The sequence below is a fragment of the Pseudonaja textilis genome, chromosome 1 (genome assembly GCF_049901715.1).
Source record: "Pseudonaja textilis isolate UNSWEBS1 chromosome 1, rPseTex1.2, whole genome shotgun sequence".
Classification (NCBI taxonomy): Eukaryota; Metazoa; Chordata; class Lepidosauria; order Squamata; family Elapidae; genus Pseudonaja; species Pseudonaja textilis.
In genome coordinates, this window is record NC_141990.1 from 290,041,474 (window position 1) to 290,185,652 (window position 144,179).

General features: G+C 35.8%; 1 long non-coding RNA gene across 1 annotated transcript; it reads left to right on the forward strand.

Moving 5' to 3' along the window:
- Window positions 1-11,717: 11,717 nt before the first annotated feature.
- Window positions 11,718-113,023, forward strand: LOC148128248 (uncharacterized). Its single transcript, XR_015741535.1, has 2 exons — window positions 11,718-11,882; window positions 112,214-113,023. It is a non-coding gene; the product is annotated as an uncharacterized LOC148128248 (long non-coding RNA).
- The last annotated feature ends 31,156 nt before the right edge of the window (window positions 113,024-144,179 follow it).

The window sequence follows — 144,179 nt, forward strand, 5'->3', positions numbered from 1 at the left end:
GGGAAAACTTTTAGAGCGGAAACTGATGTTTGCTATGTTTGTATCTCATTCACAGAGTAAGGTTCTTTCTCCCCCACACCTCTCTGTCAAATTCAAAGGAACAGGAAATCCTGGTTCTTTAATTTGTTTTCTGGTTGAAATTATATAGCAGGAGAATGATACTGTTTTGGTGTTTTCTCAGATGTCAAGAAGCTACTTTAGAATCTCCATTGTATAACAACATAATTATAGCTTTTTGGATTTTTCCCATGCTGGACAATCAGATCAGCAAAATTCAAGATGAATTATTCTTGTTTTGGATGTAGATTTAAGTTAGATAGATGATAGATAGATGATAGATAGATAGATAGATAGATAGATAGATAGATAGATAGATAGATAAAATAAATGTATGTATGTATGTATGTATGTATGTATGTATGTATGTATGTATGTATGTATGGTATTCAGCTCTGTTCGGGTATTTTCCCACATCATTATAGTTATGCTTTTAAAGTTGTAGTGACATTTCAGCAGAATCTCATCTGCCATCATTAGGCTTGTATATTGTGTTCGTCTGTGAGTCAGGCTTTCGAAGCCGTTTCTGTTTTAATTTGGTGCTAGCCTACTGCTGTGTTAGAATGGTTTTTTCTTCATCCTGATTGGTTGGGAAAATACCCGAACACCACATACCAGTAGAAAACACACACCAACCGCTACCTCAATGCCCAATCCCACTACCATCCAGCACAGATAAACTCTGTGGCCAAAACACTAATCTCCAGAACCAAACACCTGGTAGACAAGACACACATAAAGACTGAAGTATGCACCCTGACTAAAGTACTGACAACTAATGGCTTCCACAAAAGCAAAATCACTGGCTTGATCCACAAAAACACACTGAGACATAAAGGAGACCTAGAAGATGAACAGACCTATGGAACGGCTGTCCTGCCCTACATAAGAAATACTACAGACAAAATCAGTAAGATACTACATAGGTATATATGAAGTCCCCTGTGCATCATGCCCTGCCACAAACATTGGACAGACCAATAGAAAAATAAGTACCCGCCTGGATGAACACAAAAATGCAGTAAAAAAGCTGGAACACACTTCCTCACTAGTCCAACACATGAAAGCAAGAGGTCATAGCATCGACTTCAATGGCACCAAAACCCTAGCCACTATAGAAAACCACAGCCACAGAATTATCAGAGAAGCCATAGAGATCGAAAAAAGACCTGAAAGCATGAATAGAAGAGATGATTCCACCAGACTGTCAATTATTTGGAAGCCTGCACTCACAAACAAAAAAATCTCCACAGCACAAGCCAGGCAAACACCTGGCACAAACAGATCCCCCCCGATACCTCCAGCTCAAACACACCCCAACCAGGCACCCAGATGAAACCTAGCTTCCTAATAAATGATAGCCATCCATTTACTCAGAGGTAAGCTGCACTAAAAGCCTCCAATACAGGAAACACAATGTTGCCAGCCAATCAAGACAAAAAAAGCAACAAAACAGACAGAAGATATTAGAAACACCAATCAAGCAGAACACAGCAAATTCCAAGACCAATAAACACAGACCAAGATTCCCAACCAATCAGGATGAAGAAAAAAACATTCTGGCACAGCAGTAGGCTAGCCCCAAATTTAAAACTGAAACAGCTGTGAAAGTCTGACTCACAGACAAATGCAATACAGAAGCCTGATGATGGCAGATGAGATTCTGCCAAAACGTTGCTACAACTTTAAAAGCACAACTATAATGACGTGGGAAAACACCTGAACAAAGCTGAATACCATACATGTAAGTACCCATGAAAACTTAAGAAAATATACATATACTTATACACCTCAACAGCCTACATCCAAAAATACAATTCACCTTGGAAACAGAAGCTAACAATCAACTTCCCTTCGTAGATGTCTTAGTATACAAAAAAATCCAATGGCTCCCTAGGACCCACCATCTACCAGAAGAAAACACATACAAACTGCTATCTACACGCACTCTCACACCACCACCCAGCAGAGATCAGTTCCGTAGCTGAGACACTCATCTCCAGAACCAAATGCTTAGCCGACAAACAACACCAAAAACCAAACTGCACACTCTCACTAATGTACTAACAGCCAATGGATTCCAAAGAAAGAAGATTACCCACCTAATCCAAAAAGAAACCCCAACCAAAATCCAAGACAGAGAACAAGAGAACGGCAAAGCCCTCCTCCCATATATAAAAGGCACTACAGACAAAATCAGCAAGATCCTCCAAAAACACAACATTAAGACAGCATTCTACACAAGCAGAAAAATATCCACTATCCTAAGAAACTCTAAAGACAGAATCGAGTTAGAAAACCAAGGAGTATACAAAATCCCATGCACCGCCTGCCCCAACACATACATCGGATAAACCAACAGAAGAATTAGTGCATGCATTGAAGAACACAAGAACTCAATCAAAAAAGAAGAACTGACCTCTTCCCTGGTCCAGCACCTCAAAGCCACAGGACATGAGATTGACTTTAAAAATACCAGAACTATTGTCAAAACTCAACACTTCAACAACAGAATAATCCGAGAAGCCATAGAGATAGAAAAATGCCCACACAGCATGAATAAATGAGATGATACCTCCCACCTACCTGTCATTTGGAAACCCACCCTCATTAACAAATGAGTACCTAACATGAAGAATGACACCAGACCCACACCCACGAGGGCCACACAAGATGCTACCACCACACTTCCACGTAGAAAGCAAATTCACACCCACACAGATGATGAGACACGACCACCGACCAGAAGCTGTACCGCAGCTGCATTACTACCCGCTTCAAACCCCTACAACCCATACATGAAGCGAACTGATGCCCAACATGAAGATGTGGCACGACCACGAACATGAAGCCAAACAACAGATCACAGCTCACCAGCTCAAATCCCCCGACAACTAAGACTAACCTGAACACAGCCAAGCCCCCACCTGAACAGAACACACCCCCAGCCAATCAGAACATAGCCAACCCCCCAACCAATCAGATCACAGCCAGGCCACCAACCAATGAGAACACAACCCCACCCAATCAGAACACAGCCAAGCCCCCACCCAGTCAAGTCGCACTCCAACTGGCAGTTAAAAGAAAAACAGCTGCAAGCTCACATTACTCCAAGAAGCACAAAGCCGAAGTCGAAACATCGCCAAAATACTTCCAATTTTACGCGGGAGAAAACCCGAATAACCAAAGATCCATATACATATAAACACACACACACACACACACACACACACACACAGAGAGAGAGAGATTCCCAGAGTTCCAAATTCAGTCTCACAAAAATTGTTTATTTTGTACATATTTTATAATACAATTTATTATACATTTCAGATATTTCTAAGGTTTACATAATGTAAGATCTGACAACTTACATGTACATGGCACAGTACCACATGTTTTTCTATTGCTTTTTTCTAGGATTTTCTTGTTTTCTTGTTTTGTTTTCCTAGTCTAGTCTACAGCTCTGGAAGGAACTCATTTAAGTATTAAGCAAGGCTAATTTTATTTAACTTTCTAAATGAGTCAGTGTTAGCTAGGTATTACGATCTGGTGAGGTTTTGTGTAAACTGTCTCAAATGAAGCTCAATTTGTCATACCATTCCTATCAGAATATTTACTTTGAATGTTTCTTCTGAACCTTGAGAATGGACAGCACTTAACATTTTCCTGCCATCTTGTATAGTACAAGAAATCAAATAAATGTACCATCCCTGTCTCCTCTGCTTCTAGCAGTGATGATAATATGATCAGCAAACAACTGAATATCAGAGTGAAGCATACATTGCCTAGTATTCTTGAAATAGGACATGTTTTAATTGGAGTGCTGACCCATTCTCAATCTTTGTGCCCCACCACATATAACCTTTCAATTTATAGCTTTCTGTGGCCTTTTCAGCTCTGAAACACATTACATATGGATTGATCTTTACCTGTATCAAGGACATTCAATGCTCATATAAAATGTCAGGAGAGGGAATTATCTTATTCGGAGAGGAAAGATACAAAACTACCAGTCACAGAATTGTCCTCAAATTTATTTCTCATGAAGCACAGAGAAAGCCTGCAAATCTTTTTTTTCCTCCAATTTCATGTATCAACATTCCTAAAATATCTAATTTTGTATGAAAAATATTAAAATGGATGAGACATTCATTCAGAGCAGACTTCTGTGGTAGTAATAATCAGGTCATTTTCAGTGGGGAATTGTCTATAGTGACTGTGTTTCACCATTCACCATTCCCTGTTCTGAGACAGTTCATTCAAAGGGCTCACAGCATAATTTTATACATACGTATGTACATACATACATATGTACATACATACATACATACATACATACATACATAGGATTTCCTAATGGGAATCATCACACTGTGTAACTTGGAGGGCCAAAATATAACCTAAATATGGATATAAAAGTAACAAACCTGTTGTTTGATCTTAGTTTTCACCTATCACTTTAGTAAAACTAGTAGCTTTTTATTGGCATAGTATTTTCTGCTTCTTCCGTCCCCCTTTGAGATACTGAGCAATGAGAACTTAAAATGTATTGCAGGTTCTAGAATAGCCATATCCATTCTCAAGCCGCAAAAGGAATAGATTGGTGAAATAATGAAGTATGGGAGTGATGAAGTAATACAGATAATAGAACAATAGTAAAATGATCTTCATACTTTTTCAAGTACACTGAAGCAGGGCATATTCAGAGTTGAGTCTGATTCATCCTCTAGTTCTTTTCATGTCTTATTTTCAGATCTTCTTGTGATCTTAGGTGAATAAGTGCATGTTTTATCACTATGAAATTACTATAAATGTGTTCTAAAAAGTTTTCTATGGCATGTTATTTTTTTCAATTTTTCTTATTTTTATTTTGCTGACCATCATGTATTTTCAATTTGGTAGGTTTGGGAGATATTAGTTAAATGTTAAAGTGGCTTAGAGAAATACTTGGATAGAAAAAGTGCTATCACCAGAACTTCTTCTTATATAAATGTTACTTTATATCATACATGGCTTCTTCCTTAAAAATATGCTGAGTATTTTTAAATATTAAAAAAAAAATCACACAAAACTTAGATGTTTCAGTCTCCGATGCATTCAGTTTGGGGCCAGCATAAGCTTTTATTTTCTAACATTTGTTCTTGTTGGTGCTAGTTGACAAATTCCCTTTTTACAGTTAAGCAAAACATTCTGATTTATTAGGATCATGTTCCAAATTACTCTATCATTAATGTGTATGAAAAGAACTGACACATTATCAGAGACGCTTATCTGTATGGATGCAAATATTCAAGATTTTTTAGAGAAAAACCTGAATTCATCAAATTCCAGAATTGGATTTTAATAAATTTTAATATCTGAACATACTTTTAGTTTGTTCAGATTGCTTTGTTATTTTAGTGATATTTATAACAAACCTTAATACCCCTTGTATAGAAAGTGGCAGTGGTGGGCTACAACTGGTTTAACCAGTTTGGTGTGAGTGCACACCAAAATGGGTGTGATTGTTGGACACATGGATAGAGTCAAGTTTTCTTTCTTTCTTTTTTTAAGGATAAACCCAAGTGTTTTCTTTAAAGACCAAACCATATCATTATCCCTATTTTGTATTACACTCTTGATTTTATATGTTTCCTGCCTCAAAATAGTGGGAAAATCTGCTGCCAATTTTTAACCACTATATTCAGAGGAATCTCTGTAGTCTGCAAAAAAAAAAAAGAGGAATTGAATATATTCATCTAGCCCTGGAATCTGTTCCTAGGTTAGAGTGGGTGGATTCATGTTCCTTAAAATTCAAACTCTCCCACAATGCATTTTGTATATAGCAATAGCACTTAGACCTATATCCTCCTTTACAGTGCTTTATAGCCCTCTCTAAGTGGTTTACAGTGTCAGAATATTCCCCCCAACAATCTGGGTTTCCATTTTACTGACCACAGAAGAATTGAAGACTGAGTTAACCTTGAGCCTGTTGAGATTTGAACTGCCAAATTGCAGTCAGCTGACAGTCAGCAGCAGCAGCCTGCAGTATTGCTCTCTAACCACTGTGCCACAGTGGCTCATATGGGCTGCCAAAAAATCTTAATGACCACTACTTGGCAATTAATAGGTAGAGATTTTTATTTCCAGCACTGTTACACTACAATGATCCAGTTTGTTTGTTTTCCAGTAGAAGTCTGGGAATCCGGTTTTGTACACATATCTGCAAAAAGCTTTTGTTTTTAATAAAGTTTTATTGATTTAAAAAAAACAAAATCTTATTTGAGTACAGCATGATTCTGGGTTATCACATTTCCATACAGACACAATTTCATATGCATATTCATCTTATGTACTCAGCTTCATATCTTATTATTCTTTTTCCAACTTCTCACTATTTCTCCTGTTACTTCCCTTAATTTTCTCTTCTGGTTATCTCATTTTCTTCTTATTCAATTGTATTTCTTTTACCTAAATTTCTATATCTTTTTATTCATTGTACTTATACTTTCGTCTGTCTTGTTTACAATTTCATATGCTCTCTTCCAACATTCTTAAGAAGCAAAATTCCCCCTATGATTGCCAATTGAAGTGCAACACAAAAATAATTATTCAAATTCATTCTAATAACTGGTATAAATTTCCTTATAAATCTTTCACATTTCTTTTCAATATTTTATCAATCTTTAGAAACAATTGCAATGTTTGCCTCTCTTCTTTATTATTGCATTAATTATAAATAAACATACCATTACATAACAATACAGTTTTATCTCATAGATTATTTACTTATTTCATTTCTAACTCATTACAGTATTCTACTGTCACAACACTATCTTTTGTACCTTTGCAGAATCCTCACTTTTAACTTAATTTAACCATTGTCTCTGTGTTTTCTAGCTGAGCAAATACCTTTAATCCTAGTGCGTTTCCCCTTTTTTCTTTATTTCCTGTTTTTGTCCCTCATAAGTTCTTTCCCTTTCTATCTTTCTCCCCTTTTTCTCATCCCATTTTTTATACCCTTCTCTCTCTAATTTTCCCTTCTGTAGTTTTCTTTTCTGTTTCTCCTTGCTGTTTTACTTCTTTTTTAGACTATTTTTCTTTTTGGCTGTTCCCTTTGATCTCAAACTTTTAACTCCTTTCCCCCTTTTCCCCCTTATTACCACACTTTGCATTATTTGATCATTGAAAATGGCTTCTTCTTGTCCCGCCCTTCTTCTTGCTCTTGAAGCTTTTCCTTTTGCTTTTCATAGTTCAGGGTCTCCATTTCAAAAAATTCAAATATGAAGCCAAAGGATTTTCCTCCCCTTTCTGCATCTTCTTTCTGTTTTTTAAGACTCATCTTCAGTTCCTCCAGGAGTGATGGCATTTTAAACACTTTTGAACAACCACCCAATTGACTTTAAGTAAAAACAGAAAAAGAAAGAAAAAACCAATGCCAAAAACTTTTTTTTAATCACCAAATAATCCCAGACTATTCCTTCTTGTTTCTTTCCTTTACTTTTCCTTTCTGTGGGTTACTGTCTCTTTTAATAAGATTTCAGTTACAATGTATCCTCGGGAGTCTTTTCAAAGTTTCACTGTTAATCCTCTTTATTTTTCCAGGTGGCACTTCATTTTTCCATTATTCCAAGTCCCACCCATTTGCTTCCACTCTTCTCCTTTTTAGGGCTTTAAAATGACCAAGAAAAAATCTTTATTCTCCCTTTGACACTTAGATTTCAGCTTAAGGTTGCCTATTAGTGTCAAAATAGATTAATATAAATTTCTTTCCATACCATTTGTAATTGTTAATAAAAGGTTTAAAAAAGGGTTTTTAACCTCCTTTTCTCCCTCCTTCACCGCTTAAACATCTTCTTTCAGAAGTATCCCTCTAGGTACTTTTAGATTCAGGGTACCTTGCTTAGATGTTCTCTGTTGTTTAGCCCGGTCTGTCCTACTTTCCTCTTTGTCTTCCTCCTGCTTATCCAGTTGGGTTCTTCTTTAAGGAGGCCATTTCTGACCACCGCTACAACCGCCTTCAGGAAAGGGAGTTTAGACCAGACAAGGAGAGATGCGGCTCCCCTCCACTTGGCTAGCAATTTCCCCCCTCTTCACCACCTCTATGGGGTGGCTTCAGCCCCGAATCCAAAGGATTGGGATGCTAAAGTGGCAAGCACTGAAACTGCACACCTTCACGGAGTTCGGTCTGTCGCTGAAGAGACCCAAACCAGAAGTCCTGCAAAAAGCTTTTTAATAGGTTGAATTTTTGCCTGTCTGAAGTCAGACAGGGTCATCCTTCATTCAGGGTTCATTTTTGTTTTTATTTAGTTTTGCCTCTTAGAAGTTCTAATATGTATCTTCTTGTGTAGATGTTCTAACTTAAGTATATATGCTGTGAGTTGTATACAAGGGAAATTAAAACAACTTGATCATAACTACAGTACTGTTTTGGGTAAGCATACTCATACCTCCGAAAGAGCTTCAGTGAAAATTTGAAAAATAATTGCCTACAGTAGAGAAGGAATCCCTGGCTGATCTTCTGGAATGTGTACTTGTTTCCTTTCTCCTACTCCTGGTAGAAGCCTCTCAATTCTGTATAATTGCTGACTATGTTATGCTGTGGCCTTCACATTGGCACTGTAAGTGTTGTTGAAAAAGTCATAAACACTTCAAAATAAGGCTCTGAATGTGTCTCTACATCTAATTCAATAAACTTTAGTTTTAAATTAATTAACCTTTCCAAGTGGGACTGCATGTATTCCAAAGTTTCTGGGGAAAAATAATCCTTTCCTTTCATTTATTCCATATTTATTTCTCAAAGTGCTGTCTTTTGGGGATGTCACACCAAGGTTAATGGCATACAAAATTAGGAGGAAAGATGACAATACTATTTATACCTCCATATTTATTATAGGCCAAGAGGCCACAGAAGTAGCTCTAGATTGGTCTTCTCCTTGGAACCTCAGCTTGTTTACAGCAATCAGCAAGTGAAGTTTTTCAGAGCATATTATCATTAGTTAACTTGGGCTGACAGTTGTTGTGTTTACTACAGCTTTCCTCTTCAGTGGATGGTATCATCACTTGATATTAGTGATATAGCTTGGGGGGAAAGTATAATCATACTTACATTTGAAAGTCACAGGGTAGTGGAAATACCCTAGGGCCATTATATTAAACTTGTGCATGTATACAGTAGCTGATGAGACAACAACAGTCACTGTAGGCCATTAGTGTTAGCTTTGCCCAGGGCATGATTTATATTAGTCTTGTACCATTGTACCATTAGAAAAAAACTTTTCCCAAACCCAAAGACAAAATAGTAGCAGGAAAAGAAAAAGTTAAAGTTTCTAATACTATCCACTCTAAATTTCCATGTGAAGCCTAGATGATTGCAGAAGGATGTAGCACATTTTATCTATTTACTTCCATTTAGTGGTGTTCTGGATTTTAGCAGTCCTAAATGATTAATCCTTCCCCATCCCATCTGAACTGAAATAAAAATGATCATAACATGTACTATCTACATTAAAAGAGATAAACATTTTTGAACAAAGGAACATTTTACATCATGCCACCACTATTTTCCCAAATATAATCCTATGACAGGTTTAAGCAATAAACAAACACCAGATCACAATTTTAAACTTTGTTAGTGGGATTTGAAACTTCTAAATGATTAATATTACTGAGCAAAGTCTGGTTAATATTACTGAATAGGGCCAAGGATTTAATTTGCTGATTCAAAACAAGTTTTAGATTCCTCTATCTCAACAGAGTATGTATGTTGTCCAGTTTGGTTCTGTTTTATTCTCCCTCCCTTCTTTTCCCCCCCTTTTTCCCTTTTGTTTATATTTCTTCATATATTTGATTGATGTTTCTAGTCTTTCTGTTCATATATTAACAGCAGAAAAAAATATTAAGAAAAGGAATACTGGTGGGGTACTGAAGCCTGACCACCTTATTTTATTCATTACAAATTAAGTTTGCAGCAGTAAAATCAGTGACACTAAGCATGGCTAATATTTATAGCTCTGCTAAAGTAATTATATAACAATAAATTAAGTTTATAGCTGAGCAAATAGCTTTTTATTAAAGCTGGAGAGTGTTGGTATCCTTACATGTTAGACAGAATCCTATAAATCAAGACTTAGGAAGGAGAAGAGAAGCTGTTAAAAACCTTGAGGAGCAGGGAGAGATTTCTAGAGGTTGATTTCCCTTGGCCAAACTCAAGTTATTGTATAATGAGTAGGTGATAGATAATCAGCTACACAGGCATTCTATTGTTAAAATGCAGATTACCTATTTTTCTTAGAGGTGTATTAAATATATTGGAAAGAGCTCTATTTTGAACAAAACAGACATCCATAGTATCAGTTTCTGAGTTACAGCTTGCTTTCTGCAACACATCAGTTCAAGTGAAAATATATTAGGTTACAGTGCTTGAAATATTCCACACATATTTGCATACCTTTGTGTTGACTGTTCTTCAAGGCAGCTAGTACTCACTGCCAAAAAACTTAGCAATGATTTTGTTCATAATAATAAAAAGGGCTTCCCCGTGGTAAACTTCTTGACAAAGAATCTTGGATTTTTCGATGATTTGTGATTGGAAGGAGTTTCTAAAGTTTTGTGTTTTGCAAAATGACTATCGACTTGTCACACTATGTATTTCCTTTTCTGTGAATAGAAAGTATACAAACATCCCATACTATTGTTCTGACCCAGCCTTCACAAGTAGTGATAAGACTTTTGCTCATGAGTAAAACAACTCCCTTTCTATAACAGGGCATTAACAATCTTTTATTTACAGGGATAAACAAAAAATCAAATGTAAATTAATTCCGACAAATCTGGGTTTATCCAAGAAATCTGAATTGCTTGATGTTTACTAGAAACAAAAGGTTGTCTATAACAACTGGCCACTCGCAAACCCCTCTGTTTCTTTCTCAGCCAGGGAGGGGCTGGTTATCATCTGCAACTGTCTCTCCCTGAGAGTTGGCTTACCGCTTTCCTTTGCTCAACTCTCATTTTCTCTCTGCACATATGCACATCTGGGATGGGCGCCATCTCAGCTCAGGCCCCTGTCTCTCCACCCAGGGGAGGACAGAAGGACCAGGCTCTGCCTCTGTCTCTGATTCTGTTTCCTTATCAGAGCTTTCCAAAGGCTCTGAAGCTCATCCTGGATATTCCTCCACCTCCTCCTCATCTGACTCTGCAGCTATCTCTGCTGGTGGCCGATGGGCCACAACAGGTATAAGATGGACTGTTTAAACTGGTACCTTCTGACATTTTCCCCACTCAATAGAAAAGTCTTGTCAAGAATCTTGATCATCCCAGTGCATGAAGCCTGGAGATATGTAGACTCTTCAACCAAGCACATGCTTCTACAAATGTTGAATTTCTGAAGAACACTAGATTGTGCAAAGTGGTTGATTAATTGCTGAATCTAATGGAGCTGTTTAGTGTTGTACTCATCCATGTCCTCTTCCAGGAAACATGCCAACTTTCCAGTTCTTTGTTTCTCCCTCACCTAGCTAAAGTTCTAGAAGCTATTTTTAATTTTTAACTTCTGTTTGTTTGCTTTGCAATTTAGCATGATCCAGCCCTTTTGGCTAGGTTATGGTTTAATGTATTGTGCAAGCCCAGAATTGGGTCAATTCAATAATCCAGGAAAACATTTTGTGTGAATTCAGCCTAAATAGATTATAATTATCAAGACCTCCTGACTTCATTTGGGTTTTTAACCTTTTTGGCTATATTAAGATGAGCACTTATAATTATTGTGCTGTACAACCTGAGGTCTCAAGACCACATGTCTTATTTGAAGCCCCAAAGGTCCTTCCAAAAACCATCTATCAAAAGAGGTAAGTCTGATATTTTTCATAAATATTTCTCATGTGTAAAGATAGTTCATATAATAATTTAGTATTGGTAACTTATGAATGTAAGAGGTTGATGTAGTTGTTAGGTCTTCAGACTAGAGATCAAGATTTGTCAAAATAGCAATAGCACTTAGACTTATATATCTCTTCATAGTGCTTTACAGACTCTCTAAGTGGTTTACAGAGTCAGCATATTACCCCCAACAATCTGGGTCCTCATTTTACCAACCTCAGAAGGACGGAAAGCCTGAGTCAACCTTGAACTGGTTAGGTTCAAACTACTGGCAGTTGGTAGACTTAGCCTGCAGTACTGCCTTCTAATCACTGTGCCACCATGGCTTTGATGCTCCTTTAAACTCCTCAACAAATACTTAAAGTGTTGGTGAATTATCTCATAAAATAAATTTGAACGTAAGTTAGCATATATACTTTGATTGTGCTTTTGATTAGCCTGTTATCAGTTGAATATTCTATTATAGAGAAACAGATTATTGGAAGGAAGTAAAGATTTAATTACTTAAAGATTTAGGTGTTGTTAAATTATATTCTAGTAATTTGAGATCTTTCTATTTGGGATCTACTACCTTGGTTCATTGTCAAAAGATTATTATTCCCTTGAAAAACATTTGTCTGCCAGATGCCAAAGGTTGATTTGATCAAACATACCAATTCTTAACAACTGAATTGGATCTTTTATGATATAAATGAAAAAAAAATAGATAACATGATTCCATGGAACAGGATTCAGTTGCTATTTTATGTAGCAACAATGGCAATACTTTATACTAAATGTATTGCCAACAATGGCAATAAATTTAGTATTTTTACTTTTCCATTAGTTTATTTTTTGTACTGTTATACAAAAATAAATTGTATTTGTATTGTTATTGTCTTATATTTATATATGCATACTTTGGTTGTTGTTGTTTTTTACAATTTCAGATGTAGAAATTCATCCATACAGTATTTATATAAAAACAGTGGAACTCCTGTAAAAGAAAGTACAGTAAAAGAATGTTTTACATAGAAAATAATCTAAGATTTAAATGTCTGTAAGCTTCATTTCAGTGAGTTTGTATCTCACTGGTTTGCAATCTATTAATTCTACTGTTGTGTTGCATAGATAGCCCACTTCTGCCCTTTGCAGCTATATACAGCTGGAGTCAAACATTCTTGCTCAGGGATCATCTTGTAACCAAATCTGTCTCTTTTTCTAATTCATGAGAAAGACTTCCCTAAAGGGAAAGCTTAGAGTTGATTAGTGCTTTCAGGGCAAGACATGCATACCAGAAATTTCTCTGGAAATTTTTGGAAAGGGGAAAAAAAAAAGAAAAGGCGGCTCTTGGGCCACCCAGGGAATCATAGTATTTTGTAATCTTCCATTTCAAAATTGGAAGGATTAAGCCTGTCTCAATGTTGATTTTGTGCTTGTGTTTTTTTTAATATAAATATATATATATAGACCAATAACCTTTGTCTCTCAGAGACCATTCAGAATAGAAACCTGATAATTGCCTATGATTAGCTTTTCAACCACTTTCGAAGATTCCAAGAGTACAGAGATACTTAAGTTTAAAAAAAGAAAGTTTTTACTGCATGTAAATCTTCGCCTGTTGACACCTATAAAAATCTTCACCTGTTGGCAAATGAGATTTGTTTACTTGCTAAAAGTACAGTTTGAACAGGATACTCAGTTCTAGAGCCCATACATCTGAGTAGGATTTTATAGGTTAGACCAGTGTTTCTGAATATCAACAACTGTAAAATGTGTCAACTTCAACTCGAGAATTCTGAGTTGAATAACACACAGCAAAGTGGCTAAAAAACAGGAGGTTAAGCTATTTAAAACAAGATTTTCTTTTAGAGGCACAATTTGTAGTACATATTTGTCTTACATGCAGATTTTATTGTAATCCCTCATTCTACATCCTATCTCCAATTATCCTGTATATTTATCCATTTGCTTTCTCAAGGGATTTATGTTGACTGCCAAATGAGTTTAGGGAATGGGTGGCATAGAAACTAAGTTAACTAACTTTTTAATTAACTAACCAACTAACTAATTTTTAATCCTCATTGTTCACTATCTTGTTTGCATGTAACATTGTTTTCCAGTAAATTTCCTCACTCTACCTGGTCCTAAATGCATCTTGAATGCCCAAGAAATGGGGACAATATCAATGGAAAGAAAGGTGACATAAAGATATGCTGGAAGTGATTTGATTTTACACTGGAAGGTGGTATGGAAGACCTTTATGTCATTACTGGCAATACTTCACAATTTTTATTGTCGTAATGTCAATAAAGTTGTGATCCCCTGTGTTATCTTGTACTGCCTGTGTGGGAAAAGGTATTATTTCACAATGACTGCTTCTCCATGATTGGTGAAGCAGACCCTCCCTAGCATTTAGATGAGGTAAGTGCCAATAACTGTGCTACTGCCTTTTCCATGACTACACATGTCCTGAATATAGAACAGCACTGTATCAGCAGAGATCTGGCCTCATGCTGAACCTGTTAAATATACAAAAGAACAAATTACTTCTTCTAATGTGACTTCTTCTATTTTTTAGGTTCAATTTGTTTTTAAATGCCAGTATTATCTAAATACTAGACTTTTGAGATTCTGTGGGTATTTCCTCTTAAGTCATAATGATCTCTTGGTCTCCCACGGAGTAATCCCTTTTTATGGCTGAAAGCAGAACTCTCTGATCATAATAATTTTGGATCCATTAAGGTAACTGGATTTCCAGTAGATGGAAATAGACTCTTCTCTTTTTTCTTTTTCCTTTTTCTCCTTATTTCTGGCATTTATACAGAATCCTCAATGGACTGAGCTGCTTCACAAAGATAAAAATGTATATTTATGAATAGACTAGCTTCCTACGTCTAAATGATCAGACTTGTTTGACAATGGAGTTTCAAATATCCTTTCATTTCATTTATTTCTCATAATATGCAGGTCATTAGTTCAAATAGCTTTTATCTAACCTTACAGGGCACCCCTTTCAGATTCAAATGCTATTTTATTTTATTAGATTGTGTAACGTTCTAGGTTTGATTCCCAAAAGTGAAGGGTAGGAGCATAGAATCTTTCAAGTTAGTGATCTTTTCCAAAGTTCATGTGGTAATTATGGAGAACAGCTATATGACCCACAGATAAATCAGGACTGCCACTGACGTCTGCAGGACAAGCCAAAGAAAGAAGCAAAAAGAGAACACAAACATGATGTCCAGTGGTGGGATTCAATTTTTTTTTTACTACTGGTTCTGTGGGCAAGGCTTGGTGGGTGTGGAAGGGGAAGGATACTGTAAAATCTCCAGTCAGAAGTGGTATTTGCCAGTTCTCCGAACTACTCAAAATTTCTGCTACCGGATCTCCAGAATTGGTCAGAACCTGTTGAATACCACCTCTGATGATGTCATTGTGCAAGTACTGTGCCTTAAATATATACAGTGGTGTTGTGACTTGGAGGTTTGAACCTGCTCTGTCAGAAGACATAGGCTCGAGTGATGAGGAAGATCTGGCATTGAGGTTTGAGCCTGCTTTGTTGAGTGACACAGACGGGAGTCAGGAGGAAGAGGAAGACTTGGCTCTAAAGTTTGAGCCTGCTTTGCTGGAAGTTTCAGAATTATCTTCCTCCCCAGAATCTTCCTCCCTGATTGTGCCTCAGGTGTTGGCAGATAATCAGGAGAGTGTGCCAGAGTCATTAGCTGAAGATCAAGCCGAGAAATGCTGGTCTGATGCAAGGCAAAGATGCAGGCAGAAACGTGACATACAACGTAAAAGGAAATGTCAAATCAGGGACTGAGAAAAGAGACTGACACACCCCTCAGGGAATATAAGGGGGCGTGTTAGCTCTGAATCCCTGTTCGGGTCAACTTGTTTATTTGAGTTAGCAGTTTGGACAAATTATTCTGTGTGGCGTTCGCCTCTGATTTATGGTTCTGCTCATTATCAGACTTGGCAGGCAGCTTCTGGGAAAACTGCCAAAGACGGATTCAGCCAAAGGAAGTTAACTCTGTCGTTCCTGTTCCTGTCTGTTTGTGTATTTTCCTTTGGAAATTTGGACTCTCACCTCATGGCTACAGGTGAGACAGAACACAGTGGGATGCATTACAAATATATAATGGCAATATTTGCCTGATTATGTCATACACATGACATCATTTTGACATCACTTTGGGTTGCTGCATATACTGCTGGAGGATACTTTTTTTTTCAAGTTTTTATTGGTTTTTAAAAACAAACATAAACAAACAAAACATAAAAACATCAAGCCATCTTCCATATGTATACATACAGTGTGACGGTTGGTTTACAAATTGTTTTGTGCTTCCATTTCATAGTCTTCAATTAAAATTACATTGCATGTAATCTCGTATTTTCAATCAAAAATTAAATACCTTAGTATCATTATTAATCAATCATTTGACTATACTTTTATTCATTCATGTTTTACAAGATAATCATAATTTACTTAGTTTGTTTTATAACAGTTCATATTATCATTCCAAATCTATCCTAAAATCATTTTGTAGATATAATAAGAAAGAAGTACATCTTTATATATTTATTATTTTCTAAAAGTCTACATATTTCATTACTGTGTTTTATTGTCTAACCATTGATAGAAAAGATCCCAAATTTTATAAAATTGTTTATCCTCTTGTTCTCTAATTTCAAATGTCAATCAACTCATTTCAGCACATTCCAATATTTTCTTAATGATTTCCTCCTGTGATGGTGTTTTCTCATTTTTCCAGTTTTTGGCAAATACAATCCTAGCCGCTGTTAATACATTTACAATCAGATATTTTAAGTCTTTACTATATATTTCAGGAAAAATTCCCAATAAAAATATCTCTGGTTTCAAATCTATATTTTTTTTGTCATTTTTTCCAACCACATGTGGATTTTAGTCCAATATTTTTTAGCGTCTGCACAAGTCCACCACATATGGTAATATGAGCCAGGTGTCTGATGACATTTCCAACATTTTTCAGATTTATTCTTGAACATTCTTGCTATTCTTGTCAGGGGAAAATGCCACCTGTAAAATATCTTATACAAATTTTCTTTATATGCTGTTGACATTGCCATTTTATAATTTTGAGACCATTTCTCTAAATCATTTCTCTAAATCAATCCCATATCCAAAATTCTTCCCCCAAGCAATCATAGTTTCTTTAACTTGTTCTTCTTCTAATTTAATTTCTAATAAATATCCATACAATTTTTTAATCACCTTTTCATCAGTACCTGTCAAAATCTTATCTAAATCAGTCAATTTATCATAGAATCCTTCCATTTTAGAATCTTTATCATACCTTGAATGTATTTGCATATATGAAAACCAATTCATCTTTATACCTTGTTCCTCTAGTTTTTGTATAGATTTGAGTTCACCCTTTTCTTTCAATATTTCACCATATCTAACTGTTTGTTCCTTTTTGTATATTATAGGATAAGAAAATGCTTCAATAGTTGATAGCCAGACTGGAATTTTCAAATAACATTGTCTTTTAATCTTCTCCCAGTTTAACCACAGAGACTCCCGTATATAATGTCTTCTAAAATACCCCTGTGTTTTTGTTCCTTTATACCATAAAAAAGCATGCCACCCCAACAACAAATCATGTCCTTCTAAAGTCAACTATCTATTATTTCTTAGTGTTATCCATTCCTTAACCCACATCAGATTTGTAGCTTGATAATACAACTCCCAATTAGGCAAACCAAATCCTCCTCTAATTCTAGCATTTTGCAAAAGTTTTAACTTTATTCTCGCTTTCTTACCTTGCCATATATATTTCAGCACAATTTTATTTAAATCTTCAAAGTAATCTTTTCCAAGCCTAATTGGAATTGTTGGAAACAAATATAAAATTCTGGGTAATATATTCATCTTGATTGTTGAAATTCTCCCTATTTGTGACAGTTGTAAATTTTCACATTTCGCCAGATCTAGCGCTATCCGCTGTTTAAGTTTAATATAATTATTCTCTTTTAGTGTACTACATCTTGCTGTCAAATATATCCCCAAGTACTTGATCTTATTCGTGACCTGAATTTTCAATAGGTCTGCCAGTACTTCCTTTTGTCTTAATAGCATATTCTTTGTCACGATCTTTGTCTTATCTTTATTTTCAAACCAGCCACCTTTCCATATGTCTCTATCTTTTCTATCAATTTTGGTGCTGTTTCTAGAGGGTCTTCTAAGATGAAAACCAGATCATCTGCAAATGCTTGCAGCTTAAATTCTTCCTTTTTGATTTTCATTCCTTTTATATTCTTTTCATCTCTAATATTTCTGTTTAGCACTTCCAAAGTTAACACAAACAACAAAGGTGATCGTGGGCACCCTTGTCTTGTTCCTTTTCTTATATTGATAGAGTCTGTCAGTTCTCCCTCTATCATTACCTTTGCCGTTTGCTTATAGTATATAGCTTCTATTGCTTGAATAAATTTTCTAGCAAAGCCCATCTGTTCCAACAGTAATAACATGGATCGCCAATTCACATTATCAAATGCCTTCTGTGCATCTAGAAATATCAGAGCCATTTGTTTTTCAGGATGTGCCTCATAGTATTCCAAGATTACTCTCATATTATCTTTAAATTGTCTCTTTGGCAGAAATCCATTTTGATCAGGATGAATAAAATTATTTAGATATTTTTTAAGTCTTTCTGCCAATTTTGAAGCAAAGATTTTATAATCTACATTTAGTAGAGAAATAGGTCTATAGTTCTTAATTTGTAATGGATTGGCCTCCTCTTTTGGAATAAGTGTAATATAGGCTTCTGACCATGATCTTTTAATATAGGCTTCTGACCATATCTTCTTCTTTAACATAACTTCATTCATAACTTCTAGCAATGGAAGATTCAACGATTCATGTAATGTTTTGTAAAATTCTGCCTTTCCATTATTTTGCTTCTTGAGTGCTTCAGTTAATTCCAGTTATATTGCTTTCTAACATTGTTTCAATCTCTTTAGGTATCTGAGGTAAATTAGCATTCTGTAAATACTGTTTAACTCTTTCCTCATCAATATTCTTTTGCATATATAGTTTCCCATAGAAGTCTCGAATTATTTCCTTCTTCTCTTTAGTACCATAGCAAACTTGGCCTTGGTCATCTGTTAATTGCAATATTTTCCTTGATTCTTTCTCCTTTCTCAATTTGTATGCTAACCATCTACCTGGTTTGTTTGCATCTTCAAAGTAGTTCTGTTTAGCACCTCTAATTTTCTGTGCTAATTCTTCTTTTTCTATTTGACCCATTTTATGTTTAACTATATCCATTTTTATCTTGGTGTCCTTTTTCTGTGGCATTTTCTGTAGCTCTTTTGCAAGTCTTTTATACTTATCCTCTAAAGCCTTAGAGGCTAATCTTTTCATAGTATTCCTTTTCCTTGTATAATCTATTATCAAGCCTCTAACATATGCCTTCATTGTATCCCATACATTCTGAATTGATGTATCTTCTTTTTTGTTTTCTCTAAAGAAAAAAGCCAATTCTTTCTCCATCCACGGTGTGAAGTCTTTTTCCTTTAAAATAGTATTATTTAATGTCCATCTAGATCTTCTTTTTTGTCCTTTCCATTTAATTGTCATCGGATTGTTATCTGCCAAAGTACTTGTTTCAATATTTATTTCTTGAATGTTAGATATTAATTCTGTTGACATCCATATCATATCTATTCTGGACCATGATAAGTGTCTATTTGAATAGAAGGTGTATTGTTTAGTTTTAGCATTTCTTTCTCTCCATGTATCTTTTAAGTTTATTTCATCTACCATTTTAAAAAAAGATTTAGGGAGAGTCTTTCTGTTTTGCTTTATTGTTTTCTGTGCTGTATAGTCCAATTTATTGATTACAATTCCATTAAAATCTCCCATCATAACTATATTAGCATAGTCCAGTTCAATTATTTTCATATGTAATTTTTTGTAGAATTCTTCTTGTTTGTCATTTGGGGCATAGATTACAATCAGGAGTGTCATTTTGATAATGAATTTAATCCGTTTATATTGATGGAGAGCAACTTCTTCCCCTCCACCATTTATCTACGTCTGCTTAGATTTTTGCCTAGTAATGATTCGGTTCTCTTGTTGTTGTTGTTGAGGAATTTGCTCTTCTCTCCCAGGTTGTGGTTTATCACTTCTTAAAATTGGAGAAAGTCGTTCCTTTTGGGTTCTGTGATGATATCGGTCCTCCTGTGGTCTCCTTTTAGGTTCTTCTTTAGTAGATTGACCATTCGTATCCGTGAGCTGTTGATAAAAATCTTGGGCCTGTTCTATCGGGATTAACCATTTAAATTGGATTCCTTTTTTATTTAAATCATTAGCTCAAAATTTATAATCTTGTCTTATCATCCTCACTTTCTTTGGAATTTGTTTTAAAATCCTAATTTCTCTGCCTTTATATGATATTGTTTCCTCCCTAGACATTTTCAAAATTAAATCCCTCAGACATCTCCTAGAGAAACGAATATGAATTTCTCTTGGACAGTTGTTACGCCTGGCGTAGCTTGTGCTAACCCTATATACTTCATCAAACTCTTTAATTAGATCATCTTTTTCCTTTCCTAGCCATTCAGCCAATATTTCTGCCATCAAATGTTCCAATTCTTCATTTTTTGCTTCAGCCACATTCTGGAACCTTAAATACGCCATTGCTTTGTCCATCTCGAGGTGGACCAGAGAGTCTTCCGTTTCTCTAAGTACATTTTTAAATTCCTCATCCATCCTTTCAAAGTTAGTCTCCATGCGTGTTGTTCTACTCTCTATGTCTTTTATTTTCACTTCGTTTTTCTCCATGGCCTGCTGTAAGGACCCTATCTTACCCTCCACCTTCGATATATCCGCTTTCATTTCAGCCTTCAGTTTCCCCATCTCATCTTTCAGTTCGCTTATATCTGCTCTAGTTTCCTTGTGATTTTTAATCATCATTTCTTGCATTTTAGATATAGCTTCCTGCAAGGATAATATGGAAGTTTGTATGTTAATGTTGGGGACATTAGGCTGCTTTTCCCCTGTTAAAGACTCCTCAATAGTTTTTTGAGTTGTTGGTGGGGTGGATGTCAACGAAGCCGATAGGGTCGGGGTAGCCTTCCTACCTGTTTTTAAGGCCATAGTTGTTGTGGATGTCATCTCTCTAAGTATTTGTTTTTGTTGATGCACAATTTTAGATATATTATCCCAAATCACCATTCAGTATTTGGGTCCTATATTTGAAAGTCTATTCACGTATTTCAATTTAATATCTCACTCCACAGTCTTTTCCCCTATATCATAAATAGATATCTGCAACAGTATTCTAGTCTATGTAATAAGAAAATTGGTCAGCAATAGTACATCAATTAACACTTTAAGGCATTAATCTTAAATGTCTTAAGTAGTCTAAATAATTTATAAATAGTTTATATCAACAGAGTTTATCCCTCTTTACTATTAATACTTACAACAGTAATCTCTTAACTCTATAATAATAATATATCCCCCTCTTCCCCCCCCCAAATAAGTAGAATTATGTAACGTATTTAGGAGATACAATAGGGAGGCAGGGGGCAAAACAATAAGAGAAAGGGTAAGAGGGAGATTACTACAGCTTCAGAAAGTCAACAAACAAAAAGCAAGGAAGTCATCTTAAAGAGAAAATAGTGCCAAATTAGTAATATTAAATAGTACCACGTCATAAAGAAAGCAAGTTGGGTAAGCTAAAAGTCCATCTTCCAGCTAGAGGATTCTTTTCAGCCTTCCAATCAGCAAATGGTGTAATGTGCTGACTAATCTGCAGTCCCAAAACCGTCTTTCCCAGCCTTCTGTTCGCCTCTGCCTTCTTCCTCTTGCTGCTTCTTCTTTCTTTGCTTTCCAGCTTTTAAATCAACATACAAATCTTCCCAAGTCCAATATAATGCTCAGTTTGTCTTCTTCACCGTATTAAATAGATGTAATAGTCATGTTGTGCTCTGATCTGAGGATTCATAAGACTCAATCATTGTCAGTATTCTTTCAGCTCCGTCGCCTCCCTCTTCTCAAATAAAGTCAAAAAGAAAGGTCCAAAAGTCAGATAAAGCCCCTCACCAATTCCGGACCTCCGATCTCCTGGTTTTAGCAATCTCCCTCTTTTCCCAGAGCTTCCCTTTCACAGGGTAAAACTGTGCTTTCCTTTGTGCTTAGGCTTTTCCACTCTCCATTATAATCCTTTCATTTTCCCAACTGCTTTTCTGGCCGCTTTCCGCCCGACTTCTGAGAGGTGCTAATCACAACCAGGAGAGAAGAATTTATGCTGTCATTCTTCTATCATTCTGCTCCCTTCAGTATTCAAAGAATCCAAGTTATAAACCGTTTCTCTGTTCCTGTTACTCTCGACCTCGCAGGCTGTCACTGCTTTGCTTATTCACTCAAGTGGCAGACCGGATTTGAAGCCGCCGTAGAATGACAGCTTACTCTTTTGCGCCGGGCTCGGGAGCTTCCCTCTTCACTGTCGGGGGGTTGCCTTCCCCCTTCTGCAGCTCGAGGTTTGCCGCGTTGACATGAATCTCTCCGGGGTTCGTGTATCCCTGGGGGATCGCTCCTGACGCCAGAAAAGGTGTTCGAAGACTGCAGCAGTCTTCTCCACCTCCGTTCTCCCTGTCCTGCCACCGGAAGTCCAGGAGTGTCTTTGTATTATTGTCCATTATATCCACCATTAGTATTCTTCCGTCATCATCGGTATAAATCAATTTTGCTGGGGTGGTCTCTTTAATAGATAAAACCACTCCTCTTTTCTTACATTGTGTCAAGGAAGTAAATATTTTCCCTAGTTTTGGCTGTATCAACAATTGTTCATATTGTTTTATAATATGTACTTCTTGTAGACAAATTATATCAAATTTTAATTTCTCTAATGATGAAAGGTTTTCCTTCTTTTAACGGCTGAGTTAACTCCATTTATATTAATTGTAATCAGTTTTTTTCTCTTCCATGGTTATATTTTGTAGTTAGGTTTAGCAGCTCTCGTAGATCTTAGTTCACGTTGTTCTTTGGCTTCCATCTTTCCACTTACTGCACCTTCTTTTTCAGTCGCCATTTGGCAGTCCTCTTGGAATTCAATTAGTGAGATTTCTTTTTCTGCCTCTTCCTCTTTCCCTCCAAAAAATTCTGTATAAAATAATTCCGCTTTCTCAATTGAGTCAATTCTATGTCTCTGTTCTTGCCATGTGAACATTAAACCTTCTGGAATCAGCCATCTATAATTCACTTCTTTTTTAAGTAGAATTTTAGTCAGGAATTGGTATTCTCTTCTCATCTCTCTCACTCTTCTGGGTATTTGTTTGAAGACCACAATTTCCTTGTCTTTGTATTTCAATGTTTTCTCTTTTGCCACTTGCAATATTTGCGTTTTAATGGTTTTCTTTGTAAATCTAATGTGAACTTCTCTTGGTAAGCTTCTCATCGCATATCTTGTGAAAACTCGATAAACCTCATCTATTCCATCCATCATCTTCTCTTCAGTTATTTCCAAAGCTTCAGCCAGTATTTCTATCATTATCTCAGCTAAGTTTTGTCCCTTTTTCTTCCTCTACGTTTTGGAATCTAAGATAGAATTCTGATCTATCCATCTCCCATCTCAACATACCACTTTTATCTTGTTCAACATTAATCTATTATCAATATCTCCAATCTTCTTGTCTCTTTGTTTAACTTCTTGTTCAACTTTTGGGAATCTCTCATCATACTTCAACATCATTTGTTGGATGTTCTCTACTTTTTCATCGGTTTTCCCTGTTCTTTGTTCAATGTTCTCTGTTCTTTGTTCAATGTTCTCTGTTCTTTGTTTAATGTTCTCTGTTCTTTGTTCGATGTTCTCTATTCTCTTTTCAATATTCTCTGATCTTGCTTGATTATTTTGAATTCCTTGCATAATCATCTGCAGAGTCACTTTTTCTTGTTCTTTTTCTTCCTTTAACATTGTCTGTATTGAACGCTGTCATCCAGATGGTGGAGAGGAAGAAGTAGAAGTTGAAGAACCAGGAACTGTAAATTTCCTACTCATTTTAAGCAATTCAAAATCTTCAGGTTCTTCTAAACCTTAATCCAATTGTGAAATAACCAATTGTAGTTCGAAATAAAAACAGTAGAAAAAAGAAGCCAAATAGTAATGATAAAAAAATAAGAAGAAGAAAAAAAGGGAGGATAAAATTTCATCAGGTTCTTGTATACCTTAATCCAATCAGTAGTTAGATGAAGAAAAAGTCTTAGGGAAAAAAAAGGAAAAATTCTTCAGGTTCTTCAACACCTTAATCCATTTGAGATGTCTCAAATAGAAAACAGTGCATAAAAATAAACCAGAAAGGTAGATAAAAAACAAAAATACCAGGAAAGGAGGAAAAAAGGCTATTCCCTTTAAAAAAAAGGAAACATTAATACTAAAGCTTTCCCTTTAAAATAAAAAGCAAGCGTAGAGATTGGACTTCCAAAGAAAAAAGAAAAACAAAGACAAGCTCCAACAAAGCCAAAAATCCAAATAGCTATTGCAAAAAAAAAAAAAAGATAAAATGAAATAAAATAAAGCTGGTGAGGAGGGATAACACAACTTAGAAAAAGTAAAAAGAGCACACTGCACTTTGTTTAATTGTCCAAGGCTCTTATTATAACTCTCTTCTCCAAAAACTTATCACCTTTTTTCCCCCTAGGTTTCAACACCAGACTCCAGCTGTTGATAGAAACCCAGAAGAGCACCTGCAACAATACTCTCCCATGCTCTTCCCTCTATCTTATCAAATAGCAATGTCCTTGTAAAAAAGTCTCAGTTCTTTCTTTCTCAGCTTTGTCTGGTCACAGGAGAAATAGAATATTTCCAAGCCTCTAGTTGGCAGTGTTACAAAGTTTCTTTGCTTTCACTTTCCCCCCTCCTTTTCTGAATAGAATATGAGAGTTGATAAAAAGAAAAAAAAAAGATATTTTTTAAAAAATAACTAAAAGGGAGTCTCTAGCCTAAAATGTTACAAAATCAAAAAGGAGAAAAAAAATAGATGGAAAAAAAACCCCAGTCCAGTTTCAAAATATAAGATCATGTATAGAAAATCCAGCAATGAGAAAAAAACATTACTTTGACATTCCTGTTTAAAATTGCTGCTTAATCACTTCTGTCAAAACTTTTACAGATTCTTTCTTTTCCTTAGGGTGTCCTTTCAGGTCTTAGAATAAAGAAAAAGTTCTCACCAAACCAGCACACTCTCTCTTTCTGTTCTCTTTCGTTTCGGAGCTGTCCCAACTTCAGCAGCTTTAATGGATGACTCTTTGCCTCTGGCAAGAAGAGCTTCTCCTGGATCTACCAGGGACTTTGCGGTATCCCTGGGATCGAGAGGATGCACTCTTCACTTTCATTATCTCTTCGGGATGGTTTAGATCCAATAGGACCGTCCAGGAACAAAGATATCGGCAGCGATCTCAGACCTCCAAGATCGCATGCCGTATCGTCGCAATGCCAGCTCCTCCCTCCTGGAGGATACTTTAAGAAGCTCTGAAAAGATTGCACTTTGTGTTCAAAGCACTTTTATGGAATTGAATTTCAGGTGCTTTACAGCTCTTTATATACAATTATGCTTCCTCCCTCCTCCCCCAGAGATATTTTCAGGAAAAAAATTATAACTTTTTATACAAAAAAGTTGGAAAAACAAATTGAGCAAAATAAATGAATCAGTAAAAATAGTCATTAAAATAGTAACCCTGATAATGTCCAATGTTTCTTTTTCAGTATAGATATAGTATAACAGTTATTTCTCAGGGTATCAAGATGGGGTTAAATTGATAAGTAACAGTTGAGATGTCCTGAATATTTCATCTCAGACAAGCATTGCATTGCTTGAAATAAAATAGTTTAAACACATTAAGAAACTAAATAAATAGATTCAATATCTATCTCAGTGAATAGATGTGTTACTTTTTCCCCCACATTGCTAAATTATTCAAAAATCTTTTCTGCTTAGGAAGAAATCTGCAAAACATAATACTCAACCAATATTTCCCCGCAGTTTTTATATTCAATAGATATTCAAGTAGTCCTTGACTTACGACTCCAATTAAGCCCAAAATTTCTGTTGCTAAGTGAGACATTTGTTGTGAATTTTGCCCCATTTTATGACCTTTCTTCCCACAGTTGTTAACTGAATGACTGCACTTGTTAAATTAGTAACATGACTGTTAAGTGAATTTGGATTCCCCATTGATTTGGCTTGTCAGAAGGTTTCAAAAGATGATCACATAACCCGAGGACACTGCATTTATCATACATAGGAGTCAGTGGCAAAACATCTTAATTTTGATCACATGACCATGGGGATGCTGTAATGGTTGTAAGTGCAAAAAACTGTCACAAGTCACTTTTTTTCCAGTGTTTTTACTTCGAATAGTCACTAAATGAACTGTTGTAACTCGAGAACTACCGGTATATATTCTCAAAAATATATTTCATACAGCAGTTGTTTAGTCCAATGCTTTCTACTATTAACATTTTTAAAAATGAAAATGGAAAAAAAAGTGAAAAAAATTAGTCAGACCAAATGTGGTTGTACATATTTTTAAAATGTGTGATGCTCCAAGGAGTCCTGAACTACAATTGTAGTGGCATGTGAGTTTGTCTATGGCATGTCAGTCATCCAGGTCATGGTTGAACAAAGGTGCTTTTTCAAGGGACAACAGGACATTCTTGTTTTTCTTTGAAGACGTTTCACTTCTCCTCTAAAAAGCTTCTTCAGCTTCTTGAATGAGAACAGTAGAATTTTAGAAGTTTCTTGGACGATGTAATCTGCTGTCATGGGTGGGGTGGGGATGATTTTACTATATTAATTTATTTGATTTTAAGAGTTTTATTGTTTTTAAATTGTGTTTTTATATGTTGTAAACCGCCTTGAGTCGCCATGGTGAATAGGTGGCAATACAAATCTAATAAATAGATTTTAAAAAATTAAAAATGAGAAGCAAAACATCTTCAAAAAAACACAAAAAAATCCAGTTGCTTCTTGAAAAAGCAACTTTGGGATGTATGAGTTTGTGTACATGTGTGTGTGAACTGCTGTGGCTGCTGAAAAGGCAACAGGGTTTTTAATAACATAACATGCAGAAAATTATATTTGCACCATTCTTTGATCTTAAATATCTTTAAGAACATGAACATTGACAAGAATGTTCTTGTAAAGTTGCTGTTTACTTCTCAGCTTAGGAAAGTTTCCTAATTAAACATGTTTTTGATCACTGGCATAATTTCCAATAATCTGTGGACCTGAACTTCTTGTGTTCATTTTAAAAGACAATTTTTATCAGTTGAAGACAGTATTTACACTGCAGAAAGATATCATTTTCTCATTCCACAATCAGAGCAAAAATTATACTTGCTCAACATAATTTGGGATTGCATCAAATAATGATTTCCTAAGCACCATTCCTTGCCACCCATTTTAAGTGTTAATCATTCTACAGAGAAGATCCAGAGAGATCATTGTATAGGGAAGACCTAAATGCCTAAATGCTAACACAATGGGATTGTGCTAGTTATTTTTCAGTAGAACCACAAAGCTTTCTAATCTGCAGTATTAAGGAAACAGACTTAATTTTGACTGCAAAGTGTCATAAAAATAAAATCACACTTCTGTAAACACAAATTATTTCTTTCTGTGTTATAATAATGGGATCTTGGTTGATCTCCTAACCTAGAAACTGTCAAAAAGGACCATTTGATTAGTACAGGGGTGGGCGAACTACAGCCCATGGGCCACATCCGGCCCGTTGGTCATTTTAATAAGGCCCGCCTCTGAAAAAAAAAATTCCCCTCTGAAAAAAAAATGGGGGCCGGCCAAAAGAGACCCCGCGCCGTGCGCCATAAAATCGCACACACAACACGGAGCTGGGCAGCTGCTTCCCTGGTGGCGGGGCCAAGGTCGCTGCCCAGGGAACGCCCACTGCTTTCCCTCCACCCGGGCTCCACTCAGGCGTCCGGCTGGGGCTGTCAGGAGTTGCTACCGTGGGTGCAGCTCCACGCGGCTCCAGTCCCATGTTGCCTTGGGAAGGGAAAGGCAAAACCAGGAGCCGCTGAGCCTGAGCCTCCGGTGCCGCTGCTGCTGTTGCAAAGTGCCACTGCGGCTCTTCCTTTTTGCCTTTCCCTTCCCGAGGCAATGCGGGACTGGAGCCGTGCGTAGCTGCGCCGGCAATAGCAACTCCTGACTCAGGGGGCCTCTGAGGGGAGGGGAAGGAGAAGAAGGGGGGAAGGGTGGGGGGGCAATTCCTAAAAAATCTTGTGCTGACCCAGCCCGTCTGTCAAATTTTAAAAGTCAATGAGGCCCCCGAGCCAAAAAGTTTGCCACCCTGGATTAGTACCATGGTTTGATTCTCTGAGCCTGAAAGGTATAAAACACACAACAATGAAAGCATTCATGGTTACATACCAACAAAGTGGAAATAACAGTTAATAAGCAATGATAAAATAATAAACAATCTGACTGTAATTGAGTAAACCTCCTACATCCAGAAATGACCTTCAGAAAGGGGTGTACCAGAGTTTCCTTTGAAGCTTCAGGAACTCCTAATTCTGTATATAGGCACTGACAATCTTGTAGATCAGGGGTGACAAACTCAAGGCCCAGGGGCCAGATCTGGCCTGCTTCGGAATGTATATTCTGTGCAATGTTTTACCAATGGCATAATGCCCTGAGGGTGTAAGGATAAAACACTTCAAAAATTAATCTTAATATAATTATCTGTAAAGCTTTTAGGGCTCTGCAAAGTACTAAAATAATGCTCTGATTTGCCAAAATTTGGATTGAACCCTTCTATTGGCTCATTTTCAAAAGGGTCTTTCAGAGTACTTTAAAGTATGCTGCTATTATTTCTGGATTCCTTGCAGAATTCAATGCAGTCATTTCTATTAAATATATGGAGAATTCTGGGGTAATATTGAAAATATGATGGGCTCTCTATAAAGTCATGAATAGTTAGCAAATCATGGTAACACTTCTGAAAGAGAAAAATGGGGGGTTCCAATGGAACCCCAAATTATATAAGGTTCAATTTTTAATAAGCAAATTAGCAGACCACATTGTAGATAAAGCAAGAAGACAGCAGGCACCTGAAATGCCTTAATAATGTTCAAAACATTCTTAAAGATCTATCTCATCCTGGGCACCCTTTTTCTGAACTATTACCATCTGGCAGATGGTACAGGATAATTAAAACAAGAACATGTAGGTTGAAAAATAGCTTCTATCCCAGGGCAGTAACTATATTGAATTCTACTGTATAGTGCAATATTAATGCAATATTGCATTTTCAATTCAATTGTATAGAATGTGAAGGATGTATGTGTTTTATTTTTATAGTTATAATGTATACTGAAGATGGCATTTAATTTCGTTATATGAGGTGCAATGACAATAAAGTAAACTAACTAAACAAAACTAAATCTACAGCCATATCCAAAGTAATGAAATACTAAAGAGATACATGAAGGTGTTAGCGACAGGAATACAAACTAGCCTTTGAGAATATATTAGGTAGTTGAGAAATCTCTGCGGCCGGGGTTAGGATATGTCTATTCAAAGGCATCCATTTTATGTTGATGAGTAGTCTCATTTAATATACCCTTGACAGTGAGTTTTAACCAGACCCAATAACTAAAGATAATTTTAATCAATGTGTAACAGTAATGACCTTTGAAATTGAAGCTGATTAATTCTAATTATAAAATAGCTAATGAAACAGAAGAGTTCCTTTGCATATGTCAACAAAGAGGATTTGCAATCTTAAGCCACTCCAGACATTGTTCATTGGCTTCCAGTACTGTAATGGTCAATAATTTAGTTTGTACTTTAGTGCAAATGTATTTTGGTATCAAGTTTAAATAAACCCACCTTTGGGGAAAAATTCTATTGCTCTTCATTAAACCTCCACCCTATCTGAGCTGCTTTGAGATAATAAAACAGTGGGTAAGAAGCAATATCATTGGGACAAAAAACATTTACTTGGGGTTTAATGCCTGTGGAGATTCTCAATCATCCAGGTCATAGGTGTCTCAAAGATGTTTTTTTCTTCAAAAGACAATGTATTTCAGCATTTATTTATTTAATTTATATTGCCAGAATGTAAAACCATATTTAAAATAAAAAAACAATAAAAGCTAACAAAAAGAATCAAATAAATTAGTAAAGTACAATAGAACAAAATCTTGAAAGAAAAAAAATCACCCACAACTCCCACTCTCCACCCCAATGACAGCAACTCACACAAACCATTTGATGGATTCCATCCTGCTCTGGGTTCCCCAGGCCCACTGGCAGAACCAGGTCTTCAGAGCCTTCCAGAAGAGTATTAGAGAGGGGGCCATTCTAATCTCTGGGGGAATGATGTTCCAGAGAGAGGGAGCCACCATGGAGAATGAAGATTTTGAATGAGAAATGAAATATTTCTTTCTAATTCCTCAAAGAAAAAAAACCCAGTCCAGTTGCTTTTTGAAGAAAAAAAATCACCTTTGAGACTTGGGTCTAACGGAGTTATTTTCTTCCATGCTATTCCTGCCAGTTCTGTTGGGAACTCACCTCACCTCTCAGCCTTCTGAATATGAACTCTACTCTGATCTTACAATTTACATTCTGTACAATTGAAGCAAATCAATTCTTTTGGCAATGAATAAATGGGTGCCCAGCGCGTGTCCCATTTTTATTGATTTATTGGTGGGGGTGCTTCTATTTTCTGTGTGATTTTCCTATCTTTGTGGCATGAAATTCCAACCTGTTGCTGCTGCCTCTGTCAACTGACTGAAATAAATCCTGCCTGTGCAAGGTAGTCCTTTCCAGAGGGACTAAACCTTTTGGCATGCCTAAAATCCCAATGTTCAGAAGGAGCAGAAAATTTCCATTTTGGGTGGATGACAAAATTTTTAATGTTATCTATCTGAAATTAAGCAAATTAATGTTATCTATTTGTTCCATCACCTCTGTTATTTTCATACCATTCCACCAACAGGGAACCATCTTTGGATATTGAAAATGTTCTCCATTATAAGTAGTAGAATGAAGAACATAAATAAAAAAATGGCTTCTTCCCATTTTAGACCCAAATACTGCAAATCACTATAGTTATTTTTTAAAAAAAATCTCAAAGCAACTTGGATTGAACTAGATTATCCTGTTGTGCCAAATAAAAAACTTAAATTGAATCATGGCCTGTTTGAATATTTAAACATCCGATTGTAATCAAATCTGGGTTGCTTCATATGGATGGATCTAACTGGTTTTTATTTGTGCTTTTTGGCTAATGTAAAGACTTTTATGAGTGAACATCATGTAAACCTATTATTGCTACAATAAAAAAATAATATCTAGAGCTTGGTATGGGCATTCTAATTCTCAAAAATACATGATTTAAACTGTGTAAATTACCAAGTCTGGTGTTCCAGCCAAGTCCTTTCACTTCTTTCCAATATTGGAAAGCAGATGTCTGCAGTTCATAATGTGCCACACATTATGTAGGTTCCAAAGAGATCACAATATCCAGCTCAGGCATACAATACATCACATGGTAACAATGAGCAGTCCTTCTCCAACTGTAGTCACACCGAAAAATCAGCCATGCTTATAATAAGATTAATTGCATTATCTACAATGTGACCTACTGTTGACCTCACCCCTTTCCTAAGAGGCCTGTAGGGGACATACATAAGTGCACCAACGTGCTTACCGTCCCTGTCCTATTTTTTATTTTTATTTTTCTTATATGTATCCATTTCATGTATTCATAACTATGTTTATACTTATACCTATTATCTTGTAACAATTGACAAATCAATCAATCAAAAAAACAAACAAACGAATACTTCTACAAAATGTTGCTTCCATGTGTATTTCAATTTTCACTATCAAGTTTTCAAACCCTGTTATAAGCATATTAGCAATGGTATTTCTAAAAACCTGATCATGTGAGATTTCTAATGAGGTACACTAATGGAATATTCTGCAAACAGTTAGGTTGCCATTCCAATGACTTTTCTGATTACAACATAATTTTGGATCTGTAAGGAGATAACCTTGTATTATTCAAGTGGGTATAAAATTCCAGTTCACAATTTGGTTGGGGGTTTCTCCTCCAGTCTCAGCATTCTGATTGGAGGATCTAATCCCAGTGTGTATTGTTGTTATGTTTTTTGGTCTTTGATTAGTCCTAACCAGACTTGTAAGTGTTATCCAAGCAGAACATAGGAATTTTGCATTGTTTATCAGCCTTTATAAAAGTGTTCTGTATTTTTTTTTCTGTGTGCCTTACTTGGGATCAGACCATCTAGGAAATATTATATGACACATACAGCTATATCAAGATACTAGAATTTCTGACCAAAAACCACAGGTAAGCTGTTGACAGTAAGTTGGGGAAAATGCATAAAATATTTTCTACAAGTTTTTTAGATTTAATATATGAGTGTACATTAAAGAAAAAGATAGAAAACCCTGCAAATCAGCTATCAAAATCATGCAGGAGGTGACAATATCTCTCCTGTAGATTTTCACACTCCTAGACAAGGAAAGAGTGAAAGGACATGTCTCTGCTCATTTTCACAGGATTCAAAACATTTTAGGGAGTTTAAACTAGGATAGACTTAATGCAGTAACACCAGGGGTGGGATACGACAGAGTTAACTACTGGTTCAGGATTTACGCTTCTAAATTGTCATCAGCAGCTGCGTGCAGAGAAGCAGCCTTTGAAACAGCCCTTTTTTCTTGCTTTTCTAACTGCAACTGTGCCTCCTTCAGCAGAAAATAAAGATCAGGTCAGAGCCCGGGTGGGCATGTGGGCAAAAAACATCAGCAGACATAGAACCAGTTCTATGCCTGCTGCTCTTCAGAGCTACCAGTTCTACAGAGGTGGACAGAACCAGTAGAAACCCACCCCTGAGTAACACACATATGTGCCTTATATATGGAAATAGTTATACATATGTAGATTGATCTTATTATGGAATTACAAAATGTGTAATAGCTAAACTCATATCAGGATGAATGGAACATAAAGAGTACAGCTTATTCCATAGTGGTGTGGGTAGACACACACACACACACACATACACACACACACACATACACACACACACACACACACACACACACACAGAGGTCCTAGAAGAATGAAATATATTGAGGAATATTTAAAACAGGCAGGATAAAATATTTCTCCGAAAAGAGAAATAAAAATATCTTAAAGGAGACAGAAACTCAGAGCCCCAGCTCCCTGCCCCTAGCAGATATTTTGTGCCCATTAAGAAAGACTGAATCAGCCTATCTACAAAACAAAAGACCTTCAACTCCAGGGTGAATGGATTAAGACATGAGCCTTTAGGACATAGTAGGATTAACCCACTTAGACACAGAGGTTACTATATTGCACAATCGCCTAAGGGCATTGCATCACCCTCCAAACTTCAACCAAGCTTAGCTCAGACAAACACCTAGGACATGGCACCATGAAAGTCTGATTACAGCCTATAGAATACATGTTCTTGAACAGAAAAAGGAAGCTCAAGTGCAAAGCTCTAGAGAAGGTATAAAAACCTCTCAGCCTCAACTCCATGTGGTCAGCTCCCCCAGAATAACACGTTTGGTTGTTCTGCTTTGTCAATAAATGGACCCTCTTTCCAATAAGCCTCCAGCCTCCATTTTGTCTCCAGTGCCTTTCTCCTGGTTTGGAACTGAATCAGGTGGATATTTCTTCCAACAGCAGCAAGGAGCAATTAACTCCTTGGAATCTTCTAAAGACCAAGTTTTTAAGATCTCAATGTACTTTATGATAAATGCAAAGTTAGTTAGCAAGGATGTGTTAATGGTTTCTAAATGGTACACTGGGAGCATTCAATTCTTGGATCTAAAAGAAAAACTTCAAATTTAGTTATTCAGGATTATGGCAGATCAAGCAAATTCCATTCTTTTTGGGCTTGGTTCCCCCCCGCATGGAGTTGTTTTCATTTAGTAGAGAATCATTGCAAAATGACCTCTCTCATTTCTTCTTTCTTATCTTTATGAGCTTTCTTGCTGTTTGCCAGATACATTAAAGTTTCAGACCTAACCTAGCAACCAAAAGAAGGAACCTATAAAACAAGGGATTCATTGTGTCTGGGAAAAAGATAAGATGGGTGAATGGAAAAAAAATCTATCCTTAATGTTGTGTTTCAAAGAAGTACAGGAAACTGTGAGAAAGGAAAGAGGTGGATTCATATTTTAAAGACTGGATAAAATTAGTAATGGATCACATTTTGTTTCTTGTACATTTACAGCTATATTTGTATTATTATTTTATCTTATACTATAATTCACATTGATTACTTCAGAATTGCTATCAGTCCTTGGTCATTAATATGAATTCAAATTTCTTCTCTACCATAAGCATTAATGAAAGACATTGAAATACCACAAGACAATTAAAGAGCAGGAAGGGATATGTGATATATTCCAAAGACTATTAATTGAAAATATAAGCAGCTAAGATCTATTCTACATATCTGGGCCAACAGCTTGGATGTGCATGATGGGGATTCACATTTATAAGTAGTATTGTGGCAATTGTTCTCTGTAACACGTGCTTACATCTTTGAGCACCTACATCAACTGGAATTCATGATAGGTTGAATACAGACCCTTCACTAGTAGGATTCAATTTTTTTTTACTACTGGTTCTGTGGGTGTGGCTTGGTGGGTGTGGCATGGCTTGATGGGCATGGCAGGGGAAGGTTACTGCAAAATCCCATTCCCTCCCCACCCCACTAACCTGTTTTCCAGCTCTGTTCTCCTGCGCAGGGCAACAAAAGAAGACCCAGACAATCAGCTGTCTCTTGGAAGGCAGAGAATAGATAGGTGCGGGGCCAGTCAGAGGTAGTATTTTCTGATTCTCCAAACTACTCAAAATTTCCTTACCAGTTCTCCAGAACTGCTCAGGACCTGCTGAATACCACCTCTGAGACTCTTGTTGTAAATGAGAGAGATTCTCATGTGTTTGCCTATTGTTGCGGAGATTTGTAAAAAGGTCTTTTTTAAAAAAGAAATTATTTATTTCAACTATTTTTATGGTCGTCCATCTCATGGCAATGACAGTGATGTATTTGTCCCAAGTTTCTTAAATTTATACAACAGGGAGATTACTAAACTGTTGTAAATAGATTTTGAGATTGATGGCAAGAACAACACTTTTGAAAGGATGAAGGAAAGTTCATAATTTCTGATTCAGTTTTTATAGATTCTGGGCCTGAAAAAGATGACCTTACAGCTCTTCTTAGAAATATTCTGGTTTTAGAAGCACCAATTAGCATTCATTCACAGCCTTAGCTATATACTAAAACAAATACTATAGGTTACAAAGGGACTGTAAGGCCCTCCCACATCCAATTACCACAACTTAAATGACTATATTCCAATCATAGCAGTTTTGTTATAGAATGTTATATGTAGGAAGGGTGTTCAACAAATTATGCTTGACAGTATGTGCATACTCTTTATGAGGAGCTTCTGTTGATTTCAGCTGAAATGCTTAATATTGACATTGTAATGCAATGTTTAAGGTTTGGCTTAAACAAGCGGGTCTCTCACATGCACCATCAATATCTATCAACCCAACTAACATAAGTCTATGTGGATAAAATGAGTAATCACGTTGAGGTCATAAAGGGCAGTCAATAATAATAATTTTATGATTTATATATGCTTTAAATGGATGGAAAACCAAAGCTTTGTATGGGCAGCATTGAAAAACATTGAAGAAAAATGTGATAACAACTTGATAGGGGAATGCCTTAAGATGGGAACCATCAAGAAAGAAATGGAAGGTTTAATACTTGCTGCTCAAGAACAAGTACTACAAACTAATGCGATCAAAGTGAAGATTCAAAAATCTACTGACAATCCAAACTGCCAACTTTGCAATGACAGAGTTGAAACTGTTTCGCACTTAAACTGTGAGTGCAGCAAAATCGCATTGATTCGCATTGAATCGCATTGAAAAATCGCATTGATTCGCATTGAATCGCAAAACTGATTGCAAAGCTAGACATGACCGAGTTGCTAAACTAATCCACTGGTCATTATGTAAAAAATATGACTTACTCCAAAAAGTAATAGAAACACAAACTGGAAAAAGTTGTTGCAATGAGAAGGTGAACATCTTGTGAGACCTTTGAATACAGATCGTCATTTAGAACACGCCAGGCTTCACAGTCGTCTCAAACTGAAGTGTACAATTTATTGATATCACTGTACCAGGAGATGCCAGAGTTGAAGAAAAAGAACTCAAAAAAAATCATGAAATATCGCAACCTGGCCATCGATATTACGCGATTATGGATGGAACATATGACACTGATACCCATTGTCATCAGGGCACTTGGCACCATGTCCAAGCATTTTACAAAATACATCAAGAAATTACAGCTTCCTGCATTAACACCAGTGGAACTGCAAAAAAAAAAAAAACCCAAAACCCTGTGGTACTCAGAATATTGTACATTTTAAGAAGATACTTAGTTGATACCCAGGCAGCTGGCAGCAACCCGTATGAACCATAAGTGCCAGCCAGTGATATTTGTGATACAATTGATTGTTATTATGCTACTTTTTCCTTTCTAGCATTTTCCCAAAGTATAGAGTCCACTTTTTTTGTTGATCTGTTGATTGCAACAGGAATTGACTAACTGGTTGGTCACTCAAGCCTGATGTTGTGAACTGAAAGTGTGACTGTCCCAAAGTCACCCAGCTGGCTTTCATGACTAAGTGGAAGTAGATCTCACAGTTTGTATCCTGGTGCCTAAACAATTAGATCAAACTAGATCTTGTTGTCATGTATTAAATTCATACAATCAATTTAAAAGTGTCAGAATCAAAGCAAAACCGGACTCATTTAATACATGTCAGAAGGGGAAAATGCAGATAATAAATACTAATTTTCCATTTGCAATATAAAGTGTCCCAACCCATTCTGTCTAAACAAAACTCAGCAAACCATCAACTGAACAGTAAATCTATCCCTTTTAATAGCTTGCAGAAGTAACTTTCAGATATGCAATGTTGCTCACTGTTTCCTAAGATACACACTAGAGGGCAGTGCAGCTATGGCAATTTTGATGGGGAGAGTTCCACTATTGTTATTACTACTATTATTAAATCTTTCTACTTTTACAAAATATGGGAAGGGGGAAAAGAAACTCAGCACAGATTAAATTTGAATAAAGCTTTAAGAAAGCTTTTTTTAAGGAAAAACCACTTGAAACATACCTGTTAGTTACTTTGTGCTATGAATGATTCTGAGCTATCATAGGGCAAAATGGTACAATTGCACACAATGAATTGTTCACATTTAAAACAAAAAGACTAAATGCTTTCAGTTGGCTTGCTACTTTAAGCTGAAAACTGAAATCATTCAGAAACATTGTGAATTTGACTAGTAAAGCTCACATTTAAATGAAATTATTGCCACATTATACAAAAAAGTGCTTTGAAAAATCTTTATGTAAAGCTAGTAAACATCAATGGTTTCACTATCCAGGAAATTAGTTCCCTAATCCATATATTCACAGAGATACATCTTTACCTTGTGTTTCCTGTATGTTTCTGCCTTTCCTAATCCAGTTTGTTGTCCTACCTAGGAGACTTCTGGGAGTTTTTACGAATGAGAGACAATAAAATTTCTGACCTTGGCCAATCTTCAAAGAACATGCAGAAAGAGAACAACACACACCTAGAGATTCATTATAACTTCATCTCTCTCTTTCTTGGCAGAGCTAAAAAGAATCAATGTATAGACATAAGGCACCAGAAATAAAAACATCCTTTCATTCTTTTTTTTCCTGCAGTGACAAGAGATATATATTCTAGATTGTAGACAGAACTGCCTTGGAGATAAATTGTCTGATTTCAGCATCTCAGCAGTAGATAATAGATTCCCCTCAGAACCACATAATTAAAAAATGACAGTTTTGCAACACTGTGCCAATTCAGCTCCACCAATGCCTGAGGATTCTGGAGACATGGCAGCTCTGCAGAGTTGAACAAAAAAATCTTTAAAAAATAAATACATATATAGCATTATTCAGGGGACAATGCAAGGGTCTTAACAGTAATAATAAAAGCAAAAAATTTTGGGAGGAAGGCTGTGAAAAATTGTAAAATTGTTCTTTGTTGACAATGTGAAAAAGTAAGATAAACCAAAATATCTATTAAACACAACTGAATAAAAAAATAAAACAACAAGCAAAAAGTATAACTGAAGGATGAAAACTCATCTTTTTAGAGTGCCTTCACTGACCAAGTAAAGTAGCATGAGCTTAAAAGCTAATAGAAAAGCTCCTTTTATAAATCTATGCAAAAATATGGAATATGCCCCAGAACGAAAGTGAACACTTTTTTTAAAGAAAGAAAAACATACATCTTACCTGTTTGTTTGTTTGTTTTTCATTACAGCATAGAACATCTCTGACACTTTTATTGTCATATAGAAAAATAATAAAGAGTTGCATTGAATTTTAAACATCAATACATTCATGAAAATGTTAGGAGAGCCACTCTCCCAGATGGACACTTCTGCGTTAGGTTTCCAAAATTTCTTGGTTGGCTTTGACTGTAACAGACTAAAATGACTCTCCCACTGGACTTTTCCAGCCACTTACAATATATATGAAGACATCCTTTGATCAATCATAAAAAATACATACTTACCAATAAAATGCTTTCTGAAAAAAACCTTCTGACTCATTAAGTCCTTGTGATATATGGATTAGGGTCATAAACAATGTACTTTAATTATTGAAGCCAATCATTCTCTGAAACAGTGTAAGTAAGTAAGTAAGTAAGTAAGATATCAAACAGCTGCAGCAAGATCTAATTAAACTGCTTACTTACTTACTTCCACTTTTCATTACTTACCTTAGATATAAATTAAAATGCATCAAATCAAGAGCCAGATTAGAAGAAATATCTTGCTGTTTACATATGTTATTCTTTTCATTCTCCAAAATTAAATGGTATAAAATACAAGTTGAAGTATAATCTAACATATGTGGGAGTCATACTTCATAGGGGCATCAAAAGATAATCAAATAAATAATGTAGTTTGAATCAGGTTCTGGGGTATTATTAGTGTTGTTTTGAACACATAGTATTCCACAAAGGGAAATGAGGGGCAAAGAACAACATATATGTATTGACATGCAGCGCAAACTGCATGGTTTACTTGTGTTATATGTCATGAAGCGTGCACAAAATTATTACAAAGCTTTAGCCTCAAGGATGGGATGCTACCAGTTCTGCCTGGCTCTATAGAACTGGTAAATTTGAAGAGCAGCAGACACAGAACCAGTTCTGTGTCTGCTGCTGTTTGGCCCACCTGCCTGCCCAGACTCTTACCTGACCTTTATTTCCTGCTTTTTCAACTTCAGCTGCTTTGCGCAGCGCAGCTAAGGTTGAAAAAGCAGTAAAAAAGGTGTTTTTCAAATGCTGCGCACCTGTGCACAGTGGTTATCAGCTGTCTGGGTGGCACAGCTTTTGTTGAATTACACATGTGCACAGCATGCATCTGGCATGAGTGTGTGCAAAGCATAATAACTGAACCGGTAGTAACACCGATTGAATCCCACCCATGTTTAGTATCACCATTTGGTTCTGGTTCAGTATGAAAGTTAGAACCTTGATAAGTTAACTAGATCAAGTACCAAACTTTCATCCCAACCATCTCAATTACATCTTTTTCTATTTCATTTAGGAATCAAACTCCTAAGTTTCTAATATTTGATTGCTAAAAGGCTTATTAGTGCCTCAGTGTTTCATGCTGGGCTACTGCTGAATGAAAGTTAGAATTGACTCTGTTCTAGAGTTGACTCAAACACAATGACATATTGAATGGTTTCACCATTTAGACTTTGAATAACTGTTAAATAATCCTCCATAAAATCTCCCATCATGCCATTAGTATACTGTATTTAATTATTGAGTCTTTCATGGATATTCAATTTGCTTGTAATATGATATTTGGTTTCCATAAATATTACATTTAAAAATCAAGGCATAGCAATGAATTCCAGATATTAGCTTCTAAGACATAGTTGTTGGTGCTATGATACCCATGTCAGCATGCTTCTAGATGTAAGTGAAAGATCAGCACTGCATCTGAAGTTCCAATTAATCTGATTTATTACTATTAATGCCTATGCAGAGGAAACTACTCAATTAATAGCAGTATCTCAGTTGCTAGATAAGGGCCAATGGAATTCAAGAAAGACTGACTTTAATCTTCCCCAGGTTCTGTCACTCCTTCTCCTATACTAGGTTTATAAAGTAGAAATTTGTGGTAAAGAATGCCTTAAGGGAGAATCATGTATTCTTATAAATGTCTATTTGGTAATATAAAATGTAAGTATTTTCAGTTACATTTAATGCCAAGAAAATCCACAGTATATTCTGGTTGCTTTTGTAAGAAACAATGATATCAAAATAAGGAAAAGTGAAATATTGTGTTGTTGCAATAAGTTTGTCATGTGAACTGCATCAACCTCTTGGAATTGCAAAGTGAAATTTACAAAGAATATTGTTAAATAAAATGTTATCTGTAGATGCTTCCAAATGATTTCCAAGGATAATGGAAAGAAATTTTTAAAAAATCCATTCTATTGATAAGTGAAGTGTGAAGGAAGTATATTCATCATCTTTAATTAACTGCATTATTATAGCTGAAATAATCAAAATCACGCAGAATAAAATTGTGTCCGACTATATTAGCCATTAATAGATAAATATGAAAATACATGTTATTAAATTAGTAAGTCTCTTTATAATCAAGTGAGAAATCATGAGATTATGATAAAATAATATGAAAAAACCCCTTGATTTCTATCCGATGAAACTATTTCAAATATCTTATTTTATCAAGATGTGTTTCTTATACAACTAAATATGTGAGGACACTGAAACTAATAACATAACAGATTTTCTCTCTAGGGCTAGCTACAAATACTAATGGTTTATACCAAATTGCTTTGTTAGTATCTTGTATCAATCAGGCTGTTGACAAAGTTTGAAAGCTTAGAATTGTAGGGAAGTTGAACACATTTATTAAAAGTTATAGCAACTATTCCATGGAGAAAATCTAGAGGTAAACATAATTCTTCTATTTGCCCAGGAAATAACTTTCAGAATTGTTCAGAACAGCCATATTTATGGTTAAAGGAGAATATAATCAGTGAAGGACTGAAAAAGTAATTTCCTATTCTTTCTGCTCACTCAGAATCTCCAAATATTTAACAAGAAAATTATTCCCCTAGGAAAAAGAAAACAACCAGTGACAAAGAATCCACTTCCCCCCTTTTCTCTCTCCTCAAGGAAGTGGGAATTTTTGGGGAAACCATATGTGCATTCTGAGAGCCTGCTACAGGTCAATTTTTGTCATTTTGTTATCAGTCTTCAAATAACACGTCAAACAAATGAAAATGAAAAAATGTAGCTAAAGTTAATAAAGAAAGTGAAATAGAGAATGAAAAAGAGGATTGATGGAGAAGTGCAAATCAATACAAAAATGGATCAAATGGATCATGAGATAGCAGCTTTCCATTACTGATAGTGAGCTAGACAGTAAGTGAAGAAATGAAATTAAGGATGTATTTTGCTCTTGTTCTGCTTGAAAAGAATTACTAAAGGAGTTGCTGAATTAATGTAAGGAACTTTGAACACCAGACTGCACAACAGAGCAGAATATGTGACCACTGATAGAGCTGTGGCAATCCTCACATTGATAAAGTTACTTAGTTTTTTGTGAATATCCATGTACTAAGGGTGTTTTTTGTGAATATCCATGTACTGAGGATACTAAGGTTTAACTCAACTTGACTCTGAACCTCTGATTTGAATTAATTCATTTGGAAGAAATGATTTGATGCAATAAAAAAACCATGCAGAAAAGCCATTGAATCTGTAAATCAATTCAAAGGAATGTACTCTAATGTGAAGATTCAATTTAAAAGAGTGATTCAGTCAAATCACCTTTGGTAATCCAAATTTGAAGTCACACACTTATAATCACCTGTATATGCACTTCTCAACCATGGCAACTTGAAGATGCGTGGACTTCCCCAAAATTCCCAGAATTCCCCAGCCAGTATCAAGTTGCCAAAGTTGAGAAACACTATGCAAATAAGATGGAATCTACATTTATTTCTCAATGATGACAATGTTATCCACTGAGTTGTGTCCAAATCTTAACAATTCTATGGGCCAGGTCCCTCCACTTCTTCCAATCTTGCATTAATTCTTTGAGTTCTTTTCTATGCTCTGTCTGGTATCAGCTTTGATGTTATCCAACTATTATGTTCTTTGATGGCCTAGCTTCCCTTTACTGCTAACTCTTCCAAACATAATTGCTTTCTCCAGTGAATTCTCCCACGTGACATGGCCAAAATAAATGAGGTGCAATTTTGTGATTTTCCATCCATGCACTCCTGTACTTGCTTGTTGATTATCTTTGCTATTCAAGGAATATGCAGGAGTCTTCTTTAGCACCACAGCTCAAATGAGTCAATTTGCTTTCTGTCTTGCTTTTTTAAGGTCCAGCTTTCATAACCATAGTAGCTCCAGGGAGCACAATAGAGTGGACTAAGATTTTCATATGTCTTGCTAAAAAAAGCCACTTTTCTTCCAATACTTCCAATTCTTTTATTGTCTACATGCATATCCAGAAAAGGACAGTTAAATAGTGCATGCTATATTGTAGCATGATCTGAATTTTTGAATACAGATGAGAATAAGAGGCATGTGAATCAGTCAAGATATCTGACTATTTGATTCAATATTTAAAAGCAACACAATTACTGTGTTCAAGATTCAGTTTGATAAAAAATTCAACCATAGTTTATATATGTGAAATTTCAACGCGCCTATAGTTCTTTCTTTCTTTCTTTCTTTCTTTCTTTCTTTCTTTCTTTCTTTCTTTCTTTCTTTCTTTCTTTCTTTCTTTCTTTCTTTCTTTCTTCCTTTCCCTTCCTACTTTCCTTTCTCTTAAAGATGGTAGAGGTAAGAGATTTTGTGGGGACTATTAATCTGTATAATGGAACTGTGAACCTAAGAGTAAGAAGGGACATTTGTAAAAGATTACAGAAGAAGCAAGAGATAGATGTTCCATTTGATTCTAAATGGATAGTGAGATTCTCCTCTCTGAAAATGGAGAGACCACCATTTTATATGCCAAGACAACTAAACACAGGGACAGATCCCCCCCCCTCATGTCATCACTCTGCTGAACACCTAATTCTTTCAGTTGACAGCATATTGTGACTATTAAATTCCGTATAATTTCTATGTTTTTTAACCCATAGAGTGTGGCCATAGTATTATGTATTTTTTGTATTATCTATTATTTCTCCCTTTTATTGGTTGTACACTGTTATTATTACTGTTGTTATTGTTATTACTATTTATCTATTGTTTTGCAAGTACACTGATAGCATCCAACATATAAATAACAAGAAAAAAATCAAGGAAACAGTCGGTCCACTAAAGAGAGAAGACAGCAAGGAAGTAACAGGCAACAGAGAGAAAGCAGAACTGCTTAACTCATTCTTTGCATTGGTCTTTATGCAAAAAGAAACTATAGCTCAATCCATCAAAAACATAACTGTAAAAGATAGACCAGAAATAAAAGTTAAAATAAGCAAAAAAAAAAAAAAATAGTAAGGGAACACCTGTCTGATCTTGATGAACACAAATCACCAGGGCCTGATGGATTACATCCTAGAGTTTTAAAGGAGCTGGCAGACGACATCTGAGAACCACTACATCATATCTTTCAAAAATCCTGGAACACTGGAGAACTACCAGAGAACTTGAAAAGACTGATGTGGTTCCCATCTTCAAAAAAGGGAGAAAAAAAACAGACCCAGAAAAGTATAGCCGAATCAGCCTAACCTCAGTACCCAGGAAGATACTGGAAAAGATAATAAAAACAGATCTGCCAACATCTAGAAACAAGTAAAGTAATAAATAGCAGTCAGCATGGGTTTGTTAAAAATAGATCACGCCAAACCAATTTTATTTCATTCTTCAACATAGTGGCTATATGAGTAGACCAGCAAAATACTGTGGACATAATATATTTAGATTTCAGCCAGGCATTCAACAAAGTAGACCACAACCTACTTCTTGGTAAGCTAGAAAAAAAGTGGAATAGATAGCACCACCACCAGATGGACTTGCAACTGGCTGACAAACTCTGTAGAACTGTATCAGCAGCTCCTTGGGCAGTTTGAACTTTCTGAGTTGGCACAGAAAAAATATTCTTTGTTGTACTTTTTTGGTGACATTTTTAATGTTAGGTGTCCATTTTAGGTCTTGTGATATAGTAGAACCTAGAAATTTGAAGGTCTCTACTGTTGATACTGTGTTGTCTAGTATTGTAAGAGGTGGTAGTATGGGAGGGTTTCTTCTAAAGTCTACCACCATTTCTATGCTTTTGAGTGTGTTCAGTTCCAGATTGTTCCAGTTACACCATGAGGCAAGTTATACAACCTCTTGTCTGTATGCAAATTTGTCATTGTCTCAAATGAGACCAAGCACTGTTGTGTCATCAGCAAACTTCAGTATTTTAACAGATGGATCGTTTGAGATGCAGTCATTGGTATATAGGGAGAAGAGAAGTGGAGAAAGCACATGGGCGGGGGGGGGCTGTGCTAATTGTACAGGTATCAGATATGATTCTGCCTAGCTTCACCTGCTGCTTCCTCTCTGTTAGGAAGCTTATGATCCACTTACAAGTGTGTTCAGGTACTGCTAGTTGGTTTAATTTACTTAGAAGAATGTCCGGAATGATGGTATTAAATGCTGAACTGAAGCCTACAAAGAGGACCCTTGCATAAGTATTTGGAAATTCAAGGTGATGTAGGATGTAATGCAGAGCCATATTATCTGTTCTGCATTAGAGTTAAATTCCTTATGTGTCTCACCACACTTGGTTCACTCCATTCCATTCCATTTTCTTAACTCAGTGGCAGTAATTAATAAAAGATGGGGATTGTGTACACACGTACTGTATTCTGTTTTCAATATTCAATAAACTCACACCCTTCTCCTTGCAGTAAACTTGGCTCATTATATGTGATGATAAACACATAAACCATATCAATTCACATCATAAAAAATTAACATTCAGTAAAAGATAAGATAGAAAGAAAGAAAACAACCTTTCTTAATGTGGGGAAATGGATAGAAAATGAAATGGAAAACTGGAATTGTTGAAGATTACAGACAAGTAGACAGGAGCAATACTACAGGTCAGACAAATAGATTGAGAATTAAGAATAATTGAAAAAGAGTATGTATTTGCAGAAAGGTAAATGAGAATACAAAAAAACAGATTCTAAAAAAGAATAGCAAAATGAGTCGTTCTCTTTTTCCTTCACTCTCTCCAAAAAAGCCTGGCTAACAAATCCTAGAAAAATTGAGAAACAAATTGCAAAGAGAAACTTGCCACTCTTACAGAGGGTCAGTAACACATCAGTATCATATTCAACCCCAGTTCATGTGACTTAATTCCCTCCTCTTTAGCTTTGCCCAGATATAAAGGAAAGACTGAAATGATGATTGGAACTGCAAATCCAGAGCTCAATAGATTTGCCAGTCATGTTTGAATCTCTCCAAATTGACTCAAAGACATTGCATAACATTGAATCAGAGATGGTTTAGAGGAATACACCAATTTTATTTCTCTCTAATCATGTCTTTCCAATGAAATTCTGTCCATACCTATTCTTGAAAGAGATGTTTTAAAATGTATTGGCTATAACTAGAAGAAATATGTCAGATAAGTTGTTAGAATCAAAAAGGACCATGATGTGTTATAAGAGTAATAGAAAAGCCAAGAGCTTTGGAAATGAGAGATTAGAGAAGATGTATATAATTTATAAGAAGTTATGAAGACAAAGCAGAGAAGATGAAGTAAGAAAACATAAAATAATCAAAATGTTGCTGTATCTTAGCTTGTAGGTACAAAAATGGTCATTGGGTGGTAAAATGTATTCACTGGAGATTCTAAATGTCTGTAGAGGTGTAAATAGATGGTCTTAAAAAAATATGTAACCCTGAAAAAAAGGGAGAAATGAGAATGAAACTTGTGCATGGCCTAATTTGATTATCTGGGATGTGAGAAGGAGGGAAAAGAAAACATCAGATTTTCAAGATTCTGTTATTATACTATATGGATAAAGTAGACTAGCCATAGTTCTTGCGGTTCTTTTTCCATAATTGCCGAGATATCTGTAAATATGATGCAATTCTGATCTGTATACAAGTGTTGGGTTCCTTTTGCCAAAACAATTCTATGGATCTAATTGGTTGAGTGGCCATAATAATACAAACAAGTGATCATATTGTTTCTGACTAATCTTGAGGGAACATCACAATGATTCTTTTAGGGTCAAATGAAATTCTCCCTAAATGTAGGAGCATTAATTTATTACTATTTTAGCCCTCTTCTCATTGAGTATCATTCCAAAGTGAGGATGGGAGATGGTGACAGAAAAGATGCAATGAACAAACATTTTACTTGAAATAATAATAGTTCAGTGGTATGTGATCTATATGATGATACCACAGACCATACTTCATTAATAAACATTAATCCAATAGGAAAATAATGGTTGGATGCCTGTGAACACATTTTACTTCTTATTTTAAATCATGTTGTTGACTTATTAAGGTGTCAGATCATTTGTACATTTTATTATTAATTATTCTGGCCCTTTTATGATTTTTATGGATTTGATATTATTTAACCTTTTGATAGTTTCTTGGACTATAAATGAGTTAGGGAACAAAAACTTAGCAAATTATTTTATATATTTCATATATTGAAATAAGTATGATATTTGAGAGTCAGTGTGATATAGTGATTAAGGCCCTAAAACCATGATAGTGAACATATGGCATGTGTGCCAGAAGTGGCACACGGAGCACTCTCTCTGGGTATGTGAGCTGCTGCCTCAGTTCAGCTCTGCTGTGCATATACATGTGCACCTACCACTGGCCAGCTGGTCTTCAGGTCTGTGCTGTGCATGCACAGGGGGCTGGGCACGCGCAGGTATTGTGCGCACATGGATGGATGGTGGGGCACAGAGTGCATGTGTGGGGGTTGCAGACATGCATGAGGAGAGGAGACATGTGGGGGGGGTGCACGTGTTGCATTTTGGGGATGCGCATGCATGCACTTTGGGCACTTGGTGCCGAAGTGGTTAGCCATGTTAACCTAACATGATAGATTAAATTCCATAATCGTCAATGAAGAAGATGAAGAACCGTCAATGGATTGATTCAGGCTTATAATTCAGAAAGCAGGCTTAGAAACCAGCTACAGTATACAAAAGTATACAGTCAACCCAACAATTGTTTCTTTCTTTCTTTAATTTGAGGCTACATTTCAAGATGGCCTACAACATATCATATATTATATCATTAGCCAGATAGCGTATTACAGGGGTATCTGCAGGATATGGTAAAAACAAAACAAAGTCAAGATGATGACCATGACCATATGATCAATATGCTGCACATTTTATCATGCTTTTATCTTTAATGAGCATGTTTACTGTTCACAATAAGAAGAAAGAAGCAGCCTTCCTCCTTCCCACCCCAAAATACCAATTTTCCTTTCTTTCCTTTTCAAAACCTATAGCCCAGACTGTATGATCTGATTCTGGATATGTTTCTTTCTAATCTGACCATTATTTTCCTATTCCCCATAAAACAAAGATCAAGAATAAACATAAACTGGCTATATGATAGTAAATGTTATGTATTCATGCCCTGGAGATTATTTAGTAATTACATATTGTCCATCAAGAGGAGATGGTCTACTTTGTGCCTTAAGTAACTGACCTGGAACAAAAGAGCAACCACTTTATAGATGGAATTGATCCAAACTCCACACACTTTATCTCAAGAGCAGGGAATATAATGTATACAGACTTAGCTCAGGGGAAAAAAAATCTACTGTGAGCTTGAGAAAACAACAAAGTTGCTATCCACCTGAACACTTCCCAACCTGAATGCTTCAGATTTTTAAAATTATTTATAATATTATACTCGGTAAAAACTGCAAGAAATTAGGAATCTTCTGGAGAGAAAAGACATTTATTTTAGTTTATAAATGAAATAACTGTATGAATGTGGAAGAGTAGAATAAAATTCTGTTTTGATCAAAATGTTGGAATTCTCTTCTGAAATTGATAGGCAGGTATCTTGCATATCTGGTACTAATCTGATTAACTAAGTCATCTAAGTATATGGGAGAGAGAAACAGTTGTAAATGAGACCTAAGTTAAATATACACAGTTAATAGATACATTCAGAAACATTCTTCTGTGCTCATTTTATAGAATAACAGGGTTGGAAGGGGCTTTATAGGTCATCTAATCCAATCCCTGCTCAAGCCGGAGACCATTCTGACAAGTGGCTGTCCAGTGTCTTCTTGAAAGCTTCTAGTGATGAGACACCCACAGCTTCTGAAGGCAAATTGTTCCATTGGTTCACTGTTCTCACTGTCAGAAAATTATCATTATTTCTAGGTTGAATCTGTCCTTGATCAGTTTCCATCCATGGTTCTTTTCCATTCTAATAAATTCTTTTCAAGGACATATGTGGAATAAAATCTACAGGGCAAAAATTGCTGAGTTAAGGATTATTTCAAATATTTATCTACTGATTTTGGTAAATATTTCAAAATATAAAACTCAACTTTGAACCTGAGGATAAGTTAGTTAATGTTCTAATGAGAATAATAACAACAATTCTAATATTTGTCTTAAATCAGCAATAACCAATGCAGATCTAGCTCTAGTCTAACATTTATATTTGTAAAATTTATTTCATAGAATATAATTGTTATTGTTTGGTTTTGCTGAAATTAGTATTATATTCTTAAAATATTAAAGAGAGGTTATTATTAGATGAGGCCATTCCTTTTGTTAGTATCAATGTAATTTTAAAATCATTTTCTACAAAGAAATAGAAGAAGTAAAGCTTAGGTTAGAAGACTAACTGTGGTGGCTTTTTGGAGGAGAGTGCCTTTGAGTCAAGGTTAAATCCTGGGGACTGCCTAAACAGGTCCCTGCAGTTTTCTTGATGAAGATTTTCAGAAGAGATTTGTCGTTGCCTGCTTCCTAGGTCTGAGAGAGAGGGGCTGGCCCAAAGTCACCCAGCTGGTTTCATGCCTAAGATAAGACTAGAATTCATAGTCTTCTGGTTTCTAACCATTGCATAGTATGTAGGTTCTGGTAGAAGAACACAGGAGTGTCAAACTCATGTTGTCATGGCAGCGTCACTTGACATATTGGGACTTTTCCTTCTTCTCTAAACCAGGCATGAGTGTGACCAGTATGTGGTACATCCAGCCTGCGAGCCAGGAGTTTGAGAGCCCTGCTTTAACATAACATGGAGTGATTGCAATTTGTAGTTATCATTAACTGGTATTTGAAACACGATTAATTTATGGTTTCAAATCATGAAAAATTCTGACCAAAATTGTGGCTTTTTTAATGGATGATATTTTTTAAAAAACAAAAACATGGTTAAGGAAGCCAAGATAATGCAGCATGCAAATTCATACCAAGTAGTTGATATGGGGTTTTTTTTGTGACATACAAATATGTCCTTTTTCCTAACTTGAATTTTCTTGAACAATTGAATGCACATTTAACAAATGAAAATTTGTGTTATTTGCCCACACCTACACATATAAAACTCCATCTAAGGGCTACACAAAGTCTGGGACTACACCACCATAATGCTATCTGAGCATTCATTGTTGTCTCTGTGTGTTTGTAAGTATAAGGGGATGTGTATGTATATGTACATCCATACACACATAATGAACAGTGAATAAAAAAACGTACTTTCCCTTCTGCTTTTACCTAGTGAGTGGGTGTAGCTCTGGTTCTGTTTCTGTCTATACATATGTCAAAATATATGGAAGTTGATATATACTGTACTGTTTACTGCTAAAAGGTTAGGCTTCATGTCTTGTATTTAATATTTAAAAAGGAGAAGTACAATGCATTTATCAATGCGTATCTGCTAAAACAATGATGCATCCCTGGATCTCAGTCAATCCAATGTCAGGATTATTTCTAATCCTCTTTTCCAAAATTAATTAATAAAATGTCTAAGATATCGCTCTATAATTATTCAATTTTCCACTGAACTATGAGTTTTTGTGAAATTATTACTTTCGTCTTTGAATTCAAAATAATTTTTAGCAAAAATGCATACACTTTACTTCTCTTCTTGGTACCAGAAATATGAAATTTGATCAAGTTATGAATCAGAGATGGATTTTACAGCACAATTTTAAAAATATTGAATTCCAAATACTTGTAAAGTTTAAGTTTACATTTAGTGGATAGCCACTAAAAGCTACGATCTAAGAACTATTCAGTAAACATTTTAGAAAAATACATACATAGTTATTTATGATATTAATACCTAAAAGGATGTCAAATCTGCAGGCTGCCACATAAAATGTTTGTACTTAAGTTCCATGAGAATGTAACAATGGTCAAGGAATGAATGAGTTTGGCTCTTATCAGGAAGAACTGGAAAGGCAGAGCTACATAGAGAACTGGAGAGCTATAAAGCTGAATTGTGCTGCATGCACAATAAGCTCAATGGAAGATACCAGCACTGCAAACATTTAATAGTCAGAACAAAGTCAGGTAACAGTGTATTATGATAGAAATAAATAAATAATAGTTATTATCCTAATGAATAACACTATGTAGTCAAAAGAGATTATATTGTATGATAGTTTTAACTTGGATGTATAATATAATGAAAAAAAGGACCTGATATAACCAGTACACAATGATGTTGTATAATTGGAATTGTTACGTATATTAAGGAAAAATGTACAATAAAAATATTCAAAAAAATAATAATAGTCAGAACAAAGTCAGAAGAACATTTCAAACATTTACAAAATTTAGTTACAAAATTTAAACATGAAACATTCATGTCATACTGACACTGTAACTGTCTAGCCCCATCTAGTCAGTTATAATTGCAGTTAAACAGGGCATGTATATAAATAGAATGCCAAATGTTTATAAGTCCAATTAAGTACCACTAAGACATTTTGTCTGGAGAATGGAAATACATTTCTGTTAACAAGTTTCTTCCTTGGGAAATGTTGCCTGTGGAAGGATGAAACTGAGAAAACATAAAACCATAAACTCATGTCATTATAAGACCATTCAAGGAAAGAATGCAAATAAATTAGCTATATAGGACAGAATTTCCAAATCATGCAGTAACACAATTTGTTTTGGGAAAATGAATGGAAATAAATCATTGTGACTGAGGAAACTGTGTTTCAAGATAGCATGATGACCTAGAAGGTTGTCAAACTAAATTTTTCATACACTGGTATGTCTTTAAAGAACGTCAAAATGGTTAATATTTTATCCTTGGCAGAATAACTGTCTGAGAAAAAAAGATACTACTGTACAAGAAAATTTGTAGGGCATGGAAAGATACTATGAAAAAGTAGCTTAACTCAGTGGCCCCCAACCTTTTCTGTACCAGGGACCAGTTTCACGCAGAAACACTTTTTCAAGGACCATGTGGGGGGGTGGAGTCCGAGTTTGGTGGTTTGCTTGCAGACGTTTAATTATCTGACTAGGTAACATCTGATGTTGTTAACTAGTCGGTAATAAAACGTCCGCCAGCAAACCACCAAGTTCAGGGAGTGCCAATGCCTCCTCATTGCAACCCTGAGCGACAGATATTCTCTTTTATTGGAACATTTAAAATGGAGGGTTTCAGCTGCAGATTCAGGAACTGCGCCTGGCTGAGGAGCGCCTTCAAAACTGAGCGCCTTCAAAACTGAATGCTGGGCGGCGGCAGCCCATGGCTGTCTCCATGGCTCAGGACAAGTCCCTGCAGGACGGCTGAGAAGCCCTGCCTCTTGGCCCTGCCTTCCTCAGCCTCATCCCTCAGGTGTCTCCCTCCCTTTAATAACTATTCACCTCTTTTTCTCAGCTGAAGCTGCTCCGAAACAACCAGAAACGAAGGCAGGCAGGCAGGCAGGCAGGCAGAAGAGAAGACTGGATTAAACCGTGGGCGGCTGTGTGGGGGTGAACGGGTGGTTTGGAGGAGCTGCGCCGACAGGAAAAGCCACTCTGCCAGCTTCTTTGAAGCAGTTTCTTCCTAGGCTGGTGGAGGAGTGAGAGAGCGACTGAGAGAGGAACGAGGCAGGAGGAAACCAAAGCCACTGAGCTGGAGAGCAGGACAGGCTTTGGTTGCTTCTTCCCTCCCCTTCTTTCCTTCATGTTTTTGATCCCTGATCCCAGCAGCATTCACCAAAGGCAAAGAAAGCTGCCATTTTTATTTTATTTTTATTTTTTATTTTTATTTTCTTTGCGGCCCAGTAAAAAGTGATCCATGGACCGGTACCGGTACAGGGCCCAGTGGTTGGGGACCCCTGGCTTAACTGAATGCCTATGGAGATTCTCAGTCTCCAGGTCATGGATGTTCCAAAGATGCTTTTTTTTTTCCAAGAGCCAATTGGGCAACCAGAAAGTCTAGTTGCCTCTTGAAAAAAAGTACCTTTGGGGTAGCTTAACTGAAGCTCCAATTAATGCATATGATTTCTTTCAAATCATTTTTTCTTTAAAAAGCTATTTCAAAAGCTATTACTATTATTATTAAGGTTAGTTGCACTGTCAACCAGATGTTTAGAATGAATTGAGCTACTGACTCCTTCGCAAGGAGCTGGGCATTCTTGTTTGATGGGGTTAATGATATCATTGCAGGATGCAAGCTGACTTTTGCAACTGACTGGTGGTGATTTGGTTATTGCCAATTGGTGTTCAAGTGGTGCTCCAGAGGTTTTGAGATTGCACCCAAGGCACCTATTACAATTGGTAGCATCTTTGTTTTCTTGCACTTGCAAAATAGATTATGCAAAAGAGACAATCAACAAGCCCAAACTAGAACCAAAAAGTCTCCAGCACTTTTCCACCAGTATTCAGCATCCAGATCAGCATAGATTAACTCTAAAATTAACTTCAGACCAATAATCAATAAACAATACCCTAATCAAGAAACTGCCAAAGAGCCTTCAGCAAATAGCCAAAAAATCTCTAGGACCGCTCCTACCCATGTAGACTGGAAAGTCACCAGAATATAAACTGACAGCAAACAGCACTCCTTGCTGATGCTAGCACTGATGATATTACCTAGCTTGGGTAATGAAATGTCTGCAAGAAAACAAGCAAGGACCACTCACGTCAACCCTGAACAATATATATTCTCCTTTATTGGTATCTTTGTTTTCTTTTGCCAGAATCATTTTTCTTCTATTTGCAGATACTTGCATTTTGTGACTTTCTCCATTTCTCTTATATTTTGCTCAGTGGTGGAATTCAAATTATTTTACCACCGGTTCTGTGGGCATGGCTTGGTGGGCATGGCTTGGTGGGCATGGCAGGGGAAAGATACTGTAAAATCTCCAGTCAGAAGTGGTATTTGCTGGTTCTCTGAACTACTCAAAATTTCCGCTACCGGTTCTCCAGAACTGGTCAGAACCTGCTGAATACCACTCCTGATTCTGCTGTTTGCTTGAAATGTCCACTGTCCAGACTATTTTGTCTTATCACAATTGTTAAATCTGGGGTGTTTTATGACAATTTTTTTTACTAGTATCTGTTCACAAAAATATGAAGTCACAGCTGTTAGTTCATACACATCAAGTTCTCCCAAGAACTTGCATTGGTGTAGTATATGTGCAGATCTAAGCAATGTGGTGTTTTGCAATAAAAAAGTGGAAATTTTGTCAATGCATGGATTTTCTAAGTGCTGGCAAAGATTTTTGGTATGGTACTCAGTCTGTCCCTAAATGCTCATGGTTGATTTATGCCATGATGTTTCCATTTTGATTTTCAGATCTTGATACTTTGTGATTTTAATTCTTTGTTTTCTGTTCTACTATCTCTGGCATTGCCACATCAATTATCACTCTTTCTTCTTCAATCACAGTTATACCTGATGGCCAAGAACACATCAATATTTGGTATGTTGGGAAACCCCACAATATTTCAATCTGCTCATTTTCCATAACTTATTCAAATCTATGTTCCCATCAATTTTTCTTTACTGATATGTGATTGTTATTACAGATGTTCCAGGGAATCATTTTTGGCAACTGAGTTTTATCATTGTTTACAATGAATTTGTGTGATCTTCTTGCATGAACTGAGTATATGATCGACTGTTTTTTTCTGTCTCCTTGAACAATATCAATTTTGAATTATTTGACATCCTTCATTATAGATGTGAGGTCTTTTGGGGGACACTACTTTCCATTTCTGGAAGTCTGGACAGTGAGGAGAGGAGGGGTAAGTCAGTTCATAGCTTGTTTCATTGCTGGCCTGCCTGCACTGGTTCTGTAATTACTACAACTACTTCAAAGTAATCATTTCTGTAGTTCATATCAGCTGTTTCCTCTATATTGCCAGTTGTTATCTGAGTTTCTTCTATTATTCTACTGTTACTTTTGGGTCTTCCATTTTCAGATTTTTTTTCTTAATTTCTTCCAGTTCTTCATTCCTGAATATTTTAGTTCTAGTAACAAATATTTTAATCTGCTAATCTTTCTTCAGTGATATTTGAGTCTGAATAGATTCCTTTCTACAGTTCAAACATTCACTTTAAGTACCTCCATTTTGTTGATTCCAATTTATAATAGAAAAATAGCAATTTTCAAAAACAGCATACTTTTGTCTTATCTGGGGTTGTTCATTGCATAATCCTACAGGGCTAAACTCCATTGCTCAGCCATAGCTCCTGGTTTCTATTGCTCACTTCTTGACAGATGCCAAGGAATTCTAACATCCAAAGCATTCCTTGTTAACTTGGATGGCAGCTAATTCTTTTGCTGTTTTTCAGTAGTTTCTTGCCATTTCTCAATAGTTAATGGATTAATGGATACAGTAAGTCTTGCTCTTTTGCTAAGCCTTGTGGGGCATGAGCGACCATTTTGATAGAATATATTATTGCTTTCATAGGTCATCAGAAGATCACAAGCTCCTCATCCATGACAAGGGTATATCCATGAGGGGCTATTGTTGTTGTTATTATTCAGATTATTTTAAGATTAACATTTACTTTAAATATTATTTTCTTGCTTCTAAAGTTCTAAAAAGTATGCATTTTCAGGAAAGGATGATTTCCTTCAGGAAAGCTAACTACTCCAGCCACTTTATTTATAACAACCTTAAAATGTAGTTGCAATAAAATGTATTTTAAACAAAAAACATTTGGTTGCAAAATATGGTTAGAAAGTTAGGGTGAAAAGTGAATACAATTCCTGAATCAAAATACCATTAGGTGACTTTTTTTTTCTGCACACCTGCCTTTGGATTTACCACTGAACTACAATGTTTAGGTCACAACAATTTCATCATATTGTTTTACTGGCTTAATATCAATGAATTGCTTCAACTGGCCATTTCAAGCTACAACTTGTTCAAATTCCATCAGATTTGGTTGTACCATATGGTATAAGCACAGAGGTTTCAACTAAGGGAGTGATGATTATTGCAGTACTTACCTATTGCATAGTCCATTTACATTAAACAAGAAACCATTCCTTCTCATTAAATCTACAGTATTTCACATGGATGTGAGACTTTGAAAAAAACTCCTTGATCTTCACAGCAGAGCCTTAGCTATTTTCATTTAAGAGCTGATTAGGAGATACTAGACAGGGACAACTTTCATAATGAAAGCAAATTGCACATTGGCTGTGCATGACCGCACAAGGGACAAATTTTCTCTTTGCTGCTTTCATTTTAGTTCTGGAGATCTCCAGAGAACTTAAAGCAGCTCTGTTTGTTTTAATGAAATCCAATGGCTGCAATGATCACAGTTCCCACAGGAAAAAGAATGGCAGAAACTTAGTTTTTAAAACATTCACAACAGAAGTGGCATACTGAATATTAGGGAATTATAAAGAAATTATTCTGTGTGCTGACACATGCATGATTAGAGTTTAATGTAATATCTGATGAATACATTAACCTCCAATGTGGGTTGGCAGCAGAGGTGGTATTCAGCAGGTTCTGACCAGTTCTGCAGAACCAGTAGCAAAAATTTTGAGTGGTTCAGAGAACTGGCAAATCCCACCTCTGACTGGAGATTTTGCAGTATCCTTCCCCTGCCACACCCACTAAGTCAGGCCCACAGAACCAGTAGTAAAAAAAAATTGAATCCCACCACTGTTTGGCAGATGTGATCATTGTTAGTCTGGGATATCCATTATGGCCTGTCCACCTTGGGAGACCCTTCTGGGCATATACATGTCCACAATTTCATTTACCCACACTAGCCCCTTCATCTCATCAAAGCCCAGATCACAAAAGGAGTTCTATATTTCTCCATATATGAAAAAACAATGGCAACAATTTGCCTTAATGATTTTAAAGTGGAAATCAAAACAGAATGAGGTATATGACAAGGCAAATCAATATCGCCTATCCTTTTCTCACCCTGCCTTAAAAAGTATTTTACAAACTAGACTGGGAAAAAGATGGAATAGAAATCAATGGTGCCTATTTAAATAATTCAAGATTTGAAGAAGATTATGTTGTCTTCTCAGAAGACCCAAAAGAACCACAAAGACACACACAAGAGCTGCATAATGTAGGAAAACTATTTGGCTTAAAAATAAACCAGAAAAAGAGCCAGATTGTGTTTAATAAATTCACTAAAGAAAGAATAAAATATATATCTGGAGAATAATTAGATAGAATAGACCACTACATATACTTTGGCTAACGGATCTCACTGGAAGGCAATACTATAAAAGAAATTGAATATCATGTTAAATGTGGTTGGCAGGCATTCAGCAAGCATAATTTTCAAGAACAATTTCCCCCTATGCCTGAATAGAAAAGTTTTTGATCAGTGTGAGCTACCTGTGTGCTAACATATGGCAGTGAAACATGGACCTCATAATCAATACCAAAGCTCACAATCAATACAAAAGCTATGAGTGGCACAAAGAACCATGGAAAAATACATGCTTGGCATTGCAAGACAAGATAGAAAGACCTGCATATGGATTAGACAACAAACGAAAGTATATGATATCATCAAGAGAGTTTTTAAAAAATGAAATGGATATGGTCACATAGCAAGAAGAACTGATGGCAGGTGTACTAAGGCAGTCATAGAATGTTTCCCACTTGATAAAAATCATCCACAAAAGAGACTTAAAACAAGATGGATTGATGATATCAGCAAATATTGCAGGTCTAATTGGCAAAAGAAAGCTCAGGGCCATATTGGATGGAAACATGTAGAAAAGGCCTTCATCCTACAGTGGATAAACAATGGCTAAGATGCTGCTGCTGCTGCTGCTGCTCATAATATGCATGCAGGAGTTTCTCTGTGCTAATATGATTTACAGAATTCATACATTTTATTTTTGTTGTTGTTTTGCAAATCATAAAACAGCTAATGATATTGTGACTATGATGCTACTCAACATGCAGAGCACAAAGCTGCCTTCTTGTTGGCCCACAGTATTGTGCAGGAGTTTCTGATGAAAGCCATATTGTATTATAAAGTTGCAACTTGTGTCCTCTCAACACAAATCTGTGATATCACAATGAATATGGAGAAAAGGTGAAGCTTGCTTTGCAGTTTCATAATTCTGCTTTTATAATTTTGTCCTTTTTCTCATATTAAGTGAAATTTGCAATATTAGTGTCTATTGCCTAACACTGGATAACAAATAAGTAAACATAATAAAATATCTTTTCTCTATTGCTGCTTTTATCCTGTCTTATCTTAAGTATTTATTTATTTAATGTATGTAGCCACCCATATCACTTGTATTCACATACCTCAGGAGGTACTATATAAAATCAATCATCAGGCGCAAGATAAGGCAAGACAAGAGCAGCAATAGCAAAATTATTGAATGACATTCTTCCTGCTATTGGCTGATGTTCACCTTATACAGAAAGACCATTATTAAAAATGTGGGTATCACTTAGCTCTCTCTTCACCAGGTGGACTGGGTGACAACAGGAAAAAAACTTTAATTTCAAGAGGTCTTGGTCTCATTCACAAACACTGTCTCTAGGAAAGGTGATCTGGAAGCAGTATGGCTCACTGCTTCATAGAGATTAGATGCTTGAAAATGTTCTTGTTTCATCTCTGCTTTAGGCAGCAACATCCACAAGAGTTCTCAGGGCAGCATGTTATATTTCAAGACCCATCCTTTTGGAATGTGTACCAAATGTTGTCACCTTTAGAGTAAGCATCCATGATCTGATAGAGTGGATTTGGTCTATGACCCTGAGATTCCCTATCTCTGTTTTTAGGGATGTAACTGTACTTTTAATAAATTGATACTTAGAATGCCTGGAACTGCTGCTGAATTAGAAGGATTTGTGTCCAAGTAATATAGTATATTTTAAGTATGTTGTAATTATTATTTTCAAATACCTAAAGGGCAAGAAGGCAGTATGCAATATCTCTTTTAATGTGACAATGGTGAACAAATTCTGTGTTTGGCTTTAAAAACTAAAAGACAACACTGTCTTGTGTATTTTTCCCTGATCTAACAGACCAGCCAAAATATTGGAGTAACCTGAAAACCTTGTAAATTATTTAGGATTAAGCTCTGTAGAACGCCCTAACATTTTAAACAGTTCAATGTCTGTTTGCAGTATAATAATCCAGTCTATTTTTCCTCCTTTCTTTTTGTATTCTGAAAATTCAATAATGTTCCTGCTTTTGGCATTTCCTTGTAATGTTTGTAGGCGGTAGGATTTGTGGATGTACAAGTATGAACCAAGGAAAACAAAAATCAGGGTTCACTACTTCACTTTTTATAAGCATTTCCAATTTTAGGATTATTTGATAGAGAGAAATCACAGGAATTATGAATCAAGTTCTACAATGGAAAGAACAAAAGTGAACATATTGCTATGTAAGATATACATAACATTTAGAAGCAAAAAGGAAATGAGATGAAAATAATGAGGGAATAATACAAAATAAATATTTTGTAGATGCAGATATCATTGGTACAAGATAAAGAGGATCAATACAATCCAGGCTTCACAAAATAATCTCTGCTGATTAATTATTCTAACTATCAGGAAATTTCTCCTTAGTTCCAGTTGCTTCTTTCCTTGATTAGTTTCCATCCATTGATTCTTGTCCTGCCTTCTGGTGCTCTGGAGAATAGCTTGATTCCCTCTTCTTTGTGAAAGCCTCTTAGAGAGTGGAATACTGCTATCATGTCACCCTAGTCCCTTGTATTAAATTAGGCATATCCAATTCTTGCAATCATCCTAATTGTGTTTTAGCAGCACACTGCTGACTCATATTTAAGTGATTGTCTGCTTGGATTCCAAGATCCCTCTTTCAGTTACTACTATTGAGTGAGGTACTGCCTCTTCTTTACCTGTACATTTTTTTTTCTTGCCTAAATGTAGACCCTTACTTTTCTCAGCATTGAATTTCATTTTGTTAGATAGGGTCTAGTGTTCAAGACTGTTGAGATCTTTCTGTATCTTGAGTCTATCTTCTGTAGTGTGGCTATTCCTTCCAGCTTGGTATTATCTACAAATTTGATGCATTCCCCTCAGTGGTGGGATTCAATTTTTTTTACTACTGGTTATGTGGGTGTGGCTTGGAGGGCGTGGCAGAGGAAGGATACTGTAAAATCTCCAGTCAAAGGTGGTATTTGCCAGTTCTCTGAAGTACTCAAAATTTCTGCTACTGGTTCTCCAGAACTGGTCAGAACCTGCTGAATACCACCTCTGATTCCCCTTATATCCTCCCATTTAAATCTTTTACAAAAATACTAGAAGGATACTGGACCTAAGACAAAGCCTTGGTGTATTGGACCTAAGACAAAGCCTTGAGCTTTGCATGCTTCCTCCATATAGATGCAGTAATTAAGGATTACAAATTGAGTGCAGTTGGTCAGCCAGTTATAATCCATCTGGTGGTTATGCTGTTTAACCGACATTTTTTATCTTTCTATTCTGGGATACATCTGTACAGTATAAGCATAATAAGGCACACCCACTTATATATTGCAGCTGCATTGACATCAAATATACAGTGGTATGATACCACTTTCAGAATATATTACATTAACAGCATTGAGCACTAGGCCCTATCCAACAAGATGCAGTTCAGTGGTAAGAAAAGTAAGGTCCTGCACCTAGGTAGAAAAAATCAAATGCACAGGTGTAGAAGACACAGTACTTAGCTCAACCGTAGTAACTGCGAAAAAATCTAGGTGTCTTAGTAAACCATTACTGAAGAATGAGCCAGCAGTGTGCTGCCACTGCCAAAAAAGACAACACAATCCTACGGTGCATTAAAGATGGACAGTATCAAAATCACAGGAAGTGATAATACCACTCTATACTGCATTAGTCAGGCCACACATGGAATACTGCATCCAGTTTTGATTGCCACAATACAAAAAAAAAAAAAAAAGTTGAGGTCCACAATACAAAAAAGATGCTCTTTCTGAGTTCAGAGAAGAGCAACAAAGAAAACAAGCGATCCGGAGACTAAATCATATGATGAACAGTTGAAAGAACTAGGTATGTCTAATCTAATAAAGAGGAAGGCTAGAAGTGACATGATAGCAGTATTTCAATATTTAAGGAACTATTATAGAGAAGAGAGGGTTGATCTGTTCACCTGAAGGCAGGACAAGAAGTAATGGATTGAATATTATCAAAGACAGATCCAATCTAGAACTAAGGAAAAATTTCCTGACAGGGAGAACAATAAATCTGTGGAATGACTTGCCTCCAGAAGTTGGGGATTCTCCATCACTGGAGATTCTCAAGCAAAAATGGGATGATCATGTGTCTGGAATAGCATAGGGTCTCCTTTTTGAGCAAGGCATTCGATTAGAAGACCCCCAATGTCCCTTCCAATCTATAATTCTAATATTAATCATTTGTAGAGTTTTCTAAACCTAATTTTCTTACCCATTAAAGATATGCCTTGGGGACACATTTTTTTCATATGTGGTGGTCTTGTCCAGAAGTTAAGAAGTATTGGACCAAACTAAGAAAATGGCTAGAGGAAATCACGAGTCAACACAAACTATTTCTACTAGGGATAATAAGATGAAACTGCAGTAAGACAATCCATTATATTGCAGCCAGAATTTCTGCAATATTGCAAAACTGGAAACAGGGAAAAGTGATAAAAAGGGTGTTAGATTGTGTGGAGATGGACAGGCTAATATTAGAATTAAAAGAAAGAGAGGAAACAGAATATTATTTGGTCTGGGACACATAGCATAAATGGTTAGAAAATAGAAGTAAAGATTAAATATAAAGGTAATTTAAGAGGTATATTAAACTTAATGGCAATGTACAGGTGAAACTTGAAAAATTAGAATATAGTTCAAAAGTTCATTTATTTCAGTAATGCAACTTAAAAGATGAAATTAATATATGAGATAGACTCATTACATGCAAGGCAAGATAGTTCAAGCTGTGATTTATCATAATTGTGATAATGATGGCTTACAGCTCATGAAAACCCCAAATCCACAATCTCAGAAAATTAGAATATTACATGCAATCAATAAAACAAGGATTGTACATAGAACAATATCGGACCTCTGAAAAGTATAAGCATGCATATGTACTCAGTACTTGGTTTGGGCCCCTTTTGCAGCAAATACTGCCTCAATGCAGGGTGGCATGGAACCTATCAGTCTATGGCACTGCTGAGGTGTTATGGATGCTTCAATAGTGGCCTTCAGCTCTTCTGCATTGTTCGGTCTCATTTCTCTCATCTTTTTCTAGGCAATGCCCCATAGATTCTCTGTTGGGTTCAGGTCAGGTGAGTTTGCTGGCCAATCAAGCACAGTAATCCCATGGTCATTGAACCAGGTTTTGGTGCTTTTGGCAGTGTGGGCAGGTGCCAGGTCCTGCTGGAAAATGAAGCCAGCATCCCCATAAAGCTTGTCTGTGGAAGGAAGCATGAAGTGCTCCAAAATCTCCTGGTAGATGGCTGCATTGACCCTGGACTTAATGAAGCACAGTGGACCAACACTAGCAGATGACATGGCTCTCCAAATCAACACAGACTGTGGAAACTTCACACTGGACTTCAAGCATCTTGCAGTGTGTGCCACTCCATTCTTCCTCCAGACTCTGGGTCCTTGGTTTCCAAATGAGATGCAAAAGTTGTTCTCATCAGAAAAGAGGACTTTGGACCACTGAGCAACAGACTAGTTCTGTTTTTCTTTAGCCCAGGTAAGACACTTCTGACGCTTGTTGTTCAGAAGCAGCTTGACAAGAGGAATATGACATTTGAAGCCCATGTCCAGGATCCGTCTGTGTATGGTGGCTCTTGATGCACTGACTCCAGCCTCAGTCCACTGTTTGTGAAAGTCCCCAAAACTTTTGAATGGCTTTTTCCTGATAATCCTCTCCAGGCTACAGTCATCCCTGCTGCTTGTGCACCTTTTTCTTCCACACTTTTCCCTTCCACATAACTTTCTATTAATGTGCTTTGATACAGCACTTCGGGAACATCCAACTTCTCTTGCAATTACCTTTTGAGGCTTTCCCTCCTTAAGGAGGGTGTCAATGATGGTTTTCTGCACAACTGTCAGGTCAGCAGTCTTTCCCATGATTGTGATTCCTACTGAACCAGACTGAGAAATTATTTAAAGGCTCAAGAACCCTTTGCAGGTATTATGGCTTAATTAGCTGATTAGAGTGGGACATTTTGAGCCTAGAATATTGAACCTTTTCACAATATTCTAACTTTCTGAGATTGTGGATTTGGGATTTTCATGAGCTGTAAGCCATAATCATCGCAATTATGACCCATCACAGCTTGAACTATCTTGCTTTGCATGTAATGAGTCTATCTCATATATTAGGTTCACCTTTTAAGTTGCATTACTGAAATAAATGAACTTTTGCACAATATTCTAATTTTTTGAGTTTCATCTGTATATAGTTAAAGGAAGAAAAAGGAATGTAATTGATATGTATATATGAGTATTATTGATGCTGGAGCGCTGCAAAGACTGTAAAAGTGATATGAAATGATGAAATATGTGTAATAAAATTGTTTTAAAAATAAAGATGTGTCTTGGGAATTATTTGGGTGACAGAAAAAGCATATAATTTAGTGTACAAAATGTTTAGGAAATCAACACACTGACTATGCTTTTTACTTTCCCTTCATCTTCCATATTGTGTTACAAGTTCTAAAGGAATGCACAAGAATGAAAAGAACAGCATTTGAGTCATCATTCATCAGTATTTACCCTGAAAGATTCTTTGTTCATCATTACCTTTGTTGCAGCAACTGTTAAGCACAGATATATGATTGGTGCTTTTAAAAATGTAAGTTGAACAATGAAATTGAGATTCCTTCTGGGGCAGTGTTTTTCCTAGTGGTACCCATGTAAAAAGCAATAGGAGGTGTAATCATATTAGCTATACAGTTTTGGGGAATCCAATGAAACTGGTGCTGAAAAAAAGAATTTTATGCACTGCATATCCTACATATGCTAAATCAACCCAAGTGGCTTGGACAACTGTCTCTTAAAGACAAGTTTTCTGAAGCTTTCAGGACCATGCTGAACCATGTCCGGTGAATCTAATATCAAAGAAAATGCTCTCTTTGGAAACTTTGCACTTACAGATAACATTTGATGTTGTTACTAATGGTTTGTTGCTTTAATCAATACCAGCGCCAGTATGGGGATTAAAATGATGTTTGGCTCATCAGGAGGCAGGCTAAACAGGAAACATTTATATAAAATTAGAATTTCCAACCTCTCTGACACTGTGGTTGAAAGGAGAGGTCACATCAGTTTTGTCTACTATCTCTCTGTCTTTTGAAATGCATAATCAGTTCACCAAAGCAAAGGTGGGTAAGGGTCTCTGGTTTTTGATGAAAAGGATTTAGCAACATTTGATGTCCTCAATTAGGAGAGATGTCTGCAGCTTATTACTATTCACAGTGCAAAGCTTTCTTCCTCTCTGAGTCATGCTAGAAAATGACATTCTATCTGTCTTTTGAACTAAGCTTTTGTTGATTGCTTGGCAAAAGAAAGACATGGAGAGGGAAAACAAAACAAAACACTAAGGTGCATTCTTGGCTTTTCATGAAAGTGAGATTTCTTTTGTGTCATTATAGCGTAATGAACTTTATATATACTATGCTCAACAGGTGGGCTTCCAGCTTTTTTCTGTTTTCTCTCACCCCATAAACCATTAGAATTATTTAGAACTTGAGAGAATAACAATGTAATCCCATACATGTTCACTCAGAAGCAAATCTGGCTTCTATGATTAGAACTGCAGCTGACATGATTAGCAGAGCTGGCAAGAGTCCACCCTTTAGCAGGCAGATGTAATGCAATAATCTTACTTGGAAACAGGACCAAACCAAGATATTTTGCTGCCTAAGGAAAAAGCACAGTTAAACTGCATAGAATCCAAAGCTGATTGATCTAGTTATTATGGCATCTAAACAACAAAATGCTACCAGCCCTTAAAAGACTTAATCCTTCTATGCTATGAAGTATAAATAAAGTAGCTCAAATTCACTAGACATATAATACCTCCCTATAGTTTCTGTAGTTTCCTACTGATTAATTACCTCAATGAATCAGAATAGAGTGGGAAGGGACCTTGGAGGACTTTTAGTCCAACACCCTGCTCAAGCAGGAGCCCCTGGCCTATACTATTTCAGACAAATGGTTGTCCAGTTTCTTCTTAAAGATGTCTAGTGATGAAGCACCACAACTTCTGAAGGAAAGCTGCTCCATTGATCAATTGTTCTCATTGTTAGGATGTTTCTTCTTCCAGATTGCTTCTCTCCTTGATTAGATTCCATCCAGTGTTTCTTGCCTTGCCTTCTGATGCTTTGGAAAATAAGTTGACCCCCTCATCTTTGTGGTAGCCCCTCAAATACTGGAATACTGCTGTCATGTCATCACTAGTCCTTCTTTTCTCTAGACTAGCCATATCCAATTCCTACAACTGTTCTTCATGTGTTTTAATCTCCAGCACTTAATCATCTTTGTTCCTCCTCTTTGCACTTGTTCCAAAAGTCTCAACATTTTTTTTGTAATGTGCTGACCAAACTTGGATACAGTATTCCAGTCATGGTCTTACTAACTCAAACAGTAGAGCTATAGTTGTCAGAAGCAATCATAGATCCAGGAGTTGTGGATTTTCACACTCTTTTCTTTTATTGTGTTTCATTCTGTTTCATTCAGAAGGATTTTAAGACAAGGAGAAGTCTAGGAGAGTTGATTACATCTCATGTTCCCATCCTTAATTCAATATTTGATCCCTTGTAAAGTTGAAGTCAAATTTAAAGCAATTGCTTTACTTTCAACTTATCTCTCAGGCAAAATATTCAGATTCCTCCTAGTGTCATTTAATTTAATTGTTGGGGTTCAAATGTGATTCCAGCTCTTTGAAAAGGCTTACTAATTCTCAGGTGTCTTATCAATATTACAGAAATACAACTAATTAAAATTGTATCATATAAAATAGTATTAATTTTACATAAACATTATCTATATTAATTTGTATATGGGAAATAATGAGCTTATCAAAAGGGTAGACACTAATATGTGAGCGATTTAATATACAACAAGGTACCACAGTCCCAAATAGACTGCTGAACCCAAATACCCATAAAAGGCAACCACTTATGGTAAATTAAGAGAACAAGGATATTGACCCCCAAACATCTCAGAAACTAACTAACTAACTAATTCCCTAAATAGTCGTGCTTGTAATTTAATTATGGGAATGCCATCAAGACTTCTCTGGTTTTCTGAGTTTTTAGAATTCCTTCAGTTCAAAGCAGAAGTTAATCTTGTTTTAATTTTTTTTAAAAGATTGTTTGCTACAACAAATTCGTAGATAGCAATATTTAACCAATGTATTGTAAACTGTTTCTCTGAAAAAAGATAATCTGGATTAGAATCAGTTAGCTACAAAAGCTACCATCCTTGAAGAAAATTATAAACCATTTTTATAATGAGGCCAAGAAAGAAACGGATAGTTAATGAAAGCCAGATAAAAGGGTTAGATCTCCCTAATCAAATAATATTAGCTGGGTTCCATTTTTCTTCATGTTCACTTACTCAGTTTATATGCAAAAGATGAAGCACGTGATTAGATACAATTCCTCCAGAAAGTAAGAGAAGAATAATGAATGGGCACCCTGCTGACAGTCAGAGGCATAGATTCAGTTTTTAATAGAAGACATTTTAGAGTTGAATGAAATAATGAGCTTTGTTAATGGTTGATGAAGAAATTAAGCACTTCATATGCAGTTTTAGGGTGGTACAAATTGCAGAAGAAACTTGGAAATCTTAAAACACTGATAATACATATTTTGATAAACATAATCTATGTCACTGATGATCTACAACTAGAGATGATAATTAAACTGTTTCAGATAATGTGTGAAATGTAGTGTCCATCCATATGTACTGGTTGTCTGGTCCACTGTCTTCTTGACTTCAGAATTTCCTTCCTTGCTATTCTTTTACCACATAATGCACAGAATTCTTCTCTAATCCTACATGGTTCTACATTAAATCAAACAAAAGTGGAACAGAATTGTCATAGAATTATAAGATGGGAAGAGGCCTTGGAAGCTTTCTAGATTAGAAAGGAGAGAAGCATGAAGGAGAAAAAAAAAAGAAATGTATTACAACAAGCACTATAAATGGAATTAGATACTTTGGGGCCAATTAATGAGATGGATTTCCTCAGTTTTATAACTGCACATCACTGATGTAATGTTTGTAGCCTTTACAGGAATCTCCAACTTTGTTCAAGTCTGAAAAATGCTGAGAATGTTTCAGCCATCTGACTAATAAGCTGATTATGTCACTGAATGTATCTCAGTAATCAAATCTAGCATAGATACTGAGGTTAATCTGTTAAAGGATTTGAAAACTAAGTTGCCATGCTTTGTTCTTTTTCTCTTGCTGTTGAAAATGAGCAAATGTTTTTTTCATTACTGAAGATATTAAATATGAAAATCATTATCATCATCACCCACATGGGAAAGAAAACACAGGGAAATATTAATAGCAAAGCAGGATTTGCAATAAAGCAAAAGTTACAAAAGGCAGGCCTTTATCATAAAGTCATGGTCACAATTAAAGAGGTGCTGGATTCTCGTATAATCATATCAGTTTCCTTGAAAAAAATAATTACAAGATTTGTTTGTGTCCCAAAGCATACAAATATTCTTACTAATATTACTTGTTCGCACTAGTGTTGATGCCATGCTATTATTACATTTTTTTTCCTGCTGTTAAAGCATGTTATATAAGAGAAATGATGCTGAAGAAAAGGATCTGTGTTTCAGGCTATAAGCACTTATTGGCAGAGATATTGTTTGATCTATCAGCATCTTTAAAGTTCTGTATGACATCTGCAGACTGAATTCTTTGATTGTCCTTCATTCAAGATGTTCTTCTGACTGCGTGCTCAGGAGAAGGAGCTGGCAGAATCAGTCTGTAGTAAATCATAAAATTCCGTTAAATGCCCATGATAATGTGCAGTGTCTACTCATATTAGAGGATCATTTTTAAGTTCATACATGTCTTGACACAATTTACTTCAACAAAAAAGCCTAAATATTATTCAAAGAATTAAAAGAAAAATTCATTCTTAAACAAAAATTTAAACCCTGGAATAGTATAATTCTACATATGCTTGGATGAACAAGCAAGTTTTTGATTCATCAATCAAAACTTATCACCATATAATCCAGGAGACAGTGCATATATTGTGGTGCTCTCTCTGAAACCTGCCAACACTCTGTGAACTTGTGGGACAATGGTTCCTAATTCTTCTTAGTGCAAAGTATTAAATATAATAGAATTGTTTATATTGCCACCTATGTAACAGGTTTTCTTTTTTCTTCACTGTAGTTATAATTATTCAGTAATTAACTTACAAAACTATTTATGGAAGATTTCTACATGGGGTTATGGAGGCTTTCCATAAAGATATGCTTATATTGGGAAGGCTCCTGGTCTATATTCTGGATTTAAAACAAGACATGATGGGATCCTTTATATATACCCTTTCTTCATTTATTGACTATGATCTGCTTCAACAACAAGGTTGTTAAACAAAATGATTGCTAAATGAATATGTGACACACAAACAAACAGAGAGAGCAATAGTGAAGACACACTGTTTACTGATGGACTTGAAACATGCCAACCCAATTTGGTCTTGTCAAACAGGCAATCAGCAATGGAAACAGAAAATCTCACAAATATCCTCTCCTCTATTTCATGTAAGCTGAAATGAACCTTATAGGTTGAGATTTTAACAAGCAGGCAGACCTGTTCTCTTTTTTTTTTTCTAGTCTTTATGATTTCTCCATGTATGGTTTTAATCTACAACTCAGCATTTTTCATGTAGAAACATCTCAGTCAATCATTAATTCCTCATTTCTATATGAGAAATTAGAACAATGACTGTAAAGTGCAGAGGTGATGGATGGAAGCATAAAATGGATTGATTTTATGGCTAAGCTGTGCAAAATTATCATTAATTTGATTATTTATGTTGCCCCTTACCATTAGTATCACTTTATCATGGAAAATATTTGACTCTATCTGAGAATATTGCTGGGTTTCAGGATTAAAAATTGCCAATAAGCATTTGATTTTAAATGCTCAGAATGTAGTAGTTTAGCAAACAAATTAGTAGTTGCTAAATCACATTGATTTCTAGATAAATTTCTCTTCAAAGCAAACATTTTTCTTCCTTATCTATTTTGTATTCTTTAGGTTTGATGCATTCCATTATATCAGTCCAAAGAAAATCTTCGGACATTCTCCATATTCACAGTTCATGATGGAGTGTTTCTTGTAATCCAGATGCAACAGCAATAGCACTTAGACTTATATACTCTTTTATAGTGCTTTAGAGGCCTCTCTAAGTGGTTTACAGGGTCAGTATATTGTCCCCAACAATTTGGGTCCTCATTTTACCCACCTCGAGAGGCTGGAAGGCTGAGACAACCTTGAGCCTGGTGAGATTCGATTTGCCAAATTGCAAACAGCTGGCTGCAGCAGAAGTAACTTGCAGTATTGCACTCTAACCACTGCGCCACCGAGTCTCTTTATAGTTTTATAGCAATGCTATTATTCAAGAAAATTATTGATACACTTTTGAAAACCATCCAATGTTTTGTTAAAATATGTAGAAAACTTTAGTGAATCTAAAGTTGATATTAACAAACTTGCTATAAATCCAGGACATGAGTCAGTTCACAAATGCAAATATTCTAAGACTGTTTCATCATGACATAATTTCAGTGATTTCAAAGTCAATTTTAGATAGTATTCAAAGTTCATTCATGTACTGCAAATGGGCCTATCAGTTAAACTGTAGAAAATACATTATGTGTGAAACATTTTTCTAAGTATGCGTTTTTTTAGAATGTTTAATATAGTAATCAACTAGTTTTAATTAATATTCTAACATTCATATGCATATGACACAGTGATAGTACATATATACTAATACGATCTAGGATATAATAGATTAATCATTTGTATAGCCAGGTCTATGAATTTTACAAATGATTCTGATAATAAGGGCTAACTTGTCAAGTTATACTAATAATCCTTTTTAGAGATAGTGATATTTGTAGCATTTAACATTTTATTGAGTTATAAAGTATTATAAAATACAAAATACAAAGTAAATAGAAAAGCAGGGGGGAAGGGGAAAGAAAAGTAAGGAAAGGTAAGAAAAAGAAAGTAAAAGAAACATTTACTTCCAACTTTCTCTGTTGGTGATACTTGTAGTGGAATTACTTTAGACCTTCTTCATTCATTGCACTCCACCCATGTCCTAACATTAGGAAGGTTCTGAAGACCACTGGGCGTAGTTCAGGTTTCAGATCAGGTATTCCAAACTAAAGGTTTACAGATATCATTGTTACATTGTTTTGCACCCAGACAGCTAGCTTTGTATGGAAACCAAGATGAGGTAAAGTTAACCATCAGTTAATCCCTGGATCTCTTCCTTTAACCATGACATGCATACATAATACTGATTCTATTATTTGTTTTCAGGATAAACAAAGTTCAGAAACAGGGTAAGAAACAGTCAGCCAAAGAAATAAGGCACGAAGTAAGGAAAGAAAAAGAAAATACACCTAAGTACTATCCACTCCTCTCCTCCCCATACTTTTCTGTCCTTGCAAACCCTCCTTGCCTGTCCATGATCTAATTAAAGCAAATTGATGTAGAAATAGTTTCTCCCACTTAACCTTGTGCCATAAAGCAGACCTGAAAAGATGAACACTGAGTGAAAAAAACACCTCCAGCAAAAAGCCAATCCATTAGACAAAACCTTCCACATGACCAGTTTGCCCCTACACTGAATTAACTGGATCAGATGCTGTCTAGGGAAGATAAAGGGTCAAGACATAAAAGGCCTTTGCTCCTTTTCTCCTCCACAGAGACAGATTCTGTGTATACTGATGCATTCACTTTCTTTGGACAGCTACTTCTTAGTGTAATACTGCACTCTCCTTTAAATTGCCCATTGGACTATCAAGTACACACATTCCTGAGCGGGAGAGACAAAGAATAATTCCTTTTTAACAGGAAATGAGACTCATTTGCTTAGAAGCATTCCCGCATTGTGAAGGGAACAAACACACTGTCCTTCACTTCAACTAATAAAACCAGGCTAGCATAAGGGGTATAAGGCAGTCTGAATAACATAAACCATTCATTGCCATTTTTCCATCATTTAGTTTAGTTTCAGCTTGCTTTGTGCTCAGGGCTGCAGCATAACACCAGTTATCAGTGTGACTCATATGAGCAGTACAATTGAGGCATGTATTTGATTCTTACCAGACTGTTTTTTGAGCTGAACCCCTCTGTTTTCTTGCTTTGCCGGGTATGACAGGTAATCCTCAGGAGGATGACAGTCTCATAAGGGAGCAGCAAGGATAGCAGCAACTTGTGAATGCAGCTGAGTGCATCAGAATGAGTCTGAATAGGGCCTTTGGAGACAATCAGCAGTTAAGTGCCTGCAAAGTGAAGAATAAACATTAAGTAGACCTCTGTAAGCTGGCTGTCTTGGAACTTTGCTTCAAGCATTAGAAGCAAGGTGTATCTTCCATGCTCTTCCTGCTTTGATGCTTTACAGCAGGGCTGTCAAACTCCCAACCTGTGGGCCAGATGCATCAGGCGCTGGCTACACACATGCCCAGTTTAGTGAAGGGAGAAAAAAGCCCTGATATGTTACGTGACATCACTGTGATGACATGAGTTTGACACCCCTGCTTTAGAGGTTAGAAACTGTGTGTGTTCTACTCTGCAAGTATCAAAGCAGGACCAACCCTGACCACTTGATAGAAAAAGTAAGTGGTTGTTATGGATGTGCTTTGTGCTAAAAAAAAGACTGCTTCAGTGATGAACTTAGCTCTAGTCACCATCCAATCAAATCACACCTTTGGCTAGCCTTGTTATTTAGAAGTCAAACTCTTCTCCTTCTGCCCATTTTCCCAGTTCTAATTCAATTTGATAAAAAGGACTTTGCTTCGGATTTTTTTTCAAAACTTGGAGAAATGCTCATGGCTGAAGAGTGGTGCTTTTGAAGTCATTTATTTATGCAGTTGGCATGGGCTATGTATTAATTATCCATCCTTTCATTCTGCAACAGGGGTGTCAAACTGGAGGCTTGGGGGCCATATGTGTCATGTGCAGGCCATGCCCACCCCAGCTCTGTGAAGGGGAAATATGTCACATGACAGCAATGTGATTGTATGAGCTTGATACCTGTGTCCTACAATGATCTCTTTAATGGTTCACAGTCCCCTGGCTGTGTGATTTCTACATTCTAATGAAAACATGAGAAGTAAACTTCTCCTACTGGAGTCTCTCCCCACCTTTCTCAGTAATTGTTTCCTTAGGGTGATCCCTTTTAGAAATGGTTAGGAATTTTTCCTTCTTTTCAAAAAAGGCCACCAGTTTGTCCTCAACTTTGGGAGAAGAATTTCAAGATTGTGTTCAGCCCTATTATTTAGTGAACCATTGCCTCTCCCACATTCCAGGCAAGACATTTTTCCAGATTCTTGTCATCATCAATCATCATCTCCTCATGTATCTTTTTCATCAAAAAGTATTTTTGCATACTGATGAAACAAAAACAAGTCACCTATGGATTTTTTTTTTTCAATCTGCTGCATTCAACCAACTGTTCACAGTATATAGCTATATTAATAGCAATAGTTGCCAAGGATGAAGGTGTTGAAAAAGTAAATACATAAATGCTTCTTTCCTTTTCTAAAAATGCTAAATTCAGAATTTTCCAATAAAACTGTTTAACAGTAGTTTCATGACAGGAATGAATGACATTAACAGTAGTTTCATGACAGGAATGAATGACATTAAGAGCTTGGAATATTTTAGTTCTAAGACATGCCTTTAAAAAGCAGGTCTTTTTGCCATAGGAGACAATATTCTTGTTTTGCAAATATACACATGGAAGCTGAGCAATATGTATCAGTCTTTGAGTATGATGCACATTCTGTAGTTGTCTGCTACTGTAGCTGGAATATGCTATATGGTATGGTAAAGGCATAAAATATTAACAATATTAAACAGTGGACACAGAATATTATAGTTCATGCAACCCGCAAATATATCAGTTATCTCTGTGTCATAATGCCAATATCCAATCAATTGAACATCACTTCAGTTATTTTCTTTCATTTGCTAAAAAGATAGAAGATATTTTCCCAAAATTAAATCTCTCTCTAATATAAACTTTCAGGATTTGAGGCTTGAAATTATATTGATTTTTCTGCATTTCTGATAGATCTGGGCTTATTAGCATTTCTTGAAGAAACATGTTTATCAGTAGTGGAATTCAATTTTTCTTACTCCCGGTTCTGTGGGTATGGTGGGCGTGGCAGGGGAAGGATAAAATCTCCAGTCAGAGGTGATATTTGCCAGTTCTCTGAACTACTCAAAATTTCCGCTACCGGTTCTCCAGAACTAGTCAGAACCTGCTGAATATCACCTCTGATATTGATCAATGCAAACAAAGTACTACATTTTACAGGAAATTTTATTACTCTTTTCTGATTGATGTAGGCTGTAACCTATGCTCACTATTTTTAATAGGAATATCTCCCAGGTAAGTTTGCATTGGACTACATCTTTAATATTATATTTCCTATGTCTAAAGAAACTGATGGTTCATTCCATTAGAGAATTATTCATTTATTTGCTTCCAAGTCAATCTTTATTCCTTACAACCACATAAACAAGTATCTGCAATTTTCTTGACAACATTTCCAAGATGGTTCACTTTTAATTTTTTCCTAGAACTGAGAGAATGACTTCTTAAAATCATCCAAATGGCTTTGTGCCTAAGTCAGGAATAAAACTTTTTTAAAATTGTAACTTGTGAAGAGGCATATGGACCTAGCTACCAATTAAGATCAGTGAACTAAACTGCTAAGAAACCATAACTTGTTGTCTTCCAAAATTAAACAGCAAGGGAGACGTTTGTCAGAACTTTTTTTTTATTTGAATCTCCTCATGAACAATAGTTGGACTTGACAAAGGAAAAGAAAATTTACCCCAGTTTATGGAATGAAATCTTTTAGAATCCAGGAAAAAACACAATGTAATCTAAACTTGTGGAGCAGTAGATATTTAAATCATATGATCTTAAATAATTTTATTTTATTCTGTTTATGCACATGACAATTATCTGTTTCCTTTCTTTGAAGTTTAATCTCCATTTTTGAGGAACCTATCCATAGTTCCTTATATTTCACCTCTGAATCTTAATTCCTTTTCCCCCTTTAAGCCTAATACTCATAGTTCAAAATTTTAAGCCTGAGAGCCAGTTCCACTGTGCCCAAAGGAATTTACTCTTGGTTAATGTGCTTAGGTTTGAAACTTTCATATAAAGTGGTATGGAACAAAATATATAAAATGCACTGTAGAAATGTAATTAAAATATATTAAATATATTGAACAGAAGTGATTACTTTACCCAATTGGAAAAACTTTGTCTTCACTCTACCAACTTCCATACATCTCAATTTTATTAGGCTCTGGCAAATCACCAAAGGAAGAAAATAGACGGAAGCTTATATTTCCTGTCTTGGAAATACGAACCTTAAGAATTCCTAATGCTTGATTTAAAGTAAGTATTTCCACACCATTAGTCAAGAATTATTGTATGCAAGGCTGGCAAGAGAACTTGCTTAAAATAAGCTCAACACTATAAAAATACTTGTGGACTGCTTCATTAATCTCTAGAATATCATATGTCTAAAATAACAGTTAGTTTATGACAGTCTGTGAAATCTCATATTACAACTAATTATTGGCATATTCTATTTATTTTGTTGCCTGGAAATATAGCATGATTAGAGCTTTTAACTCTTTGCAAAAAATGGAAACAAAATTTATATTACGTATAGTTAAAGCAATTGATAACCTCCCCCATCCCATCAAGTACTTCTGAACTGCCTCATTTTGGCAGAAGGGTATGGTGTTTCTGAGAGAGATGTCATTATTATTGTGTGAATGACCTTGAGAAATGGAGGAAGTGCCACAGCCCAGGGAATGTTCAGATAAGAAGCCTCAGAAGGAATGTGAACATGGCAAATGTCTTAGGAGGGACCGTCCCTAATTTCTTGGCCGGTAAAGGCAATAGGCGAGAAATGTACTTTCAGACTTGGAAAATTCTGTTACTTCAGAATAAAGTAGAATTAGTTCACCTGGGAGTGTTGAACTGCTGTTGAGCTACCTCACAATGATAAAAGGATGAATAAAGAACACAATGAATACATATCAAGAAGGTATGAATGTCATCCCAGATACCTACCTAAAAGAAGCAAACACCTATATTTGACAACAACAAGATTTATTTAATTGTTAAATTTAAATACTGCCTATCTCACTCACAGGGTGAATGTTAGAAAATTCTGCAGGTTGATGATCACCATGCGGGAGAAGGCAATAGTAAACCATTCCTATATTATTTTTACCACAGAAAAGAAACATGTATAGAGGACAGAAAATAATTGACAATATAGTGGTGGATGATGATCTCTTCAGGTCAGATAGCACTCAACACATTATTGAGAAAGAGCTGAGGATTTTTTTGAAAGCATTAATGGTGCTTATGACATGGCTAGATCAAAGCCTTTGGGATGCCAAACTACTGATGTTGGCATTCAGGAAAAAATATGAAATTATAAAGAAAGAATTATAGTATTTAAAATACTGAATCTTATTTTTATGGAATGAAATAAAATAAATTGTTAAGGATGATTACATAGAGAAACTGCCGAAGACCAAAAAGCAGAAGAAAGGCAACTGGACAAACCATGGGAATTATCAAGAAGAGAAAAGAAGCCAAAATAGGTTTGAAAAAAATGAATTGAACTCATTTGCATGCCCTGCCCTGCCCTTAAAACTGGGGTGTCAAATTCAATGTCACCTTGAAAGCTTTTTTTTTTTTTTTACTTAGAAACGTTGAGGCTTCCACATTTTAGTGCCTGGGAATTTAGGAGGGGGGATATTAGACTCAGCAACATTTTTCTCATAAAGTCAAGGACAAGTAACCCTGCACGTGGAGAGGAGTATCTGGAGGAATGTCTCCAGTTGGAATGATGTTTAATTGGACCATGAGATGGACTGGTGGGTGTAGGGGATGGGTTTTGATTTTCAATTGGGAAGGGAAAATTAGGAACGCTCAGATTTGGGTTTTCCCAGATGTGGTAATATGACTTCTTCAATAAATTCTTACTTGGTTGAACTTTGATTCTGAATGCTGAATGAAATGGGGAGTTTCATTGGAAAGCTGACACTTAAGACCCAGAGGCTGTATCCGGCCTGCAGGGTGCTCAAACCTGGCCCACAGAGCCACCCTGGAAATAGCAAAGGACCTGCCTGCAGTGCTTCTGCCAGCAAAAATGGAGCTTGCAAGGGCTATGTGTGTCACTCCCAAGCTCTGATTTCACTGGCAGAGGGCTGCAGGAGCCCATCCTAGCTGAAAACAGAGGTTGCGAGGGCTCATTTTCACTGACAGAGCACTTGGACAGCCACAGGTGCCCCCAACACAAGTGATGTCATCCTGGCCATGCCCACCCTGGCCCCCCAAGGTCAAACACAGCCATGATGTGGCCCTCAATGAAATCGAGTTTGACACCCTGCATTAAACTATTAATATCACTATGTGCCCTGCTCCTTCTAATTCCAGACCTTTTATCTTGCTAAGAAAAATCTATAGAAGATAAATTAACTGTGTAGATATAAAGCAGCAAATCTCTAAGAGTCAAGAACTATATGAGACAAAGTGAAGCTACTTGGTCCTTAAGCAATCAGTAAGTTATAACTTACTCCCTGTAAGTGTTATGTCTCCTCCTGGAAATTCAAACGAACAAACTCAAAGCAGCCGTTTCACAATCAAATCAAACTGAAGGTAAATAACAAGATAACCGGCTGGCAAAAACTGTTAGGACTCCCCTTCAAAATTCAAACAAACAGAGATCTCTTTGCAGTAACGTCCTCATTCAAAATAGACATTTTGTTTCTGGCAAAAGGCACCAGCTCAGCTGTGTCCTTTTATACCCATTAAGGCAACGTGCTAATTAACTGGCTTGCCCCTCAGATTAACGTTTCCTGGTTCTGACGTCAATCCACGATTTAACAGTCATCAGATTCAAAACTCCTTACAGGTCCCGATCCTTCCAATCACAACACTATCCCCCACCACAGGGCCCTTCCCCCGAGTCTGATGATTAACTTGACGATGTTTCGTTGACAACCCCACTCTGTCTCCCACAGCCAATGGAGGCGTCGCTCGTTCCAATTGTCTCAGGTGGTCTACACATTGGAGACTTGGAAAAGAAATACCGTTCTGCGACCAAGCCACCAACGGATTGTGCAGCCGCAACCAGGACATTCCGAGCACCAAAGGGAGATGAAGGTTCGAGGTGATGTAAAAACTTATCGCCTCCTCATGATCCCCAATGATCATACGCACTGGCTGGGTGGCGAAACGAATGGGCCCAGACTTGAGCTCATGCCCATCCACGGTTTCCACCTTAATGGGTGGATGTACAGCAACCAATGGGATTCCATAGTGCGTAGCAAAAGCTTGGTCCATAAAGCTGGTTGTAGCCCCTGAGTCCACCAACGCAACAGCAGGAATTCCCTCCTTCTGTGACTGTAGAAAAATTCGAGTGTCCAAAAGTAAATGCCGAGGAGGGCCAGGATTTACTTCAGCAATTTGAGGTGGGGATGTGAAATGTGTCCGACCTAGGGTTTCCTTGAGATCAGGTCTACCCTGTTTTCCTGACGAAACAAGAGTGGTTTCAGGTACGGATCTGCGGGTCCCTCTCCGTTTGCAGGAATTAACAAAATGTCCCAGACCCCCGCAATAAAGGCACAAGCCTTCCTGGAACCTTCTCGATCGTTCTCGTGCCGTTAAGTGAGGGCGGAGTGCGCCTAACTCCATCGGCTCCTCAACATTAACCGTGGGTTGGAAAACTCTCGGTGGCGTGGGATGTGCACGAGAAAACGAAGATGATTCCATACCGAGCCATTTGCTTCCACGTTGCTGTAAATGAGCTTCAATTCGTAAGCACTGAACTATCAATGCATCCAAAGTTAAAGCCCTCTCTGCATGGACCAGCTCATCTTTGATGGCATCAGACAAACTTTCCTGGAATGCAGCCATATGAGCCGGTTCATTCCAATTGGAGTCCAAACACAGCAAACGAAATTCTGCAACGTAATCTTGGAGGGAACGTTTCCCCTGATTTATATCCCACAAACGTCTGTCCACAGTTTGTATCTTAATTGGGTTCTCAAACATCACTTTCATTTGCTGAAGAAAACCATGGAAATCATTCAACAACGGGCTATCTTGAACTAACAAAGGAGTAGCCCAATTAGCAGCCTGCCCAGATAAAAGGCTAAGAATGAATCCTGTCTTGGCCTGATCATTTGGAAAGTTTTCAGGCCTCAAGGACATAAATAATTGACACTGCCCCAGAAATGCCGGAAACATGTCCATTTGCCCAGAAAATTTTTCCGGCATGGATACTGGGCTTTTCCTCACAGGAGGGGCAGGGGGAACAGCAGCAGGGCTTGGTAAGCTGGAAACATAATTCAGCAATTGTGTTACCTGATTCTGAAGCGTCACATTGCTTTGCAGTAGCTGATTTATTTGCTGTTGCTGCTGCTCGACCAAACGCTGCAATTGATTTAAATCCATCTTGCTTGAAAGATGGTTTGTTTAGGCCAGAAACAATAATGTTATGTCTCCTCCTGGAAATTCAAACGAACAAACTCAAAGCAGCCATTTCACAATCAAATCAAACTGAAGGTAAATAACAAGATAACCGGCTGGCAAAAACTGTTAGGACTCCCCTTCAAAATTCAAACAAACAGAGATCTCTTTGCAGTAACGTCCTCATTCAAAATAGACATTTTGTTTCTGGCAAAAGGCACCAGCTCAGCTGTGTCCTTTTATACCCATTAAGGCAACGTGCTAATTAACTGGCTTGCCCTTCAGATTAACGTTTCCTGGTTCTGACGTCAATCCACGATTTAACAGTCATCAGATTCAAAACTCCTAACAGGTCCCGATCCTTCCAATCACAACATGTAAGCATGTTTTTAGGATTGCTATTTCAGTGAACTAAGTGGCATTATGACAGTTGAAGTCCAGTCTTCATCACTGAAGCTGAGTTGCAGAAAAGAAAAAAAGGCAAAGCAACTGAAAACTCATTATACTGAGTGAGACAAACCAAAAACAATTCCACCATCTCATTTCAACCTTATGAAAATCTTTGCTCGCATAAAATAATGGAATATAGTTAGGATGTAAACATGTATATAAATACCACATCCTGATGCAGATAAATATAAAGAAAATACTGTGTATGTTGAGTGTAAAGATCTGTATATGCTTTTGAATACTTTTGTCAAAATTGAATTTTAATATTCTTTGAAGTCAGGAATGTTGAGAGCAGAGTTCCTACTTATAAATCAGATGACAAATGCATTCAAATGAAAAGCTTTGGTAGCCAATATCATCTTGCCTATACAACAGTATCTTTTTCAGTAGGAAAAATGTTCAAGAACATTTTCCTAAATGCTTCTTAGCCTTATTGTGAATTATATGGACATGAACCAAATAATGCACAAACATATTCCTAACTTCATTTTAACTCCACAATGGGCTGTTAATTCCTCCATGAAGAGGGCTTTGCTGCCTGGGTAGACCTATACATTTAGTGATACCATAGTGTTTATGGGGTTGAGGAACCATGCTCTGCCTGTTGTCCTCTTTTTGTCTCTTGCACCTTTTGTAATTGAAATGAAAAACAACAAAGGAAGAAAATAGCAATTAAAATATATAAATGCTTACAACTACAAGGAAAGTCTGTCCCTCCTAACCTCTATTTTACAAATTCTGGAAGGGAAAAACAAAGCTATTGCCACTTTATCCAGTACTACTACTAACAACAAGATCAACCCCAACCTTAATTGCTGAAAGTTTTGTTCCTCTCTGGAATACAGAATGGGACAAAAAGGAAGACTCCAATATCCAGTCAGAATGAAAGTAAGAAATTGAAAGTAAAAGATCAGTAAGAGTGATATTTGTGATGAAATATTATTCATTTTGCTGTCATTACGGTTATGGCTTTGCTCAAGCTAGAAATGGACACAAGGGATTTTTGCAGGCCTCTAGTAAAGAGTATCATGGAATTTGTTGGATAAAACCACTTGACCATGGAGATTTTCAGTCAACCAGATCATGATTGTCTCAAATGTGTTTTTTCAAGAGGCAACTGTAGTTTCTTGTGAAAAAGGTAACCCTCCAAGTGTACTCAGATACTGACGGGAGATAAGGACTGAAGGCTAAATAAGGTCCACATATCAATATATTTGAGTGTGACATGAAAAAATAAACAAAATATGCCTTTCAAACTGCAGAAGGAGGATGTGTGAGAATTGAATATTTGGCAATGGAAAGAATGTTGTATATCAATTAGAAAAGAATAGACAGAAAATAGCAAATATTAGGGGGTGAAGATTATATGTTGTACCTGAAATTCTGATTACAACTACTTCTGATAGGAAGTAATTATACTCTGTTATGTTTTATTGCACATTCCACTTGTAATTACTAATAATAATCAAAGTATATTTAAGTTATACTTGGTGGTTTTCTATTATCTGATTGGAACATTGATTATAGAAGGTTTGCATATTTTTATCTTGGATGAATAGCTTGTTTCATTTTGCTTTATTTTTGAACCTGCACTGACTTCATGGCATTGTGATTTCTACAGGCAGTTAAAAACAATCTGTATGTTATGAGAGATATCATAATACCATTACAGTACAGAAAAAGAGGAGAAAGGCCATTCATTTGGCTTTACTTCACTGAGAAAGCATATGAAGTTACTTTTCTTCTCCTTACTGCATCCCTAAAGAATTCTTTGCTGAGAAACAAGCTAAATGAACTGTCCAAAAGTGCCTTGGGAAAAGAGTTCTTATTGATTATGGCAAATAAAGGAGCAGTAAGAGTGTGGACCAGAACTCATGTTGAGAGATGACAGCAAATCATTTGTAAATCAATAAGTTTAAGTAACAAACTGCAAAAGCATTTGCTTTTGAAAATAGTGACTCTTATATAGGATTATTTTACATTTTCTAGTTTGTGGTGCACATATTGATAGATGATCTTGGTATAAATGATGTGGGCGTGTTTTGATTTGAAAACCCATCTTAGCTACAAATAACAGTATATAGTGGGTTATGCAGCAGGAAACACCCTGCTTTGAAATCATATCTTTGTGTTTTCAGGCCAAAGGTTTAACTGTGTTGTATAATACAATCCTACATTGTTGTATAACAAGGAGAGAGAGAAAATAGATATGGGCTGTGGTTATATACACCTCTATTATCTAAAGGAAAACAAAAATAAGAAAGGATTTTTGCCTAAAGAAAGACTTGTGTCCTTATAAGACTACCCTAAAAAATAGTCTGAAGAAGTTTGGGGTTCCAACAAAATGTTTCTAAATGGGGGAGGGCAGAGCTGGCATTGCGGCAGTACGACATGTGATCTTTATCCTCCAAGATCGCCATTGATACCTCCACTGCTGGATGGTCCTGACAGACCTAAACCATCCCGTAGACATGGTGATCGATAAGGGCACGTCCTGTTGATCCCAGGGACATCACAAAGTCCCTGGTTGATCCAGGAAAAGCCCTTTTGCTGGCGGTGGAGAGGCAGCCATTCAATCTGCTGAAGCTGGGACAGCTCCGGAACTGAAGAGATTGAAAGAAAGTGTGTCAGTTTGGTGAGATGAACTTTTACTTATTATTGCTTGAAAAGAACACCCTGAAAGATTTAAAGTGAAATTAAAAGTGAAAAGAAAAGAGTTTAAGCAGCGAAATTAAGCTAGTTAAAGTGAAAGGTTTTTTTCCCCCTTTTTATTGGAACTTTGAATTTGGTAAAGCTTCTGAATTTTAAACTGGACTGGTTTCTTTTAAATTTTTTATTTTTGTTTTTATTTTCTTAACAATTTTTTGAAAGTCTGTTTTGATTTAGACTCTTCTTTTTTTGATTTGAGATTTATTTATTTGTTAAAAAAGGAAGGATTTCATTTTCTCTTTTTGTTCCTGGTATTGGATACATGAGGGGGGAATGAAAGTGAAGGAAAAAAAGTAGCACTGCCATCTAGAGACTTTGCTATATTGTTTCTTTTTTTCTTATGTTGTTTATGTACCTGTGCTATACTCAAGGACTCTGAGCTTTGCACTGGAAAAGATAGTGGGATGAGCATGGCAGATTGTTTATGCAGGTGCCCATCTGTGAAACTATAAATAATTAGAAACTAGAGTTGAAGTTGAAAGAAAGAAGATTGAAGTGACCTTGAAAACACTGGAACTAGAAACTTTGAGTTGATTTATTAAAGAGCCTTGGCTACTCAGTAGCAGTGGCTGGCTTCACATTAGGTTATTTTTCACCTCCTTTTACTCCCCCCCAGATGGATTTTTATATTTAGATCTCAACAATCTAGTCCAGGAACTAGAATGTATTTTTTTTTATTTTTTTTGTCTTTCTCTCTCTTATTAAGAGAAATAATTGGATTAAGGTACATAAGTGCCTGAAGATTTTTCTTTTTTCCTTTTTATTTTTTGGAGTGGCAATTGCCTGCCTGCGCTCCTTTTTTCCCCCCTTTTCTCTTTTCTCTCTCTCTCTTTTTAAATAAACACTACAAGATGAGCAGAAAGACAACAGCCCCAGATTGCTCAATACCAATAGCCTCTTCACCATCTGGAGGACAACAGTCAATACAGACAATCTTACAACAGGAAAAAGAGAAGGACGTGACATTACAGATGATTATGCAAGGAATTCAGAAGATTGAAAAAAGAATGGAGAATATTGAGCAAAGAACTGAAAAGACAGATGAAAAAGTAGAAAATATTCAACAGATGATGATGAAATATGAAGACAGATTTAAAAAAATTGAAAAAAGATACACAAAGGGACAAGAAAATTGAAGATATTGATACTCTGAGCAATGTTAAGAAGGGCAGGTGCGAACTATTAGGATGGGAAATTGATAGATCAGAATTCTACTTAAGATTTCAAAATGTAGAAGAAGAAAAAGGTGAAAATCTTGCTGAAATAATTACAGAAATACTGGCAGAAGTGTTAGAGATAACCAAAGAGAAGATGATGGATGTGATGGATGAAGTGTTCCGTGTCTATACAAGATATGCAATGAGAAACAGACTACCAAGAGAAGTTCATATCAGATTCACTAAAAAGATTATCAAGACACAGATACTGCAGGTGGCAAGAGACAAAACTTTAAAGTATAAATTTAGATAAAGAAATTGTGGTTCTGAAACAGGTACCAAGAAGAGTAAGAGAAATGAGAAGAGAATACTTATTTTTGACCAAAGAATTACTTAAAAGAGGAGTAAACTACAGATGGCTGATGCCAGAAGGCCTCTTGTTCACTTGGCAGGAACAAAGACACAGAATTGACACAGTTGAAAAAGCTGAGCTATTCTACTTAGAGTATTTCAGAGGAAAGGAGGAAGAAGCAAGAAAGGAAGAGTCATTAATTGAATTCCAAGAGGAGTGTATAGCAGTAATTGAAAAAGAAAAAGAAGAAGGTGCAGTAGGTGGTTTACCCAGAGAGCAATGAGAATTAAGACCGACTAGAGCAATAAAAACCCCTCACAAAGCCTAACATGAATGAAAGAAAATTGATTACAATTAACATAAATGTACTTAATTTGGCTACTAAAAGAAGGAAAGTATTTCACAAATTAGAGAACTTAAAACTTGACATAATTTGCCTACAAGAAGTACATATCAAAAAAAATTAAACATGAATATATATTGAAAGAAAAAAATAGGGAAATTATTTATGTCACTGGCACAATCTTAAAAAAGAGGTATGGTTTTAAATATTAAAGACACAATTTTGGCAGACCTAATTTACACAGAGGACAATGGAAGGATTTTGATGGTGGAAATAATGGATAATAATGTAAAAACACTTTTAATTGCAATCTATGCTTCAAATGATAACCATGAAGAATTTTACAGGAAATTACATATGAAAATAATTAAATTGGACTATGTTAATATTTGTATGATGGGAGATCTTAATGGAATAGTTAATGATCGGTTGGACTATAAAACGCAGAAATCAACAAAGAAAGCTAGAAAGATACTACCAAAATCTTTCTTTCGAATAACAGAAGAATTTAACTTAAAATATGCATAGAGAGGGGGAAATGTGGAAAGTAAGAAATATACTTTTTACTCAAACAGACATGCATCATGGTCTAGAATAGACATAATATGGATGTCAGCAGAATTACTGGCCAACATACAAAGGTTGCAATAGAAACAAGCACCTGGGCAGACCATAATCCGGTGACAGTTATTTGGGAAGGATATAAGAGGAGATCTAGATGGACCTTAAATAATATGATATTAAAAGAAAAAGACTTTAAACAGAAAATAGAGAAAGAACTTCCTTTCTTTTTTAAAGAAAATAAAAAAGAAGATACATCTCTACAGAACCTCCGGGACACAATGAAGGCCTACACAAGAGGCTTGATAATAGACTGTATAAGGAAAATAAATATAAAACAGAAAAAGACTTTCAAAACATTGGAGGATGATTATAAAAGATTGAAAAAAGATCTACAGAAGTCCGTGCAAAAAAAGACATTAAAAATAAAATGGATATAATAAAACATAAAATAGGACTAATGGAAAAAAAGGAACTAGCACAAAAAAATTAAAATTACTTTGAAGATGCAAATAAACCAGGCAGATGGTTAACTTATAAACTGAGAAAGGAAAAAAAATCAAGAAGGATTAGCCAATTAACAATCTGTTTGCTATGAAAATGAGGAGAAGAAAAAATATATACAACATTAACTATGGAAAACTGTACTTTTAAGAGAATATTCAAGAAGAAAAAGTTGAGCAATATTTACAGAAAGTGAATTTACCTCAGATATCTAAAGATACTGAAACAATGATAGAAGGGAATATAACAGTGATGGAATTAACAGAAGCCTTAAACAAACAGAATATTGGAAAAGTACCAGGTCCAGATGGCTTACCCATGGAATTTTAGAAGACTTTCCAGGAAATAAAGTTATGCTAAAGAAAAGAATATCCAAAACACGGACAGAAGCATATATTACACTTATACCAAAGGAAGATACAGACCTGCAGCAAGTTAAAAATTAAAGACCTATAGCCCCAATAAATTCAGACTATAAAACTTTTGCTTCAATTCTGGCAGAAAGAGTAAAACGATATTTAAATAATTTTTTCCATATTGACCAAAATGGATTCCTGCCGAAGAGACAAATCACAGACAATGTGAGAATTATTTTGGATACTCTGGAATATTATGAGGCACATCCTGAAAAGCAAATGGCCTTGATGTTTTGACAATGTGAGTTGGTGATTATTTCAATTGACACAAATGGGCTTTGGTAAAAAAAAAAAAATTCAAACCATTGAAACGATATACCATGAACAAACTACAAAGGTTATGGTAAATGGAGAACTAACGGAATCTATAGATATAAGAAAAGGGACAAGGCAAGGTTGTCCACTGTCACCCCTGATGTTTGTGTTAACATTGGAAGTGTTGAATAGGAATATTAGAGAAAACAAAGAAATAAAAGGAATGAAAATCAAAAAGGAAGAATATAAATTGCAAGTTTTTGCAGATGACCTGGCATTCATATTAGAAGACCCATTGGAAACAGCAGCTAAATTAATAGAAAAAATAGAAGAATATGGAGAAGTAGCAGGTTTGAAAATAAATAAAGATAAAACAAAGATATTAACAAAGAATATGTTAGCAAGACAAAAGAAAGAGTTGGAAGAAGTTTTAGAAATACAGGTCACAAACAAGATTAAGTATTTAGGGATATACATTACACCAAGATATAGCACACTGAAGGAGGATAATTATCTTAAACTCAAACAGCAGATTGTGACAGATTTGACAATCTATGGGGAAATTTACAATTATCATTGATTGGAAGAATATCTACAATTAAGATGAATGTATTGCCTAGAATTTTATATTTTATTTATTTTTATTTTTTATTTATTTTTATTTGTCAATTGCTTACAAGATAATAGGTATAAGTAAAAACATAGTTATGAATAAATGGATACATATAAGAAAAATAAAAAATATAAAAGAAACAATAGAACAGGGATGGTAGGCATGTTAGTGTGCTTATGCACGCACCCTACAGATCTCTTAGGAAAGGGGTGAGGTCAATAGTAGACTGTCTAAGGTTAAAGTTTTTGGGATTTGGGGAAAAAAACCACAGAGTCAGGTAGAGTATTCCAGACATTGACCACTCTATTGCTGAAGACATATTTCCTGCAATCAAGTTTGGTGCAATTAACCTTGAGTTTGTATCTATTGTTTGATCTAGTGTTGTTATGGTTGAAGCTGAAGTATTCATTGATAGGTAAGACATTGCAATGTATGATTTTATATACTATACTTAGAATGGACCGAAGGCGGTGTAGTTCTAGGTTTTCTAGATCTATTCCAGACAATTCTAATCCAACTAGGGAAACAGTTTTTTGAAGACTTAAATAGAATTGTGCTGAAATATATTTGGCAGGGCAAAAAAGCAAGAATAAAACTAAAACTGTTACAAGATGCAAGAATAAGAGGAGGGTTTGTCTTGCCCAACTGGGAAATATATTACCAGGCAACAAATCTGATGTGGGTAAAGGAATGGATAATATTAAGGAACAATAGACTACTGCCCTTAGAAGGGCATGACTTGCTGTTGGGATGGCATGCCTTCCTTTGGTACAAGGGAACTAAAACACAGGGGTATTTGAGAAGACATTACATACAAGAGGCATTGTTTTTGAATTGGGAGAAGATAAAAAGACAATACTATTTAAAAAAATCCATTATGGATATCTACCATTGAAGCTTTTTCTTATCCAATAATATATAAAAAGGAACAAACAGTTAGATATGGTGAGATATTGAATGAAAAGGGTGATCTTAAATCTATGCAAGTGTTGGAAGAACAAGGTGTAAAAATGAACTGGCTTTCATATTTGCAAATACAATCTAGATTTGCAAAGATGTTAAAACAGAAGCTATTTATGATAACTTGACTGATTTAGATAAAATTTTGATGGGTACTGATGAAAAGGTAATTAAAAAACTTTATGGACACTTATTAGAATTTAAATTGGAAGAAGAACAAGTTAAAGAAACAATGATTGCTTGGGGGAAAATTTTGGATATGGGATTGATTTAGAAAAATGGCAAAAATTGCGGTCTCAAAATTATAAAATGACAATGTCAACTCCATATAAAGAAAATCTGTATAAGATGTTTTATAGGTGGCATCTACCCCCGATTAGACTTGTGAGAATGTTTGAGAATAAATCAAATAAATGTTGGAAATGTCATCAGATACCTGGTTCATATTACCATATGTGGTGGATATGCTCGGATGCAAAGAAATATTGGACTAAAATCCACACATGGTTGGAAAAAATGATAAAACAACATATAGACTTTAAACCAGAGATCTTTTTATTGGGAATTATACCAGAAATATACAACAAAGAGCTGAAATATTTGATTGTAAATGTTTTAACAGCAGCTAGGATTGCATTTGCTAAGAATTGGAAAAATGATAAAATACCTATGCAGGAGGAAGTTATTAAGAAAATTATGGACTGTGCTGAAATGAGTAAATTGACATTTGAAATTAGAGAACAAGAGGATAAACAATTTTATATGATATGGGATTTTTTTTATCAATGGTTGGACAAAAAGATATGGTAATGTTGTAGACTAGATAATTCTGTGACAGAAATTTAATAGACTGAATTAAAACATAATATAGACATATAAAACCATTGGTTGAAAGTATAACATAACTTTTAAGATAAAATTTGGAATATCTCATATAAAATGATGGAATAACATATAAGCATATGTTAGCTTGACAATGTGAAAATTGATATAAATTGTGAGTAATGACTACAAAAGGATAGCACAAAAGATTTGTAACCAACTGACACACTGTATGTATATAAAATGGAAGATGGTTTTATGTTTTTATGTTTTGTATGTGTATATGTTTGTTTTAAAAAAATAAAAACTTTTAAAAAACAAAAAAAATGTTTCTAAATGGATGATATGGAGCTAGAAACTTTATTGTCACTTTGAATGTACATTAATCAGCATACATTAAAATGAAATTTCATGCACACAGGTCTCAATAGGTCACCACCTCCAATACACACTAGATAAGCATGACAAAATAAATAAATACAAAATTATGCATATATTATATAACACAGAGAAACAACACAGTCTAATTCTGATATATATATGTACATGGTGAGAAGAACTAATCTTGTAAGGTTACCAGACGGATGGCATAGGGAACAAAGATATTACAGAATCGGGTAGTCGTGCTAGAAATACTTCAAAACCTCCTCCCAGATGAAAGCAACAGAAACAGACTGTAAACTGCGTGTGTGTGTGTTGGGGGGGGGCATCTCTAATAATGCTTTGAGCTCTAAGTACATAGTGCTTCTAAGCAGTATCCTGAATGACAGGAAATGAGCTTCCTATAATCTTCTTGACTGTCTTTACCACTCTCTGAATGGACTTTCTCTCTGAAGCACTGCAGCCACCAAACCAAACAATGATGCAGTTTGTTAAAACGCTCTCAATCATGCTCTGTAAAAAGTAGCAGAAGGAGAAAGATGTGCTCTTCCCATCTGACACAGGAAATGCAGATACTAGTTTACATGCTTTACTAAGGATCATTTCAGATTGTTCGTTATCTGCACCCCCACTTAATACTGTTGACCTCCTCTACATCTGCATCCTTGATACTGAGTAGAGTATGACTATGCCAGTTCTTTCTAAAATCTACGATGATCTCCTTTCTTTTATTAACATTCAGAACCAGGTTACATTTCTTGCACCAGAGCCTTCACCTCTTCCTTATAAGCATCTTCATTGTCATCCAGGATAAAACCCATCAATGCTGTGTCATCCGGATACAATATGATTTGCAGCAGATTTGGCACAGCAATCATGGATTATCAAGGTAAACAGTAGCAGACTCAAGACACGGGTCTATGTGAAACCTGTACTCAAGGAGATGGAGTTGGAAACTTTTCTTCCAACTCACACAAAGTGGGCCTATCAATAAGGAAATCCAGTATTCAATTATATAAAGGAGTATTAAAACTTAATAGGCCCAGTTTGTTCACCAAATGCTGAGGAATGATTATGTTGAATGCCAAATTAAAATCAACAAACAGCTTTCACGCATGAGCATTCTTCTCCTCCAGGTGTGCCAAGCACATAGGAAAGTACATCATCTATAGAACACTTTTTCTGATAGACAAACTGTAATGAGTTAAATATTCTCTCTCTCTCTCTCTCTCTCTCTCTCTCTCTCAAAGCAACCAGGTGGACAAGTTTAAAACTGGCTTAGAGAGCCTATTTAGAGCTAGACTTTAGTTGACCTCAGGTGCGTTTTTAACAGCCTTTGACCACAGGAGTGTCCAGAATGGGTTCCAAAAAGATTTGAAGAAATATATACCTTGTATACAAAAGCAATATACATGGCTGCTAATATGTGCATGTCTGACATAATACTGTTGAGCTATGCATGCTGAAATAATGATAATAATGCATAGTGATTATATAAATAAAAGCTTCAAGGAACTGTGCTTTGTGCTCAGCCAAGTCTTCTGGGAAATGAAAGAAAATCTACAACATCCTGAAGTAGCCATTGAACTAGAAAAGATATTTTGCATCCCACTGCATAGGCCTTCACTGTCACTGATTTCAACCACTGAAAAAAAACAGGTTATCTCTACTCCTACTTCCAATAATCCCCCTTTATCTGCTTTTCTGCTTGTTGTGTTCAGTCCCAAAGATTCATTTACATGTGCACACAGAGCCTGTCTGAAAAGACTCCCAAATTAGCAGCACCTTTAAAAGTGATGCATCTCTTTCTAACACATCAGTAAACACAGCAACCCTAAGTATTCTGTAAAGAAGTTGATTGAAGATGTGGAATTCCTATGTTAGCCTCTAAATTTTGAGGGCAACAGTTACATTAATATCCAACATACTAAACTTCCAATCACTTTATTTTAAGTGATTCATAAGATACTGCCATATATCTAAAATACTTAGAAGTTTCGATATTTAATAGAGAAGGTAATAATAGAAGGCTTCTCAAGAGTCCTACTTTGGCTTGAACTTGCAGCACAGTTATATTTAGACTGAGCAAAATCCCACTCTGAATTATTTTAATGCTCCTTCTTCTGTGCTTTTAATAGTCCCCAGGAAGCATAAAGAAATAATGTTCTGGAAAAACAATCCTCTCATTTTTTTTCTAATCAAAGAAAAGTCCCACCTGTTTAATTTTGGCTTGTCAAATTGTGGTTACTGTTAAAAACACATTTGTAAAATAAAATAAAAATTGTCATCATCATAAATGGGAAAGTGTGCTGTGGAACAGTTAGTTGTATTAGTAAATCCTTAATCTATGGTAGTATATGCCATGTTGTGTGCATCATCATTCTATTTTATTAAACTCAGTTTATTGATTAGCACATTGTGAATTCACTGAATTGTGGTTCATTCAGCAAATTATAATTAAGCAGAATAAGGCTTAGCACAATGTGTGAAACTGAAAATGAATAATACATACTTCTTCAAGTGTCTTGATAGGAAAACTGATTTGCTGCCCAATTCTTTCTCCAAGAAATCATCAACATCTAAAGTTCCTTGACCCAATGACAATGTACTTTAAATATTACCTTTTTATTTTTTTCTCCAGTGAACATTTAGCTAATAGTTATTTATTTCAAGCTAAAATAGAACTTAATTAGAAAGCTATGAAGATTCTGTATACTGAGTAAAACCATTGAATTCACAGTCATCATCACTTTTTGTTGCTGAGTAATGAAGACAGAGTTTGATAGACATAACTTGGAACTATTTGCATGGAAACCACATATTCCCTGCTGTGTTACTTGATGCAAAAACCAAAGGAAAAAGCATACCCTCTATGTAATCCATCCAAAAATTTCAGAAGATGATTTTGCTTGGAATATTCAGGAAAAAAGAAAGCTAGAAATAATCTTTATCATGTGAAGCTTCAGCAACCAAGAGGTTAGCCCCTGCCATGGAATGCATATTCAACCCGCAAAAGCTTTATTTTCAGTTTGTGCTGTATTGATTGCTTGATAGTTCATAAACTAAATTTATTCTAATGAGTTTGCAGAGGGAACTTTATGTTGTAGAGTGTTATCTAAACATGAACAAAGAGGTTCATTGGTGGTTACTCTGCAGACAACTATAGTCTGCTGAGATTAGCATATTCATGGAGGCCGCTGTTTTATCCACCCCATCCTTGTACAGAAGCATATTTTTAAATTATTCTGTCTTCATCGCAAGGCTTTCCATTAAAACAGAGGCTGGCAACTGGCACTTTTTAAAGCAAATGTTAATTGAAATGCCACTTTGTAAATCTACATGTGATGTTTCCAATGCTGCACTGTGTGGCCCAGTTGTCAGTCATGTGTATTCATAACTCCATTAATGTTAATTGGAATTGTGTGGGCCTATGGAGGGGTTGGATTTTAGTGCTTTAGTCAGACAAAGTGTGAAGGAAGGGAAAGAGGGAGAGTGAGTTTTCTTTCAAAACCTTTAATAAGTAGTAGAATGTCAAGGAAAAAAAAATCCCTGTTTTGACTAGTAATTTAGAGCAAACAATTTTTCACAAAGGAAGGACATGTTGTGAGTATATAAAGTTGTCACCTGTCCCATTTATTCCAATTAATGGTATACTTATACAGCAATATAGTCTGAGCAAGAGAAATAGGTTATTAGGAATCTTTTACAAAGTCATTCTTAGATGATAAAAAGCAATATGACCTGTTTAATGATTCCAAAACAAAACAACATTGTCTCAGAGAAAATGGAGGAATGACTTATATTGATATTTCAACTTTTGATGTATATATGAAGATCATTTCATAACAATTTTCTCTGTTCTTGAAATCTGACTACAGTAGGAGCCAGTACTGGTTGCAGCCACAATAAAGAATAAGCAAACTATAGCAAGGGTATTTTATACCACAATCTTTTCAGTTCCCAGATTGCAGGTATACCTACTAGATAGAACTGCCTCAACAATATATTGCATTAATCTATCAGTGATCATTCAAATCACTCCTGAGGCAAAAGATTAAAAATGACTTCATTAGCAAAACCACAAATACATCCAAATCTTTAAATGTCTATGGGGATTCTCAGTCATCCAGGTCATGGCTGTCCCAAAGGCACTTTTTCAAGAGGTAACTGGAGTTTCTGTTTTTTCTTTGAAGATGTTTCGCTTCTCATCAGTTCTGATGAAGCTTCTTGGATGAGAAGCGAAATGTCTTCAGAAAAAAACATTTCAGTTACCTCTTGAAAGTCCAGTTACATTTTGAAGAAGCTCCTTTGGGACATCCAAGTCTTTAATTGTAAACCAGTCTACTTTTTCCTCATGGCCATTTGTCTTTTTTCCACACTCACATAGGACAATAACAATGCAAATAATGGTTCACTATCCTCATCTCCCCATGGGATATCTTCTCTCTTAAATTTAACAGAAATGGACTATGCCTAAACACTTGATCTTGATTTCTCAACTCAACAAAAGAGGGAAAAAAGCTTTCTTGGAGTGAAATGTATAGACTGATGTTAATACTTTAAAATTTGTCTCGAATGTGACAACAACAGACCTATGGTGTTGACTCTTGCAGTTGGCTTATTCTATTACTGGGCAAAAAAAAAGTTTAATACATTTAACAAAAAGCAAGTGCATCTGTTCCTTTCTGTGAAAGGTTGGGAGTGTTTGTTAAATTTGTCTACTGATGCTAAATTAAATAAAACATCCTAGAGACATTTGGCACACTTTGGAATGACTGAATTTTATAGCCAGGAAATAGCAATACTTTCTATTCTGGCTGCATTAACTGCCAATATGCAGGATTCAGTGATGAGGTACATAGGATAAGCTTTCTATAATAATCTAATAGTATAGGATAGGAAATTACTTTCAATGTGCTGTAATTTTCTGCATGAGAAAGAGTGAAATATTAACAGCATAAATAGCTGCAAATATAGCTGATACCGAATACAATTTTTCAAATGCAAACATAAACTGGTGTTATAGATTTATAACATAAATCTATAACATAACATAAATCAATTGGTATTGATTTAAATCATAAACACAATAAATAAATTAAATCAATGTTATGCAAAACACTTGTGTAAAATGGCTGTGGAATGGGCTGCATGTATCACATGGAAAATTGAGGCATGGCTTTCACTGATTTGCCCCAAGAGGTGTCCAAAATTGTCTTCTATATCTTTCCACATTACTGTATCTACCAATTGCTGACTAGAAATGGATCCAAAAGCTACTTTCTTCCAGAGAAATCCTTTTGGATGTTAATTTATACATTTCTGTTAGTTATGTTGGCTAGGTTGGGTCAAATAGGGCACAAAAAATTATGTACCTGTTTGCCCAAACTATAATGTAGTGAAAGAACTTTATATTAATTGGCATTAATTCACTCTTGGCCTATCCTTTCATTCTTCAGTGAGTTCCAATACAAAGTACATTGAAATACTTCTTAATAGGTAAAAGGTGTTTTTTTAGACCTTTCAGAGCACTGTGTTTTAGCATTTAACCTCTTTTTTCTAGCCTCTTTCTTGAGAAAGCAAGTAGAAAATGTAAATTCTCTAGTTTTTAGAGTGGAATTAATAAGCAAGCTTGCACAGTCCTGTTATTAGAAATCTTTCAGATGCATGAGAGCATACACACACACACCACTTTATCACCAGACCTATTTAATGTCTATTCTAATTTGTCAAGATACCACTGCTTGTTTATCAACAGCCACTAAGATCCACTGTGTTCGTAAAGTATCACAATTTATCTAAATATCTCTTCTTTAGGCTGCATTCCTAATCACAACTACCTCCAAGTAAGCTTTGTAGAAAAAGAAAGCTTACTTTTAACCAGATATGTATGAACCATGATTCTGTACACCCTATAGGTGTGCTTCTTTGATTATATTCATTTTAATATAATAAAGATAGTAGTCAGTGTGCAACCTAATGTTATATTAGAATTACACAAAACTAAGGTTTATGGCACTATTTTTCCCTTCACTTTGATGGTTGAATTTAGTATTCTAGCTTAAGTCACATATTCTTCCAAGGACAAGTTAATTTATATTAACTAGGCCTAATAGTGACCTTTCAAAAATAGCTTTTTCTTGAACTCCCCCCTTTTTATAAGTCCCATGTCCCCTTAAGCTAATGAATGCAGACCAACAACTCCAATCTCTAAAATACTCTATATTATAAAATGTCAGGCAGATGACCTGTTACCCTTTATGCTTTGAAGGAAAGAAAAAGGACTACTATTCCAGTAATTTTATACCCAGATGGATTTTTTAGAAAAAAATGTTTTCAAACAAGGAGACAAATGCCCACAGACTAATATATGCATCTTTAACACAAACGAGTTTGGAAAGCAGACTTGAAGATTTGGTTTAAACTCCTCAAAAAGAATCTTTCCTAATAAAATGTTGGCCCATTTTCTGAATGTCAGGCAAGTCATTGCTGACAATTACAACACTTTTAATGAAACAAAATGCCTGAAAGCAAAATAAATATACTAGCAGTCAACCAGATTTGCCTTCAATGGAAAAGGTTGCATGTTAGAAAATACAACGAAACAAGATCTCTAAAAGAGTGATTTATTAATACCAGAGGAACTGCATAACAAGGGACTGGTTACAGGAATTAATTAGCATGAATGCTAAATAAATAAATAAATAAAAGTGCCTTTATCTCTTGATGTGGAAAAGTGTACACACTTATTCTTATGAGCACAAAGGTAGTCAATTTCATTAATTAAAGAAGTTAAGTCATTCATATGCATCTGGCATATATTAGTGTGACTTTCATATGGCGACTAGATGCAAGAAGCTAAAAGGCTTCAGTTCAACTGTGTTAATACTTCTAGTTCTTTTGCACCTCTCAGAATCTTTCAGTATCACTGACAATACTATATTTCCAAATCACACTGAAAATAGTGGTACATGGTTTTCCTTTTAGAAAGGAAAGATGGTTTTATATCCTGAAAGTGGTGACAGTAAACTTGTTGGATGTGGCTACTGCCATGTAAGTCCAGAAATGATACAACTTCTTTAAGAATATGATGACAGACACAATGTGTACATCCACACAAGCTTCAAATCAGTGACGGGATTCAATTTCTTTTACTACCAGTTCTGTAGGCGTGGCTTCATGGGCGATTAGGGGAATGCTACTCAGAGGTAGCATTCAGCAGGTTCTGACCAGGAGTGGGATTCACATTTCTTAACAACCAGTTCTCTGGATGTGGCTTAATCTGTGGCTGTGGCTTGGTAGTCATATGATTGGGTGGGTGTGGCTAGGTGATCACATGACTGGGTGGGCATGACCAAGTCAATGTCACTCACATCAAGGGTTGCCTCACCTGGCTCCTCTCCTCCCAGCCATTCCTTGTCTCACCCAGCCTCAACATATCTATAGTTCTGTAAAAATGTTCACCTTTTTTTACTTTATTATCTACGTGATATAGATATACTTTCAGGGACCACTGAAAGGAGGAAATGGCTCACATGCTTTTCCCAAGAGGGTGATGGGCAATAGGCTTTTAAGGGGCTGTCAGAAAGAGGGGGGGCAATGTATTTTTCAAAGCACCAGAAGGCAAACAAGAAGCAATGGATGGAAACTGAACAGAGAGAAGTATGATCATAGAAGCCCAGACCAGCACAATACCACTGAGAAAGAAAAACAAGAAACAAGAAACCAGCATGGTTACACAAAGATCTCTCTGGCAAACTGAAAGAAAAAAAGGACAAATACAAAAAATGGAAAGAAGGACATACAACTAAGGCAGAATATCAGCAGATAGCCAGAATGTGCAAAGACGAAGTCAGGATAGCAAAGGCTCAGAACGAACAAAGACTTGCAACAAAAGTCAAAGATAATAAAAAAAAAGTTTCTTCCAACATATAAATAACAAGAAAAAAATCAAGGAAACAGTCGGTCCACTAAAGAGAGAAGATGAAAAGGGAGTAACAGGCAACAGAGAGAAAGCAGAACTGCTTAACTCATTCTTTGCATCTGTCTTCACACAATCCACCAAAAACATAACTGTAAAGACAGATCAGAAATAAAAGTTAAAATAAGCAAAAAATAGTAAGAGAACACTTGTCTGATCTTGATGAAAACAAATCACCGAGGCCTGATGGATTACATCCCAGAGTTTTAAAGGAGCTGGCAGAGGTCATCTCAGAACCACTGCACCATATCTTTCAAAAATCCTGGAGCACCGGGGAACTACCAGAGGACTGGAAAAGAGCTGATGTGGTTCCCATCTTCAAAAAAAGGAAAAAAAAAACAGACCCAGGAAACTGTAGCCCAATCAACCTAACATCAATACCTGGGAAGATACTGGAAAAGATAATAAAAAAAAACCAATCTGCCAACATCTAGAAACAAGTAAAGTAATAACTAGCAGTCAGCATGGATCTGTTAGAAACAGATCATGCCAAACCAATCTTATTTCATTCTTCAACACAGTGACTAAATTAGTAGATCAGCAAAATACTGTGGAGATAATATATTTAGATTTCAGTAAGGCATTTGATAAAGTAGACCACAACCTACTTCTTAGTAAGCTAGAAAAAAGTGGAATAGATAACACCACCACTAGATTGACTCACAACTGGCTGGCAAACCATACTCAACAAGTAGTCCTTAATGGGTCTAAGTCTACATGGAGGGAAATAAGCAGTGGGGTGCTACAAGGTTCCGTCTTAGGCCCAGTACTCTTCAATATCTTCATGTACGACTTAGATGAGGGAATAGAAGGGGAACTTACCAAATTTGCAGATGATACTAAGCTGGCAGGAATAGCTAACACTCAAGAAGATAGGCTCAAGATCCAGATGGATCTTGACAGACTAGAACACTGGGCCATATCTAATAAAATGAAATTTAATATAGAGAAAAGTAAAGTCCTACACTTAGGCAAGAAAAACCAAAAGTACACATATAGACTGGGTGAAACCAGGCTCAATAGCAGTAACTGTGATAGGGATCTTGGAGTCAGCAGTGTGCAACAGCAGCAGCCAAGAAAGCTAATGCAATCCTAAATTGTATTAACAGAGGGATACAATCAAGATCAAGGGAGGTTCTAATACCACTCTAACAAGCCTTAGTAAGACCACACCTAGAGTACTGCATCCAGTTTTGCCCACCACATTATAAAAAAGATGTTGAGACTCTAGAAAAAGTACAGAGAAGAGCAACCAGGATGATTAGGGGACTGGAGGCTAAAACATAGCTTTCAAGAAGAGATTGGACTGCCATTTGTCAGAAATGGTGTAGGGTCTCCCGCTTGGGCAGGGGGTTGGACTAGATGACCTACAAGGTCCCTTCCAACTCTGATTATCTGTTATCTGTTAAGCAAAGACTAAGGAGAAACCTCCTGACCATTGGAACTGCTTGTCTCCAGAAGTTCTGGGTGCTCCAACACTGGAGGTTTTTAATAAAAGAGTGGGCAGCCATTGAAATGGTATAGAGTTCCTCCCAAGGTCCCTTCTAAGTGTTATTCTGACACCTTTCCCAGGAACTCCACTCAGATCCAAAATATGGCTGTGATAGTTGATCAGAGCTCCTCTGTTTTTTATATGCAGCAGCATTAGCATTTAGGACAGAGGTCTCCAAACCTGGCAAGGACTTCTGGGAGTTGATGTCCACAAATCTTAAAGTTGCCAAGTTTGGGGAACCCTGGTTTAGGATCAGAGCTAAGTTAGTTGCTTTTCTATTAATACACAATCCTTAAAAGGGCTCCCCTTTAGGGACCCTGCATGGTCTAATACAAAGGTCTCCAACCTTTCTGGCACCAGAGATTGGTTTCATGGAAGACAATTTTACCATGGACCTGTGTGTGTGTGTGTGTGTGTGTGTGTGTGTGTGTGTGAGAGAGAGAGAGAGAGAGAGAGAGAGAGAGAGAGAGGGAGGGAGAGGGAAAAAAGTATACAGTTTTTATACAGGGAAAGAAGCAGAAACAGAAGTGGTAAATTAAATAGTGGGTGGGCCGTGCATGGAGGAAAATAAGTGTGAGATTGTTACTTAAAGCCTGCCACCAGATGATTTTGCTCCAGTCCAGGGGAAAATCAGAATAAACACACAGGGAAGACTTCACTAGAAAGGGCTTTATTTTGCTTCTGGAGAAAATCAGAATAAAGAACTGGAATAGCCTTCATGGGAAGAGGCTTTTTTGTTCTGCTCTGGAAGAAAATTAGAAGACACAGAGAAATTTTCACTGGAAGAGACTCTCTGCTTTTGCTTCAGAAAAAAACCCTAATCAAAAAGCCGGGAAAGCAGAAAGAGGGTAAATGACCACCACCTGCACTTTTCAACGGTTCAGCACAGTGATTCTCTTCCAGATTAGGCCTGTGACTTTTCGCTAAGAAAGTGGGAAGGAAGGTGAGGGAGACGAGACAAGTCTTACTCACCCTTCCAGCAAAACAAACTTAAGATCCAGCACACTGAGGAAGTCCTGACAAAACAATTCAAAAGAGAGGGGGAGGGGGAGGGGGAGGGGCAGAGACACACACAGATAGAGACTCGGTCAGCAGTCTTGGTGCAAACAAGAGAGGGATTCCCTTGGAGACCCAGCACTTAAGATGACATTCCCCAACACACACAAATACCTTGTTTCCCTCCAACAAGGCTTTGGGAAAGCACCTGGTTGCAAGTTGGGTTGCTACGTGTTTGTCTTGCAAACTTGGAGAGGTACAGGAAGGGAACACAAGCCCAGTTTCAATGCTGGGAGAAGGAGAGAAGGAAAATGGGGAAGAAGCAGAGGAAGGAAGAAACAGGAAGCAGGAGGAGGAAGAGGAAGAGGAAGGGGAGGCAGAAGAAGGCATAGCAGAAGGAGCAGGAGGAGGAAGGACCTGGAACTCAGTTGTTGCAAGCCAATTGCAAGCCCAGCTGTTGGAGAACCTTTGCAATTAGTATGTGCCTGCCTTACTGTTTGAGGACAGGAACAAACTGAATGAATGCTGGCCGGTGGGAGGGAGATCAGGTAGCCCTCGGCTGAGAGAAGCAACCTATTCACCTAATTGAGCATCCCGTTCTCTGCCCTAATCGCTGGCTGGGTGGGCATGGCCAGGGGTGTGTGACAGGCAGCACTTCTCCTGCACCACCACCCCAAAGCAAAAAGGGGCCGTTTTTAGCATAGCAAGCCTCTCTGGAGCCTCAGGAGACCCAAAATGGCGTGCAGGGGTGCAGGGAGTTGGGGGTGCAGGAGGAGTGCTGCCTGTCACACACCCCTGGCCACGCCCACTCAGCCGGTGATTAGAGCAAAGAATGGGATGCTCAATTAGGTGATAGTTTGCCTCTCCCTGAAGCCTTAGAAGGCCTAAAACGGTGCAACTCCCCCCGCCCTGTTTTTGGCTTTGCAAGCCTCCCTGCACTACCTGGGATCCAAAACCAGGTGCTTGGGGACTTCTGGGAGGTGCAGGAAGGGGTAGATGGGGCCAGCTGGTCTCATCGAACCAGATGTACAATTAACATCCAGTTCACCTAAACCAGCCTGAACCAGTAAAATCGCACCCCTGTTTCTGACCAGTTCTGGAGAACCAGGAGCAGAAATTTTGAATAGTTTGGAGAACTGGCAAATACCACCTGCTTCAAATAACGTGTTTCCCTCTAAATCCAGACTTATGCATTATCCATAAGTTAATAGCATGTGTTCCATCTTGTCCTCTGTGTTACTTAGTATCTATTTTAAATCACAAAAGAAAGATTATCTGCAGTCTTGGAAAAGGATGTTATCAGTGTGCTAAAGACACCCAATTCTACTGTTCTTTTTTTTTAAAAAAAATATTAATTTTCAATAAACAAACATACACAAACAAAACACAAAACATGAAAACATAAAACTTCTTTTTGGAAAGTGGCTTAATCCTGGGTTACATCTTTTTGTACAGACATAAATTCGAATTCATGCTCACTTTATATACCATTTCATATCTAATTTACTATTCTACATTTTCTATATAGATTCTCCCCTCTTTTCACTCTCTTAATTCTGTTTTATTTATTTCATCTCAATTTAAATCATTATGCTTATATCTTTTGTCTGTTCTGTTTCGATTATCTATTATCTTTTCTCATTAATACAAAATTTCCCCTGTAATCACTGATTGAAGTATGACGCCTTTATATCTTTCTCCTAAATTTAACACTTAAAATAATATATAATTTTCATTCGGATTCTGCTTCATACATTCTAAAGCTACATACTATATTTTAAAATAAGAAAAAATAATAAGTTTATAATATCATTAAAACAATAATCCATAACAAATTAAAATCTATTGTTAAGTCTTAAACATTTACACATCCCTTTTAATATTTTATCCCATTTTATAATCATATAATGTTCCAATTTTCTAACATTATTTCAAATACAAATACAACAGTACAATCTTATGTACTTTTGCAGAATCTCTTTTTTAATTATATTTTTACCCATTATCTCTGAAAAAATCCTGTTTCTTTACATCTTGTTTCAAACCTTTGTAACTTCTCTCTCCCCTTTCCCTTCCTTTCTTCTCCAATCTAGCCTTTTTACCCCCTTGTCTCTTGATCTCCACCCTCTTCTGTGTTCCTTTTTTCTGTTGCTTTCTAACATTCTATCGATTTTTCACCTTATTTTTCTCTTTTTGGGTTGTCTTTTTTAGTTCTTAAATTCTCCATTCCCATTTGGACTTCCGGTTTGCAAGGCTTCGGCGGCGGCAGGAATCCGCGATTGTGCGCAGTTTCTGCTGCGCTCGCCACTGGAGTGCCCCCGATCCAGCCAGATTTGGGGGCTAATAGTTACCCCATAGAGGTAACTGAAGGCAGGGGAGATCCAGCAGGGGTCCAGGGGAATCACAACCCTCCTCCTCAGCTGACTTAACTCCCTTTTCCGAAAGCGGTGGAGCGGCGGTCAGCAATGGCTGCCTCAAAGAAGCTTTCATCTGGATAAAAATGTGCAGGAGGAAGCTGAGAAAGTGAAAGTTCTGGATGACCGGGATAATAAGCAGCATTTAAATACCCTGGAATTTGAATTTCGTTAAAGATACATCGCTCCCAAAGAAGATTGGAAAAAGCGGCGAATGAAAGTTAAAAGGGAAAATTTGTTTTTTCTCACTCTCCTTCCTTATGGTGACAGCTGTTGAACGAGAAATCAGAAAAAACCCGCTGTGGCATCAGCAGGTAATTAAACTGAAAAGTAAAGCCAAGGGGACAATAAAGATTTCTGAACATTGGAAAAAAAAAACTTTCTTCGTTATAAGTGTGGGAAGGGACAGGAAAAGAATTAATATTAAGATTTTGCTGGAGGAGGCTGTTTGGAATGTATAGACCTAAATTTACTAGACCTAAATTGTAACAAGACTTCTAAAATATACATTTTAAATTGGAACTTTGCAACTGAACTGTAACCCACAGAAGAAAATGTGTAAAAAGAAGAAAGTGCTAAATGAAACAGTCTGTATGTATTTGGATTGCTTGGTGACTTTGGGACTTTTGGAAATTATTATTTGAAAGACTAAAAACATTTGGGTTGTTTAAAAAAAGTTTTTTTTCACAATGGCATTACTTGTCGATGAACTGAAGATGGAATTCAAAAAGTTAAAAGAAGAGGAACAAGAAGGGAAGGGCTCTTCTGGCTCTGTTTTCCATTTCTTAGAAATGGCGATTTCTACCTATCAGAAACTACAAGAACAACAAGAAGATTGGGATGAAGAAGAAGCAACTCTAGCTGGGGAAGAAAAGGGAAAGAGGCCAATTCTACTGTTCTATAGTAACTCCAAGAAAGCAATCAACCATTGAATATTACTTCATGTCAGTTTTGTATTGTATGAAGGAAAATAAACTGAAATTAAACCCAGAAAAAATGGTTGTGTAGGTGATGAGGAAAAAGTGAGATGAGGAACTAGAATGAAACCTATTTTACAGGAGAATATGAATCCCCTACAGCAGGGTTGTCAAACTCCTGGCCCACAGGGCAGATGTGTCATGCACTGGCCATGCCTATGCCCATTTTAGTGAAGGAGGAAAAAGTCCTGATACTTCATGTGGTGCCAACGTGACAACTTGAGTTTGATACCCCTGCCCTAGAGAGCAGGTTCACATAAAGATCCTGGGACCTGGATTTGTAAATGATGGGTGAGACAAGGAATGTGTTTTCACTACTACAGCTATGGCCTCAACTCAGATTTAGCAGCAGATATAATCTGATTATAACCTGTGCTGGCTACCCAACATGCTATCTTGAAGATAGCCTTAAAATTGTACCTGAATGTTGTATTTGGTATAAATACAATACAGTATATGGTCAGCTTCTGTGCAATGAGCAAAGATCATGTAGTTAATTAATTTAATTCACTTGATTGTAATGTTTACTTGATTTTAACTGCAACCATTTGTTTGTTGCATATTTTGTTTGTTTGTTTGTTTGTTTTTAAAATTGAAAGCCATCATGAATGTTTACATAAACAGAAAGGCATGGTGTAAATTCAATAATAAATAAATACAAATCTAGACAAGATGGTTTTGGGGATTGAAGTTCAGCCTCTTTTGAACAGGATTGCACAGGGGTGCCCCAGGGTGGGTCAAAAAATCAATATGGCAGTTGTGATTACACAAAGTTTACTCCTGAGGCTGGGCTTCAGTCATGTCCTGATAGCTACCATCTTGGACTTTTTTATTTTCTCCTGTGTGTGATGTTGTGGTTGCGCTCCTCCTGAAAAAGCAGATTTTTAATTTGTAATCTTGTAATTTGAAATGTTCCTGGATTTCCAGTTGATAGCTGTGGAAACAAACAGGTTTGCTCAAGATGGACCTCGGTGACAGTTTATACCTGCATGCATGCAGTTATCCATCTTAGTTCCATTTTTAATACTACTCTGCATGGAGCAATCTTTGGAAAGTGTCCAGGAGTTGCTGTTGGTATAAAATGTGACAACTAGTCTATCCACTAATTGAAGGAATTAATGTTTTTTTTTTTTTAAAGTTTTGCTTGCCATGTATTTACTGCTTGCAATTTAAGACTTTTGAAGGCCTAAATACCTTAGGGCTTGATTATTTGAAGAATTTCAAATTTACTACAAGAGTTTAAATGTCACCAATTACCATGGGTGGCAAATAAAACTATTGTGCTTTATTCTCACAATATTTAGAAAATCTTAAATACATCTTGTGATTGATTTTAGTATTAATTGTAGTACATACTTTAATGTATGTTTAAAGCTGTTTACATTCTGCTTTATTTGTTTCCTTAAATAATTGTGAGAGTAGAAATACAGGTTATGCATCAATCACTCAAACAAACATCATTAATTACTGTGCATATTGAAAAATGCTTAACCTTTCTGTGGAAAGAGGTTTCACAACCAGATTATAATATTTTTCTCCCCTCACCCTTATTTTATTTAAACTGCACAATGCTCTAGGCCCAAATGTCAACAAGAGTTAATTACAATGAGTCAATAAACTGAGATCAAATCCAGAAAAAAAATTACATGTTTTTTTAAAATACATTTAAGGATGAGATGAAGGAAGTCTACGCCTGTCAATAACAGTTATTGATAGAACTTAAAATCCCTATGAAAAAATGGAATAGAAGTTGGATGATCTAAAATTGCTTTTTTGTGAACGGTTTGTTCAAAGGCCAAATAAAACCAAATATTTATTAAGCAGATGCTTTGGCAACAAAACCTGTCAAAAAATCTCCCAACCATGCAAAGTCTCTGGTGATGGTCAGTCAACCTTCTTCAAAGATTTTTGTTGTGAGAATAAATCTGGAGGTAAAAATATAGTCTATGTTATTTTGAACTCTTAAAGGGCAGCACATAAATGAAATAAATAATACAAAATAAATAACGGGGAAAGTAGGAAAACAAAGATGAATAAGCTTAAATGGTACAAAACACATAGGAATTGAGAGGTTTGGAGGAAATTGGACGGATTTGGCTCATGACTGGAAGACTAAGAAACTAAGTGGTTTGAGAATTAAAATACTGGATTAGAAAGGGATTTAAGTACCACTTAATCACAAGGCTGAATTGTACATCTCTGTGTCCAATCTCAATATCACAGAGCCAAAGTCAGAAAGGCAAGGTAAATAACCTTTGGCATGGCTTCCAAAGAAAAGTCCAATTAACCTCTGCACAGAAGTTGTATTCAGTCCCTTTGATATGCAAATTGAGGGTGTACTGACAGAGTGAAAACTGTAATCCAGTTCACCAGATTAAAAATTAAAAACATGAAATATTCTTGTCCAGATTATTCTTTCCTTCTTTCTATCCATCTTCTATTCACTTGTTTAACCCGGTAAGAATAAGGGTGGGAAAGGAGACACTTTGGTGCACATGAAATAGATGATTTCAAGCAGTTTTTCTCAATTTTGGCAACTTTAAAATGTGTTGACTTTAGCTCTCAGAATTCCACAGCAAGCCATGACAAACACTGTTTTAAATAATGTTTTTCTTGTTTCCAATTAAGAACAGGAAATTTTTTGCTCGCCACAACAGAAAATTGGACAGATTTTCACTGGGACTATGAAACTGTAGAATAAACCCATCCATTTCTTTTTTGCTGTTATGCATTTAATAATTAATTTTATATAATTGCTCAGTAGATTCTAACAATAGCATAATTGACCATTAGTAGTTATAGTAGGAAGCCGGGACATACAGGAAGTGGACCATTTCTGTGCATCATGTATTCACAAAGACCACCTGTCTTTTTATTTGAAAAGTGTTACAGTCACAGTGTTAAATTTGGCCTGCAAAGTTAGACATCTAATGAAGAGGATATAGCTTAGAGAGCTGGAGAACTTGATTCATGTCCATTCTCCAAAGAAATGGTATGGATTCCATATTGATTATATTCTGGAAACATGGTTGATAAAGGTATGACATTCCTCTATCAACTTTCAACTATTTTTCTTTCTTTCTTTTGATTCATATTTCTATATATTGTTTCTATATATACTGTTTAAACAATATAGTACTGTATATTAAATCCAGATTCATGTCCTTGATGACTAGATTAAGGTACTGTATGGTAAAATGGTGCTGATGTTTATCTTAAGCAATCCAAAACAGTTTCAGATTTGATTGAGAGGAATAAAATGTAATATATACCTTCCCTCTTCTGCATTTGCCTGTGGAACTTGTTTCAGTGTTTCAAACGCTCAGTTTAAACTGTGACCCAGAAAATGTTGCTGATGGTGAGTCTTCCATTAATGGATGGAAAATTGCTAAAACATCTAAAGATAGAAAATATAACAGTGGAATAGAAATGGTTGAAACACCCTAATATTGTTGAAACATTACCTACCAATCAAGGATGTGCTGGTTATGAAAATCCATATGTTGCCCCCACATAACAGAAGCACCATTAAACTCATTATAATGGCAGTATACCAGGGGTGGGATGTTACCAGTTCAGCCCAGTTCTACAGAACTGGTAGCTACGAAAAGCAGCTGACACTGAAGTGGTTCAGTGTTTGGCCCACCCACCTGTCCAGGCTCTAGGCTGTCCTTTATTCCCTGCTTTTCCCTACTCAGCTGCTTTGCATGGCACAGCTGAGTAGGGAAAAGCAGGAAACAAAAGGATTTTCAAACGCTGTGCACCCAAGCAAAGCATTTGTCAGCTGTCCAGGCAGCACAGCTGATGATTTCTTGCAAACGCTGCACACATGATTGTCTCCAGTTCAGAGAACCAGCAAATCTCTCCACTGGCTGGCCCCTCATCTCCTTGCCCACCCACTCCTTACCTGGCATGCGAGCCATCCAACTTGCCTGGTTTGGTAAGTTGTTTTTTTTCCTTCCTCCCCCCCTGATGACTAGCTGTTCTGCTCTGCCAGGAGATTTAGATTAGCTAGATAGCAGGAAATCCTTAGATCTCTTGCTTTCTAGCTAATCTAAAAGCAGAACCGAACCTTCCTTAGGACTGAAGCTTTTCAGTGCAGACTCAGGTAGCTGATTGTAGATAGATAGATCTCTAAATTAATCTGTGATTCTGTGAGCAACTCAATCTGCCTGCCTGCTTGGGGTAAAAGTTGCTCTTTTTTAATAAAAAAATCAATATTTACATACATGGTGTGTTGTGAGTTAATTTTATGAGTTTTCTTGCTAGCAAATTTTATGAGTTTGCTTGCAAGTAAATTTTATGTGACAGACTAAGATAGCCAATTGCAAATATATAGATCTCTAAGTGAATCTGTGATTCTGTGAGCAACTCAATCTGCCTACCTACGTTGCCTGCTTTTGGGTAAAAGTGTCTCTTTTTATATAAAAATATCAATATTTACATCAATATTTATAATATTTACATACAAGCCATGCACAGTCAGAAATCCATGCCCACCCAGTAATATGACCGCCAAGCCACACCCACAAATTAGGGCACACCCACAGAACTGGTTGTTAAGAAATTTGAATCCCACCCCTGCAGTATATCATTACTATTACTCACCATATTATCATAGGTAAAAATAACTCTTATCATCTATGGAGTGACTCTGAATTGAAATAATCTGGCATGTGACACATTACGCTCCTGTCCTGTGAAGGTCCCACTCCAGTTCTAACCCATTTCAACAATTTTCCTCATGCCATCAGGGAAGTATAAATGGAAGTCAACTGAAGTAGAAGAAAATCTTCTAAATCTACTAACCCTTCAGCCAGCATAAATCAAATATAAGATTGTGACCTGAGATGACCTTTTATTAATTACACCATCCTCATTTAGCTTGTCTGATTTAATTTAATTTGAAGTGACAAATAACATTTAATAGTGGAAATGATTTCTCTCTTGCTCTGTCTCTCTTTAATGAAGCTCATGAATAAGTACAGCTCATCTCTTTTTTCTCCGTCCAAGAACATCATAATTTCAGTGTTTTACTACACCATTAACTACAATTTCACAAGTTAAAAAATTAAAAATTAAGACCAAGTTATGTGCAGGATAAAAGCCTCAATTTAATATTATTTAATGTCATAATCTACCATTCCTCAAGACAGTAATATAGACTTTCCATTCTGAAGCCTTCCTGGTGGGCTGGGATACCAAGGAGGACAACTGGAGGATACCAGTCAATAAGGCTGGCTTAAAAACAACCAGCGCAAGAAGGAGTTTCTGAATATTTTCATATATATAGATGGGAATATCTATTGAATCAGAATAATGATATATGAACCTGCTGCAGGAAACCCATTACTGCATGAAGTAGTAAGCATTTGTTTCATGAAAAGATTGGAGTTTAATGTCTCTTAATGACCTGATAGCTCAAATGGACCCTAACAAGCTCTCATAAGCACAGGCATCAGTGAAGTCCAGGACTGAAAGTCTTTAAAGTAACTAGTGGAAAATTAATATATTCTGACAACTTCTAGTTGCTGTTACCAGCTACAATACTCTCCATCAAGTGGCAGGGGAAGGATACTGTAAAATCTCCATTCCTACCCCACTCCAGGGGAGGAATACTGTAAAATCTCCATTCCCTCCTCACCCCACTAACCTGCTTTCCAACTCAGTTCTCCTGTGCAGGGCAAAAAAAGATGATCCAGCCGATCAAGTGGGACTCGGGAGGCAGATATTAGATGGAGGTGGGGCCACTCAGAGGTGGTATTTGCCAGTTCTCTGAACTTCTCAAAATTTCCGCAACCTGTTTTCCAGAACTGGTCAGAACCTGCTGAATACCACCTCTGCTGCACGATGAGCAATAAATGGTACCCAAAGAACTGCAATGAAAATATCCTGTGATTCCTTCTTAAATGCCACCCCACTTGTGAGATGCATTGCATAGTTCCAGTCTACATCACCTTAAAATATATTCCATTTATATTTTAATCAAATGTCTTTTCTTTTTCAGTAGCCCTATTGTTATGTTGGTTTTCCTCTGGCATTTCTTCACATTTTCTTAAAAAAATCTCTGTTACACTACTCTAATGTTATTTTCCAATTCATCTTCCTTTCACTGAGATACCAAGACTGCTAACAAGGATAGTTTGCCCTTTAACTGATTCAGTAAGTAAGAAATGGCAGAGGACAGGATAATAAATAAACCATGATAATGAAGAGAAGCTACTGATTTTACCCAATTCCTGAACCTTGCCCATGTGCCATCTGTGCTCCAGAATAAACAAGAGCCTGAATTCTCTCAGCATATTCCTCATGGAAGGGGTTCTGTTTGATCAGCCATACCAACCACTAATTCTGTCTGTGCTCATTCTTTGTGCCAGAAGCTATTCAGGCCATGTCAAAGGCATCAATCAGAAGATAAGTCATAATGCAAAAATAACAGTGTTAGTGAATGCGGGACACTCTGGGATCCATTAGTATCTCCCTCATCAAGGGTGATAGGATATATGAAAATAAACAAACACTTGTGCTGAAAGAGAATAGTTCCTTTTGGAAGAAATTATGACTTACTGAGGATATAAAAGAATAATGTATCCAATTTTTATTTCTATTACATATAGGGTTCCTCCACTGGCATTCTTCCCTCCCTCACTGAGGAAAGAGAAGGCAATAAAACAACTAAATGCTTGGCAGCAAGGTTTAATGGGATAATACTCCCAAGCATTCCTTTGTCAGACAAAGAGTTTCTGTATATATACATTTGTATTGTGACTATTTGATTGTATTTGTAGCCATTGGATTTCACAGTATTCAGTGACTCCTTTGCCAGGACTATATTATAATTTTCATTCTCTTTTATTTCCTTTTAATGGTTTTGTTAATTGTTCTTGCATTTGATTATGAGCCATGGTGGCATAGTGGTTAGAGTGCAGTACTGCAGGCTACTTCTGCTGACTGCTTGGCTGCCTGCAATTTGGCAGTTCAAATCTCACTGGACTCAAGGCTGACTCAGCCTTGCATCCTTCTGAGGTGGGTAAAATGAGGACCCAAATTGTGGGGGCAATATGTTGACTCTTAGAGAGGGCTGTAAAGCGGTATATAAGTCTAAGTGCTATTGCTATTGCTATTATCAGTTTTTATTATGAGCTATCCAAAATCATCCTGGAGTTAGGCAATGTCAGACTTTATTTCTGCATTCCTGTGTATAATGTTTGTTAAATTCATTAAATATTGGTATACAGAATTAATTCAATCAATGTTGCATGCATTTCTCTAGCGAATGTTTTTGCTGCCTAAATAATTGTTTGTTAATGTATTTATCACTTGATGTGGTAAAATTTCAAATGTATTTATTATTGATTTATTATTGAGTAAGATTATGACAATCCCATGGGTATAAAGAAGTAGTCTATGGGTCTGTGATTCTTTGTCTTATCTCTTTGAATTTCTACCTGAATGGCATATTACTTCTGATGCATATATAAGGAGCCCTGGTGGCACAGTGGTTAGCATGCTGTATTGCAAACAAACTCTGGCCACAGCCTAGAGTTCAATTCTGATGAGGCTCAAGGTTGATTCTTCTATCCTTCTGAGGTCAATAAAATGAAGGTCTGGATTGTTGGGGGAAATAATGCTTCTACATTATGAACCACACACATAGTGCTGTAAAGCACTATGGGGCATTATATAAGCCTAAATGCTATTGTTATATTATTGTTACTGTTATTATTATTTATTCATAATAAGCAAAATGTATTATCAAATAAATGTATTTCTGTCCTACCCTCTCATGTAGGTAAAAATTACAATCAGATAACAAATTATAGAACTTTGAGAAGAGCTACACTCAATCCCAAACACTGGTTACTCAAAAAAGAAGAAGAAGCTATACCCAATTAACCAGCTGATGCTTAATTTTTGATGGATTTCGGACTAAATTTATTAACTGGCCTTTTTTCACCCCTTCCTCTTTAATTAATAGAATAATTATATAAAATAACTTTTTCTTACAATACTTTCAGCAGATTTCTCTTAATTGGTAGGTATAAGTCAATTCTTTTTTGTGACTTAAATAGTAACTTATAACTATTGGGACAACTTCTTCTCACTCCAGGCATTTCTGGTGATCTTTGTAAGTAAAGAATTATGGGAGTAATGAATCATTTTTCTAGCTTAAAGTATCAGTGAATATTTGCAACTAGATCAAAAATAATGAGTTAAGACATGTTATTGACCCAAGGCCACTAGTTTCACTTATATGAAATAGGATCTGAAATAATTATGGCTTTTGAGAAACTGTTAATCTTGTCCAATTAGTCACACCAGTTTTAAGAAATTTTCTCGTGACTTGTTCTGCACTGAACCCATAACTCTAAATGAGTTGCCCTGGGTGGTTCCCATATTTGTTCAAAAAGTACGATCATAAGTGAAAAGACCTTATTATCTCATTTTTGCTTCAGAATGTTTTCACCAATCTTCCTACACATCCCTATTTCCTTATCTTTATTCCCTGTTGTGATTGAACAATTAGCTTAAAAGATTCATTTATGCTACAATATTTTAATGCTTCTTAGATTGTATAACCATCTAATCCTGCAGTATAACTCTAATGGTCTGTAAGAAAGTCCTAGCAGGACAGGAGAAGAAGCTGCAAACTAGGCAGGTAAGAGGCAGCTTAGTCCACAGAAGAATGGGATGTGGAAATTCTCAGAGGGACCCTTCCTAGTTTCTTGACTTGTGAAGGCAAGAGAGAAGATATGTATTTTGCAAGATTCTGTAACCTTACAATAAAAATAGCATAAGTATTCATGGTTGGTGCTTCTTGTCTGGAGGACCATGAAAGCCTAAATGCAATACTGCAGACAGATGTACAATAACCTGATCATTAAAGGTTATGCTGCTAAAATAGAGCAAAATATAATTTTATATCAGGAGCAATGAAATACATTTAATAAGGTTACTTTCCAGTTACATATTTAATAATTGTCTTTTCTTATAACATTAAAAATTACAATCTAGTAACCATTTTTGGAGGGCAAGGGGTGTGCACCTAAGAGTATAAGAAATCACATTCAGCCTAGCAATCTCAGAATTATGGAATTAGGCATATGATATTACCACCCTACTATTCTTAAAGACCTGCAATGATCTTTTCCAGTGCTGAACTAATTTCTGTTTGCCATAACTCTGACATTCAGAGCATTTTTTTAGTTCTTTAAAGAAACTCCTTGTTCCTTTCTTCTAAACACGACCACTACGAGACAAGTCACTAATTAAAACAAAAATGTCACAATGCACTTTACTTTTCTAAAAAGACATAATTGTTAGACATTTACAGTGCTAACTTTAAAGAAGTAAGCATATATTTGAAATCTGAATTCCCCCATCTCCTGTTCTAGCATTTGTATAAACATTGCAGTAGTAATGAAACATTTCTCTCTCTCTCTCTCTCTCTCTCTCTCTCTCTCCTCCCTCCCTCCCTCCCTCCTCCTCTCATTTCTCTCCACTTCAGCCTGGAGTATTGCATACTGACATGCCACATTTTTAAGAAAAGAAGAATATCCTTTCAATTCTCCAAGTTTCTGGATTTATTGCCACTGAATTTGATTTATAGAATTTGTCCTATCAATAACTGAATTTGTCCTATCAATAATTATTATAAATTGTACATAAAAATATATGTAGCTGTAGAATGACAAGGTAAAAAACATGTTTTAATAATATAGAAGTAAAATTTTTATTTAAAAAACATTTAAATCAGAATAGGGCTTTTTTCTTTAAAAATAATAGCATAACCAATATTTTCTTTTACATAATTTTCTGTATTGCTTAATCTGCAGGTGTTTACAGTTCTCACAGTTCCAAAACTTCTGAAACTTTTGAAATGGCAAGAATGGTTTTATCAATTAGGGTGAGCAAATTGCTAAGGGAAATATGTTAGTCAGTTACCAACTGAGTACTTAAATAAAACATTCCATCTCTAATGGACTCCTGATGCTGTTCATCAAGCTTGCACTAGTACAGAGTGCTGCATAGCCATAGGCAAACTTCAGCTACATCCTTGTTTGGGAATGGCAATACATTAAGCGAAACAGCAAAAACTATTTTGACATGGAAGGAAAGATAGCACAAGGTTATTATATGGTATTAAATGTCATTGAAGGTAGAATTAATATATGGTCATTAGATGCTTGTTTACTGTGGCTACTTTTTCTGATTTTTATTTTACATTTTTAGGTGAATCCTGATTTATCTGGAGCTCACATAGAGAGCATAAATAATGGAACTTAGTGCAATCTAAGCTATTGATGTTTGCAGTGAAAACACTGCAAAACTCTTTACTTCAGAGCAAATGTATGTGAACCAGTAAACGAAGAAATTACAAATTTTTATTTTTATACAAAAAGGCATATTATTACTTTTTAAAAGTTACTCATACATGTAGGAAAATTCATTTTCAATTCTGGGAATAGTTCTTCTGTTACATACATTAAGGATTATTTGTTTGTTTTCCTCACAGAACCTACAGATTGGATTTAGAATCTGTTCTCCATGGATGAAAGGGATCACTCCAGTCCTGAGGTACTTTTACTCAATGGATGAATCTCACTTATCAGAGTTATTTCTGAGGTTTCAACAACCTTTAGACAAATGGGAAAGAATCTCATTATTTTCTGCATAAACTCAATCAGATAGGAGAGATGATTTTACAAACCAACAGTCCACACTCACAAGTGATAGTCACAAAAGAGAGAAATTATTCTTCAGTCGTCTTTGTTGAGAATTCTAGAGTTGTCCAGGTTTGCAAAGAAATACTGGTAATGTTGAGAGTTGATATTTGTTAATTTATTAATTGCTATCTTCTTGACAAACATGATTCATGCATTCCTTAGCCAGTGGCTTGGTCCTTAATAGTAATAATCCAGTGTGTAATATGTGCTGACTCTGAAGCACCATTTCAAAACTCTGTCATGTTTGGTAATTCCAGAATTCCAGAATTAGAAGAGTCATTTTACTTGTGTTACTTTATTAGATATTTTTTATTATCAAAATATATCAGGAGACAAGAAGATTGCATTTAGATTATACATTTATCTTCAAGAAATAGCAGATAAAATGTTGATTTGGACAGCTGGGTTTAAGAGCATAAGAGAAATATATACAAAAAGAAAATATAAAAATAATATTATTTATGAGAACCAAATAAATAGAAACCAGAAATAACAGCTGATTCCTTTCATGTTCTGTAGCAGGTTTTATTGATATGTATATTGTCTCTGATAATAGTACATTACCATCCGTAATAATAAATGATACATTTATTCTCTCTTAGAAGGCAGTTGGCATTTTATTTCTGAAAGATAGATATTTGAATCATAGACATACATAAATCCTGTCGTAGAAACTGATGTAGTCATATTACGTCCATGGGGGTTGGTGCCCTTGTATGCATGCAAGCACGCACTCTTTTTTAAAATTATTTATTCAAAAGTTAAAATAAAAATTTTAAAAAATAAGAAACAACAATAAAAAATGGATGGAACATTAAAAATGTGTATTAAAAAGGACAAAAAAACGATAAACAAACATTATTTCCTCTGCTTGATTACAATATATATATATATATATATATATATATATATATATATATATATATATATATATATATATATATACATATACATATATATATATATATATATATATATATATATATATATATATATATATATATATATTGTAATAATGTTAGTTTTCCCCTTTGTGAAGCAGGCTCATAATCTATAAACTTCTACAGCTATTTACAACCAACTTAGTGTGTCATTTATCTATTACAGTATATGTAAAAATTATATAGTTAACAAGTAATTCAACAGAAAAGTTAAAATTCAAAGCCCTCTGTTAACAATCTGTCATTGTATTTAACTTGTAGAAAATCTACAACTACTTCTTATTTGCCTCAAATGACCACAATCATTACCTTTGATCTATCCAGGATCAAATATCTTTGTTTGGTTCTTAATAATAAAATTTTCCTATAAGATTTTTAGTGAAAGCTTTCACACCAATATCTCATCTTCCAATATCTTACATCCCTTCTGTAAATATCTCCACCATACCCATTGTTGAAGCAGTCTTACTGTGAACCAAGATAGAAAGTCTTTTGTCAGTTGCTTTCTGGTTAGGTATAATAAATCCATTTTCCAAAATTGACCCAGAAAAGTCCAGTCCCAATTGTTTACCACTCAGCTATGGTAAGTCCATCTTCTTAAGAAAGTCCAGTTTATGACTCATACAAATTCTTAGTCTGTATAATCCAGATCTCCTTCAAATGTCTGCAATAGGCCTTCTGCTTTCCAGCCATGCTGCTATTTCTTCAAATCTGCCAGCATCGGTTTAGATTAGTCAGTCCAATTGTAGATCTGGGTTGCTGCAATTATTTGAATCATGATATTCTATTTAGGTTGATTTGAAACCCATGTGATTTTATCAAGATTTTTACCCAAGTTTTTAATTGGAAATTGTAAGTTAAAAAACACTTTTTTTCCTGTGAAGGTAACCACCAACTTTTATTTTTAAGTTGGTGCATTATTTGCATTTTTAATGCATCTGAACATATACAAGCCACTTCCAAAACAATTCCTTTCACAGACAAAAAGCATAAATATACTGTAACAAAATGGCTGCAGTTAATTAAGATGATATTTCTCATAATGAAGTTGGGAAGAAAAAAAAAGGAAAAAAAGGGAAAACTTCCATCAAAAATTTAAAAAGAAAAAAATCCAAACCAGAGCTTTGTAAGAGTTAAACCCTGTAGTAAAATCTGATATAGATGTTAATCCAATCTGGTTGGTTTCAGTACTCAGAAATTTGCTGTTAGTTTCTATATGGAAAGCAAAAGTAATTCAGAGCAGGAAAAAACCCAATAAAGTAATGAAAGAAAGTTAACATTAAAATCCAGTAAGTTAGAGTAAAGCAGCCTTCAATCTGTCAGTTAGCATTTAAAAATAAGAATCAAATTATGAAATGTGCAGTTGAAAACCAATGTGTGCTTAAAAAAACTGAAAGCTGAGAGAAAAGATGCAAACAGGACACTCCAACTGCTCTTATCAGGAATTGCAATCTTTAGGATTCCTCTTCCCAGCAGAGTCCACAGTTGACCATAAATTGTCATGGGTCATTCCAAGCTGTTTCCATTTGATCTAGTGAGTGGAGTATTAAGGAATCTGCTTTGGCAGCAAAATCAGCTGTTTGTTGGCAGGAGAAGCAAACACCCCCCTACCCCTCACCCCGGGTCAGCATGTCATCTTGGAGGGAACCCACTTTTTGAAACAATTTTGACTCCTGGACACTGCCTGGACTTAGACCCTGCAGTTTTTTTGGCAAGATTTTTGGAAGTAGTTTGTCATTCTTTCCTAAGGTTGAGAGTAATGACTGGCCCAAGGATACTCAACTGGCTTCATGTCTAAGATAGGATTAGAACTCACAGTCTCACAATTTCTAGCCTAATGCTTTAACTACTATACTAAATTGACTCTCATAAAGTTCATAGTATTGTATATATTAAGCCAAGCATATTTTTCCTCATATACCATTATCTTCTTTGAAATATTAAATACATTGAACACCATATGCATTATAGATTTAACAGGTTGATATCTAGGAATATGTGCAAAGGTTGATTTATGTTGGCCTTTTGTAAAAAATGAAACAGATTTCTTCTGAGGTATGTAGATCACAAAGCCAGCTGCTTAAGCACATGCAGGAGTTATTTAATTTTAACCTTTTTGTTTTAATAAATTCCTCCCCTCAGTTTGAATATTACCTGTGGACAGAATTTATTACATATTTTATTGATGAGGATACATATCTATATCAGACTGGAACACATTGCTCATCTGGGCCCCATTGGATTTGTTGGCAAGGCTTCTGATGTGAATAAGAATGAACTTTCCATTCAATGTAACTAGCTGTTTATACAGTATGTAGTCCATGACTAGTGCTGGGAAAAAAGCCAGTGAATATACATATGTAGCAGTTATGACAGACTATAATAATACACATTGCTGGAAAAAAATAGCATAGATTTCTCTACTGAGGAAGATACATGTGATTTACGACTCAGGGACAAGCTTGGTAATTGTCAATCTGCCCATTTAATCATCTGCCAAATTAGGGAAAATGTGTTTTCTAGAAAGCCATTAACTTGGTTGAGAAACTTGCTTTGCATAAAGTGAAGTTCCTTTTTCATAGCTAGTGGTGCATATGGAGAGGGAATATCTTGGGAAATATATGAAAGCTTGAAGGCTGAAATTCTTAATTTTTAACATGGTACACTTAAGCATTTTGGATCTGATAAATTCCTAATCGCTTTTATTATTTTTTATGAGAAACCATTTTCTCAAGAATAATTCTTATTATTTTATAATCCCATATTTATGCATTTATTTTTTTCAGAATGCACCCCCAAAATAGATTAAAACTGTATTCTAGAAACTACTAGTGCCTTCTGGAATTTTCCAGCAGAAGTGGCTCTGGAAAGATTCCAACCAAATGTCTTAAGTTTGTTTCTGTAATGGAACTTGAATGTGACTTGAAGAGAAGAAAGATTCTTGAACAGATTAAGTGACTGAAGAACGTATTATTTCTTTATTAGGGGAAATAAAACCCATGTTTCTGATATGTATACTCAGTTTTGCCAATCTGGAAAGTTCATATAGCATACCCAATCTGACAGGTGATTGATACAGTATTTGCCTATTCCATGTTGTACACAAAATCCATACATCTAGAATAGTTGGGTACAATAATAGTTAGACTGCTATGTTGATTACTTCTGAAGTGCAAACACAAGAATAAAACATCCAGACACAATTAAGCATCTCTATGACTCCACCTTGATCTGTTGCCCTTTTCTATCATTAGAACAGCTTAGTACAGTTTATTATTGTTATTGAATCAAAGGAGGGAGGGAGGGACATAAGCAAACATGAACACATTCCAATCAAGTCCATTTATTACAGCTTGCTCAGTGTAAGAATACAATTTTATTGCATAATTTTTGCTGATCCATACATTCTATTTGTAAAATTACTGTATATTGGTAAAAATAGTGAGGTACATATCACAATAAAATATTCTTGTTAAACAAAGACACACTAGCAATAAAGTATTCATATTAAAAAAGAAGAGGAGCCAGACTATGTTGAAGAAGACGCTTCAGTATGAAGAAATATTATGTGAGCTTCTTTCATGAGGAAATACTGTTTCTCTTGGGCAAATATATTGGATAGTTCAATTTTGGTTGGATGAATAATGCCACATGTAAAGTGGTACCTGGCTATACAGGTGTATCTATTGGATTGCATCCAGAAGTGTATTGTGAACAATTAAAGGCCCACAGCACAGATATAATGTGCTTCTGGTAACATGAATGAAGTAAGGAACACTCAGCAACATTCTAGACAGTTGCAATTTCTGGATTATTATTGTTAAAAGATAGGTCCAGTTACTCAGGATGGGTAATAGTAATTCTGAAGGAGCAACTTTGCAATTTGAGTGTTCTTCTGAGTTCATAGCTACTGTGTATGGGCAGGTTGAGATGATGGCCAGAAGGGCCTTCACTCAACTTTGGACCTGGTGATAATAATTCACACCCCCAGCATAACACATATAGACTTGCACAATAATTTTACATGAGATACTGGTAATTTTTGAAAAACACTATTCATGAGATAACAAATGATGCAAAATATAATGGCCCATGTTTTTCATTGTAGACCCCATTCTGTGAAGTAGCTTTGCCACAAAGATGAAATTGGTGGCTCTGCTTCAAAAATAGTAAAGAAAGAGTTATTTGAAGAGTGTTTTGAAATCTAAAGTTATCTTATAACTTTTTTAATAAAAAAATAAAAATTATAATAAGTGCAGAATGCAGTCACTTTACAGCAGTAGCCGATTGCTCAAAAACATGTTCATCATGCTCATGCCAATTGCTTCTGGCAATTAGTTCTTAAAACATCAGGACTATGTTCTTCATGTCTTTGAACATAGGAGTGAAAATATTCAGAAAAAGGTTCTATGTTATTCAATATTTCTTCTTTTCTTTCTTCATATGGCATCATTTTCATTTGATCATATAGTTTGGTATTGTGCCAGCACTAAAGTGTGGGTAACAAAAATAAGTAATGAGGACATGCAGATGGCAGGAACAAACTTGGGACAAGCTCTGGGAAATTAATTCCTTAAATATGAATGATCCTCAATTGAGTTCCTGCTGGCAGGAAGCATCTCTACTTGAACACCAAGAGATGCTAATATAACATCACTCCACAGGCCATCTGGAAGTGCTTTCAGTGATCAGTTGTAGTCAATTCTTCTGCTCTGTTTATTTTCCTCATAAATAATCCTTTTAGAAGAAATACCTGTGAGTCAGAAGAGGAAAATTAGGATACAGTGACTCATCAAAGATAGGAGATACAGAGATAGAGAGATAGGGGATAAATGACAGAGATAGATGTCAGAGATATTAGATATTTTAGCTGTTTTTCATTGCAGTTCTATACTGCAATTCACTTGTCTTTAAATAAACCCATTTGAAAATAAACCTTAATAATCTTCATTAATATCTTCTTTGCAAACCAAAACAGAATTTATTGTCCAGAGGACAATTCTTTATAATTAATTCCAAATTCTTATTGACAAAGAATAGAAATATAGAAATGTCAATATTTCAATTTTATCTGATCTCTTCATTTATTTACAACTTTCTAAGATACAAAACTTATTTAGTCTTTTGTCATTTATTTTAGATTCTTTGAATTCTTAAGCTTCTGATTATTATTCTTTCTTTCATTCAGAAATCAAGGCAGTCACCCTGCATTTTTATTTCATTCCTTTTCATCCTGTCATGCCAAAGCTTTCTAATAGCTTAGAAGTAATTAATGGCCAATTTTCAAAAGTGAGTAGAAAGTGAGGTTTGTGAACTTATTGTCTTTTAAAAGTTTCCACTGCAGTTGTGGGCAGGATGGGTAATTCTTTCATTTCCTAGTACTCGAACTCAACAGTCTCCAACCTTTCCAGCTTTGCAGATTGGAAGGCAGGGGGTGGTTCTGTGTGAGTGGTGGGTGAATGCACATGTGCCCATCTCTTGCACAAATGGAGCTGCACATGTGCACTTGCTGAACCGCTGTGTGTATAAGTGGAGCTGCAAGCCCACTTGCCCATCACATCTGTGGCCTGGTTCTAAATGGGCCACAGTCTAGGGGGTTTGGGACCCCTGCTCAAATTCATGGAAAATGGCTATCCTGTGGTCTCCTGAGGAAATGCTGTCTACAGCACATGTGGGTGATCTCCTATCCTTTTTTTACCTACTCACTTGTTCCTTGGTCTTTACCACAATCATCAGCTCCATTGTTTGCAGATCCATTTTCAGTTTACCAAATCTTCCTCAAAACTCACCAAAGGATAACTGTGCTTCATTTTACATATTAATTAGGGGCATGTCAATTTTGTTTAAAAATGACACTTAGCTGTAATTTCACAGAATTTTTCAGTACCTAATTTTACCTGAGTTTAGTATAATTTCCTTGCAAATATTTACTTGAGAATAAGTCTCAGAATTATTATGTCATCCATGCAGCCACTGACAGACGCTCAATATGAAATGAGTGGCACAAACATTTAATAATTACATAAATACATAAATTTATTTATTAAATTTATATGACACGCATATTGAGTGTCCCTTAGTGTCTATGCATGGGTGATTCTGAGTAATTCTGAGACTTATTCTTGTTTCAGAAGGTAAGGCTAAGCACAATATTTGAAAATAATAATCAAAAAGATTTTAGCTACATATTGGGGAAAAATCATTTTGCTTGGAACTTTTCATCATTGTTTAATAGACTATGTTAGGAGATAGTAGACTTAAGTAAATATAAGCAGGTCATCTTTTGAGAATATTACTTTTTAATATTTTACTCTGAGAAGGAGAATGGATTAGATAACCTTCAAAATCTGTCCTGAAAATGTTGTGGTGACATATTCTGAACTTTTTTTTTTGCAGTATTTGAATTAACACAGAGATAGCAGTATTGCAAACTGATTATTATAAAAATAAAATAAATAATTTACCAACTGTTTTACTTCTCTTCTGAAAGGAATTGTACTGAATTTTCAACTTTCTGTAACTAAAAATGAATCATACTTTTTAATAACTAATCTTAGCTCCAATCTATTTTCCTCTAGAGAACCATCTTATCATGCTTTTTTCAAATATTTCAAAACAAAAGCATTTCCCATGGAAAGTATTCTTATAATTAATGTCAAAATCTTATTTTAATTTTATTTGGACCCTTAGTCCTTTTCTAACCTTCCAAAATAAAAGTTATAATCACTCCTTTTCAGTTTATTAAAAAAAGTTGTTAATTTTGTATTGAAAATTTGTTTTACTAAGGATTAAAGGAAACTCACCCAATGTTTTTAAATTTGTTTATCCAAAAGTTCCTAGTAGTTGAAAAGCAATTAACAATTAATTTATGAATGTGACGAGAAAGGGAACTATGAGAACTCAGTGTCCTTTTAAAGGTGCCAATCATTTTTGAGCAAGATGATTTTCCCTCTTCTTTCAGAACTATAAGCAGATTGTTATCTTGCAGTCTCCTCACAAAAACTATCTGGAAAACTTGTGAGTTGTCTTCTTAACTGGAGAGAAATTACAAAAAGCTGATTTATTCACTAACTTGTCATTCTGCTATGGTGGTCAGATTTTCAGTTAGCCATTTTATCCTCATCTGTCCTGATATATTGACATATAGAGTCATCAGGATCATCTAGGGCTGAATCTGTTCACACTTGTATTTTCTCCTTCATTTTAATATTAGCTGGTATTTAAATAAATACTGTATTGTTTAACATAGCAGTTTGAAAGTTACAGATACATATTAACAGAGTTGGAAGGGATCTTGTAGATCATCTATTCCAACCTCCCAGGCTAAGCAGACCCTATACCATTTCTGACAGAGGGCAATATAGTCTTTTCTTGAAAATTTCCAGTAATGAAGTTACCACAACTTCTGAAGGCAAGCTGTTCCATTAGTTGATTGCTCTCACTGTCAGAACCTTATTTCCAAGCTGAATCTCTCCTTGTACAATTTCCATCCATTATTCCTTGTCTGGTGTTCAGGTGCTTTGGAAAAAAGCTTGACACTCTCCTTTCAGATATTGGAACACTGCTATCATGTCTCCCCTGGTCCTTCTCTTCACTAGACTAGCCATGCCAAGTTCCTGTAACTGTTCTTCATATGTTTTACTCTCCAGTCCCCTAATAATCTTGCTCTTCTCTATACGCTTTCTAGAGTCTCAACATCTTTTTTATAGTGTGGTGACCAAAACTGGTTGCAGTATTCTAGATGTGGTCTTACTAAGGCTTTATAACGTGATATTTGTACCTCACTTGATCTTGATTGTATCCCTCTGTTAATGCAACTTAGGGCTGCATTGGCTTTTTTGGCTGTCATCATACACTGTTGGCTCATATTTAGCTGGTTGTCCACAACCAAGATCCAAGATCACTCTCACAGTTACTGCTATTAAGCTTCGTTTCACCCAACCTAAAGGGGGGCTTTTGGTTTTTAGAATAGAATAGGATAGAATAACAGAGTTGGAAGGGACCTTGGAGGTCTTCTAATCCAACTCCCTGCCTAGGCAGGAAAGCCTACACCACTTCGGACAAATGGTTATCCAACATCTTTTTAAAAAACTTCCAGTGTTGCAGCATTCACAACTTCTGGAGGCAAGTTGTTCTGTCAGGAAATTTCTCTTTAGTTTTCTTGGCTAAGTGTAAGACTTTACTTTTCTCTACATTAAATTTCATTTTGTTAGATAGGGCCCAGTGTTCAAGTCTGTCAAGATCCATCTAGGTGTTAGCTATTCCTGCTGACTTAATATCATCCCCAAATTTGGTAAGTTCCCCTTCTACTTCCTCATCTAAGTTATTTATGAAGATATTGAAGAGTACCGGGCCTAAGATGGAACCTTTCGGTATCCAACTGCTTACTTCCCTGCATGTAGATGTAGTACCATAAAGGACCATTCATTGAGTATGGTTTGTCAGCCAGTTACAAATCCATCTGATGGTGATGCTATCTATCCCACTTTTTTCTATCTTACCAAGAAGTAGGTTGTGGCCTACTTTGTCAAATGCCTTGCTGAAGTCTATATTATGTCCACAGTATTTCTCTGGTCTGCTAATTCCGTTACTATGTTGAAGAATGAAATAAGATTGGTTTGGCATGATCTGTTTTGAACAAACCCATGCTGACTTCTAGTTATTACTTTACTCATTTCTAGATGTTGGCAGATCTGTTTTTTTATTATTATTAACTTTTCCATATCTTCCTAGGTATTGATATTAGGCTGATTGGTCTGTAGTTTCCTGGGTCTACTTTTTCCCTATTTTGAAGATGGGAACCGCATCAGTCACTTTACCAGTCCTCTGGTAGTTCCCCGGTGCTCCAGGGTTTTTGAAAGATGTGGTACAGTAGTTCTGAGATGACATCTGCCAACTTCTATAGAACTCTGGGGTGTAATCCATTGGGTCCCGGTGATTTGTATTCATTAAGATCAGACAGGTATTCTCTTAACATTTTTTTTTGCTTATTTAACTTTTATTTCTAGTTTGTCTTTTATAGTTATGCTTTTGGTAGGCATGCAAGTGCATTCAAGTGTGAATAGATAAATAGGTACCACTTTGCTGGGAAGGTAACAGCACTCTGTGATATCATGTTGGCCACATGACCATGGAAATGTTTTTGCACAGTGCTGGATCAATGACCTTGAAAGGGAAATGAGCACTGCCCTCTATTGGCAATGGCTTGTGGAGTAAAATCTGCAGGGACACCTTATCTTACCTTAACTTGCCTTATCTTATTGTACTTTGTTGTCCAAGCACTGATTTCAAATATCTGTATCTCTAAGCCAAGCATATAGAATTTCTTTCCCCTCTTACACCGATAAAATGTTAATTGTTCTCCAAATATTTCATTTCTTTTAAAAATTAGTACATTAAGAAAACAGGTTCAGTATAAGAATATGCCTATAGTAGTTGTGAGACTATCACAGCATAGAAAGTAATTATTAGCTAATGAGTTAAGAGATCATAAATGAATGTACACTTTTTGCTATATACATATTATAAATATCTGCTTTTGTAAACAAAAAGAGCCACAACAGAAGAAGTGAAGAAAATTCAGTCCGCTTTCCAGTGCATTTCTTACTTGAGGATAATTTTTTTAAATTAAAATATATACTCCCATGAATAACAAACCTCATGAAATCATTGTTTCAACATACAAAAGATTCTTAATAGAACTGTTAAGGTATTCTTTTTAAAAAAAAAAAAATTTATTGATTTTTAAAAACAAACATAAACAAACAAAACATAGAACATAAAAACATAAAACATCTTCTTTGAAAGCAGCCTGATCCCGGGTTAATCTCTTCGTGCAGACACAAATTCAAATTCATGCTCATTTTTATATTACATTCCATATCGTATTACCATTCTACATTTTCTATATAACTTCACCCTTCTTTCAACTTTCTTAATTTTATTTTATTTATTTCATCTCAATTCAAATCATCATACTTATATTCTTGGTCTGTCCTGTTTCAGCTGTCTATTATCTTTTCTCATTAAGCAAAATTTCTCCTGTGATCACTGATTGGAGTATGGCGCCTTTATATCTTTCCCCTAAAATTATAACACTTAATATAATACATAACTTCTGTTCGGATTCTGCTTGGTACATTCTAAAACTACACAATGTATTTTAAAAAGAAAAATTATAAATTTATAACATAATTAAAACAACAATCCATACCAATTCGATTCTATCATTAATATTCATTTAAATCTTGAACATTTTACACATTACTTTTCAAATAAGTATCATATTTCTATGGAAACACTTATAAACTTTCCATAATTACTTCCCTCTCACTTCACTTATATTTTATAAAACGTTAAGTAGTTAAAATGTTCCCATTCCTTCCTAGTTCAAATCTCTCATTTATTTCATTTCATTTATTTTGTTCACAAAAGTTTCACTAAATTACACTATTTTATTCCACTTTTTAGTCATAAAATTTTTGCCTCCGAAGCCCTGCAAACCGGAACTCTCAGAACTGTTAAGGTATTCTTAACCTATAAAAAGTTTATTGCTCTGGATGCAGAAAGGGATATGGGAATCTAAAGTATCAGCATCACTCTTGAGAGTCAATTTAATAAAAGAAGGGCAGAGAAGAAAGCTCATTTTATTAAAGGAAATGCCAAAAAAGCTCATTGAAGTATGAGCTCCCAATCCATGTATATTCTGTAATGTTATTCTACAAAAAATACTAGTACCTTTGAAGATGAAAACTGAGTCAATATCCACACTATAAGAAGATATGTAACATCGATACAATAATGTGTCATTATTATACATCACTAAGAAGAATAGATTGAGGCCATTCAGTACAAGAGAAATTCTGAATTGTGGCCAAACCTGTTGCCACTTCTCAGGCCAACTTCAGAAATTCCAGTTTGGATTGAAGTAGAAAACAGTATCTAACTGGTATTCTGTACAGACTAGGACCACCAGAATATCTGATTCTTATTTATCATTCCCTGGTTTCTTGGCTTTCCTACCCTTTCAAGGAATGCTAGCCATGCTGGCTGGATCCTGTGTGTACCAATGTTCCAGTGCCTACCTTTTTCCTTTTAGAGATTGCTCCCTTACCACTTTCCCAGATGTTTGCCCACATGAATGTCATCACTCTGATGTTCCCATGCAATTTTCCTTGTAACTAGCACAGATTTCTTTACAGTATGGTACCATTATGGATAGATTCAGTGCTAAAGTAATAAAAACAATGGGGAGTAGATTGATCGAAATTTTGTAGCAAGGAAGAAAAGAAAGTTCTGCTTCATATTCCTACTGATATTTTAAAGAAATTGGGGATGAAGTTTTATGATACTGTAAGCAGGGTATAGAAATGCAGACTGGCAATACTTGTTAATGTAGCCTTATAACAAAATAGATTTTGCTCATCTAGTCATATTTCCTGTCTGGTTTATCCAGGAGAACTGATGTCTTGCAAGTCGGATAGTACAAAGTTTACATCCCCACCACTTTTAACTGTTTCATTTGTTAGGATGAGTCCTTTTCTGACTGTTAATCAGGGAGCTTCTGCTTCTTTTTTCTGATTGTTTCCTAGGCAACTTCTCTTCCTCTCCTTCTTCAAGGTCATTCCTACATTCCATTACATGGATTGGAAATGGGAGGAAGGTAAATGTCATCTTTTCTGGACTAAAGATATGGAGAATGGTCTAAAATGGTAATGGGCCAAGCAGAAAGTGTGGATTTATTCTATATTTGGGGACAAGTTTACTTGATGTGCACTTTGAGAAGAACTTCTACAATAAGCAGTTCTTGAAACAATTTGTAAAGCACAATATGGTCACCTTTCAACATTCCAAAGTTTTGAACTTTGCATTATAATTTTCTAAAGAAAAAAAATTAATATGTATATTGGTGGAGAAAGAAGTAAAATGAAATTTTTAAAATTTATAATTCTTTGAAAAAAATATTCAAGACATCTATGTATCTATCATCAAGTCACTATTTTAAATGCATTTGGCATCTTCTATCAGTTTATCAAACTGGGTCCCATTCTCTTCAGTTTTCAGGGGATAGTCAAGACAACTAGTATTTTTAAAGGTAATGTGTGTAGTACTAACAAATTGTCAGATATTATTGCCAATGCACATAAAGACAAACACTTTATGAGATTCTGCCCATTTTATTCTTTCTGACTTAATAGAAAGAATGTTGTCACTGATGGTAAAGGGATAAGAACAATTATATGAGCTATAGTCTGCATGCTTTCCATAACATGATATTCTTCCGCCAAAAAGAAATTATATGTTTAGTTTAGTTTACTTTATTGTCATTGCACCTCGTACAACTAAATCAAATACCATCTTTAGTGCACATCATGACCATGAAAATAAACATCAACACACATCCTTCACAGTCCACACATTGAATTGAAAACCCTGACACCATACCAACACTGCACTATACAATAGAATTCAACAGAGCTACTGCCCTGGGATAGAAGCTGTTTTTCAGCCTATTTGTCCTTGTTTTTGTTATTCTGTACCATCTGCCAGATGGTAATAATTCAAAAAAAGGATGCCACCGGCAAGAATTATACTCCCAAAACTGCACAGGACAGAGTCAGTTTTGGTGTAATAGAAGAAGCTTATGAAAGAATAATTGAGCTGAAAAATATGCTGGATTAGTCTGAGAGATGCAGAAAAAATATTCAAGAACATTTAAGAACACACACATGGAAGAAGTCTGACAGCCGGACTTTCGGTGACGAGATATGGGTGAACGGAGGTGCTGAAGCTTGCTCTGGGTTTCATGCTATCTCCTCTTGCTGTTGGAGTGACCCTTAGGGGTGCACGCATCTTGTAGAGAAGTGTGTCAGTGTGGGGAGACTCAAGTTGTTTATTATTATTAACTTGACGAGGAATTAGACTATTTTTTAAAAGAAAATAATAATGAGGCAACTACGAAACAGATTATTTGGGATACAATGAAGGCAATAATAAGAGGCATTACAATACCATACACTGCTAAAAGAAATAAAGAAAAATATGCCCAACAAAATAAATTAGAACAAAGAATCAAAGAATTAGAAATTCAGCTGCAAAACACCCGAAAAGATTGCAAATTGAAAAAACAGATGATAATAACTAAACATAAATTTAATTTAATCAAACAAGAAGGAATGGTCTCAAAGTTAAATACAGCCAGACAGATATTTTTGAACAGGCCAATAAACCAGGAAGGTGGTTGGCCTATAAACTTAAAAGAACACACACATGGACACAGAAATCCCGATGTATCTCTATGTCTCCAGTTATTTCCTCCATTCTAAAATTCCCTTCCTCCTTCTTCCTGGTTATATGCTACAGTACACTGCATTGTTAAGTCATTGGGACAATTTCTAGAAGATATATTTGTTTGTTTGATTTATTGATATCTATACCCACCCAGCAAATGACTCTGGCTGGTTTACAATTTGAATATTTTATGTTTTTTCTACCTTTCTTTTTTCATAAGAAATAGAAATACTTATAACACTTAGATATATATACTGTTTCACAGTGCTTTACAGCTCTAAGTGGTTTTTACAGAGTGAGCATATTGTCTCCAACAATCTGGATCCTCATTTTACTGAACTCGGAAGGATGGAAGGTTGAGTCAACCTTGAGCATAGTGAGATTTGAATTGCTGAACTTCTGGCAGCCGACAGTCAGTAGAAGTAGCCTGCAGTACTGCATTCTAACCACTATGTCACCACAGCTCATTAAAATACATGTAATTTTAATGAATTTAGCAGCGTCATGAGTATTATGGTATTTATGGATGCCATGTAATTGATCTCATTTATTTTTACTGTTGAAGTCCAAAAATTATTAAACCATTCTGCAATTACAAATAACTCATAATCATATATTTTAAAATATTTTTTTATAAAATGAAGTCCATTTCCAAAATAAGAACAGATTAAACAAAGAAGATATTTAGGCCTGTGATATGCCTGGCATCATATTTTCTTTTTTTGTGGGAGGAGGAGTTGGGAAGCTTTTTAAGTATCCATGATTTCATACAGAAAAAAAAAATATTAATTGATGCAAGCATTGTTGATAAAAAGAACAGAGGAAGTATAGTTATCATAAAAGCACTTTGATTAACTGGGGGGAAAAGTAGCCATACATATGCATCCTTCTGTAGAGGAGAAATGGAGTGAAGGTAGGACTGGCAATTAAAATGTTTTAGATAGTTCTGACTATTGAAGATGGATCTCTTTAATAAAGAACAATGTGGTCTGGTAAAGCTGAGTAGGACTGGATATTGTTTACACTTAGGAAAGTTTGCAAGTTCAAATGAAAACTGAGAGAATCTTGCTGAAGAGAATGCCATACATGGTCCATCATGCATACATGAATGAATGAATGAATGAATGAATGAATGAATGAATTCTTTATTGGACAAATGTGATTAGACACACAAGAAAATATGCATACGCTCTCAGTATACATGAAAAGAAAAAATACATTCATCAAGAATCATAAGGTACAACACTTAATATTGTTATAGGGTACAAATAAGCTATCAAATCATACTACGAAACAGTCAGTATAAATCGTAAGGATACAAGCAACAAAGTTACAGTCCTACAGTCACAAGTGGGAAGGGATGAGTGATAGGACTGATGAGAAGACTAACAGTAATAGTAATGCAGATTTAGTAAATAGTTGGGCAGTGTTGAGGGAATTATTTGTTTAGCAGAGTGATGGCATTTGGGAAAAAACTGTTCGTGTGTCTAGTTGTTCTGGTGTGCAATGCCCTATAGCATCATTTTGAGGGTAGGAGTTTATGTCCAGGATGTGAGGGGTCTGTAAATATTTTCACAGCCCTCTTTTTGACTAGTGCAGTATACAGGTCCTCAATGGAAGGCAGGTTGGTGGTAATTGTTTTTTCTGCAGTCCATACTGTAAATGATTCTCCAAAATTCCAGAATGACAGGGCAAAGTCTTGAGTACAAGAAAAATATTCTCACTTTGCAATTTAAAAGGCCAAGCATTTCATTGCATTATCAAGGTTTGGAGAAGAAGAGGATTGTCCAAGTGAATTTAATGCCATTAGCTATGCTTCCAAGAAAATGAATTTGTTCTTGCTGTTTCATAATAAAGAATGTAAAAAACTAAAAAAAGTAGAATTTTGCACTGACTTTAATATCAAATTCTAAGAACCCACAGGATGCCCTAATACAAGCTACAACTGAAAGAGTGGTGGACAAAAGGCTACAAGCTTCCTGAAGCAAACTTCAACTTAAAAGTCAGTCTTTGGGTTGTAAAGAAGCAATTCAGACTTTTAGCACAAGCCCATTGTTTCACTTAGTAGCTTAGAGAAAGAAAACATGTGTGCGTGTGTGTGTGTGTGCACGCGCACGCGCGTGCAAGTGCAGGGGTGGAATTCAAAATTTTTAACAACCGGTTCTGTGGGCATGGCTTAGGTGATGGGCATGGCTTGGTAGTCATGTGACTGGGTGGACATGGCTTGGTGCTCATGTTATTTACTGGGTGTGGCCAACTCAATATCACTCACATCGAGGCATGCATCTCCTCGCCTGGCCTCTCATGACTGTGGGGATGCTGCAACAGTCATAAGTGTGAAAAATGGTCTTAAGTCACTTTTTTCAGTGCCATTGTAACTTTGAATGGTCACTCCACACAAGCAAAGTACCAGCAAAGGAGTGGGCAAAACCTCCAGAATCCTGCCAAGAATGTAGTAAGGGTTAACGGAGAGGCAGTTTCTGTAAGCAACACCAGAAAGTTTCCTTCCTGCCTTCTTTACAGGATTAGGCCAGTAATTTCTTCTAACAAGCAGTTCTCTGAACTGCTTAGAATGTTAACAACCGGTTCTAGGGAATAGGTGCAAACTGGTAGAATCCCACCCCTGTGTTTGTGTGTGTGTGTGTGTGTGTGTGTGTGTGTGTGAGAGAGAGAGAGAGAGAGAGAGAGAGAGAGAGAGAGAGAGGGTATTGTGAAATTTGCATGCTAATGTTATTTTCTTATTTACTGGTATCCATGATCTATCCCTACTAAATATTTCCTTAAACTGTAAAAGATGTTTTTTGTGGTGGTATACATATACATGGAGTTGTCAGCAGGAAAGTAACAAACAGAAAGATGCTAACTTTGATCTAAAAGGAAATACAGAAAAATTAACTAAACCTGTGGAGAGGAAGATGGCTACTATTAAGAAAGCCTTATCTGTCTCATGTTTCTGATATTTTTCTTCTTTTTCCTCAAAGGCCAACTAATGCTGAGCCAGTTTTGAGTGGGATCACAGTAGGGGATAGAAGTTAACCTTTCCTCAGCATTCTGATTCCCAAAGTTGAATGACTGAAAAACTATTAGAGGAAATTGATACATTTTTTCTGCTCCATGGTTTCATATATAGGTTTTTAGAATTGTACAAACCAAATATACAAAATCTTGGAAAAAAAAAATATTCTGACATGTAATCAATATTTGACCAGGGATAATGCACCATTTTTATCCCTAGATCAATTTCCTGTTCAGGAAAAATCCTCAAATGGGTTTCAGTGATGAACAGTCCAACAAAATAGTCTAGTCAAAACAATCAAACACGTAGCCGCTAGCACCAGTTAATAAAATAAGTTGGTGCTTCAAATTAGTTATAGTACACTTGTGTATTCAGGTAAATTTGGAGAACATCTGCCTTCTAAATAGCAAAAATCCTTAGTAACAATATTTGTCAGATAGAATTCTTCATGTATAGCAAATAATTTTTCAGTTTCCAATCATAATGAGAGCTGGTTCTGCTTCCAGTATTTACTTTTCTAAATAATTGAAACAACAACAACTTTTTTCATGACTTGAACCTTCCTTCAAAAACATCAAAATAAAGTTAACAACAAAGAACTACCTTCCCACTTCCTTGTTCACTCTTTTTATCCAAGCAACTGCATCAAACAAAGGAAATTCCAGCTGTGTTTATCTGGTTCAGCCAAAGGAGCAGGGTTTTTTGTTTTGTTTTTAGTTGCCTATAACAATACCCACCAAATTCTGCTGAGGAATTCTTCCAAGTGATAAATGCACACCTTGTCATCTGGTCATAAGTGTTAAGTTTGTTAGGAATAACATAGGTTACCTAATGTAGTTTGGGTAAAATAATATATATAAACTATGATAGTAAGTTTAAGTGTGTGTCACTTTAAACTGCAAAGCATGTAATTTTGGGTGCGGTGTTGAACCACCATAAGAAGGAGCAAGAGAACCTGACGATTGCTGATGATTGACTGGTTTGATGAATTGATGGTTTGTTAACTGCGTGTTTCCCCTACTGCTGAGTTGCTGAAGGAAGAGAGGAGTTTTGACTTCTTCATATCTCTACTGCGAGGAGATATATTACTGGACTAATATTTGTAAGTTTACTGACCTCTTTTTCAACACTGGAATTTGCAACTGAATAATCCCTGGATGGACTGAATTAGTGAATGATATATGGACTGTTTGACTATGCTAAAACTCTTGCTGGAATAAACTATTTAACTAGCACAGTGTATCTGTTTTACTGAGTGCAAGCTACAAAAACGTTTATCTCACATATTTTGCCTGCCTGCCTGACTGCCGTGCAGATTCTGCTAGGGTGTATCCCTAACATTGTTATAGCCTTTTTAACAGAGAAGTGCCAGCTTTCGATGTGGAGTAAATCTTGGCCATTAGTTATGTAGGCTGTTTATAATATAAATGTTATAAGACCCTTTCTATTACAACATTGTGGTTTAAAGTAGTAAACAGAAATGTTGAGCACCCTGGGGTGAATGAATTATAACTACTGACTGTATACAGACCTATTTTTACCACCTCTTGTGGGACACACCTGTAGTTAGTTCTCTGGCAAACTTTCCAATGCTGTGTGGACAGGAAACCTTCTACTCCAAGTACTTCCTTGCTCAAAGATCTTTAGATGGAAAATGTGCTCCTTTCTGGAAGTCCATTTGGCAGAAGGTTTAAGTACAATTTCATTGGAATTCTTCCTCCACAACAGAAAGGAAGCATTTAGCTTTGTTGTTGGTAGGAATATAAAAGTCCTCTGAACTAATCTCAGCGCAAATTAAATTACAAATCAAGGGTAAAATTATCCAGGCAAAGAATGCTGGTGAAATTGCAGCTAATTTTACTTGTATCATTTACTGTATTTTAGACACAGGAGAGAGTTAAGAGAAGAAAAGAAAGTAAAGACACCTGACATTATTCTGCATATATTTGCCAAAAGCTTTCTATTCCTTGCTGAACACAGCTTTGGGCCAAATTATATTACTAGTAGTTGGTCACTTTTTTCATCTAATCAACATGATATAGAAACATTAGTCAGGGAGTACATATTGTTGTGCAAATATTTCTATTAATGTGCTATGTTCTCCTGTGGAGCCAGTTAGCATTTCCTCTAGCCATCAGTGAAAAGATGAAAAAGCAGCAGCCAGATGTTATCCCACCCCATTTAAATTCTTTTCTAACTTCTCTCACTCTGATTTTTTTTTTGGGGGGGGTGTACAATAAGTGTAGTAAAAAACTGTCTGTCTGAATAACTTGAGACTGGAGAAATGGTGACAAAGTTCCATATAACCTTAGTTATAGAATATAGGGAGAAAGGTTGAAATGAGAACTTTCATTAGTGAAATCTGTCCCCTCTAAAATTTCAGAATAAATTTGCAAAGCTGACTTCTTATCTTTTGGGAATGGTAGCAACCCTAATAGGTAAGTAGCCCAGCTTCTCAATTCCTAATTCAAAGCTTCCTAATAGTTCAACAACAAAAAATAATTACCAAGAGAAATGGTTGGCCCCAACAACTTCCCAATGACTATAGGATTCTGTGGTCCATTCCTTCTGATAACTGAAGAATGTTTTTTTTAAACAAGTTTTATTGATTTTACAAACAAACAAACAAAACAAAACATCATTAAACATTAAAAACATAAAACCTCTTTCCATTGTAAATCTTTACAAGGCAGGTAACACATTGCTTTATATCACATACTTATAATTTATCCCATTTCCATATAAACACGTAAATTCCCTTTACCAAATTCCACATTGTTTCTCTTTAATCATTATTCAATCATATTTCCTTTCTAATTTATCTGCTATTCAATCATCACATTTATATTTTCCTCTGGCTTGTTTATAATTGTTCTCATCTAGTCTTCCTCCGAGATTTTATTATTTAATTCTTAATTGAACACACACACATAAGACATAAACATAAAAACATAAAATTTTCTTTTAGAAAGTAACTTGGCCCCAGATTACCTCTTTTTGTATGGATTTCAATTGAATTCATGCTCTTCTTATATACCATTACCTATCTTGTTTACCATTCTATATCTATTATATAACTCCTCTCCACTTTTGCCTCATCTTAATTCTGTTTTATATATTTAATCTTGCTTTAAAGAAAAATATTTTTATATCTTTTGTCCATTTCTCCATTTACATCTGTCTCATTTCCAATATAAAAAAGAATAGTTTCCCCTGGAGTCACTAATCAGAGTATGATGCCTTTCTATCATTCCCCTAAATTAAAATTTAAAATAACACCTAAATCCCAATCAGATTCTGCTTAGTACATTCTACTATTTCAGAAACCAATACTACAATAATAAATCCATAACAGTCAACACATTAATCCATTAAACTCTATATTTAAACTAATATTTTAAACATTCCCTTTAGTATTTTATTAAAACTTAAAATCATTCATTATTAAATATTTTAAAGTTATACCTTAATATTTTAGTCTTTTATTAGATCTTAAAAAGTTCTGATTATCTACTTATAATACAAATACCACTATTACAATACTCATGTGTACTTTGCAGAATCCCCCTTTTTTTTAAGAAAATAAAACCCATACATTACCCATTATCCCTAAAAAAAAATTTCTTTTCTCCATCTTGTTTTATACCTTTGTAACTTTTTTTCCCCTTTTCCCTTTCCTTCTTAGCCCGCCTAAACTTTTTACCCCCTCCTCTCCAAACCTCTGCCTTCTTGGTTTCCCCTTTCTGTTGCATTCCTCTTTCCTTTTGCTTTCTAGCATTTTGTTGTTTTTGCATCTTCTTTTTCTTTTTCATAAATATTTTTTTATTTCTTAAGTCCTTCCTTTTCGCTCCTCTCTTTCTCCTTTCTTTCTTAGTCACACCATTTAGTTCATTAAAAATGGCTTCTTCTTCCTCGGCTTCTTCCAGCTGTTGTTTAATTTGCTGACACATGACAAGTGCCATATCTAGGAAACAAAGGGCTTCTCCCATAACATCTTTGCCTTCTTTCCTTATTTTTAAATATTGTTTTTTTAGTTCATCAAGAGATAGAGCCATTTTAAACTGTTTCTTCTTCTTTTTCTGTATCCTCTTATTATTATTAAGCCAATCAGTTATTTCCAAACTTAAAACAGTTCCCAAAAGTCCCAAAATCCCGCAATCATCAAACAGTCCAGGCAGAGTACAAACTTCTTCTTTTTACAATTTCTCTTCTAGGGGTGAAGTCAAGTTAGGGAAAGAAAAAACGTCCAGTCTGTGCTTTAAATCTTTTTTAGAATTAATTTCTATTCTCTTTATCTTCAAGGCATCTCCTCCAGCAAAGTCTTAGAGTAATTTTTTTTTCCCCAAGCCTCTCCCTTCCCACTTATAACAAAGGAGTTTAGGTTTTACCTTCTATTAAAAGGCAGGTTTCCCTTGTCCATTTGTTAATTCCATAAGGGAGGGAGAGTAACTTCCCCTTTTCATCACTTTTCTTCGCCGCTGAAAACATCAATCGGGAACATTGTAGCATCCAGAAAAAAGCCAATACTTTCCCAGGTGTTAAATATGTCCTTAAGGTCCCAGTTCGACCAAGAAAAAACTTTCGTTTTAAAACTCCTCCTTCTTCCTCCTGCACATTCTTTATCCAGTTGCCGGCTTCTTTATGGCGGCCATTAAGACCGCCGCTCCACCATCTTGAGAGAAGGGGGTTATTGCCGGCTGGGGAGGGGGTTTGCAATACCCCTCAACCCCTGTCCGGATCCCCCCTTTCTTCAGCTACCCCAACAGGGCAGCCTTAGCCTCCAAATCCGTCAGGATCGGAGGCACCAAGGCGGCTAGCACAGCAGGGATCGTGGAGAAAAGCGAATCCCTGCTGTCACCGAAGCCGACAAACCGGAAGTCCTGATAACTGAAGAATGTTGTTGTGATGTTTGTCACTTTTTTCATGGCTAAATATAGGAATTCTTAAACGGTTTGGGAACCATATTCATATAAAGAATTTACAATAGATTATTCCTTTGATTGTATCTCAGAATAATTTCAATTAAAATAGTTCACATACATGACTTAAAGCCGTTCATGGTCAAATTTCTGATCATGAATTGGATATTATTTTTAAGATTAGTTTAAAATTAACTAATTCAAGATTTGTTTAAATTATCTTCCTGGGACTCTTTCCACAGATTTCTCTGCTACTGATTCCCTAATATTTTTTTAAAAAGTATGTTGCAGGGAATATACAGATAGAAGTAATAGAGAAGGCTGAAGATGATAATTTGTAATAATAATGAATCAACTCAAATTTCAAAGAATAATTCTGTATTTTATTTTATATACATGGTCTAACATTCAGAGACAGAAAGAGAAGAGTACTATAGAGAATGTTGAAATCAAGTGATCTCATGAATAAACATAATGCCTTCTGACTGGAGAGCAATATAGTTATCATCAAAGGAAGAGGTCAGGTACCAATTGTTAACTTTGGTTTTCACTAACAAGATGAGTAAACAGCAATACAAAGTGGGTACAATATTATATGTACAAAATTTGGAAAATAATTTGTTTTTGTTTATCTGAAATCTACCTCTGGTCCTTTGCTACACATTATATGAGCCAGTGGGATTTTATTGCTTAAAATATATACTGCCTTGCAGTCATAATAATTTTACTGAAAAGGTTTTGAAAATTCCTCTTGACAGCTTTCTCGAGGTAATTACATTCATTTAGCAAGTCCTTAAATGGGACTGTTGTTTTTCATATATCATATATTAGACCATGTTTCATAACTTTGTATGTAGGCAGAATTCTGCATTTACAGTAGGGATTTGCAATTCACTCAAGAAGTTCTTGTTTATCCATAATTAATGTTCCTCTGCCAATATCTTTGGTATTTTATTGCAGTCATGAAATTATGTAAGCTAATGTACTGCTCATTACATAAAAATGATCAAAGCTGTTATTTTACCCCAGCGCAACAATTCTAAAAGGAGAAGCTGCATGCTCTTCTAGGCACCAGGAATATACTTTGTGAAGTGTACAAAGGGATGAACAGATGGAGATAGGAACTGAAAAAAAAATGTTTAAGCAGGGTATCAATTGTAATAAAAGTAGTTTGTCAGAATTAAAAACTTACTTTTCTTCTTCATCGAAGGAAGCTCACGATTTTTTTCTCTGTTTCTATAATATTACCAAATGATATGATAGTCAATTTTGCTAATCATCCAAATATCATCCTAGCTAAATAGAAGTAAAATAGTTTTTTCATAATTAAAAATGCAAAATATATTTTTAAATTTCAATAGGGATACATCAAATAAAAGAATTAGTTGAACTAAGTTTGCTCTCCTCTTAAAACGATCTGTTCTGAATTTTAGTGGGAATAATTGAGATTGTAAGCCAACCAGAGTTACCCTGTGATAAAATGGGTGGTCACTTCATTTTACAAATAAATTAATAACTAACAGAAGCTATAAACAAGCAAAGTCTGATTCTTTGAACGTTCCAAGTGAATCAAAAGCAGTGGAAAATTGCACAGAGAAAAAAGATGAAATCCCATTCTCCTGACTTTGTTTTCCATTAAAATTTGGATCACTCTTCAAATACGGGTAGCAAAATCATTATATTTATCCTTAAAATCTCCCTTGAACTATATTTTAGTTAAAAAGTTTGGGAGTTCTCTTTAGAATGCTGAAAAAGAATTTCAGAAGTTCTGTTTGGGCAATATGTTTCCCTGTAGAACTTAGTATGTGGTAGTGATGAGTATGTCTTCACCACTTTAAGTTGGTGAATTAACAAACAGCTCTTTATCCTTGTTTTCAGCATAAGTTTCAATAGTGAAAACTCCCACATGAGCAAGTCATCAAGCTGCAAAGAACTGTATTTATCTGAGAATAAAAGACATCACAATGGAACTTAGGAGAATAGACATGTTTAGACTTAACAAAAATTTATATACAATATTCACATACTTCAAAACAACACCATTAAAGATAAGTTCAGGAACAAATCCAGACCAGAAGAATATTGTAAAAAGCTCAGCTCATTTTTGCTACTCTTATTACAGTGAGCTTTCTGAGCCCCTGCTCAGATTTTGCTTCTTTCTCACTTGCTCATTTGTACCTCTTGCACAGCTGGCTTCAGTTAAATAGTTCAGGAAGAAAAAGAATAAAACTATTTCCCGCAATTTCTTTTACATTTTCTTATGTCAAGGTTTCCATTTTCTTTCCTGATAAGGCTATAATTAGAGGTAACACTATGCAATAATTAGGAGGGAGAGAGAAAAAGCAGGGGAAAAAAACCTCATATATTAAAATCTTCTCATAATACAGGAAGAAACACATTTAAATGTAGCAGTCATGAGATATTAATAATTCTTTTGGATTACCTAAATCAGCATGGATTCACTATTTACATATTTGTAATCATAGGATAAGAGAAACAGCCAATGTGTCTTTGTTTTGACAACACCAGATGCAAATATTGTCCATACAGGGAAATATTATTCAAATGATTTAGGACACACAATGGCAGCTCTTCAAACATTTTTGTGTGATCAGCCAAAGCAAGGCCACATTTTATCCTTTTGTGCAGGTTTCCTGCAAAACCTCTTTCACTAACTTGAGGGGAAAAAATCCACATTGATAAAGAGGTTAGTATATTTAAGATGGGCCTAATGGTTGTAATTATAAATCAAACTAGATGTACATTTTAAACTGGAAGGGACCTAGGCAAATCTCCCAAGAATTAAAATAGGGGTTAAAAAATAAAATACTGTTGAAATAAAATAAAAATGGGGAAGGGGAAAGGGGAAGGGATACAATTACTGACTTCCAGCTACAGGTAACCACAGGATGCTGCTGCTTCAGTTAAATGACAGAAGCAGCACTATGCTACAAGATCCACCCATTTCTGACAAATATATAACATTACAAGGCATCTAGAAAAAAAAGGATGGTGGTTGCATCACAAGTGCAGTATAACCTTCATTGTTGTGTTCTAGTTATTCCCCACAGTTGTTTTGGACTCAAAAAGGAAACAAAATGTTGGAAAGTGATAGCAATAGCACTAACAAAAGCACTTATATTTATATAGTACCCTCTCTAAGCGATTTACAGAGTCAGCATATTGCACTCAACAATCTAGATCCTCATTTTACCAATCTTGGAAGGATGGAAGGCTGAGTCAACCTTGAACCTGTCATGATGGAACAACTGGCAGTAGAGTTAGCCTGCAATACTGCACTCCAACCACTCCGCCACCCCAGTTCCTAGTGATGCTTACTTTGCATTGTGATAACACCAATATGGATACACTGGTAGTGATATGAATGAATGGATAGATGGATAGATAGATAGATAGATAGATAGATAGATAGATAGATAGATAGATAGATAGATAGATAGATAGATAGATAGATAGATGTTTTCAGATAAGGGCCTGCTTCTTGGTCTCAATTGGAACAATTCTGCTGCAGCAGCAACTGCTGCTGTTAATAAGAAAAGTAGCAAAAGCATAACTGGCTTTTTAGAAGTCATACTGATTTTCATCATCACCATTTGGAGAAAGAAAATGTTATAAATAGCCCCAAAGGTGCTCTCCCCCTCCCTTGTCCTTGATTGCTCACTTTTCAATCTACTCACTTCTATTTCCTGGATATGATTTCCATTTCAAATAAGCCCCAGAGCCCCAGTGGGAATTGGGGACTCCAAACCTGCTATTATAGCACCATAATATCTCCTATATCATTTCCATCAAATGAAACTTGAGATTAGCCCTGAATATAGCATTAAAAACAAAAGATGACATTCCCCCCTCTTCTTTTGCCAGTGAGTCTGTAACAGAAAGTTGTATTAAGCAGGGTTGCAAATGAACAATGATATGGTACTAAGATCTATTGGGGGAGGGGAATCCAACAAACTAGAATTATTTGGAGGCTTAGTGCCAGTAAAGCTATTACAGGGGTATCAAGTTTACAAAATTTGATTAGGCAATTGGGAGAATTATGCAAATTGGAACCTAGCTAAATACTGAGAAACACAATACTGCAGCTTTGAGCAAGTTTCTGGTGCGACAGTTGAAAGACTGAATCTGGCCCAAATCAAAATCTTAGTAGGAAACTTGGAACTTGCTTGTTTTTGTCACCTGCACATGTAATTTCAAATAACTTTTTGGACCAAAAGATTGAGAACCAAAATGGCATATCAACACAGTTAAAAAAAAGGAGGCAGACAAAGCCATGCAGATTTTTCTTCTGACAAAGCACTCTATGCCAGCATCTACATCAATACAACTTAATCTCATAGTATCTGTGTTGAACATATTATCTATAAATCAGCATCAAGCAGTCTATTTATTTTATGAATTATATGTAATATGTAAATAACATGTAACTTCCCACCTAGCATTGAAAGCCTGCAAATGCAACTAGATAAATAAGTACAACTTCAGTGGGAAGGTAACTGTGTTCTGTGCACTTTGATGTATTGTCATGCTGGTCACATGACCATAGAAGTGTCTTTGGACAATTTTGGCTGAGATGAGCATTATCGCCTAGAGTCAGACACAACTGAACAGAGAATCTTTAGTTTTATGTAATTCACATGTAAATGGTTTTCTGCATGGGAAGTTATATTTGAATAATAAATAATTGGGAGTAGTCCTGGTCACCTCATATATCTTTGGTTCACTAAACTAAAATTCTGAGCTGAAGAAGAGATGAAATTCTAGATGTTTACAGGATGACATTTCAACCCAAACAACCAAACAGACTGACATTTTTGTTTTCCTGTTTGCTTAGCAACTGACAGAACACTGTTCTATGCTGCCTGCTAAAATAACTTCTAGATTAAAAGTGAGTAATCTGTGACCATGACTATCCTTCAGGTTCATTCTTGTGAACTTCACAGTTCTCTCAGACTGTATTACTGATATTTAGCAGCCAAATGATAATTTTCAACATAAAATTGCAATGTAAAAATTTAATAATAGCTTATTAAACCTCCACAAGGCTAAGCATGCAAACACTTTTTTTAAAGGAGCAGCATAAATGTACTTGTATTCAAGTGATGTCAGCACCCATTCTACCTGTGGCCTTCAGCTATCTACATTTATTTTAAAGTAAAGGTATTGACCTCAAGAGAAAATAAAAGTTATTCCTGCTTTGGAGTCTGAGTTGTGCTATTCATTTGGGCATTACTCATTCAGGCCTTGCTCTTTTCTTTTCACATCTTTGTAATACCACAAAGCAAACCTTTTTACCAAGTGAAATTGTTTCCATGTAATATTAGCTGCTTAGTGATAGATTTCTAAGATGTCAGTCAGATTTCTTTCTATTAAGTGGCTCTTTTAAATTTTGATGCTAGGATTTTAAATGTCAGAACTGGCCATTCATGAGGTAAATGAATTATGTGCCTAAGCTTAGGAAGAATGACAGATATATCAGGCATCTACCTACCAACTCTCATTTTCCCATTTTTTTTCTCGATGAAATCCCCTGGTTGCATGTATAGAAGGGGATGGGAGAAGCCTGTTTGTTTTGCTGGAAGAAAGAAGGGTTTGTCTGATGTCCTCCAACCTTGCCTTCTATTTTGAAGTCAGAACAGATACGTAATTGCTTCCAAACCCCATTAGGCACAAATGCATCCTATTGGACAATACTGGAAACATGGAACTTTTGTATGTAAAGCCTATATCTTTAAATCCTACCTTTTGCTTAGAGATTTATGACCCTGGCTTTGATGGCTTCAGTGAAGATTAATCCTCAGTTTCTCTATAGTTGTATGCTCCAAAATTGCTTGTCTTTATAAATGACATTTTATCCTAGTCCTGGAAAGTACCAGTAACAGGCATATTTAGCAAATATCTGGTAAGATACTGTCTATGGCTCTTTGAAATGGGAGGCTTTGTCTGATCTCTCATAATTACATTATTGTTCACTCTGTTGAAGTTAATAACCCACTCAGTAAGTCAGTGATATAGTCCTTATAATCTGATTGTTTGAGTAATGGAATGACAAACTTGAAGAAAACAGATCATAGAGCTACTTAATCTATTATTTCCTCACAATGTAGGTCTTTATTAGCCATTAAGTACTATGTGTTCTTGGATATACATTACACCTCTTTTATGTTTAATGTATACAAGAATGCATTTGCACAATTTGATTTTTCTTTCCCTCCACCAGATAAATACACACTTATCTATCAATCTCAGGCTATGATATTTCTGAGTACAATACTTCTATTCAGGAGAGGTTATGCTATAGACTTCTTAACGCATGCTCATCCTACATTTGGTTTACACAGCTGTGAGTTAAAGGAACACACACAGGGACCAGGATGACAGTGATATACAAAGAAGAATTTTAAAATGAAACAAACTTCACAAGATTTCCTTGCACTGTCCCAAATTCATTTCCATCTCTGAAGCTACAAACAGAGATAATACAGTTAGCAAAGATAATTTGTCATTTAGGATGGGCACTGGAGGCTCTAATTACTTCAGGTTGGTGATGGAAGTAGCCTTTCTTACAAGATAAAGTTGTTATACAGCGTGGTTATTACTGAGAAAATAGGCACAAGAAAGGCTGAAACTCAGATCACACATATCAAAAGATGTAAGTTGAATAAGTTGAACAAAAAAACTATAAATTATCTATAATATATTAACAAAGTCTGAAGACATAATGTAGAGAGAAATAAACTGGATTCAGCTCATTCTCTAATCCAGGGTTGTCAAACTCACGGGCCACGGGCACTCGCCACGCCCATACCTGGTTTAGCAATTCTCTAATCCAGGGTTGTCAAACTCATGGGCCACGGGCACTCGCCACGCCCCTACCTGGTTTAGCAAAAGGGAAAATAGTTGTGATACATCATTTGACACTACCATGATGCTGCAAGTTTGACACCCCTGGTCTAAGCAGATCTGCTGAGGAAGTAATGTAGTCTGGCCCAGTTTCAGGGATTACTGTTAGACTATTATCAATAACAAAATATATTAGAAACAATTTATTTGGAAAATATATGTGCTCCTCCCCTTTCTTTTCTAAATGTGTAACTCTGAGTGATAAACAATCAGTAGAAAACAATCTAAAAAACTCTACATCTAACATTAAACATTAAAAATAATCCAATAGGAAAAAGAAAAATTCAGTACTCAATAACAGTCTCATGTGAATGATTTTGTATAAGGAGTTCCCAAGACATCAGCCTTAAGAACTGAAGAAAAAGCCTCACCTTGGCAGCTTTCTGGAAACAAAATTCCCCAAGTCTCAGAAGAATTGTTGTTCCATAGGGCAAATATTGCAAGTGTGAGTCCTTGGACTGACAAAATGGCAATTGTCCTTTCACTGCTTATTTCCCAATTTGTTTCTTTTTAAAAAAGATTTTTTTAAGTTTTAAATTTATATAAATCTTCTTTTGCTGCAGGTTGGAGGAAAATTATCCAATGTAATAAAACTTGCCCTTCTGGAGATTCATAATGTCCAAAAAGCAATTTATAAGACATTTCCAATAAAAGTGATTAAGAGGGAAGATAGGTGATTATAGTGTCCTTATGAAAGGCTCTGATTGTGGCTTGGGCAAAGCTGTTCAGCCAACTCACAGAGCTCTAAAACCTACTGGTAACTACTACTTTATGATCTCATCATGGGGAGTGGAGTGGAACATTCTGGGCAATCTCAAGTCTCTTTATTCAGATAGCAATCAAGGGAGCCGGTTCCTTCTTAATTGTTTTATTGTCTCTTTTGAAAGGTGTGTAACATTGTTTAGCCCATGTATCTTTTGAACTATATTTAAATATGGTTTATGTATCTATTGATGGCTGATTTGGCTGAATACCAAGGTTCCAGGAATTCCCTAGTGTTTTTGGATTTTGTTTGGTCTAGGTGGCTCACAGAGTCACAATTTCAGTTCTACTTTCAACTATAGCTTAAACTAGGAAACTGTGACACTCTTAGACCAAGCTAAATCCCCAAATACTAGGCAATTCCTGGAAGCTGGAAGCTTGGCATTTAGACAAATCAGCCAACAATAGAGATAAATCACATTTACACATGATTATAAAGATAAATTAAAAACCAGGAAACAAAGAAGGAAACAAAAAGTTTAGAATACGTTCTTATCAACCTACATCTAGATAAGCAGGGATTAACATCAAACAAGCAATCAAGCAGAAAACAATACCTTAATCAAGGAACTACCAAGGAGCAAGCAGCAAGCTGCACCTCCAGGAACATTTGCAGAGCAAGTTAATACATGTATAAATGGGGAGCAAATCCTACAGTTACTAGCACCGATGATGTTACCTAGCCAGGTAATGAACCATCTGCAAAGAAACAACCAATCTCAAAAGCACCAAGGAATCCTTACATAAAAATCTTTATTGAAAATTAGAATGTAGCTATTTAAAGGAAATGATGGCCGTCTGTCACAGGGAAGATGCCCATTTTCTTTCACACCAGTTCAAGCCATTATGATTCAATGATCTCTGTTTTGAGCTTGTGGGTTTGAATCTTGGTGATAGTTTACATAACTGACTTTTCTGCCTTGGAAACTGCTTGTTCTTGGATTCACAATCACAATATTGGGGTGCAAGCTGACTTCTTAGAATGCTGTATTTCAGTGACAAGGCTATGTGAATCTTTTATTTTATGTATACTGAGAGCATTTGCACCAAGACAAATTCCTTGTGTGTCCAATCACACTTGACCAATAAAGAACTCTATTCTATTCTATTCTATTCTATTCTATTCTATTCTATTCTATTCTATTCTATTCTATATTTCAGTGGAAGTTGATGGAAAATAAGTGGTTAACAACTGTTATGAAAAACAGGTTTTCTTATTGAAATTAGTAATTTTTGGATGGGATGTACCAGAACAAGATATTTGATGTCATCTGGGTTACAGATGCAGTGAGGCATGTTTGTGCTTATAATTAATACAGCTTAATCCAAGGGACTGGCTAGTGTGCCTATTAAAATAGATTTGGCTTGAAGAATAATTCTTAACAATGTGCCAGAAGGCTGTATGTGTGCAACAGGAGCAAGAGAGAATGAGAGTTTATGAGGGCAGTAAAATCAATAAAGTCTTTATTTAATTTAGCCTGCAGGATGACCGCCAGCTGTTACTGCCTCAGATCAAAATCCCAAACAGATACCCACAGAGAAGAAGCAAGGTAGTTGTCATGGAAACATTTTTTTTTTTAAAGAGAACACAAATCTCTATCTGTCAGTACAAAACAGGGCAAACCAAGATGATAAATTGATGAATTTTTGCACAATGGAGATAAGGCATTATCAGTATTTTGTCTAACCACTTGTATTAACTAGTCCTCAAATCAATCCTAGGGGATATGTTCTGCAGTTTGCAGCAATGATGGGAATGTGCAGCGTAGCTGTATTACAGAGGCATACTTGAACTGCAGAATGCTCCTGGTGGAGCTAGCCAGTTTTCATGTAATTGGAAGCAACTAGTTTTAATTTACACAAGCAAAATGAAAATACAACAAACAATATCAAACTAAAATCT